This window comes from Panicum virgatum, chromosome 2K (genome assembly GCF_016808335.1).
Source record: "Panicum virgatum strain AP13 chromosome 2K, P.virgatum_v5, whole genome shotgun sequence".
In the NCBI taxonomy this organism is placed as follows: domain Eukaryota; kingdom Viridiplantae; phylum Streptophyta; class Magnoliopsida; order Poales; family Poaceae; genus Panicum; species Panicum virgatum.
Genome location: NC_053137.1, coordinates 16,346,756 through 16,486,905, shown reverse-complemented (window position 1 = coordinate 16,486,905; position 140,150 = coordinate 16,346,756). Strand labels below are relative to the sequence as shown.

Sequence of the window (140,150 nt, the reverse complement as noted above, 5' to 3'; positions counted from 1 at the left end):
AAGGGCCGGGCTTGGAGTTCTCACCGAAGCTTGAAACGGCAAGGGCGCGACGTAGGATGAGTCGGCGGCGAGATCAGGCGGAGACGCTGGACGGAGGTCGCGGTCCGGGCGGTGCTGGGCTACTCCGGGCTCCTGGGCCGCACGGATCGACGAGAGATGGCGCTGCGAAGTCGAGCGAGGGGTTAGGAAGGGCCGAGGACCACTGGTGACGAGAAATTGCACCGGCGGAACAGCTTACCGGCGGTGGTGGTCGAGCCGAAATCCGGCGCAGGTGCGGCTCGAACCGGGGCAAGCGAGCTCAGGCTTGGTCTTGGGCGCGAGGCGGGGCTCCAGCGGTGGTTGGCCGAGGCTGGGGGGGCCGTGGCGTGGCTGGTTCGCGGCGGCGCCGGGGTTTAACGCGGCGCAGCGGTTGGTGGCGGCGTGCTAGGGTTAGGGATGGCGGCGCTGGGGGAAAGAAGAGAGGCCCGGGTCCCTTTTGTAGGGCGGCGGCTGCCTTGGCGTGCGGGTCTGGTGTGGGAAGGCCGGCGAAATCTCAGGCGAGGATCGTGGGCGGGCGTTGCGGAAGGAGGGAGACGGAACCGACAGGCGGGCCCGGGCTGCAGCGAGGGGAAAGGCGACGCGCGGGTGGGCGCTGGCGTGTGGGGCCGTGCTGCAGCGGGGCGGGGAGACGCGGCGCTGCGAGCGGGCTGGCTTGCGCCGCCAGGTGGGGCCAGCGTGGCAGTGGGCGCGTGCGGGCCGAGCACTCCGCGCGGGCGAAGCGGAGCTGAGGCGCGGGAGGGGCGAAACGGGCCGGGCGCAAGTCGCTGGACTTTACGGGAAAGGAAGCGGTCTGGGCCGGGCCGGTTTGGGCTGATGGGAGGAGTGGGCTGCCTGCAGGGAAGGGAGGGGTGCGGGTTGGGCTGCGAAGAAGGTTTGGGCCGGGTTTTGGGTTCACTGATCCAAACCCCTTTTCCTTTTCTAATTCTTTTTCCTATCACTTTTCTATTTCTAAAACAAACAAGTCTATTTGAATTCAAACAAAATTTGAATTCAACTCTAACACTCAAACAAATAAATCAATGCTCCAGCATGAATGCAACAACACAATTAAACCTAAGGAAAATTTTAATTAATTAAGGAGCAAAAATTAGATTAAATGCCAACTAAACACAATAAACCTTAGAAAATTTAACTAAAGCCAATTAATTTATTAATAAATACTGAAATTTAAATTAGGGTGTTACAGACCCTACCCCCTTAAAGAAATCTCGTCCCCGAGATTTAGCTGGGCTGGCTAGCAAAGAGATCTGGATATGTCTTCTTCAACTCATCTTCTCGCTCCCAAGTAGCCTCAGCTTCACTGTGATGGCTCCACTGAACTCTGCACATCTTGATGCGCTTGTTCCGAGTAACCCTCTCTGATGTCTCCAGAATCTTTACCGGATGCTCAGTATAAGTCAGATCCTCCTGCACATCGACTCCATCCAGGGGTGCCTGCTCCTCGGGTACTCGCAAACACCTCTTCAGCTGAGATATATGGAAGACATCATGAACTCCTGAGAGGCTGAGAGGTAACTCCAGGCGATAAGCAACTTCGCCTTTCCGCTCTAGCACCTTGAATGGCCCCACATAACGAGGTGCTAACTTCCCTTTGACATTAAATCTGCGGATTCCTCTCATCGGAGACACCTTCAGGTATACATAATCACCGATGCTGAAAGTCAGGTCTCTCCGTTTGCCATCAGCATAGCTCTTTTGTCTGCTCTGTGCAATCCTCAGATTTTCTCGCACAGCCTGAACCATCTGCTCTGCATCATCTATGATCTCAGGGCCGAAGAGCTGCTTTTCACCAATCTGATCCCAATAGAGAGGAGTCCTGCATTTTCTGCCATACAATGCCTCGAAGGGGGACTTCTTCAGACTGGCCTGATAGCTGTTATTATATGAGAACTCAGCATATGACAGGCACTTATCCCAACTAGTACCATACTGGATAGCACAAGCTCTCAGCATATCCTCCAACACTTGGTTGGTTCTCTCTGTCTGCCCATCTGTCTGAGGGTGATAAGCCGTACTGAAACGCAGCTTCGTATCCAACGAATCATGGAGCTGCTCCCAGAACCGAGAAGTGAATTGAGACCCTCTGTCGGATATAATCTTCTTGGGCACACTATGCAAGCAGACAATCCGAGAGATGTACAACTCTGCAAGTCTAGCACCGGAGTAAGTAGTGTTCACTAGAATGAAGTGAGCAACCTTCGTCAATCGAGGCAATCCAACAATGAAGTCCATCGTGATTTCCTCCCATTTCCACTCTGGAATCTTCAAAGGCTGTAACAGACCTGCTGGCCTCTGATGCTCAGCCTTGACACGCTGACAGGTGTCACAAATAGCCACGTACTCTGCCACTGAACGCTTCATCCCATACCACCAGAAACGTTCCTTCAGATCATAGTACATCTTCGTGCTGCCCGGATGAATAGAGTAAGCTGTATCATGGGCCTCACTCAGAATCAACTTCCGAAGATCCTTCACATCTGGAACACAGATCCGGTTCTTGTACCACAAAGTACCCTGATCATCCTTTCTGAAATGAGGAGCCTTGCCCTTTCTGAGCAACTCACGAATCTCCTGTGGCTTCTCATCATCTTTCTGATGCTGCCTGATCTCTGCCTCTAGAGTCGGTACTGCCTCAAATGCTGCACTGGAGGTATGATGCAAGAAGCCCAGACTCAACTGCTCGAACTCCTCGCATAACTCTGGAGGCATCTGGAAAGCCACGGCCATGTTGACATAACTTCTTCTACTCAGAGCATCTGCTACAACATTGGCCTTGCCCGGATGATAGTGAATCTCCAGGTCATAGTCCTTGACTAACTCTAGCCATCTTCTCTGCCGCATGTTCAGCTCATTCTGCGTGAAAATATACTTGAGGCTCTTGTGATCAGTGTAGATATCACACTGCTGCCCATACAAGTAATGCCTCCAAATCTTCAGAGCATGCACAACTGCGGCTAACTCAAGATCATGAGTAGGATAATTCAGCTCATGCCGACGTAACTGCCGTGAAGCATAAGCTATCACTCTGCCCTCCTGCATCAGAACACACCCAAGACCATCCTTCGAAGCATCACAATATACCGTGAACCTCTTCGTCTGGTCTGGCAGAGTCAGGACTGGCGCCGTAGTCAACCTTTTCTTCAGCTCATCAAAGGCCATCTGACGCTCATCAGTCCATATGAATGCCGCATTCTTCTCTAGCAAAGAAGTCAAAGGCTTCGCGACCTTGGAGAAATTCTCGATGAACCTCCGATAATATCCAGCTAAGCCCAAGAAAGATCTGACTTCCTTCACTGTCTGCGGTGTCTCCCACTCGAGCACATCCTTCACCTTGCTTGGATCAACAGCAATGCCTCCCTGAGAGATAACATGACCGAGGAATGGAACCTCGTCAATCCAGAACTCGCACTTGCTGAACTTGGCATACAGCTGATGCTCTCTCAATCTCTGCAATACGAGTCTCAGGTGCTCCTCATGCTCTTCTTCTGTCTTGGAAAATATCAGGATATCATCAATGAAAATCACCACGAAGACATCCAGATAGTCCATGAAAACCATGTTCATCAGATGCATGAAGAAAGCCGGGCCATTAGTCAAGCCGAAGGACATGACTGTATACTCATATAGCCCGTACTTGCAGGTGAATGCCGTCTTCGGAATATCCCCAGGACGGATCCTCAGCTGAAAATATCCCGAACGAAGATCAATCTTCGAGAATATACGAGCACCTCGAAGCAGATCGAAGAGATCCTCAATACGGGGCAGTGGATGCTTGTTCTTGATAGTGACTGCATTCAGCTCCCGATAATCCACACACATCCTCTTCGAGCCATCCTTCTTATCTACTAGCAGCAACGGAAAAGCCCAAGGAGAGAAGCTGCGACGGATATAGCCCTTGGCTAGCAACTCATCAATAGTCTTCTTGACTTCTTCATGCTCTATAGGCGCCATACGGTAGGGCCTCTTTGCAATAGGAGTTGTGCCAGGCAAGAGATCAATACAAAACTCAATGGCGCGTTCAGGCGGCATACCTGGCAGATCATCCGGAAAGACATCCGGGAATTCAGACACCACGCGAATACCGTCTAGTGGGTCTAGCCTCCATCTGATGAAGAAATCCCGAAGGCTCTACTGCACTGATAACAACCTCTTGGCCACTGGAAGCTGATAACAAGACTGTCCTCTGAGCACAATCTATCCGAACTCCCCACTTGACCAGAGTCTCCATTCCCAGAATGACATCAATGCCCTTGGTGTCTAGCACCATCAGATCAGTACAGAACTCTACTCCCCTCAAAGAAACACTGACTCTCGGGTAGTAAGTGTGAGACCTCAACTGTCCTCCCGGTGAAGATACTAACAGGCACCTCTTTAATGTGCTAGTATGAATACCATGATGCTCGACAAAAGACTGAGTAATGAAGGAATGCGTAGCACCAGTATCAAAAAGCACTTTAGCTGGATATGAATTAACCATGAACGTACCAATAACCACGTTGGGAGCCTCGGCCGCTGACTCGGCCGTCACGTGGTTCACCCTGCCCTGTGCTGGCGCCCTGGGCTGAGCTGGGCGCCCCTGCTGTCCCGCCTGCGCCTTCCGGGGGCAAGCGTTGGCGTAGTGCCCCGGCTGGCCGCAGTGAAAGCAGGTGCGAGGAGGTCCCTGAGCCTGCTGTCCGGTAGGAGCTGCCGGACGTGGAGCCTGCGGTGCTGGTGGAGCTGGTGGAGCACGAGCCGGAGGTGCCGGTAACCTCGGGCCCTGCCCCGCCTGCTGCTGCTGTCGAGGCGGGTACTGCTGCGGTGGCCTCTGCTGGTACTGCTGAGGAGGCCGGTACTGCTGCTGGTACTGCTGGGGCTGCTGGAGTCGAGGACGAGTGTTGCTGCCGGAAGCAACGGGGACAACCTTCCTCTTCTTGTCCTCCATCTCCAGGTGCTTGCGCTCGGTATTGAGCGCACTGTCAACCAGATGGTTGAAGTCGTCGAAGCGGAGGTTGAGCAGCGCGTACTGGAGGTAGTCCTCAAGACCCTCCATGAAGTGCTCCTACTTCTTGCGGTCATCTGCAACCTCGGCAGGGGCGTAGCGAGCCAGCTGAAGAAAGCGATCACGATACTCCGTGACCGACATAGTCCCCTGAATTGACAAAGACAGATAGATATCAGAAGATTAACTCAAGATTCATAAGGATAGAACAAGGGGGCATTAGCTCAAAAGAAACCGCTGAATGATTATATTTAAGGTTACCTGCTTCAGTGCAAGGAAATCCTTCTGCTTCATCTTCATAACGCCCGCGGGGACGTTGTGGCTGCGAAAGCGCTCCCTGAACTGGAGCCAAGTGAGAGACTCGCGGTCATGAACTGGGTGGGACTCCCACCAGTCCAAGGCTGCCCCTCGCAGCTGTCCTGCTGCGTACAAGACGCGCTCACGGTCATCGCACTGGGCGATGTCCAGCTGACGCTCCACTGCACGAAGCCAGTCGTCGGCCTGAAGAGGGTCGGACGTGTGAGAAAACGTCAGCGGGTGACCCCTCAGGAACTCAGCACGCCTGTCGCGAGGCTGCGGCGGTGGAGGAGGCGGAGGCTGAGTGTGAGCGTGCTGAAGAGCCTGAACGGTGTTGTTCAGGGTAGCCATCATCTGCATCTGGAGCTGGAAGTACTGCTCCGGAGTCAAGGGCGGAGGCATCAGGATCCCGGTACCCTGGTTGTTCTGACCCTGCTGCTGGCCAGAACCGGAACCGGTGCTCCTGGTGTTCACCATCTGATTTGAACAAAAGATTTCACGAGTAAGGATATTGTAGTAATAAATTCAGATGGATATGATAACTCTTTGCGGAAAAAGACTCAGCCATGATAAAGTAGACAGGATAGAGTTGACTGTTTTACCCCCAACGATCTAACTCATTATATTAATTAGTTAACTTTAACATCTGAGTGATTTTATTTAAACAAATTTAAACTACTAAGCTATGCAATCAGTCAAAGATCCAAATCAAACATGTAGCATAATAACAAGCAGACAATTTTCACAACTTAGCCGAGTTTAGCAATAGACTCGACTAACACAACGCGTCGCAGAACGTGCTATCGTATTATTAGAAAAAGGTCACCTAGCTATGCTCATGGTGGTCAGATGACTGATTCAGGCCAAAATCTACGAAACTATTCTTCAGAGAGAGAAATCAAGGCAAGAAGGGTAAAAAGTCAAAGGAGTCAAGGGGTATAATAGTAAAATAGTTTCAGCAGACAAAGATTGGTGAGGAGAAGTCCTAAAACTCGACCAGTTCTATCTAGGCTTCGTCCTACAGTCGATATGGCTCTGATACCACTCTGTAACACCCGGTTTATAAAAGAACATAAACCGAGCAATCATATACGTGCCAGGATCAAGTCACACGTATATACAACAGAATGAACAGAATATCATAGCACATATCACGTAAAAAGATATAATAAAGCGAATACGAATGTTATTTATTACAATAATGACAAAAAAAGTCTGATACAGCGGAAGCGAAGTACAAAATACGAATAAAGCTCTCCGGAGCTGAAGCAGGGCGCCACAGGGACGTCGACTGGGAGACGAAGCACCTAGAAGTCCTCGAAGTCCTGGTAGCGCTGGACGAACTCCCTCGTGTCGGCAGGAACTGAGCAGCAGTAGCGTAGCCAAGAGGAAAAAGTAGAGAAGAGGCAAGAGTGAGTACACAACTTGTACTCAACAAGTATAACACAAACTATGAGGCTCTAGGCCGGCTGACTCAACTGCATTAGCTTTTAAGTGTTGGCAAAATTTTATTAAAGCTATTTACTACGAGTTGATGAATTACCATTAACCCAGTTACATAGTAATTAATCAGAATTAATTAAGAAACTACTGAGAAACCAAACCAAAACCAAGCCACCAAGGTAAACCCCGAGAAGCACCTCCCTCGTCGGAAGGAGATAACTTCACTAATCAAAAGGAGGATCTGGGCCGCTCATAACCGTGAGCACGGCTAGTATACCAGTTTTACACTCTGCAGAGGTTGCACATCTTTACCCACAAGTCGTGAGCTACGCCAGTTGTTCATCACACTTCCTTAGGTGAGATGGCCAGCGACTCACTACGAGGCCTTTAAAAAGAATCTCGTTGGTAAGGCGTAACCGCGAGAGTTAGGTCGGCGACGATGGGGCCCACCTCCGGGGGTACAAGCACAGGAGCGCAATCCAAGCACAGACCAAGCCGGAGGAGCAGGGACCATTGAAGCTTACTACTCTTGCCCCGCAGGTAAGTTACTCCAAACCAAAAAGATCTAATTATTACGCCAAGTCTATCCCATTCTAGCCTTGTGGTAGCGCTGTTGTCCCAGGTTGTCGCTCTATGAACCGGTCCTTATGGAGAGTGGCCAACCAAGCACTAAGCACCGTGCTGGCCCCCTAAACCATGTTTCTACAAAAACATCTTTTAACGAGACGTGAGCCACTCATCCACACAGAGGGCCACTCTCAGAATTATGTTCAAGTAAACCATTAATCAATTTAATTAAAAAGGACCAAAGTGTGTTATAGCGCAGCAACCTAGCACAACTAACCATAATGCAACCCAAAGGTATATATAAAGGATATAAAGTGGCTAGGAAATCCTTATAGGCATACAGTATTAAAATGCAGTATGAAATTGTATTTAAAGATGATAGGTTGTTCATGTTATACTTGCCTTCCTCGTACTGCTCTGGCTGCTGCTCAAACTGCTCCGAAGACGGCTGCTCCGGGTACTAGTACTGGGGCTCCTCAGATGGATCAACGTCTACTCACGAACACATGGCCAAAACAATGCACGAAAATAAGCATACAAACAAACATTAACAAAAACTAAGAAACAGTACATCAATACATAAAAACAGCACACTAAACTACTCTAATACTGTTCTACGCGTTACAACGATCGCGTGGATATAAAGAACGCTAAAAACGGAGCTAAGACGCATAAACTAGGCCAAAAACAAGGTTCAGGGGCTTATTTGTAAGAAAACAAAAGTTCCAGGGACTTTTCTGCTAAAACCGAGGGCCTAAATGTAAATAAACATTAATTCTAAGGGCTAACTCGCAAAAAGAACTAACCTGGACGGCGGGTCCTATTTTCAGAAAGGTCAGGGGGCCGCGTGTTAAAAATTGGACCAAACTGCAATTTCTTTTAGATAAGGGTGGACTGCGGGTTGATTACTGGAAACTACAGGGGCTCTTTAACAAAATTGCCAGGCGAACCGGTACGCACCGATCTGGACCGTCAGATCCAGATCTGATGGCTAGGATCAAAGGGGGCGCCGTTCTAATCTCGAGCGCCCGTTCCTGATCGGACGGCGCAGGGCAGTTTGTGCGTGGGGCGGCGGCGGGACGCACCGGCGGCGTGCTCCCGCGGCGGGGGATCGCCGGCGTGTGACGTTTCTGGGGTTCCCGGGCTCAGATCGGCCTGGGATTTGCTCGTGGAGGTTGCCCGTGGCATGCGTAAGGCACTGGAGTGGAAGGCAAGGTGTGGCGGGGTTCGCAGAGGGGTGCTCGGCGGTGGGGGCGGCTCGGTGTGGCGGTGCTTCGCCGGCGAGCAGCGCATCGGCACCTAGGGAGCATCCTAGGCCAAAACATCTAGCGCAAAAGGAAAAGGGCCGGGCTTGGAGTTCTCACCGAAGCTTGAAACGGCAAGGGCGCGACGTAGGATGAGTCGGCGGCGAGATCAGGCGGAGACGCTGGACGGAGGTCGCGGTCCGGGCGGTGCTGGGCTACTCCGGGCTCCTGGGCCGCACGGATCGACGAGAGATGGCGCTGCGAAGTCGAGCGAGGGGTTAGGAAGGGCCGAGGACCACTGGTGACGAGAAATTGCACCGGCGGAACAGCTTACCGGCGGTGGTGGTCGAGCCGAAATCCGGCGCAGGTGCGGCTCGAACCGGGGCAAGCGAGCTCAGGCTTGGTCTTGGGCGCGAGGCGGGGCTCCAGCGGTGGTTGGCCGAGGCTGGGGGGCCGTGGCGTGGCTGGTTCGCGGCGGCGCCGGGGTTTAACGCGGCGCAGCGGTTGGTGGCGGCGTGCTAGGGTTAGGGATGGCGGCGCTGGGGGAAAGAAGAGAGGCCCGGGTCCCTTTTGTAGGGCGGCGGCTGCCTTGGCGTGCGGGTCTGGTGTGGGAAGGCCGGCGAAATCTCAGGCGAGGATCGCGGGCGGGCGTTGCGGGAGGAGGGAGACGGAACCGACAGGCGGGCCCGGGCTGCAGCGAGGGGAAAGGCGACGCGCGGGTGGGCGCTGGCGTGTGGGGCCGTGCTGCAGCGGGGCGGGGAGACGCGGCGCTGCGAGCGGGCTGGCTTGCGCCGCCAGGTGGGGCCAGCGTGGCAGTGGGCGCGTGCGGGCCGAGCACTCCGCGCGGGCGAAGCGGAGCTGAGGCGCGGGAGGGGCGAAACGGGCCGGGCGCAAGTCGCTGGACTTTACGGGAAAGGAAGCGGTCTGGGCCGGGCCGGTTTGGGCTGATGGGAGGAGTGGGCTGCCTGCAGGGAAGGGAGGGGTGCGGGTTGGGCTGCGAAGAAGGTTTGGGCCGGGTTTTGGGTTCACTGATCCAAACCCCTTTTCCTTTTCTAATTCTTTTTCCTATCACTTTTCTATTTCTAAAACAAACAAGTCTATTTGAATTCAAACAAAATTTGAATTCAACTCTAACACTCAAACAAATAAATCAATGCTCCAGCATGAATGCAACAACACAATTAAACCTAAGGAAAATTTTAATTAATTAAGGAGCAAAAATTAGATTAAATGCCAACTAAACACAATAAACCTTAGAAAATTTAACTAAAGCCAATTAATTTATTAATAAATACTGAAATTTAAATTAGGGTGTTACACTGGCGTAGCGCAGAGATCGCGGCGGGCTGGTGCAGCGCGGGGAAGGCGGATCTCGGCTTCATCCCGGCCCTGATGTGGCGCTTCTAGAAGGAGGGGAAGTGCTCGGGAGGCTGGCCAGCGGGGCCACGGCCTTGGGGCTGGCCCACGGCACAGAGGAGGGCGAGCAGGGTTCGGGCTGGGCGAAACAAAGATGCGACCGGGGAACTCGGGTGGAGGAAGACGACGGGGATGACAAGTGGGGTCGGCTGTCGCGTGGGCGAGCGGCGTGCGGACGCGGAGCGCCGGGCTGGCTGACGGGTGGGCCCATGTGGCAGTCCGAGGGCACGCGGCGTGGGTTGCTGAGGGCGCCATGGAGCTGGGCTAAACGGCGCGTGGTGGGCCGAGCGCTGAGCGCGGGGGAGGCCGAACGCTGGACCATAGCGAGGTGAGGGAGCGGGCCAGCTGGGAGGTGGACTGGGCCGGACGCGGGAAGAAAGGAAAGGGAGAACTGGACATAATACTATTCTACGCGTTACAACGATCGCGTGGACATAAAGAACGCTAAAAACGGAGCTAAAACGCATAAACTAGGCCTAAAACAAGCTTCAGGGGCTTATTTGCGATAAAAACAGGGTTCCATGGACTTTTCTGCTAAAACCGAGGGCTAAAACGTAAATAAAGATTAAACTCAGGGGCTAGCACATAAAAACTCAAGGGCTGGACTGCGGGCGCTATTTCTAAAGAGCTCAGGGGCTAAAGTGAATAAAACAGGGCCAAACCGTAATTACTTTCCTATACAGCTGGACCGCGGGTTGATAATAAGAAAGTCAGGGGCTCTTATGCAAGAATGACAGGCGAACCGGTATCCACGCACGTGGACCGTCAGATCTCGATCTAGTGGATCAGATTCATTGGCTTCCAGATCTAATCGCGTGCGTCCGAAACAAATCGGACGGTCCTGGGGCTTTGGGCGCGCGGGGCGGCGGCGCGCTGCCGCCGGCGACTCTGTTCGCGGCGGCGCGGCGCTAGGCTCGCCGGAGATCGTCGAATCCGACGCTCCGGGGGTCGTTTCGACCCGGGTTTGGGTCGGTTGGCCTCTACGCGGAACGTGTAGTTCACCTGGGCACTTGGATGGGCACGAGGAAGGTCTGAGCGTGGAGCTCGACGGTGGAGGCGGCTCGGCGCGGCGAGGTCTCGCCGGTGCGGTGTGTTCCGGGGGTTCCAGGGGCTACGGCCCGTCTAAACTAGCGCCAAAGCGACAAAGGGGGCGAGCTGGTGCTTACAAAGGGCTCGGGGCGGTCGAGGAACCACTGGAGGCGGGGAATCGCTGCGGCACAGAGGCTCACCGGCGGCGATGTCAGGTCGAAATCCCGGCGCGGGGCGTGGCGCAACCTCGGAGCTGAGGCTTCCAGGAGCGCCACGGGGTCTTGGCGATGCTGCGGCGCGGCTAACAGTGGACCGGGGTGTGGCGGGGCGGCTAGGCCGCGGCGGAGCAGGGGTTCTGCACCGCGGAGCAAGGCGAGCAGGCGGAGCTAGGGTTCGTGCGGCGCCAGCGGGATGGGATGGCGGCGTAGGGGTGCGGCGCGGGTGGTTAAAAGGAGGTCGGGCGGGGATTGCGGCGGGGCGCATCGGGATTAGGATCCCGGCGACCTCGCCGGTGATCTCGGGGGCCGTTGCGGAGCCGGGAAGGAAAGGGAGAGGAGAGCGCTGACGCGCGGGCCCGGCGTGGCAGAGGGAGTAGCGCGCTGCGTCGCTGGCGGGTGGGCCTGAGGCGCGGTGAGGGAGAGGCTGCAGGCCGAGCGGGGTGAGCGGGCCGCGCGCGACGCGGGATGCGCGAGCGTGGGCCGGCGCGCGCGAGACAGGGCCGTGGGACGTGGGTGCGCTGGCGGACCGGGCCGCGGGGGTTTGGTTGGGCTGGGACGGCTTGGGCTGCTGAGCTGGGCTGGTGGGTTTGGGTTGTTGGGTTGGGTTTTGGGTTTTGGGTTCCTTCCCTTTTCTATTTCTTTTCCTTTCCTAAATCTAATCCTAATTCAACTCAAGGCAAATGAATTCAAATTTAAATTTGAATTCACACAAGCACTCAACAAATAAAACAATGCTCCAGCATGAATGCAACAACCAAAAATTAAACCTATGATAGATTTTAATTACTTATAGAACAAAAATTTAGATTAAATGCAAGTCTAACACAATAAACCTTAGAAAATTAAATAAAGCCAATTAAATTTATTATTAAATGCTGAAATTTAAATTAGGGTGTTACAACAGTGCAATAGGTGATGGTGAGAAAACTTGCCCGTGTTGCCAATTCTATGGCGTTCCTTGTCGTCAAGTTCGTGCGGCTGAAGATGAAGCCACAACTAGGAGGAACCAGAGGTTGTTCTCCAGTACAAAGAGGAAGAGGTCTCATCAAGAGCAGCTAGCAGAGGATTCCCTTTTCCTTGACTGTCCATCGGTCGAAGAGCTACAGATCATCCAGAAGAGAAAGGATCCTAAGTGCTCTAGAGATACACAGGTCGAGAATCAAGCTCTCTATGATTATATTGATGGGTTGACTATCACTATGAAGGTGATTCAGCCACGTGGCCGCAAGGAGCCCAAAAGGCAAGCAGCAGAAGTAATGCAAGATGTGATGTTAAATTCACAGGGAGGTCAACCAAGTAACGTCATTCAACTCCACCGCAAGTGCTACAAATGTGGACAAAAAGGTCATTATGCCAAAAGTTGTCCTCAGAATCAGCTGTCACCAGTAGCACCAGTCCAGAACCTTTCAACAATCCCTCGTACCAGTGGTGACAAGACTCACCTTATTTTCCGGGGACTGCTCCAAGCAAGATGATCAGAATGATCAGGCCCAGCAGCAAGTGATACCAGTGTGTAGTGATCGCACAAAGCATGAGCAATCCAAGAAGGGACCAAAAGAGTACCTCCAGGGTAGAGTTCACCATGGGTCAGCAGAAACCATTCGGGATAATAGTCCAGTCATTCTTGGTATGCTTCTGGTCAACTCCTTTCCAGCCTCAGTGTTGATAGATCCTCGTGCTACACATTCATTCATCAGCACACAGTTTGCTGCTAAGCATGGGATATTGAAGCTTCCCATGAGGAAGAGAATGGTCGTCAAATCATCAGGAAAAGAACAGATCTCCAGCTACATATGTCCTCGAGTCAGCATAAGGATAGGCGAGGCAACCCTCCCTAAGGACCTTATTGTAATGGAGTTAACAGGAATCGACATCATTCTTGGTCAAAATTGGTCTATTCGAAACAAACTTGTGATGCAGCCTACCAAAAGAGTGGTGAAGGTCCAGACCTCGTCAGGAGAGCAAATCGAGCATGAAGTTCAACATACCTCCAACTCAAGACATGCGGGTGTGAGAATCCCACTCAGGAGTGAGTAGAACTTAATCCCATCCTTGTTTCTCTTTGCTAGCCAGCCCAGAATCTCGGGACGAGATTCCTGTAAGGGGGTAGGATTTGTAACACCCTAAGTTAAATTTCAATATTTAATAATAAATTTAATTGGCTTTATTTGTTTTTCTAGGATTTAATTTGCTTAGTTTGCATTTAATCTAATTTTGTTGCATAAATAATTAAAAAATATTTTAGGGCTATCTTGTGTATGCATTCATGCTAGTGCATTGTTCTTTTGTTTGAGTGCTAGGTTTGAATTCAAATTTGAATTTGAATTCAAATGGCTTTAGTTTGAGTGGTGTTTGAAATAGGAACTAGAAATAGAAAAGGAGAAAGAAACTAGAAAAACCCAAACTCAGTTCAGCCCAAACCCAGAAGCCTCCCAGCCCAGCCGGCCCAACCTTTCCGCACGAGCCCAGCTCTCCTCTTTCCTTTTTCCCGGGCCCAGCCGCGACCTCCTTCCCTCACCCCGCTTCAGCCCGGCCCAGGTCGCTTCTCCTTCTCCCCCGCCTCGGCCCGTCCCCATTTCCTCCGCTCACCCCGCGCGCGGCCCAGTCCCCAGCCGCGCTGCGCCTCGCGTCGACGCCCCGACCCGCCGGCCCCACCTGCCAGCGCCCACGCCCCCTCCCGCGCGCACCCTCTTCCCTCGCTGAGGCTGACCGAGCGGCCACACCTGTCATCGCCCTCCTCCCCTCTTTCCTTCTACAGCGCGCCAACAGACCCCGAGCTCCCCGGCGAGATTCTCGCCCGCGCCCTCCACGGCACGCCTACCCGGGATCCCCGCTCGGCCTTTAATTGGCCCCCGTGGAACCCCTGCACCCTCATCCTCTCATCCCGCAAGCCCCAAACCCTAGCCGTCACGCCCGCACAGCTCCGCCGCGCAGAGCGCCGTGCGCCGCCATGGCCACGCCTCACCGCTGTGTCCTAGCCCCAGACAAACCCCACCGTAGCTCTGCCTAGGCACCAGAAAGCTGCCCCAGTCCTGCACCCGCGACCCCGGCCCGTGAAGCCATCAGAATTCCACCGGACGCCGCCGGAGGTGAGCCGGTCCGCCGCCGCAATTCCACGCCTCCGGGTCCGCTCTATGCCTCCTGACCACTGTAGCATCTCTGCAGGGGCTCCACGCGACGATTCAAGGGATCCAGGAACCCAGAGAATCCCCGCATCGGCCTGCCTGCGAGCACCGTGTCAAGCTCCGCCGCCGGTCCACGCCGCCGAACACCCTGCGCTGCAGCATTTTTCACATCAAGCCCTCAGTGAGCCGTGTCCCTTCCTCCTACCACTTTTTGCACCGTTTAGCACCGCACGTAGGCTTTACCCGAGCCCAGAACGCCGTTCGGTGTAGCGCCGCCGTGCGCAGGGCCGCCGTCACCCTTGCCCTCCCCACTCCGGACCTCCCCGAACCCCGATAACCCCATAGGTGGATTACGCGTTCAACGCTGACCCTCCACGGCTAAACCCCGGCCCAAACGGAGCTCCGTAGCCCCAGAAACCCCTTCTCCGGCGAGCTCGCCGCCGCGGGAACTCTGCTCCGGCAAGCCGCGCCGCCGCCCGCACGCCCCTTCGCTCGTGGCCGCCAGATCCGGAATCAGCGGCCCGGATTAGATCGGCGTACCGCTTCGCTCCAAACCATTAGATCTGAGATCAACGGCCCAGAATAGATCATACCGCTTCAGCCTGGATCTTTTGCTAAAGAGCCCCTGCAGTTTTCCGAAATTAACCCGCCGTCCTGAGCTGTGTAAAAGTGTTTACAGTTCAGTCCTGATTTTTACATTTTGAACCCTGAGCTTTTTAGATATCGAACCCGCCATCCAGCCCCTGTCCTTTTGCGAGTTAGACCCCAGAGTTAATGTACAATTACATTTAGGCCCTCGGTTTTTGCAGAAAACCCCCTGGAACTTAGTTTTTCTCGCAGATAAACCCCTAGAACTTGTTTTTAGCCTAGATTATGCGTTTTAACTCCGTTTTAAGTGTTCTTTATGTCCACGCGATCGTTGTAACACGTAGAATAGCTTTAGACTAGTTTAGTGTGCTATTTTTATGTATTGATGTATTGTTCCTTAGTTTTTGTTAGTATTTGCGTGTATGCTTATTGTTGTGTATTGTTTGGGCCATGTGTTCATGAGTAGACGTTGAGCTACCGGAGGAGCCCCAGTACCAGTACCAGGAGCCATCTTCTGAGCAGTTTGAGCAGCAGAAACAGTTTGAGGAAGGCAAGTATAACATGAACAATCTATCACTTTTAAATACACTTTCATACTGCATTTTAATACGGTATGCCTATAAGGATTTCCTAGCCACTTTATATCCTTTATATATATCCTTGGGATGCATTTTGGTTAGTTGTGCTAAGTGCCATGCTATAACACATAATGGTCCTTTTTAATTAATTTGATTAATGGTATATGCAACTTAATTCTGAGAGTGGCCCTCTGTGTGGCTTGAGTGGCTCACGTCTCGTTAAAAGTGGTTTTGTTAGAAACATGGTTTAGGGGGCCAGCACGGTGCTTACTGCCTGGTTGGCCACTCTCCATAAGGACCGATTCATAGAGCGACAACCTGGGACAACAGCGCTACCACAAGACTAGAATGGGACGGTCTTGGCGTAATAATTAGGTCTTTTTGGTTTGGAGTAACTTACTAACGGGGCAAGGGTGGTAAGCTTCTATGTCCCTCGTACTGAGTGGCCTCGTCGATGACGCCCACTAGACCTGCTCCATAGTCGCCAATCCAACCCTCGCGGTTACTCCTTACCAACGAGATTCTTTGTAAAGGCCTCGTAGTGAGTTTGCTAGTCATCTCACCTAAGGAAGTGTGATGGACAACTAGCGTAGCTCACGACTTGTGGGTAAAGATGTGCAACCTCTGCAGAGTGTAAAACTGGTATACTAGCCGTGCTCACGGTCATGAGCGGCCCAGATCCTCCTTTTGATTAGTGGGGTTAGCTCCTTCCGATGAGGGGGTGCCTCTCGGGGTTACCTTGGTGGTTGTGGTTTGGTTCTCGGTAGTAACATGATTAATTTTGATTAATTACTATGTAACTGGGTTTATGGTAATTCATCAACTTGTAGTAAAAAGCTTTAATAAAATTTTGCCAAGACTTAAAAGCTAATGCAGTTGAGTCAGCCAACCTTAGAGCCTCATAGTTTGTGTTATACTTGTTGAGTACAAGTTGTGTACTCACCCTTGCCTCTTCTCTACTTTTTCCTCTTGGGATACTCTACTGCTGCTCAGTTCCTACCGACGCGAGGGAGTTCACTCAGAGCTACCAGGACTACGAGGACTTCTAGGCGTTCGTCTCCCAGTCGACGTCCCTGTGGCGCCCAGCTTCCGAGAGGCTTCGTATTTGTACTTCGCTTCCGCTGTATCAGACATTTTGTCATTAATATAATAAATAAAATTCGTATTCGCTTTATTATATCTTTTTACGTGATATGTGCTATGATATATTGTTCATTCTGTTGTATATACGTGTGACTTGATCCTGGCATGTATATGATTGCTCGGTTTATGTCCTTTTATAAACCGGGTGTTACACGTTGTGGCTGCGGAACCGCTCCTGGAACTGGATCCAGGTGAAAGCCTCGCGGTCCTGAACTCGGTGGGACTCCCACCAGTCCAAAGCTGCCCCTCGCAGCTGTCCTGCTGCGTACAAGACACGCTCCCGATCATCGCACTGGGCGACGTCCAGCTGTCGCTCCACTGCACGGAGCCAGTTGTCTGCCTGAAGTGGGTCAGACGTGTGGGAGAACGTCGGTGGGTGACCCCTCAGAAACTCCGCACGCCTGTCGCGGGGCTGTTGTGGTGGAGGCGGAGGCGGCGGCTGAGCGTGGACCGGCTGCAGTGCCTGAACGGTGTTGTTTAGGGTGGCCATCATCTGCATCTAGAGCTGGAAGAACTGCTCCGGAGTCAAGGGTGGGGGCATCGGCATCCCAGTACCCTGGTTGTTCTGCCCCTGCTGCTGGTCAAAACCCGAACCGGTGCTCCTGGTGTTCACCATCTGATTTGAACAAAAAATGTATGAGCAAAGATATTGCAGAAATAATTTCAGACGGATATGATATCTTTCTGCAAGGAAGACTTAGACATGATAAAGTAGACAGGATAGAGTGGACGGTTTTACCCCCAACAATCTAACTCGTTTTATTAATTAATTAACTTTTAACTTAAGACTGATTTTTATTAAACAAATTTAACTACTAAACTATGCAATCATTCAAAAATCCAAATCAAACATGTGCCATAATAACAAGCATTCAAATCTGCACACTTTAGTCGAGTTTATCACGCGACTCGACTAACACAATGTGTCGCAGAACGTTCTATCGTGCTATTATAAAGGGGTCATTTAGCTTACACCTATGATGGTCAGTCGACTTACTTCTGGCCAGAAATCTACGAAAACTATTCTGTAGAGAGAAATCAAGGTAAGACGAGTAAAAATCTCGGAAGTTCAAGGAATATAATAGCAAGATAGTTTCAGCAGACAAGGATTAGAGAGAAGAAGACCTAAAACTCGACCAGTTCTATCTAGGCTTTTGTCCTACAGTCAAACCTGGCTCTGATACCACTCTGTAACACCCGGTTTATAAAAGGACATAAACCGAGCAATCATATACGTGCTAGGATCAAGTCACACGTATATACAACAGAATGAATAATATATCACAGCACATATCACGTAAAAAGATATAACAAAGTGAATATGATAGTTATTTATTACAATAATGACAAAATATCTGATACAGAGTATGCGGAAGCATAAAACATATACGAAGTCTCTTGGAAGCTGGGCGCCACAGGGACGTCGACTGGGAGACGAACGCCTAGAAGTCTTCGTACTCCTGGTAGCTCCGGGTGAACTCCCTCGCGTCGGCAGGAACTGAGCAGCAGTAGAGTATCCCCAAAAAGAACAAGGGAAAAAAGTAGAGTAGGCAAGAGTGAGTACACAACTTGTACTCAACAAGTATAACACAAACTATGAGGCTCTAAGGTTGGCTGACTCAACAGCATTAGCTTTTAATCTTAGCAAAATTTTATTAAAGCTAATTACTACATGTGGATGAATTACCATAACCCAATTACATAGTAATTAATCAAAATTAATCATGAACTACTGAGAACCAAACCGAAACCACCAAGGTAACTCCACTAATCAAAAGGAGGATCTGGGCCGCTCATGACCGTGAGCACGGCTAGTATACCAGTTTTACACTCTGCAGAGGTTGCACATCTTTACCCACAAGTCGTGAGCTACGCTAGTTGTTCATCACACTTCCGTAAGTGAGATGGCTAGCAAACTCACTACGAGGCCTTTACAAAGAATCTCGTTGGTAAGGAGTAACCGCGAGGGTGAATCGGCGACTATGGAGCAGGTCTAGTGGGCGTCAAGACACAGGTGCGCAGACCAAGCACAGACGAGGCCACTCAGTACGAGGGCCATAGAAGCTTACCTCCCCTACCCCACAGGTAAGTTACTCCAAACAAAAAAGGCCTAATTATTACGCCAAGACCGTCCCATTCCAGTCTTGTGGTTGCGCGGTTGTCCCAGATTGTCGCTATAATGACGTACGATCCTTATGGAGAGTGGCTAGCACAAAACACAGTGCGAGCCCCCTAAACCAAGTTTCTAGAAAAACCAATTTTTAACGAGACGTGAGCCCCTCAAACAGGCCACTCCCAGAATTAAGTTGCATATACCATTAATCAAATTAATTATAAAGGACCAAGTGTGTTATAGCGCAGCAACCTAGCACAACTAACCAAAATGCAACCCAAGGGATATATATAAAGGATATAAAGTGGCTAGGAAAGTCCTTATAGGCATACAGTATTAAAATGTAGTATGAAATTGTATTTAAAGCGATAGGTGTTGTTCATGTTATACTTGCCTTCCTCAAACTGCTCCTGCTGCTGCTCAAACTGATCTGAAGATGGATGCTGCTCCGGGTACTGGTACTGGGGCTCCTCAGATGGATCAACGTCTACTCACGATCACATGGCCAAAAATAATACACAACATAAACATACAAGCAAACAATAGCAAAAACTAAGAAACAGTACAACAATACATAAAAACATCAAACAAAACTAAGCTAGAATTGTTCTACACGTTATAACGATCGTGTGGACATAAAGAACAACTAAAACGGAGCTAGAACGCGAAGACTAGGTTTAAAACAAGGTCCAGGGGCTTAATTGTAAGAAAAACAGAGTTTCTAGGGGTTTTCTGCAAAAATCGAGGACCTAACTGTAATTAAACATTAGTTCTAGGGTCTAACGTGCAAAAACAGCAGTTCTGGATGGTGGGTTCTAATCTGGGAAAACTCAGGGGGGTCCGTGCAAAGTTTTGGGCCGATCTGGAATTAGTTTTGAATAAAGCTGGACCGTGGGTTGAATCTAGGGAAACCCGGGGTCTCTTTTGCAAAGTAGCGGGCGCTGACCATTTTCTGGGTTAGTTGACCTCGGGCCGAACAGATCTGAGCCGCAGATCTAGGATTGGACGGCCTGGGTCATTTGGGCGCGCGGGCGGCGGAGCGGCTTGCCGGAACAGGCGTTCCGCGGCGGGGCAGCGCCGGACTTGGCCAAATTTGGCCGTCCGGGGTTTGAATCGACCCGGACTTGGGTCTGGGGTGGACTACGCAACACGCGTAGCCCACCTGGGGTCTTTGCGGGCCTCGGGGTGGTCCGCGGCGGCGCGTTCTGCGACGGTGGCGGCCCTGCGGCCCAGATCCTCCTTTTGATTAGTGGGGTTACCTTGGTGGTTTCGGTTTGGTTCTTAGTTCATGGTTAATTTTGATTAATTACTATATAATTGGGTTATGGTAATTCATCCACATGTAGTAATTAGCTTTAATAAAATTTTGCTAAGATTAAAAGCTAATGCAGTTGAGTCAGCCAACCTTAGAGCCTCATAGTTTGTGTTATATTTGTTGAGTACAAGTTGTGTACTCACTCTTGCCTACTCTACTCTTTTTCCCTTGTTCTTTTTGGGGATACTCTACTGCTGCTCAGTTCCAGCCGACGCGAGGGAGTTCACCCGGAGCTACCAGGAGTACGAAGACTTCTAGGCGTTCATCTCCCAGTCGACGTCCCTGTGGCGCCCAGCTTCCGAGAGACTTCGTATATGTTTTACGCTTCCGCATACTCTGTATCAGACATTTTTCATTATTGTAATAAATAACTTTCGTATTCACTTTATTATATCTTTTTACGTGATATGTGCTGTGATGTATTATTCATTCTGTTGTATATACGTGTGACTTGATCCTAGCACGTATATGATTGCTCGGTTTATGTCCTTTTATAAACCGGGTGTTACAACGCAGCCCATCTGCACCCTCCTCGGACTCGCGGGGTGACCTCCGTCTCGCTCAAGGGCTCCCATCGAGACCCTCGACTACGCCCCGCGTCTCCGCCTCGCTCGAGGGTAGCGAACCTACACTCGAGCGGGACGAAACATCTCTGCCTCGCTCGGGGCCACCCCTCGACATAAGAGACAAACGGCACTTCCGCTCACCCGCCCATCGTACAGAGGCATTAAATGTCAACCACTCCTCCACAGCGCCCAGGACAGACGGCGCCAGGCTGCCATTCCCCACAGTGGCTGTGACCGGCGTCCCGTCCGCCAACTCCGGTCACTGCTCCGCCATCCGGATGTTGTGGCAGCACTGTGGGACCTGCGACGCGGGACGAGACGTGCTCGGCAGAGCTCCCATTACTATTCTGCCAACTTTGGCTGTCCGGACTCCACCTCACCACACGTATGGCCCCGGACCCGCCCCCTGCTCGGGAAGGGGTCCGGCGTCGCCACGTGCCCCTCAAGGAAGGATGCTCAGCACTAGCAGCCGGAGGCCCGGGACCTCCCCCTCGAGGGGTCCGGGACCTCCACGTAACCCCCGGACCTCCTTAGTGCACACGCCAGCACTACGTCCAGGGGGGTCCGGGATCGCCACGTGCCCCGTTACCGCTGGCACACGTATATATGCAAAACCCTGACCTGCCGGACCACGGAGCGACACCTCGCCGCATCTGGAGGACTGTACACCCTACAGCGACGACCTCACCGCCTGCTGGGGTTGGCAGGATGCCGGCGGATCTCCGCAAGACCAAGGATGATACTCAGGACGACTGCCATGCCCACAGTGTACTTCCCACAGTGTTCGTCCACTGCACCCTCGTTATTCGGGGGAAAATGACGACTTCCATGATCCCCTGCTCATGTACACCGCCCCTCCTTGTGGCTATAAAAGGAGGAGGCGGGCTTCCTTTAAAAGAGACGCAATCATCGACGACGACATCAACATCACGCAATCAGACCACTCGATATAACGCAACCCTCAGCACCACTAAGCACCCGATATTGGCACTCACCTCGATCAACCTCTCCTCTAGCAGAGACCTGGGAGCTTCCCTCCCTCTCGCCACGCCTGTACCCCCTACTACAGGCACCTCCGGTGCAAGATAATACAGTGCCCTCGCACACCCCCTTGCTGGACGTACGGCCCCGCTGCCGGAACCAGGATAAACCCGTGCGTTACTATGTTGCCTCTTGCATCAACATCTGGGACGAGGAAACACGCGGCATTACTAGTTGGGATTCAGACCGCCAGGTCAGAACACCGACATGTTGTATGAAATAAAGCTGTTCTTTTAAAAATGTCCTTGTTTTCTCTCCCTGTTGTTTTTTTTCTCGCTTTGAGTCGTTCTCGACCCTCGCACAAGCTCGGGTCAGAAACCACTCGGGGGCTACGGGGGATAGGGGGCTACAGGGGATAATCCCCCTAGGGGGTCGGGCGAGCTGAGTCTTTTAAACCTCGAAACAATTCCTAATCGCTGTTCAAATCGCGCAAATGCCAACACCTCGATGGCCGCGGCATTTCGCTCACGGCTAAAGGTTTCCGGCTCTAACGGTCTCCGATTCGCGCTCGCCTCTCTAACCCTCGAAGAACAAAAACCCTTGTCAAAAATCCTTCCGAACGAATATTACATTCATAAAACAAACTGTTCAAAGTCTCCACGAGACTGAAGTTGCAATAAAAACAAAATATAGCCCGACCCCGATGACCCGACTACTGATCTTCGTTATCTTCCAATATCTTCGTCGTCAGGGCCCGGGCGAATGGGGCAGCTTCTTCCTCAAAAGCGTCGAGTTCGGTGTCGGCGTAGTCCCCTGGGTATCTGTTGGATTTGTAGGTGAAGGGGGATTCCGGAGCCAAGAACTTGATGGTTGCGAGATGACGCAAGGATTTAGACAGGTTCGGGCCGCTCGAGAGCGTAATACCCTACATCCTGTGTTGTGTGTATCGTATGATCTTGACAATGAAAGATGAGATACGTTCTATGGGTCCCCTCACGGCGCCTTTATAGGCTAGGTGCTGTGGGTTACAAGTAAGGGAGCATATCTGCTCGGGTTGTTATATGGAATCAGGTCGGTTGAGATCCCTAGATATCTGGAATACATATCCGCGCCTTGATCCTGATCCTCGGATGAACCTTTCGACGTCCAGCTGAGCGCCTGTTCGCCGAGTAGTCATGCAGAGAAGTCCTGGCCGAGTAGGTACCCAGTTAGGAGATAACTACTTGGCAGGGAGGTACCCAGATGTACCTACGTCAAGCCCCCGAGTGCTGAAGAGCTTGAGCTTGAATCTTGATGGTTTAACTTATGTGAAGTTCTTCAGGACTCATAATGATGTCTGACTCCCCTCAGTCTTCAACGGGATGCGCCCCTGGGCGCACCCATTGGGTGCTGCCCCCGAACCTCGGAAGGTTTCGAAAAAGCTTTTCGAGGGTCAATAAAGAAGCCTTGTTTGCCTGATTTCCTAAGCTGCCTGAGCACTTAGTATGTCATGCTGCTTTATCATTTTCCCGATCATTGGCCAGACCGGATCCACCTGACTCTGAAGTCACGGCGCCCAGCCCCCGAGCAGGGTTGCTGGCGGAGTCGCGGAGACGCGCCGTGTAGTAGCGGCGCCCAGCCCCCGAGCAGGGTTGCTGGCGGAGTTGCAGAGACACGCCAAGTGGTAGCGGTGCCCAGCCCCCATGCAGGGTCGCTGGCGGAGTCGCGGAGACACACCGAGTGGTAGCGGTGCCCAGCCCCCGAGCAGGGTTGCTGGCGGGGTCGCGGAGACACGCCGAGTGATAGCGGTGCCTAGCCCCCGAGTAGGGTCGCTGGCGGAGTCACGGAGACACGCTGAGTGGTAGCGGTGCCCAGCCCCCGAGCAGGGTTGCTGGCGGAGACGCGGAGACACGCCGAGTGGTAGCAGCGCCCAGCCCCCGAGCAGGGTCGCTGGCGGAGTCATGGAGGCACGTCGAGTGGGTAGCGGCGCCCAGCCCCCGAACAGGGTTGCTGGCAGGGTCACGGAGACATGTCAAGTGATAGCGGCGCCCAGCCCCCGAGCAGGGTTGCTGGCGGGGACGCGGAGACACGCCGAGTGGTAGCGGCGCCCAACCCCCGAGCAGGGTTGCTGGCGGGGTTGCGGAGACACGCCGAGTGGTAGCGGTGCTCAGGTAGTTTGTATTTTTACCATTTTGTCTTTACTACAATGGGCAGAAAGTTACCGTTGGGGCCCGCTCCTTGCCGAGTACAACTCGGGCAGTTTCTGGAAAGTCGATTCAAATCCCGCTCGATCCTCGGAGTTGCCGTTGCACGCGCGGTTGATCTTCTTTAAAAGGAGAGGGTCCCGGCCCATGGAAGGCTACCTGTTCCCTTGCCTTCTTGCTGTTGCCTTCTTGCCTCCTCGCCACCAGTCGCCCCCTTCGCATTCCCGCAGATCAGATCCACCCGCCGCCACCCAGGATGGCTGGAGAATCGCCAAAATCTTCCTCCTCCGTGCCGGGGAGCGGCATCGACGTGCCACCGCCCTTGGAGGCATAGGCGCCGAGCACCCTTCGGGAGGAGGACATCCAGGACCTGGTGGAGCGCAGGCTCCTCCCCGAGAAGGAGATCTCGGGGTGGAAATGCTGCTTTGGGGAGGACTTTCCGACGGAGGACCGGACGGAGACGGTAGTCTTCCAGTCCTTCTACGAGAAGGGCTTCGCCTTGCCTGCGGGCTCCTTTTCTTCTACGGGCTTGAGGTAACTCATCTCAAGCCAAACTTCATCGCGTAGATCACGATCTTTATTCACTTGTGCGGGGCATTTCTAGGGATCGCCCCGCACTTTAATCTTTGGCGGGCCCTGTACCATCTGAGGGGGTACCCGTCCGCCGCTGGCCGCGATGTGGTGGGTGGCAACGCCTTTTCGCTGCGCCAGGGCCGATCATATCCGTCCCTGGAGCTACATGACAGCAACTAGGGGTGGCACAAGGAGTGGTTTGTGGTGTCGAACCCAGCTCCTTGTCTGCCTGCCCATACTGGCCGCACACCAGAGTCTCATTTGTGCTGGGAGGAGCTGCCGACCGAGGAGGAGATGGTCTAGGTGAATCTTCACCTCAACGAGATCGCCGGCCTGTCAGCCCAGGGGTTGACAAGCGCCGTGGTGGCCCTGTCCTTCAGCAAGCGGCTGGTGCAGCCAATTCGGGACAGGGTGCACCCCGGCTTTGAGTACTGGGGTCGACAGGACCCGACCCGGAGGCAGAACCGAAAGGTTCCTTGAGGATGAAGCTGCGAACCGGGTCGGCTGCATGATGTAGGGACCGATCCGGGACAGGGGGTGCCCAAAGGCACACTGCTTGAAGCGGCCAACCAGAGATGTATGCCTTCTTTGCCTTTCTATGTTGTTCTATTTTTCTATTCCGAGTTGTTCTGTCTTTGCCTTGGAGTAGTTTTTGCTCTATTTCCCGTATGCAGCGCACCCGTTGGGTTGTAACCAACTAGGAATGTCTTCTTGTTTGTAGGCCAAAGTTTTGGAATTCTGGTCTCCCGCTCCCCTGCCAGAGGAGGATGCAGGGAAGGATGCCGCCGCCCTGGCCAATCTGAAGGAGCCGCAGGCGGCAGATCTGGAGGTGTCGCCCGATTCGTCCATCGCGGGCGATTCGGACATTGAAGTCGTAGGGGGCACCGCCCCTCCGTCCGCACCAAAGCGGAGGAGGCATGCCATCCAGAAGATCCCGGCCTCGAGGGCCGGCCTGAGGGGTCCACTGCCCAAGGGAGACCCCGCCGCCGCCTCGAGGTCAGGCAGCGAAGAACCGGGGGCGAAGGACGCCCTCGAATTGTTCGGAGACAGCGCTGGCGCTGGCGCCAAGCACGCAGAGGGGGAGGCGGCAGCAGAGCTGATGCGCATGGGGGACATCGGGTCTCCTCTGCTCACGCCTCAGTCACCGCCGCCTGCCACGCCATTGAAGCTATCGTTTACTGCTCGTCGTAGCGAAGGGTAAGTAGAATTGCCGTTGTGATCCCCTTTGTTTTGTGTTGGGTCTTGATTTTTATCCGGATGCTGCGGATTTTTAACTTCGACAGAAGAGGAAGGCGGAGGAGTCCGCTGATGAGACCCGTCGGGTCGAGGCGGCTAGATCTCCTCCGTCGGTGGGGAGCCCGCCGCATTCCCGCGAGCGCCGGGAGGTGGCGCTGGATGAGGAGGAGGCGGAGGATGCCGGGCGGTCCGCGGCCGAGATGGCCGCGACAATGGAGATGGCGCAGACGCCGCCCACGTCGCCACCAAGTCCGCCGCCAGAGAACCCGGGCCGGGAACTATTTCCCGCGCGCCAGAGCTCCGTCCTGCCTGGGGCCATCCACGCAGAGCAGCAGGAGGCCGAGGTGGACGAGCCAAACATATTGGCGGAGGAGCTTCGGGCCGCGGCACGCCACACCGCGGAGTAGGCCGAGGTAAGATGGTACCCCTTGCCTGTGTAGCTGATCGTGTTGTACTGGCTTTGTTGCTGACTACCTTGGTCTTGGTAGGCACTGACCGGCCTGAGCCAGCGGGATACCGAGAGGGTACAGGGGGCGCCGACCACAGACAACTGGCTTGAACAGCTCGAGGCTCGGCTGGCCGAGTTGGAGGCGCATAACCGCCTGCTGGAGAAGCAGCGGGCGGAAATGGAGAAGGCCCTCGCGGACGAGAAGCGGGGTAAGGGGCGTACTGCACTTTGTGCCGACTCGTTTGTATTCAGGCTAATCGGTACCCTCGCAGGGCTAGAGAACGAGGTGCGCACCCTGAAGCGCGACCTGGCGGCCTGTGAGAAGGCCAATACCGAGCTGCAGAAGGCTCGGGAGGCCACGGAGGCCAGGGAGGATGCCACGGAGGGCAAGCTCCGCCTGGAGCGCCAGGCCCGCGAAGGTATGGTTCTAGAACCACTATGTTTCCTTTTGGATGGACTCGCGGGCAGTTGAAGTGGCACCTTGCTGGCAGGTGCGAAGGCTCAGCTTGCTGCGGCGGTTGAGGCTCTGGCACGGCTCACAGGCAAGGTGAGCTCCGTCCTTTCCGCCTTTGATCCGGAGGGCACGGTCGCAGGGGAGGAGCTTGAGGTGAGGCTGGACGCGGCGTGCGGGCGGCTCGAAGTCTTTGCCAGGGGGGTCGCCGAGGATGCGTCCCAGTACACCCTAGGACTTGTGAAGTCCTACTACCTGGAGGCCGACTTGGAGCCGGTGGGTGACGGGATGGCGCCAGATACCTCGGACCTCGCTTGGTCCGACTACCTCGCCGATGCCCGGCCTATCGCGGAGCGCGTGGCGGCCGACCTCCACCTATAACTGTAGAAACTAGGGAGATGGTCAGTGAATGGCCAAAAACAATATCTATTTTTTATGTAAATAAAATTGCATGTGCTTGTGTTGCATTCCATATTCCGGGTCGTTACTAAGTTGGCCGAGTAGTTAGAAAGAGACAACCCTGTGATATGCTTTTGTTTTGCCGGGTTGAGAGCTGGTCATCAAGCGTGTGGGCGATGGAAGGTGACACATTGTGGTTCCATGACTAGCAGGGTTGTGCTCGCAATGGCCGGTTACGTTGGCAGGTGTCTGGCTGGGCAGACTTGGGAGATTCGGACTGGCCGAGCCCCAGCTCCGAGTGTAAGGGGCGAGTCGGGCTGACAGACACGCAACCCCCGAGTGTGATGGACAAGTCGGGGAGAGAAAGGGAGAAACAAAGTAACTAAAAACTTTGAACTTTATTAATAGCTGGTGAGTTGAGTACATAGCTTTATTCGTTATTCTTCTACGGATAGAAGCGGCGAAGGTGCTCGATGTTTCACGGGTTGCCCACGTCCGTTCCATCTTCTTGCTGCAGCCTGTAGGTTCCTGGGACAATTACGCTGCTCACGATGAAGGGGCCTTCCCATGGGGAAGTTAGCTTGTTTCCGGGGGACTGGACCCGCCGAAGTACCAGGTCGCCGACGTTGAAGTCGCGCTGCTGGACTTTTTGTCGTGATAATGACGCAACTGCTGCTTGTAACGGGCGTGCTGGAGAGCTGCCGTTAGACGGTGCTCCTCGGCCAAGTCGAGATCAGTGTGCCGAGTTGTTTTAGCCTCGCCCTCGTCATAGTTCTGGGTGTGCGGGGCACCAAAGGCGATATCTGTCGGGAGGATGGCCACAGAACCGTAGACCATGAAGAAGGGGGAGTAGCCAGTGGCCCGGCTTCTCTGCGTGCACAGCCCCCATACTACTCTGGGTAGTTCTTGGATCCACTTGGATCCGTATTTTTCGATCAGGTTGAAGATCCTGGCTTTGAGCCCCTGAAGGATCAAGCCGTTGGCGCGCTCCACCTGGCTGTTGCACCTAGGGTGGGCCACGGAGGCATAGTATACGTCAATGCAGCTATCTTGGCAGAAGTCCCAGAATTCTGATCCGGCGAAGGAAGAGCCCAGATCAGTGATGATCCGGTTGGGCACTCCGAACCTGTGCGTTATTTCCTCAATGAACTTGGCTGCCTTGGCTGCTGATGTCGACGAGACCGGCTTCACCTCGATCCACTTAGTGAATTTGTCTATGGCGACGAATATATGGGTGTAGCCGCCTTGTGCCGCCTTGAGTGGTCCCACCGAGTCGACTCCCCAACAGGCGAATGGCCAGGATGGAGGGATCGTCCGCAGGGCCTGAGCCGGGATGTGTTGTTGCTTTGAGAAGAACTGGCACCCTGGGCATCGTTTGATGATAGCCTGAGCATCGGCCAGGGCCGTCGGCCAGTAGATGCCTGATCTGAAAACTTTGCCAACCTGGGTGGATGCTCTTGCGTGGTTTCCGCAGATTCTCGAGTGAATCTCGCCGAGGAGTCGGACTCCATCTGACTAGAAGATGCACTTGGAGAGGGTTCCTGAAGAGGCCGAGTGCCTGAACAACTTGGTTCCGATAACAACATAGTATGCGGCTCGGCGGGCGAGTCGCTCGTGCTCCTTGTCCTTCGGGTAGGACTTGTTGTTGATGATGAAGTCGAGTATTGGGGCACGCCAATCTGGATCGGTGACCAGTACTTCCTGGCCTAGGGCTGGCGCTAAGTCAGGTTTGGTCGGAGGTTCCTCCTCGATCTTGATGGTGGGGGAGTTGAGAGCCTGCACGAAGCCTCCGGCCGGGACGAGTGCCCGCTTGGAGCCAAGCTTGGAGAGTACGTTGGCTGCCACATTGTAGTCCCGGAGGACGTGATGAAACTCTAGGCCATAGAAGTGGGCTTCGAGCTTACGTATCTCCTTGCAGTAGGCGTCCATCTTCTCTTGGGTGCAGTCCCAATCCTTATTTACTTGTTGAATGACGACTTTGGAGTCGCCGTAAGCGAGTAGCCTTTTGATGCCGAGGGAAGCCGCGATCCTGAGGCCGTGGATGAGGGCCTCATACTCGGCCGTGTTGTTTGTGGCCTGGAAGAGTAGTTGCAGGACATACTTTAGCTGCTCACCTCTCGAGGAAATGAAGAGAATGCCTGCACCGGCGCCGTCGAGGTTTATGGCACCGTCGAAGTATATGATCCAGTGCTCGGGTCTTTCGTTAGGCGGAGGATCCTGGATCTCTGTCTACTCGGTAAAGAAGTCGACCAGGGCTTGTAACTTGATGGTGGAGCAAGGGAGGAACTCGATGGACAGGGCTCCTAGTTACACCGACCACTTGACGACCCGGCCGTTGGCGTCTCTGTTGTGGAGTATGTCACCGAGTGGGAAAGAGGAGACCACCTTGATGTTGTGCACCTGGAAGTAATGGCGCAGCTTTCTTGACGTGATGAGGATTGCGTAAAGGAGCTTCTGCACCTGGGGGTAGTGCAGCTTGGACTCACTGAGTACTTCGCTGATGAAGTAGATGGGTAGTTGTACCTTGTAGACGTGGCCTGGTTCGTCTCGTTCGATGACCAGGGCAGTGCTAACCACGTGTGTAGTTGCCGCGATGTAGAGGAGTAACGTCTCCCCTTCTTCTGGAGCTGTGAGAATGGGTGGAGTTGTGAGGAAGTCTTTGAGCTACTGAAAGGCTGTGGTGGCTTCCTCATTCCATTCGAACTTGTCCGACTTCCTGAGAAGTTTGAAGAAGGGCAGGCCTCTATTGCCGAGTCGGCTAATGAACCGACTCAAGGCGGCCATGCACCCTATAAGCTTCATCATATCCTTCTTGCACCTGGGTGGCTTCATGAATCTGATAGCATTGATCTTCGTTGGGTTGGCTTTGATTCCCCGACTGCTTATGATGAAGCCGAGTAGGTTGCCTGCCGGAACGCCGAAGACACACTTGGTGGGGTTTAGCTTCCATTTGAATCTCCTGAGAATTTCAAATATTTCCTGTAGGTCGGCAATGAACTGATCATTGGACCAGGTTTTGATGATGACGTCATCTACATAGGCCTCGGCGTTGCGCCCGATCTGCCCCTGGAGGCATTTCTGGATGGCCTTCTGATATGTAGCACCTGTGTTCTTGAGGCCGGACGTCATGGTGTTGTAGCAGTATGCCCCGAATGGTGTGATGAACGATGTCTTCTCTTGGTCTGACTTTTTTAGGGCGATCTGGTGATATCCTGAGTAGCAATCAAGAAAAGAGAGGAGCGTGCATCAGGCTGTTGAGTCGACAACCTGGTCGATGCACGGGAGAGCGAAGGGGTCCTTAGGGCAGTGTTTGTTGAGATCTGTATAGTCGACACACATTCTCCATTTGCCATTTTTCTTTTTCACAAGGACTGGGTTTGCCAGCCATTCTGGATGTGTGACTTCTCGGATGAAACCAGCGGCTAGGAGCCGGGTTAGCCTCCTTCCGATCTTGAGCGAAGCGACGCAGCCATTGCTTGATGGGCCGTGCCTTGTCGTTGAGATCCAAGGAGTGCTCAGCCTCCTCCCTCGGTACGCCTGGCATGTCGGAAGGCTTCCATGCGAAGATATCCCAATTGGCGCGGAGGAAGGAGGTGAGCGCGAATTACTATGCGGAGTCGAGGTCGGCCCCGATCAGGGCCGTCTTGTTGGGGTGGTTGTCATTGAGGACGATCGCCTTCGTCTGGCTGTCAGGGTGCATCTGGGACCCTAATGCAGAGTCGTTGAAAGGGATCTAGAGCTGATCCTTCGTGAGGGCCTTTGCCGCCTGAGCGACCAAGGCCTGGTTGCTGCTTCTCTCCAAGGCCTCGACGGTGTTGATGTTTTCTGTCTCGCAGGAATGAGATGTCTGGATGTCACCGCGGATGGAGAGGACTCTGTTCGGAGCCGACATCTTTAGGAGAAGAAACGTGTGGTTGGGGATTGCCAAGAACTTGGCGAGAGCTGGTCTCCCAAGTATGGCGTGGTAGGAAGTCTCGAACGGCACCACCTCGAAGATAATGGACTCCGTGCGGTAGTTGTCCCAGGTGCCAAAGGTGACCGGGAGGGTGACCTTGCCGACCGGGGTTGAGCCAGCACTCGGGATGATGCCGTAGAAGGCCTGGTCTGAAGGAACCAGCTTGGTCATATCGAAGCACATGTCCTCTAGAGTCTTGACGAAGATGATGTTGAGGGCGCTGCCCCCGTCGATGAGTACCCTGGCCAGACGGATCTGGCGGATCACCGGGTTGACCACGAGTGGATAGGCACCTGGCCTGGGCAGGTGGACCCAGTGGTCACATCGGTCAAAGGTGATTGGGATCTTGGACCAGCGGAGTGGCTCGACTATGTGCCTGAACACCGAGTTGACGTCGCGATTATGCAGCTTGATGCTGCGCCTGTAGGACGGCGCGCTGGAGCCTCCATAGGTGATGTTGACCACCCGTTGCTCCTCCTGGAAGGTGCTGGGGGATCTGTTGCCTTGCTGAGTCTCCTCATCTCGCCTAGGCGAGCGGTTCCTGCCACCGCGGCCATGGGAGCTTCTGGAGCTACCCGGCCTCTCGCAATCATTAAGCCTGGGCCGCTTGGGCTCCTCTAGAGCGACGCTATTGGAAAGGGCATGGCACTCACACGTCGTGTGGTTGGCATCATTGTGCCAGGGACATTTGGCATCAAGGAGCCTATCGAGCTCCTCCTGGTCGAGGGAGGTGTGCTGCTGGGGTCGATCGGCGACGGCAATGGTGTTGTCAGGGCCACGCTTGCGATCGCGGGCCTTGGATGACTCGGCATGGTCGCGGTTCTTGCTGTGTCGTGGAGGATGATCTCCACCTAGGCGAGCCAAGTCATCGTCCTTATGATGGGGATGATCGACAGGCTCGCGACGGTCCTTGTGACGGCGGTGTGCATGCTCGGCATCCTCCATATCGGAATGCTTGTTGACGACGGCCATCATGTCGGAGATGGTCTTGGGGTTGCTTTCAAACATCTTCCTCCATAGTTTGATGCTATGGAGGCCTTGATGGAAGTGGTAGATCACATCCCTATCATCAACATCCATAATCATGTTACGGTTAGCGAAGTACCTTTTGATATAGTCACGTAGGGACTCGGAAGGACGTTGCGTGATGTTGCCCAGATCCCATCTGGTTTTGGGGCCCGGGTAGGCTTCCGGGTAGTACTGGACGAAGGCGGTGCAGAGGTCCTGCCAGCTGTTGATCGAGCCGGCAGGGAGGGCCTCGAGCCAGTTCTGCCCTTGTCGGCTCATCATTACCGGGAAGTATGCCGCCATGATGTCGTTGTTGCCGTACGCAGCTCGGACGGCGATGGCGTAGGTGCGCAGCCATGTCTTGGGGTCAGACTCGCCATCGAACTTCTCGATTCCGACCGGCTTGAAGGTTGCGGGCCACTGGATGGCTCGTAACCTGTCGGAGAAGGCGGAGAAACCATCCAGGTCATCCGTCAGGTCGTAGTCGTCGTCACGGGGTTGATGATCGCGGTTGTTGCGGTTGACGCTGGGTGCACCATGCTCCTCGTCGTAGCGGCAACGTCGTACCAGCTCTGCATTGTCCCATTTGCGATGACAGTTGTCGATGCAAAGTCGAAGATCGCGGTGGCTGAGACGATCGCGGAGGTCTGGCTGGTCGACCTCCTTGTCGCGATGGTGGGGGCGCACCGAGCGGTTGGAGCTCGATTGTGCCCGGTAGTTGGAGTACTCCCTTCTCAGGCCCTAAGCCTGGGTTGCTGCAACGTGGAGAGGAGCGCGAGCTTTCACAATCTCGGGAGTTTGGGGTAGACCTTCAAACACCTGGAGCATGGCGGCCATGTTGGCAGATGGTGTGACGAAGACTTGGTGGCCATCGTAGTCCAGGACGAACTCGTTCTCGAGGTTCCTGGGCCTCGGTGGAGATGGACACCGCTGTCTAACCCTGGGGTTGCGGCGCTCGGCCGTCCAACTCTGGGGTTGCAGTGCTCGGCGTTCTCGAGATCTTCTTCACCCTGCCGGATGACTTCCTCGTTGGCCCGACGATCCACGCGAAGGCCATTGCAGTGAAGACGCTCTGCCCGCTGCTGGTCGTCCTCGCTGGAGAAGGAAACGGAGTCCACCGAGACGACCGAAATCTCGCGACGGCCGTCGGGGTTGTTGCGGTTGGGCGGGAGGGTGAAGGCAGCAACCTGATACTCGCCCTCAGGCGACGAGGGTGAGTCAGATCGGATCTACTCCGAGTCAGACTGATCCAACTCAATGATGCATAGATTTCCCATGCGTACGCGGACTTGATCCGAATACACTGCGGGGCTGTTGCGGAGCCCGTATGGTTTGACAGCCGAGTCGCCTGGACAACTCAGCACACTTTTGCTGAGCTGAATGCACTCTGGAGATTAGATCGGTATTGGTGATGGCAGAGAGACACGTTGCCCTGGGGCGAACGATAGGAAGATCGTTGATGTCGTGTTCGGAAACTTGACGAGCAATGGAACTTTGAGCCGTCAGATCGGATCTGACGCTGGTGGAGTTGCCACCCTCGGTGCTCGAGGGGCTGGTGGGTGGGTTCCGAGGAACAGTAGTTTCCGGGAAACTACCGAAGGTGAAGGAGAATCCGGCGGTGGCCTCCATCTGGATGCTGACTTTGGCGGAGAAGAAGACGCCGGATCTTGATGCCATCGAGCTCGCTGTAAGGACTCCTGAGAAATCTCCCCTACCTGGCGTGCCAACTGTCGGATTGCTTATCCGGCAAGTCCACTAGGGGTATGCCCAGCGGTAGATTTGTAGGTGAAGTGGGGATTCAGGAGCCAAGAACTAGATGGATGCGAGATGATGCAAGGGTTTAGACAGGTTCGGGCCGCTCAGGAGCGTAATACCCTACATCCTGTGTTGTGTGTATCGTATGAGCTTGACATTGAAAGATGAGATGCGTTCTATGGGTCCCCTCACGGCGCCTTTGTAGGCCAGGTGCTGTGGGTTACAAGTAAGGGAGGATATCTGCTCGGGTTGTTACATGGAATCATATCAGCTGAGGTCCCTAGATATCCGGAATACATATCCGCGCCTTGATCCTGATCCTCGGAGGAACCTTCCGACGTCCAGCCGAGCGCCTATTCGCCGGGTAGTTGTGCAGAGTAGTCCTGGCCGAGTAGGTACCCAGTCAGGAGATAACTACTCGGCAGGGAGGTACCCAAATGTACCTCCGTCAGTATCCTTTGCCCAGCTCCTCCAGGTCGATGTTGACGTAATGACTGCGCGCGATGACAAAGGCACAGTGCACCCCGGTGTACTGAGCATCCCTCGCCGCCTAGCGTGCAGCCTCGACCTCTTGACGAGCGGCCTGCGCCTCCTGCTTCACCCCATCCACGCTCTCGATGAGTTGGCTAACAAGCTGACCCGGTGCAGCGGCGGCCTCTACACCGAGGTCGTCCAACACGAGCCCCACTGCGAGGCGAAGGTTGTCAGAACCTATCACCTGGAGCTCGAGCGCCACTTTCATCTCTAGCAACTTCAACTCGGCTTCTTGATGTAGGGAGTTCGCAGCTACTAAGGTAACCAAGCTCGCTCCTTCATGCAATCCTCTGAAAAAGGAACCAAAAAGATCTGCACGATGGCAGCCTCTAGTCATTGTTGCGTAGCGCGATGGGTGGCGACGTCGATGGTCAGCGAGGCCACCATCACCTCCGCTTCGCTCCTCTGGCCATCAACACGAGCGAGCTCCTGACGCAGATCATCCGACTCGTTGCGGGCGTCTGTGGAAGATAGTTGGGTTAGCTCCATAGCCAACAAAATATACAGAAATAATAAAGAAATAGGGTAGAAAGTACTCTGCAAGCTCGAGAGCGCGGTCTTCTCTCGTTCCGACACCTCCTCTGCAGCTGACAGCACGACGTCGCACCTTTGGGTTGCCGTATCGCGCTCCTGGATCGCAACATCACGCTCTTGGATTGCAAGGCCGCGTTCCTGGATGGCTGCATCGCGCCCTTGGACCGCAGTATCTCGCTCTTGCTCTGCTGCCTCGACCCCGACGCGCGGCTTGTCATGCTTCTTTCAAAGTTGCTCGAGCTCCGAGGCGACAGAAGAAGACTGGGCAAGCATCTCGTTCAGCACCTAGTTGGCGTTCTTATGGTCAGCCGCCCTAGCCAGGCGCTCGTCCTCAAGGGCTCGGCCAGTCGAAGCCAACTCCTCTTCCATGGTCTGACGTACCTCCAAGAGCGCTTGATTTTTAGCCCGCAGCGTCAGACGCTCGTCCTCCCGAAGCTCCGTCTCCTGAGATGTGTTAACGTTTGAGAAAAGGGAAGAGCACCCAGCGAAAATCATTGAAAAACCAATCCACACGCCAAAAGACTCACCACAAACGATGGGATGACGAATGAGCACATCACCGCGATTATGTCTGCCCCCACTCTTCGGAGCCACCCGAACTTGAGGTCTCTCCGCCTGAAGTTCTGTGTAGCAGCTGCAAGTTCTGCATTCGAGCCTCCAAAATTGGACGCAAGAAGGCCGAGGGCCTCCACGCTGCCCAAACTGGTCCACCCGCTTCCAGCCGCCACACCTGCATCGCCGATCTGCCCGACCCCCGTGCCAGCCGTGGTTGCCATCGTCGTTGTAATGATCGGGGCTGGCGCAACGATGGATGACGGCTCGGTTGACATGGGAGCAGGTCTTGGCGTGACATCCGAAAGCTACACGGCAACCTCACTTGTGATCAAGGAGTCCACCTTGGGGTCAGGCGGCGAAGCGGCGTCTTCCTAGGAAGGTGCAGGGCTCCGCGAAAGAGCGGAGGTCGGAGCGTAGATACTGGTCTCTGGAGCATGGCCGGCCCAGAGTCGGGTTGGACGTCGCCGTGGTCTCCTCGGCGGGGGGACCTCTCTCCTCTTCGGTCAACCCAGTCCCTGCGTCCGGGAGCACAATGTCCGCGTTGGAAGGCGGGGCCCCCGCGAACGCACCAGCCTCCTGGTCTTGAGGAGAGTCAAGCTCAATAACATCGCTGGGAGGAAGGGGTACGGCGCGCTCTGCGTCCACGGTGCCGGCCGGGGGGGAAACCTCCCGCCCGAACGCGGGCTTAGGAGAGCCTTCCCATACCTCCCCGAAGCCCACGCTCGCGGGAGGCGGAGAAGGAGCACGCCCCAGGTTGATGGGATCATCCCGCGTCACGATGTCCTGACTGGCAACGGACCCGGGGGAGCGGACTCTCGTCCCATCCAACCCCGCTGAGGGCGTGGTCGCAGGCGTCACCTTCTGCTTGGCCAGGGTCTTGGATGGGGCAATCACTAGAGAGCGGGAGGTGACGACCGACCTGAGAAGCAGCAAAAATTGTCCAGAACGAACCAGACACCAAAAAGAAAATCGCCGCCAATTCTTACCGAGAAGAATTGGGGCGGGACCGCTTCACGGTCGGCCACACGACCGCCCCTCCGGGATGCTTCCCCGATGCCTCCGCGGCCACGTGCGGGGTCGACGCTCGGGCAGGGCGCGCAGAGCCGTCCGCGAGATCCCGACGAGACGGCGATTGATGCAGTTTCGATGCCGTGGGTGAACTGCTCGCCGCCCCGCTTCAGGGATCGGAAGACCTTCTCAGCCTCCAGGGAGGGGAACGGCTCCGCCGCCTCGATTCCGACCCCCGGGAAGGGGAGCGGCCCCGTCTACCGGATCCCGACCTCCGTGGAGGGGAGTCGCTTCGTCTTGTTGACACCAACTGCTGCGCGTCGGGCGCAACGTCGCGCTGCGCATGAACCTCCCACATCGGAGGAGAGCTGCCCACTCCCGCTGCGGCGGATGAGGAACCCCCGTCGCCTCCGATGTTCTCATGGAGGAACACCATGTTCTTGTAGGGGTCGCCGTCCTCTGGTTCCTCGCTGCCGCCGCTACTCGCGTCATCAAAATCGTCCTCCAGCTTGCGGAGCATCTCACCCTTATCACTGGAAGAGATAAGGCCCCACGTCTTGCGGCTCCGGATGCTCTCCTCAGCTTTCCTCCGATCCTCAATGCGTTTCTCCCTTTCCCTCTTCTCTGCCAATTTCACCTCAGCGGCGAGGCGATTCCTCTCATGGCGAGCGGCATCCTCCGGCAGCGGTGCGGCAGATGAAAAGCAGTCGCTCGTGTCCTGCGGGGGCACTCCAACAGCGAAGGTCAGGAACGAAACACAAAAAGATGGAAGGATGAGGAAAAAAGAACATATGAGCACGAGAGCCCCTCATCAGGAAGCATCGCCAGCGGCTGGGGGTTGGGATACACCACCAGAGGGTCGAACGTCTCCTTCAATCGCCGCAGTACCTCCACCTCGTCAATCCCCTCCGACGACATCACGGTCCCGGAGAAGTTGGCACCCTCGACCATGAAGTAGAGTGAAAGAGTCCGCGCCATGAGGGGTGCGGTTCTCCGCTTGTGGTAGGCGGAGACGACGCCGCACCCATTGTGTCCGGCCTCCAGCAATTGCTAAAGCGCCCGGAAATAGCCATTCAACCTTTTCTTCTCCTTATCCGGCGCCCTCCACGACCAAGTGCCAGGGGCCTCCGTCACAAGCCGGTCGGTGAAGCGGGGGAGGGGGGACGAAGCGCCATTCTTCAAATAGAACCACTTCGCGTGCCATCCCTTGTTGGAAGTCTTCTGCTTCCCCCCATCTTGATGAACTGGCGCTGGCGGTGATCACCACCGCTGCGCAGATGCACACTTGCGCAGCCTGCTGGAACATCCAAGAATGTGCCACAGGACTTCAGCCGATAGATAGAGACCGAGAAGAAGTACCTCCAAAGATCGAAGACGGGGGGCGTCGAGGTAGCCCTCGCACAGGGCGACGAAGGTGGAGATGTGTTGAATCCCGTTGGGATTCAGATGCTGCAGCCCCACCTTGTAGTGAAATAGCAGCCAAAGGAAGAAGTTGTGGGCGGGCATCGCGAAGCCCCCCTCGTGGAACTCGACGAAGGAGACGATGTAACCCGGTGGAGGAGACGGCACTCACTCGCCGACGGGAGCAATCCACTCCTTGGCCGCAGTACGCGGGTGAAGCAACCCCCTGGCCACGAGGCCCTCCAAATCCGCGGGGGTGACGGTGGATCGTGCCCACGGAGACATGGCGGGCAAGCGGAGGCCGCGGGGAGAACTCGCGGGCTAGGCGATGGTGACGACAGTGAACGGTGCCGAAGGGGCGCGGCGGCGGAGGCGGTGAGGATTTTTTGGTTTCCGCTCCTTCCCCCTCTCTCACTTTTCAGCCTTCGGCTCAAATGCAGGTGTGAATACGCCGCCGCGGCTCCCTTCGGCCCGGTTTAAGAGGAGGAACAGGCAAACTGCCCACTCGAATCCCGCGGCCACATCATGGCAGCACTACGCCCGACGACACGTCCCGTCGAGACGTGGGCCTGCTGCTGCAACAGTCGCGGCCCGTTGGAGAACAAGCGAATCAGCGACAGGGTAAAAAGACAGAACTACCCCAAGGTGAATAAGGCTGGGTCAAGTGGAAGCCCAAGAAAGGCCACGACGGCCCACGACCTCTCTAGGGTTCGAAAGTTGGCCCATCGCGGGGTTCGGCAACTGCCCGAAGAATGGAAGAGTGAGGGGCAACAAAGGAAGGGTCACACGACCTCAACCTGGACGCGACCATGCGATCTAGGCTTCCTAACCTTGCGTTCGAATCTTGATGACTACCAGCCCAGGATCCCCACGAGAGGGAGGCAGCGAGCCGCCGGGGTCGGCCAAACGACTCTGGTAACTTTGCGGGTTGGGAAAGAAGGGAATAGGGGTCGGCCGTTAAGCCCGCATGTCTCGTTCCCCACGAATCGGGAGCAGGGCCCCGTTCGAACTGACCTGTTATCAACTCCACGGGCATCATGTTTTGCCTCCTACAGAAAGCGTGGAATGCGCCAACCCTCCCGCTCTGAGCAAAAAGAGCGCGTGGAGGAACAACACAAGAATGGGGGTCAGCCCGACGAGCCCCCCAAGAAATGAGCAAGAGGAAAAACCGCGCCCGCGAACTGGAAATTTCATTGCTTTGTAAACAAAAACTACAGAGGGATATCGGCTCAGAGCCATTACAAGATACAAAAGCATCGCCACCTAAAGTGGCAATTTTGCCTATCTTGGGGAGGAGTGACCGCCAATAAAGTCCAATGAGTCCTTGGTGGACATAGCGGCCAGGCTGCTCGTGAAGCATGAGACGCAATCTCAGGACCACACAGGTCTGGAGAAATGCCCACCTCGCAAGCCTTTTCCTAGCATCTCCTCCACCGAAAACTTTGCGGGGGGTCAAGCTGGCGAACAACTCCCTCGACGCCGCCTCTCCGAGAGCAACCTTGTCGCCGACAGGGACGATGCGAAGAGCAGCGATAAAGCCGCCCGACGTCATGCCTGCAGCACCTCGGCGGCAGCTCTATAAGCCGGAGGACACCGTGGAAGCGGGCATTCGCAAGCCCTATGTTCTTCTGCGATGTCCTCCGGGCTGAGGGACAACACAGAAGCCTTCTCCAGCTATCGCCCACCACTCACAAGTATTCTTCTAGCATTAGGACCTAAGGAAACTGGCCAACCCAGTCTGGGGGTCGGCCATAGAAAACAAAGGATGACATTATAAGTTAGAGAAGGCGTGCGAGAGCTAGAGGACTGAGGAGGAAAGGGCGTCCAAGGGCCCCTATTTATAGCCAGGGAAGGACAGCTCGCCTGAACCAGTCATGGAGGCAAAATTTGAAGCAACCCATGAGGCGCGGCGCCCAACGGGTGAGTGGCACCCTCGACCGGCGCACCATGATGCGACGACGCGAGGCAGAGCTGAGCGCCAGAGAGCAGCCCTGCGCAGCGTCAGCACTGACCGCGTGATAGCAAATGCCATCATGGCTCTGGCTCACAGTCCGCCCCGATGTGTCCCGTCGTCGAAAATAAAATAGAGGGGGAGCACGCGCCCCGAAAACTTTCTCAATAGGAGAGCGCATCACCCTCTGAGCGAATCACTGATTCGCCCACAGGCTCGGGGGCTACACCCACTGGGTGCACTCGCGCGCACCCAGCAGACCAAGAGCCGCCCCGTCTCGTCACTTCAAGAAATGAAAACTATCAACTGAACCCTCTGGACGAATCTCTGACTCGACCAAAGGCTCGGGGGCTAGACCTAGTGGGTGCACTCGCGCGCACCCACAGGCAAGAAGGAGAATGGAGAGGTCACGTCGCACGCTCGTCGCAAAAAACGAGAATCCCCCCTCCCCCACGCGTTTCAAAACAAACCCACGGGGGGTCGGGGGCTACTGTTGGGGATAAGGATTATGGGTATCCCAACTTAGTCCATTAAGGGACAATCAAACTGATAAAAGAGTGACATGAGGCAGGTAAAGCCCAGCAAAACAACCGTCGGGCCACGAGGCCCACAACCAAGAAAACGGCCCACTCAGATACTGAAAACCCAACTTTGAGCCGACCCCCAGAGAGAAGGGACCGACATGTCCGAACACCACGGGGGAGGGTCCGCTTCGCCCGACCCTCACGGAGGAGGGTCCGCCTCGCCCAACCCTCATGGAGAAGGGTCTGCCTCACCCGACCCCCACGGGGGAGGGTCCGACTCGCCCGAGACCCATGGACGTGGGACTCCAGGAAACCAGGAAGCCTGACGGATAGGGACGGGCTGCTAGGGATGGTCCCGAGAAGCCAGGGACACGACTGCCATCTCCTCTGGTATGGACGCAGAGTGAGCAGCAGATTCGCCCCGCGAGGATCCGGGAGAAGACGCGACCCGGATACACTGTCAGAGCTTCAGCCACATCAGCCGAGGGATGTGAGCCACATTGGACGAGACACAATGCCATGCCCCGAAGACGAGGAATGCGGGATCCAGGTGGAGATCTGGTTGGCAGGCGGAGATCCAGCTCCCACGGGGACACGAGGAATATTGTGTCAGAAGCGTACGGACGGGGCGTCTCTCACAGGCCAGGTCAAGATAAGTCAAAGGGACCCACCGTTCAGTAGCAGAAAGGGGTCCGGAGTCGCCCGACCCCCACGCTCTCTCTCTCTCGCCCTCTCAGTAAAAGGGGGGGTACCCCATGTAGGGGCATCCGCATACGCACACACGCACCCGCACTCAAACACACACACATCCTCGAACCAGAGACTTGGGACCCTTGTTCCCTCTCTCGTCCGTTTGTAACCCATGCTGCAAACATTTGAGTACAAGAGCACGAGAGCTCGAACTGGACGTAGGGACGTTCCGCCCAAACCAGTATAAAACCTTGTGTCTTTGCTTGTACTACCATCCGATCCTGTGACGCGCACACAAATTCACTAGCCGGTGATTCGGAGCACCGACAATGATATTGTCCTGTTACAGAATCTTTGCAAATGAGCACACATTTTGTGTTGGAGCATACTAACACGCGTCCACTGCCCACCACCACAAGCTTCCCTAACTTTGGTCCTAATGCTTAGGGTCGGGTCCACGCATCAGTGACCCAACTGCAACTGCAGATGGACCAAAGTTAGAGGAACCATGTGCATGTAGAGTAAAAGCAGCATGCAGTGGAAAAGGGATGCTCCCTCTTTCTCTCTCTAACTTTGAGCATCGATGGGCAAGGATTTGCCACTGCAGCTAGCGAGGCTTCATTGCAAAAACCAAGCGTCCAGTAATGTACATGCATCAATGCCCATCCAGTCTGCTCAACTAGTAAGGCCATGTTTAGATGTTTAGGTGTAACATTTTTGAAATAGAATATTGCTATTTCAGAGTACTAAATAAAATATATTTGACAAATTTGTTGCACAAATGGTTACTGTAGCATCTCTGTTGTAAATCATGAATTAAATAGTCTCATTAGATTCGTCTCGTGATTTATAACCCATTCGTGCATCTCTGATAGCTGCTATTTGTGGTTTAAGTAGAACATAAGTTTTTAACCCTTTTTTTCAAGATGAGTACATATCTAATGCAGGCAACTATAGAGGTAGGTTATGACATCAAGGAGTTGTACAATTTGCCAAGATTTGCATTTTAAATCCAGCGCGCCGCCTCTAGATTTGGATAGTTTAATTGCAACTAAAAGGTACTATATATCCAGCCCCCCCAAAATTTATATTTTTCTGTAACAACATCAAGTTGCTTCCAAAGCACGAGAGTCCATAGTATAACCGATATCATTAAGAATTAACTTATATGTTTCGGCGCATATTGCCGTTACATTTTAAGATAAGCCATATTTAAATATTGTCCATATTTCACATAATAAAAATTGGTCATATACTAGCATTGACGCATATCCAACCAAGTCGATTTGCCTATAAATATCATAACAATTAGCCTAGTCCCACAAACTAGTTTGCATCATAGAAATGATATCCATAAAGATCAAAATTGCATGGATTGTTAGACGTACTAGGGGTCGCCGAGCATTTGAAAGGTACCAACGCGGCCAACTGAAGAGGGTGGCTAATCTAAGTGCCTTCTACGGCATCAGGATAACTATCATCTATCAGCCAAAAGATCACCCATCTCAACGGAGTGCTCGTCGGATCTTTAAGGATTTTACCGCTATTCCTGGCATTGAGAAAGAAGAGAACATTCACCTTTACGACTACTTCATGAGGCAACGCCTTGATCGCATAATTATGTTTTGTGACATAGAAAATAAGATATCGTCTCTTTTCCATGAGTACTTAGCCAATGGAGACAACAGGGATGATATGTTGTCACAATCCGTTAGTAAACTTTCTCCTAGCGATGCCATAAACATGTTGACAGTATTCAATATCCTAAGAAATAAGATGTATAAGATGTGATTTCTGATAGATGGTGTTACCAATAGGAAGGGAAGCGAGATGGGATGGTATTGAGAGACCATCATATGAACCATATTGGAAAAACAATGAACTTCATGGTCAAACTTGGTCAATTCATTGTAGAATTGTCTCTTTATTATTTCTTTTATTTATGTATATATATTGATGGAGACTCATGCTTTGAGGCAAAATAGCTTTAAGCTGCAAACCGAGCATTGCTCAACTGTTAAGGTTTCCTGTGGTCAAACCTTCCCATCGTTGTTATTCTTATGCTTCTAAATTTATTTTAGGAGTTAACCGGTAGATTTACCCCAGGAATCAACAAGCTTTATTTGCCAAAAAAAAAAAAGAGTAGCTTTGAGCTTGCACACACTTTTGGATCCGAATCAATTCTAATCTGCAGCTGGCCTTATTACTCTGTAATAGAAGATATCATCTGCACTTCTCTTGGCACCAGAAATCTGTCCAGAAGAATGTTCAAGCAGGCTCCACAATTTCTTTAGCATCTGCTGCTCTAGCTAGCCATTGCTCCTGCTCGGCGATCCGCGCCCTTGAGTGCCAGCAACGCCGCTCCGTACGCCGCCTCGGTCTGCTCCGCCTTCCTCACCGGCACGCCGAGCACCCTCTCCCGGATCGCCGTCCACGTCTCGTTCTGCGCCCCTCCCCCCGCCGTCAACACCTCCTCCACCGCCGTCGCGCCGAGCTCCCTCAGCAGACTGTACCCTTTCGCCTGGTTGTTCGTCCCACGAATTCAGAAACATTTTCAAAGTCTTCAAAGACTGAATCAGAGTTTGATTTCAGTTTCAACCTCAATTCGCGCGATTGATTCCAGAATGCCGTGAAGGAACTCAGCGTCGCTCTCCGGGCGCGGCTCCAACCTTCATCAGAGGCAGAAAGGCCAACGGTGAATTTGCAATGTGTGTTCATGGTCGATCGTCTGCAGATGAGATGAGAAGAGCAAAGATCCCTGCATCGATGGGTTTCAGTTTCAGATCGTTGTCACCACCAACCTTGGCGCCATGTCGAGGTCGGCGACCGGGAATCTCTCGCCTTTCCTCGGCAGCGGGTAGTAGTCGAGCGGGGACGCGGCGGCCGGGTCGATGCCCCTGCTCAGCGCCGCCAGCCGCCGGTCGTCGCCGAAGAGCTGCCGGAGCACGGCTCCCCCGGCGTTAGACGCGCCGCCGACGAGCCACGCGCCGTCCAAGCGGTGGCTGTACACGCCGAACCTCGCGTCGTCCACGCGGGCCTCGCTCACGAGCTTCACCGCCAGCGTCGAGCCCAGCGACGTCACCGCCCGCCCCGGCCCGGCGGCGCGCGCCGCCAGGAACGCTGCGATGCTGTCCGTCGTGCCGGTGCAGACGACGCACTCCTCGGAGAGCCCTGCCGGCCGGCCAGGCGGCCAAACCTTCACGTGTTCAGCTCGACGAAGACGACCAGGAATTCAAAGAATGTTCGTGTGGAGAAGGATGGGATGGGAGCCGCCATTGCTGACGAGGTGAGGCGGTGCTTGCTTTTACCGTACTGAGAGCGCACGTCGTCTCTGACGGCGGCGATGGGGGCTCCCGGCACCATGACGGAGGGCGGCAGCAGGCGCGAGTAGGGCTGCGCCATGAGCCAGCTCGGGTAGGCGTCGGCCGCCGGGTCGTAGCCGACCTTGAGGGCGTTGTTGTAGTCGGAGACGCCGTACCGGCCGTGCAGGAGCCAGAGGAGCCAGTCGGACTGGTGCATCAGCACGGCGGAGCCGGCGCCGCCGCCGGCGCCCGCCGTGTTCCACCACGAGACGAGCTTGCAGAGGGTGGAGGAGGCGGAGCAGACCGTGTGGTTCGCCGGCGCGACGGCCTCCACGGCGGGCAGCGCGTCCGGGAAGCTCTCGTTGTAGAGGAACGGGCCGGCGAGGAGCTCCCCGGTCTCGCTGCATCCCCTCGCAGATAAAGAAAAGAACAAGTCATCGTCACAACGGTGTGGATGGATCATGGATGGATCCGTGCGCGACGAGGACCTGTCGACGATGAGCGCGGTGGCCGAGGTGCCGTCGATGGAGATGGAGGAGATGGACGGGCGGTGCGCCGGCGGGATGTCGCCGAGGAGCTGGAACAGCGCCGCCCGCCAGGAGCTCGCCCAGCCCGCGCCGCCGCCGCCGACCTGCCTAGCTAGCAACTCCGATCATGGTTGGCTGCATGATGCGATGCCCAAATGGCAAAATCGACGCACAATTCTACCCGATCGATCAGCAGGAAGAGATCGATCGGCGAAGCCTTACAGGTGGCGAGTAAGCTCGTTTCCCTTCGGAATGGACGGCGCCTTTCCTGTCGATCAGAGAGTATCTTGCCCCGGATGTTCCGAAGTCTATCCCGAGGTACAGAGGCGTCCCGCCGGCGGCGCCACCACCACCACCTCCTCCTGGCGGATCCTGCCGGCTGAGCATCGTGATCCTCGCGCTAAGCGTCGCCGCGTGGCCCTGACCCCTCCGGAACCCTAGAAACCACGAACGAGATGCTCGGAAATCAGCGCCGCGTTGCAGGCCTCGGATTGAATCAGCCAGCATTGAGCAGCACGTGAAGTAGCAGGATATGACTATATGAGGTGTGATCGCTTGCCTCGTATTGCAGGGTGGTGGTGGCGGCGAGCCAGCGGCTCCACGGAGAGAGCGAGAGCTGGCACCATGGGCGCGATGCGATGCAGGAGAAGGAGGCGGCCGGTGACGGAGAAGACGGCGCGGCGGCCCGAGGAAGAAGGATAAGGAACCATCGGCCGGAGCGCCACGGTCTCTGTTGGGCCGGGCCCGAAGAAACGGACACGCATATGGGCCCTACATGGGCCGGCCCTGAAGAAACGGTCTCGTGTAGTGGTGGGCCGCACATCTGGGCGGGGCGGCGGCTGCGAAGCCCACCACTACACGAGGGGCGTTGGAATTATTTCATTTTTATATTAAAAAAATAAAATTTCAAAAATATATGTTGAATAAAAAAATTTTAAAAAATGAGTGCCTTTTGCCCATCCTATTGGCGACCGGATCTAAATATAAAAAATATTTACATTTAGGTCTTGGCGTTAGGGCGCATTAAACAGTGAATTTGTAAAATCGATATAAAATCGTAGAAAAATCGGAAAAATACAAACTCAACTGTTCTAGATTCTATGAAATAAGATCTACAACTTTTGTTACATAAAGTTTTTCATTTGATCAATGTATCTAAATCAAGAAAAATAGTTCTTGTACCTAGAAAAATCTGAAATAATTCATTTTGTTTAGTTGTGCTTATCTAAAATTTACCAAACTTTTTTTATAGCTCTTATGAAATAAAATAATGGTACTGTAAAAGTTATGGCTTCTAATACTCAGTATAGCATCATGGATAAATAACTCATTTAAACTAGACATATTGCAAGATCTAATTTAAAAACTTATTCTAGAAATGTTTTCTGGGCCTACCAATTTTGTACAAGCCTATGCTCACCATATGCAACATTCTGGCCAAAGATGACATGCATCTAAAGGATGGATCTTGAGATTTAAATAAAAGTGCATTAAACTGATATTTAAAATAGAGCAAGATACATTGATCAAATAAAAAACTTTATGTAATAAAAGTTGTAGATCTTATTTCATAGAATCCAGAACAGTTGAGTTTGTATTTTTTTGATTTTTCTACGATTTTATATCGATTTTACAAATTTACTATTTAATACGACTTTGGCGACAGAATCTAAATATAAAAATTTTTATATTTAAGTCCTGTCACAAACTGACATATATTTTTGTAATTTTATTTTTTTAATATAAAAATGAAAAAAGCGCAGGGGCGTTCGGATCCGGTCGCCGCGGCCGCCGACGTAGCTTCCGAAAAACGCCAGAGGGATTTCCTCAAAAAAAAACGCCAGAGGGATCCGTTCGTTCGCCTCTCGCGTGCCGTGGCCCGGGCTCTGCCTCCTCTCGTTGGCGGCGGCGGCGGCGGTGCACTTCGCCGGTTCCGCGCAGGCGACGAGCGCCCACCAGGTACGCCCGCCGCTTCCCTTCCCGCCGCGCGGAGCCGAGCCGCGAGCGATTCGCGTCCGGATCTAACCCGGCGGCAGTTATCCGTGTGTGTGGTGCCCGGCAGCTTCGATTTGGTACACCTAGGGTTTGGTTGGTTGGAATGCCCTGCGATTTGGGGTTGTTACTGATTCTGCTGGGACCTTGGTGCTGTGTCTGATGGGCGGAATGGTGGGTGTGTAGGGATTGGCGATTGGAGGAGGGCGGTTGCGGAGATGGGCTAACCGGAACCCGCGGGGAGATTCGCGGCTTTTCTTCTCCGGGTTGCGGTCGCTGGAGGTGGGTTTGGTTGGTCCGCGTTCGGAGCCGGAGATGGACGACGATGGCGGCCTCGGCATTCGGAATTGGGGCTTCTACGACATGAAGGGCAGCCTCGGCCTGCAGCTCATGTCGTCCGTGCCGGTGGCGGACCGGGACACGAAGTTGCTGCTCCCGGCTGGTGCCTTCTTGCAGCACCATGGGCACCACAATGCCCCGCCCCAGCTGCACCCGCACCATTCCCGCGACGCTGGTGGCGGCGGAACCTCCGGCGGCATGCCGACTGAGCCGCAGTCTATTCACATGGACTTCTCGCGCAATGAGGCTTGGGTGCACCCGTCGCACCACCAGCACCCCCGCGAGCAGAAGGTCCTTCATGCTCGGCCTGTCGGGCCAGCTGGACATGTTGGCCACCCTGGTCATGGTGGCCATCCTGTGCACGGTGGACATGCTGTGCATCACCGCCCTACTGGCTATGGGATTATACCGGATGCATCGCACGCACTCCAGATGATGCAAGTGCAACCACAGCTTCAGTCACAACTGCAGGAGCCTCCTCCGTGTAAGGAGGACGATGTGTCCCCTCCTCTGATTGAGGATAAATCCCTGGTCAAGACTGAGCCGCCTGTGAAGAAGAGGCGGCAGGGTAGGCAGCCTAATTCACCGAAGCCTAAGAAGCCAAAGAAGGCTGCTGTTCCACGGGAGGATAGAGCAGTCAATGGTCATGCACCCCGAGGGAGGGGACCTAAGAAGACTGTGGGGATGGTGATCAATGGGATTGAGCTGGACCTTTCAAACTTACCAACACCAGTGTGCTCGTGCACTGGAGCTCCCCAGCAATGCTACCGGTGGGGTGCAGGTGGCTGGCAGTCTGCGTGCTGCACAACTTCTATCTCAACATATCCACTGCCAATGAACACAAAGCGGCGGGGCGCACGTATTGCTGGAAGGAAGATGAGCCAAGGTGCATTCAAAAAGGTGCTTGAGAAGTTAGTTGGTGAAGGCTACAACCTTGCTAATCCAATTGACTTGAAGACTTTTTGGGCCAAGCACGGCACAAATAAGTTTGTAACGATCAGGTAAAGAAAAAAAAAGGCAGGCTATGTTTATTGCTTTGTAGGTTGTAGAGCTGCAGTTAGGCCTGATTTATTGCTTGTATCTCTATGTGCCAATCTGCAGATACTTTTAGGAGTAGTTTGTAGCCATGCTCAGTTTCACTGACTTAACTGTCATGCCTGTCTTGAGCTTCAGAAATCGACTTATTTAAGTCGGTTTGTATCCTTCACTTTGCAAATTGTAGTGTACACTAACAGTCTCTAATTTAGATGGCATGAATTTTACTGCATTAAATGACTGTTTAATTAGTGGTGTTATGTGGAGGTTTTCTATAGCGAAAGCCGAAAAGCATTTACTAGCTCTGTAACACGGATACGTCACTAAGGTAGCGTATCGCGTATCCGATACATATTGGATACGGTTACGTGTCGGATACGCCTTGGATACATATCCTCGGAGTATTCGAATTTTTATTATTTTAGTGAATATTGGATACGCGAGCCGATACGTATCTGCCTTGTGGATATGGCGCAGCCCACCTTATCCGCTCGACCGCTCCGACGCTCCTTCGTCCGCACTCCCGCACGCCCTCGCGCCGCTTCCCCGCCTGGTGACGCCGCAACCCCGCTCGCCAGCCGCCGGCCACTGGAGACGAACCTCCGTCCCTGCTCGCCGGCCACGCGTGCCGCTTGGTCCGCCCACGTTGCTCCGCTCGCCCGCGGCCGTGTGCTGCTCCGCTCCTCCCACCGTCGCCGCTCCGCCCGCGCCGCTCCGCTCGCGGCCGTCTGCGCCGAGCGGAGAGGAGGAGGGTTGGCAGTGGGGGAGGGGGAGATTCGGCGCCGGTGGACGCCGCGCCGAGAGGAGGAGGGTAGGCAGCAAGGGAGGGAGCACGGACTGAGAGAGTTGCCGGCCCTGTTCCGCTAGGCGCTCGCCTAGGCGCGATTCCGCGCGCCTAATCGTGAGTCGAAGGGTCAGCGCCTCGCCTATGGGGGTAGGCGGACCCATAGGCGTCGGCAGCTCGTCGGCGGCGCCGACGGGGGTGGAGGAGCGTCCGGCGGAGGTCGCCAGTGGGGGAGGAGTTGCGGGCGGCGGCGGGCGCTCACACGGCCACACGGGCTTGTGCGGGCGGCGGCGGGCGTCCGGCGGAGGTCGCCGGTGGGGGAGGAGCTGCGGGCGGCGGCGGGCGCAGGCGCAGGTGCAAGCGGCGGCGGGCGCGTGCGGGACGGAGCGAGAGGCAGACGCGAGAGGCAGAGATGCGAGCGGCGGCGGGCGTATGCAGTGCGAGAGGCAGAGAGGATGCGGGAGAGAGGGTTGAGGGTTTAGTTGGGCCTTCAAATGGGCCTTTTTTTCTTTCTCCTTTTTTATGACCACTCATCTCTTTTTTTTCTTTTCTTTTAAGTATTTATACATGTATTATTCATCGCCTAGAAAAACGCCTAGCAACGCCTAGGCGCGATTACTCCCGACTAGGCGCTAGGCTAAGGGTCGGCGCCTAGCGGAACCATGGTTGCCGGTGAGGGAGAGCTCCATGGCCGCCAGGGGCAGGCGAGGCGCGAGAGAGAGCGAGCAAGAGAGAGAGAAGACGAGGGGCAGGCCGGGGGACGAACAGAGCAGCAGCCACTCGTCTAAGAGATAAGGATTGGTTCTTTTTCATTTTACCCCTTCTAATTTTCAATTATTATAGGACATATGAATATATGAAGTTGTGACGCATTCTGGTCCCTGAAACTTCTTTTCTCTCTCAATATAGTCCCTATAACTTCAATTTTCTCACAATCTAGTCCCTAAAACTTATATTCCCTCACATTTTAGTTCCTAGAATTGCCATTATTTATTTATTTAAAAAATAGTAAAATGTATCCACGTATCGGATTTTTTAGGAAATTGCCGTATCCGCGTATCCGTATCCTTCCGATACCGATACGTGTATCCGTATCCGTGCTGCATAGTTTACTGGCACTTTTGGACAAGGAGCTAATTGTGAATTTTTGTATGTGGTATCTTAAGTTGTGCAAAAGCAAGCTTTGTTATTTCTGGCCATCTTGCTCAACGCGAACTGTGTATAGAACTTTACGTTTAATTTACGGTGTATTGTTCTTGTCAGGTGCTAGTTGGCATTTAGTATTTCGTCACAAAGAGTGTGTAAAGTTGAGGGTATTTGGTTGCTTTGGTTCCTTATTAGAACAAAGAGGCTATTGTTGAGTCTAGGACCATTTCTTAGTGTCAAAAATGGTTGAGAAGTTTTATGTTATCACCATGAGCGTCAATAGATAAGAACTGTCTTCGGGCAATATTTTACAAGAGTTCAGGTGTTGAAATCTGGTTACAATGCTTGTATAACATAAAGATATGACTGGCGAAGCAGATTTTGAACTGAATGGCATTATGGATCCAAGTTCATGGTGTAATATTTGGAAACTTGAAATATTCCATGGTGCAAACAGTATGTGCTTAATGAAGAGGCTTTATTTTTAGTTGTAATATTTATGATTTGACTCCCCATTCCATTGATTGGATATGCAGACGTAGCAAAACTAAGTAATCTTCAGATTTTCTGGTTTCTCCATTGTTATTTCCTCCAGGGCAATGCAAGAGAAATTGAGTCATTTGTTTAATCTGGTTGGAGTTTTGTAGTCCTACTTTTCTTTGATAGTCATTGGTATCATACTCCTTTTCTTTTAGTTTATAGGACTCATGTGCACTTGGAGATGTCAGTATTGAATAGTTTTCTTAAATTTCTTTGACTATGTTACTAGCTAGGATAAACTTCTATAATTTTTATGTGGGTATTGGATCATGTTCATCTGAACATATAGTTTTGAAGTTTGAGACCTTTTAGTCTAAGCATGGCACAAACAAGTTTGTAACAATCAGGGAAATGGCATGCTTGTCCTGAGTTTGAGACCTTCTGAACATATCTATTCTGTATGTGCCAATCTGCAGAAGTTTGTACAACTTGTAGCCATTTTCAGTTTTGTAGAATTAATTTACATGCCTGTATCAGATGATATAGATATCAAACTCATGGAGATCTGTCTGTGTCTTTCTGTTTAGAAGTTGAAGCAGAACAGCAGCGGTCTCTGATTTAGATGGTATAAATTAACACGCCCAATGTTTGCTGTCTCTGAATTTTAATGGTTTGATGTAGAGGACTTTTATGTGAAAGACTATTGCTAGCAATATTTGGTGGAGATATTTTTAGTTTGCTACATGTTTACTTATATTGTGCAAGTAATGTTTACCTTTACTCCTACTGACCTGATGCTCCCCATCTCTTTTGATTCAAGGAATTAGAATCCTTGATGGTGTACCCTCAAATGCTAACATGTGCATAGGTCTATATTGTGCAACCTTACTTGACTACCCTGAAAATGTCGTTAGCACTTTGCAATTGACATTTGCTACTAAGTTGGATTGTATGGGTAGTTCTTTTCCCTGCTGAAAGAGTGCATGGGATGATGTAATATTTAGTTCTGTTTGCACTAAACTTCATTTACATGGTTTGGTTGTCCTGGTTACTGATATTACAGTGAAGATGCCATCCATGAACCCTGGAGCATTTATTTGCGGGAAAATTTAGGATTTGCTACCCTAGCTGTCATTCAGGATTTGGCACCTATGGCTCATTTACATGTAGCCCTTAGGACATTTGTCACTGAGACAGTGAGACATGAGTGCACATCTGAAGTGATGAAGAATACATTGTGAGAAACTGAGAATGTGTCATAGGCAGTATGGGGCTTAGCTTATGTTATTACCTAACCCTGAACTTTCTGCAGCAAGATTTTAGATGCAGGAATGTGGTTTCTGAACTATTACTAAGATTTGTCTAGTAACAGGTTTCAGACAGTATGGTAAAATAGATCTTGGGTCTTGATGTATTGGGAAGCTGAGTGGAGTATGTGGTGCATGCACATATAGCTAACAGATATGATGATTTACTGATTTTAGTCTCCTTGTTTAGAATAGGTTTTTGTTTTATTGGGGGTATAGCAAAACTATGTTTTTAAGGGGCCTGCGGAGTATTGTGTTGGTAGACCTCTGAATGTTATGCTTTACCTCCTTTCACTGTTTTCAGATTTTGATAGGCAAGTAAGCATGATACCTTTGCCCTCAGGAAAAGAATGTTGGGCTCAAGTTCATTTTGATATATGTTGGTATTGGTTGATCCTGCACGATTTGCGTGGCCTTTTTGCTAGTACATTTCACTGTTTTATCCCGTGTGTTCAAAATCTTGGATTACATGCATCTGTGACCTGCTACTATGTATGTTTTCAGCTGCTGCATGTAGAGTATATGTCTATGCCTATTATGCTCTTCTGGTCTTGGGGTTGGCCTGACACGGTTGAGTCGGCTATGTTTTGTACTTGTGTCATCCATCTCGTTGCATCTTGCATCTGTTGAGATCGACGGTGTATTGTAATGCGGTCGCCAATTTGCTACCTCTCATTGTCTGCTATGCTACGTCGTGCCATCGACTGTGTTAGATTCCCTCGTTGGCCGAAGCTAGTAACATAAATGCTGAACGATCTTACGTAGGCAACGTATATGATTTATTTTTCTGTGTACGATCAAACTTAAATAAATTGGTTTAACATAGGAAAAACACATAAATAGACGTATATTGTGAAGAATAATAGATAGTTCGACAGTAGTTGTACAATAAAACTATCCTTCTAATTTCAACTGACAGTTCCATCATCATCATCATAACAAAAAGGACCAAATGGGGGAATGTTAGTCCCTGGCTGTCGTCTCTGGCCCATATCAGGTTAATGGACGTTTTTAAAAATAAAATCAACAACATTATACATTTATACTCCTATAATTCAAGCCATCCGAGCCTATGCATCTGTTGTTTGTCGTCACGTGTCTCTAGTTATTGTCTCCATCCCGAAATTAATATTGTTAACTCCGAGAAAAAAATTGAGAATAAATTTTAAATATGTAAATATCTTGTATTTTTGGATGGAGGGAATATAGGTTTTATTACCCCCTCTAAGGCCATGCTCTGGTAAACTTTTATCCCCACTAAACAATGATATTGTCCTGTTACAGAATCTTTGCAACATGAGCACACATTTTGTGTTGGAGCATACTAACATGTGTCCACTGCCCACCACCACAAGCTTCCCTAACTTTGGTCCTGATGCTTAGGGTTGGGTCCACGCATCAGTGACCCAACTGCAATGGCAGATGGACCAAAGTTAGAGGAACCATGTGCATGTAGAGTAAAAGCAGCATGAAGTGGAAAAGGGATGCTCCGTCTCTCTCTCTCTCTAACTTCGGGCATCGATGGGCAAGGATTTTGCCACTGCAGCTAGCGAGGCTTCATTGCAAAAAGCAAGCGTCCAGTAATGTACATGCATCGATGCCCATTCGGTCTGCTCAGCTAGTAAGGCCGTGTTTAGATGTTTAGGTGTAAAATTTTTGAAATAAAATTTTGTTATTTTGGAGTACTAAATAAAATCTATTTATAAATTTTTTTTTATAAATGGATTGTAAATTGCAAGATGAATCTAATGATTAATTCATGATTAGCAGATGGTTACTATAGCATCACTATTATAAATCATAGATTAAATAGGCTCATTAGATTTGTCTCGCAATTTACAACTCATACGTGCAAAATGTTTTATAAATAAATTTTATTTAATACTCCATGAAAGTGTGCAAACATTCGATGTGATGTTTTTTTTTAAAATTTTATGGATCTAAAGAGGGCCTAAACTATCAATTTTTGAGAGGACGTAAAGTGTTTGCCAGTTGACCGGAGTGCTCCATTATTTTATCAGAAACCCGATCCCACAATCATTTTGGGCATCCATGTGCTGCACGTTGCAGTAGAAATCTGAGATCAGGCATCGTCTCCACCTTGTGGTTGAAACACTGTTTGAAGCCTCGCTTCACTGCGGGACCGGGCATGTTTGGTTCTCCTGGTTTACTACCGATCCCAAAAGCGAGGTGAATGACCAATGTCATATATTTAAAAATCTCTAGGCAGTAAACATTTTTGCTTAAGTCACGGTATGTTTGGTTCTCCGCGTAGTCACGCCAACCCCGAAAGCAAGACGAAGGACCAAATCATGCCTTTATATTTTTTATTTGACACAAAGAATTGTGAAATATTGCTCTCATGTGCTTCTTGCCAAGCTCGAATTCACACCACACATATCAGCTTCAAAAGGAACTTTGAATATGGTTGGTTCCTGTTGACGGCCAGAATTGGCAAGACTGTGCGTACCGGTCTGACCGGTATACTAGACCGGTCAAGGTGATTTTGTCAAAATGCAGATTTGACTTCACTATTGCGTAGATCTCGTCGAGACGATCAAAATACATATATAGAGCGTCCAATTTGGACTTCGGATGAGAGAGTTATGGCTCCGGAAAGAATTGACCCAGACCGGTCAGACAGGTTGACATGGGCGGTCAGACCAGTCCGAACTGTCCAATCCGAGTTAGGAGTTGTATTTTGACATGAAATTAATTAGGATTTCGACTCCTAATGGGATAAGACCATCCCTTCCTATAAATATAAAGGGTTACGGTCGATTGAGGGTATCCAATCGCATCTATCAAACACATTTTATCTTTTTACCTTTTCTTCCAACCGTATGTGCTATTCGTCTATCATCTCTATGGCGTGAGGGGCGCCCTAGCTGGTGTAACATCCCGAAAATTCACCCAAGTAAATTACTAGCTAAAAACTGAATTTCAGAAAAAAAATTCAAAATTCATTTCGTCGCTGAGCTCAATTCGTTCCTAACTCCCTGAAACTTTTCCCGGTGATCCGCCGTCCCGACACCAGTATCAATTACTAACCCATCTCCCTGTTCTCCCTCGTTCCGCGCAACGCGCTGCGTGCCGCCCGACCGGCGTGCGTGCTCGTCCGTCCTCGCGGTCGCCGCCGCAAGTTTCGCCGACGCGCTCTCTCTCTCTCCCTCCCTCCCCCTCTCTCTTTCTCTCTCCCTCTTTCTTTCTTTCTTTTTCCTTTTCTTTTTTTCCTTTTCTTCCTTCTCTCTTTCTCCCTCCTTTCCCGCATGCGTAGCACGACGCCGAGCAGAGCTCGACGCCACCCCCCCATCCCCACTTGCGCGGCTGCCTCCTGCTCACCCCGTCCCCTCCTCTGCGCGCGTCGTGCCCCTTGCCCGCCTCGACGCTCGCGCTCGCCGCGAACGCCGCGAATAGAGCTCGCGTGGCCGCCGCACGTCGACCCGCCTTCACCACCGGCAGCTCCTGTGCTCGCACGTGCGCCCTGTACACCCACGCGCTCCACGCGCCCGAGATGCTCGCTGCACCCCTGCTCGACTCGTCCCGTCGTCCCTGTGCCGCCTCGCCGCCCACGCCGCCGCTCCGCGACGCCGGGCGCCATTAAAGCCGCCCCGACGAGCTCACCGGCCACCACCGGCGCCCCTCCTCTCCACCGCCTTCCAACGCCTATAAATAGGCCCCGACGCCGCCCACCACCACCACAACGCTGACCACCGCCGCTAGCCCTCCACTCCTGCACCCTAGCGCTGCGCCACAAGCTCCTTTGCCCGCCGCCACCAGCCCCGTGGGCAGCCCTCCTCGCTGCGCCCCAGCCCGAGCCGAGGTAGGGGATAGGATCCTCTTGGTTCCCTCCAGCTTTTCCCCTCCTCCTTGACCGCCGCCAAACCCTGCAGTGGCGCAACCACGGCCGCCGCCGCCCGCCGCCGCCCGCCACCGTGGCCAAGCCTCCACAGACCATCTCCGTCCAAATCAAGTGGGGGAATCGATCCACCGCGGCTCCCTCTCCCTTTTTCCCTTCCCCACGGCCGCCACCGCGCCTTGGCTCGCCGGCAAGGCCGCCGCCGGCGCCGCCCCTTCCCCTCCCCTATTTCGGTTACGGGAGAAAGGAAGAAGAAGGGCACTTTTGCCCATACCCCCTGCCCTTTTCCTGTTTTGATTAAGAACCCCCCCCCCCTATATGTCCCTTTTTAGAAAAAACCCTTCCTCTTTTATTTATTTAAGAACTAGTCCCTCCACTATATAAACATAATTTCAAATATACCCCTGTCCATTTCCGGAGTAGCCCAAATATTTTCCAAAATTATAGTCAAGCCCTTGCCAGCTGAAACATATTTACAAAGATGAACTTAAACCCCGGTTTAGCCCCTAAACCCCTCGTTAACTTATCATTTTATGCGCAAAAAATCCTCCAATTGCCTTCAAATTCGACCACGCCATTTCTAATATAGTTCTGGCCATGCCATTAGAAAATCACCTGAAAATATTATTCCTATCGCCATATTTAAATTTTCTCTGATTCGAGCTCAATGATAAAACATTTATTTCTTTTTTATTTATTGTGTGTTTATTTGTGTGCGCCGTAAACACCGGTGTGAATGAGGGAGAACCTATCGAGAACATCGCCGAGCAGTACCGTGAGCCGGAGCCTGAAGAACCGTACCACGAGCAGGAACTCCCGGAAGGATTCGAAGACGGCAAGTTCAATCTCATCCTTTGATTGCATATTTCGACCCAATTTTATAAACACAGCCTATTGGCCTGTTTTACAAAATTGCATATATTTTTACTGCTAAAAACATGGTTGGATAGCCAACCCTTGACTTGTTATAATCATTCCTTGACCACCTAGATTAATGTCTAAATATGATTTATTGTATTTAGATGTTAATCGCTGTTAGAATGCCGCTTAGGACCTTGCGCTGTTTTATTATCCTCAAAATATGGTTACAACCTATTTTATAAAAAGGAAAATGCCTGAGTTCTGTGTAAAGGGAAAATGGGATATTTGATAAATTAAAGAAAAGAATGCTAGGGCGGGATGGATGGATGGCACTTCTGTGTGGATTGCCATATCGGAGGCTCATACCTTTGTGGTTGGGCGAGAAGATTGGGAGATATCCATCTCGTCACCATTAAGGACCGAGTTGATGTGTCATCTTGCCTAACTCAACTATTATGCAAACCACTCGACCGTTGTACGTGGCAACGGCTTAGCATAAACCCCACTAGTTAGTCTGACAGCCATCAGGAGAGCTGAGAGCAACGGGTGACCAAGGAGAAGGGATAAGGTCATGGTGACTTATGCCCCGGTTAAACCTCGGTGTTTGGTCAATGGCCCCTTGGTGGAGTCCATGTTGGCTAGTCAGGTCTAGCTAAGGTGGGTAATGGCTTTGATGGGATCTGCACCGACACAAAGGAGATCGTGCTGTGGTACCCCACTTGTGGGTAAAGTTGCACACCTCTACAGAGTTTAAAACCTATTCGAATAGTCGTGCCCACGGTATTGGGTGAGTTACGGTTTGGTCACACAACTAGCACTTCTTCTGGGATTGGTTGGGTTGGTGTGAGTGTTTTGGAAAAAGTGTCCGGCAGTTGTACCGTGGGCTACTGCGGACGGGGAGTCCGGTAGCATTAAAACTTGGATCCTTTGTGTAGGATCAACCCCACTCAATATACGGTCAATTAAAGAATTGTTTTGAGAAAACCCTTTTTAAAAATAAACCCTTGCATGAGTAAAATCTAGCTTTACTGCAAATAAACCTCAGCCTTATCCTTGATTTATCCTGTGCATATCTGTGATACCCCCCTCCGTGGATGCGGTTGGACTTGTTGAGTACTTTTGTACTCACCCGATATATATTTTTGGTTTTTCTTCAGAAGAAGATCCGGACTTCGTGGTTGAGGACGTTTAGTAGAGCTTGCGTCCGCGCCCAACCTTGCCTGTGGTATTGGTCCCCTGCAAGATGCTTCTGCTAGCGCATTACTCTGAGCCCGAGCTGGAGACCGTCTGGGTCATACTTTGGTGTATCACCGTAGCTGTTTTACTACTTATTATTGTTTATATCGAGTGTCCGCCTCCTCGGAGGTTTGTACGGTGACTGTACCATCTGTTGAATAAATGTGTTATCAGCCTCCTGGAACTGATATTTGTATCACATTTAGTCTCTACTTATGTGGGGACGCTTCAGGTGGTATCAGAGCCGTAGGTTGGCCGTAGGACGTGACCCTTAGGACCGAGAACCTTTTCTAAGCCCTTTCCCCTAGGACTTTCCCTGTTTAGCCCCTCTTTCCACACAGCACTTACCTTTGGCCTTTGCGTGGTTCCAGATGGCTGACGACAAATGGAGTGGCAGAAACTGTCCCTAAGTTGTTGCTACTCAGCCTGGAACGCGTCGGAGTTATGGACCCACCGGAGTACATCTACCGGGAGTACGACTCCAGGGGCACCCTTCGGTGCGACATGATGATCTTCGTGGGAAAAAGCACCCGCTATCCTGACGTGGGACTCTAGTTCATCTCCACCACTGTCTTCTGCTTCCCGGACACCTACCGAAAGGCTGCCCGAAAAGCCCTGCGACGCCTGCGTGTGATGTACAAGCATCATCTCCAGCGGACTCCTATGGGATTTTTCCCGCCTACCGGAGGAAGAGAACGATCATGGATTACCCGGATGAGAGGACTTGTGAGAGAAGAAGAAGAAGAACTAGAAGATACGGTCTCCCACCTATCCATCTACCTCATCGGCTTGGACCAACTCTACAAAGAACAGGCGGCACAACTGAATCACCAAATCAGCAGGACAGAAAAGGAAATCCAAGATATGGAAGTACAGCGGATAAGAGCCATACGAGCCGAGAACTCCCTAGCCGCTCTCCAAGCCCAATGGCAAAACCATGAGGCGCCCAGGACAGAAGCCAGGATGTTAGAAGAAGAACCCGAAGAAACCCATTGGGATAAGGGTACTCAGACCGAGGATGAAGAGCACCGTCTTCCACTGAAGAAGCGCCGCACCTGGGTTGAGGAAGCATCCCCATGAGTAGAGAATAGTATGTCTAGGCTAGAACCGCTATCCTAATAATGTACCATGAACCATGTACCCAACCTTGTGATGAAATAAGAACCGTCTATTCCCGTTTGTACCCAATTACTTATGCAAAGCTTGTTCACCCTATCCTTGTTTTCAGATGGCTGAGGAAGGATTGACCCAGGACATTTGCCAAGCTGCATCTGGCTTCCCCAGCCTTTTGATCAATGCCCTGGAAAGCCTTGGCGTTACGGAATGCCCAAGGTACTACAGCAGGGAGTACGAGCACCATGGTACCCTCCGCTGCATGGTGATCCGGGTCATCGCCAAAAGTGACCGCTACCCCGACATCCAGCCATGGCGAGTGACCACCACGGGGTTTAGATACCAAGATACCTATCCCTTGGTCGTCAAGAAGGCGCTCCGTTATTTGTGCCAGATTTTTGAAGGACACCTCGCCCCCGCGCCAATGAGGTTCTTTCTTCCGACCATCAGAACCCTAGTTTGGGAGGCTCGCATGAGAAGCCTGGAACGGCGCCGCCATGAAGAGGACCCCCTATACCAAGTGGCTACTTACCTGGCCTCCTTGGATCAGCTCTTCGACGAGCAAGCCAGCCTCCTAAGGGAGCAGACCCACCGGGCCGAGCAAGCAGAGCTCGCGGTAAGGATGCATCAGATCTGGGTGGCTCAAGCCGAGGCAAGAGCCGCAGCCACGGTCAGTAGCGAAGCGGTTGCACAGGAGAGCCTCAGGCAGGCCCGGGACTGGCGTATGCAAGAATGGACCAGAAGTGGAACGCCAGTCCCGGCAATTGGGGAAAACCATGTCCTACTTGGGACGCCCATCATAGGATGGGGACCACTTTTTGGGACCCCACAAGCTCCACCCGAGAATCCTGAAAGATCAAGTGCTGCAGTCGAAGGAGAGGCTGCCGAGCAACCCCGGGAAAACAGAAACCTAGAGGACGCCAAGCAAGGACTGCTCATTCCCCTGGAGGCACTCCGAAGAAGGCTCGCCCTGCGAGTAGCATGCCCCGAAGCCACCCTAGTGTTGTACCCTCCCAGCCCCTATGACTTAAGTTGTACCCTTAAGTGTGGCCTTTGTACCTGGTCGTGTAGTACGCGTTTGGCATTGCCCCAATATTGTACCCCCCCCCCTCAATAATAAAGTTGTTTGTGCTTGTTGTTCTGTGTGCTTGTTTGTGTGCTTTTTGGCAGAAGGAAGATTCTGCCTTTTCAAAAATATAAACTAAATAACTTGAACATCACTTGATCCTAATCCCAATCTCACAAAGACTCTACCCAATATACAGATGCCTTCCCGACGCGGTTCAAGGGCCTCCCACAGTCGGACCCCTGCAGCCCCTGGCGCAGGAGGACCGCAAGATGAGCGCGGACAAGACCCAAATCAAGAAGAGCAGGAGGTAGACCAGCAAGAAAAAGGAAGCCAAGGGGAAGTGCCACTGCCGCCACCACCACCTATCGGGGACCTGGCACAGATAATACACAATCAGACTCTTATACTGGAAACCCTGGCCAATGCCCTCATCAATAAGCGGCCAAGAGAGCAAACTATGAATGACAAGCTGACAGCTTTCCTAAGAACCAAGCCACCCACCTTTGCAGGATCCAGCAACCCTTTGGAGGCAGATGACTGGCTGCATGTGATCCAGAGGAAGCTCGAGCCGTTCGAATGCCAAGATCGAGACAAGGTTCTTCTAGCAGCTCACCAACTCACTAGAACTGCCTTAGCTTGGTGGGAAAACTACTGTGCCACTGCCGAAGATGCCTCCACCATCACTTGGAAGGAATTTGTGAGGGAGTTCCGCCACTATCATATTCCCACGTCCACCATGAAGCACAAGGCGGATGAGTTCCGCGAACTGCAGCAAGGAAACAAGTCAGTAGAGGAGTACACCCACCAGTTCATCGAGCTTGCCCGCTATGCACCAGAGGAAGTGGACAATGATAAAAAGAAGCAGGACATGTTCAAGAAGGGATTGAACCCAGAACTTCGGACCTTGCTTACCCCTCAGATCTACCCGGACTTCAATACTTTAATGAACAAGGCCATTCTCACAAAAAGGGCCAAAGCAGAAGAAAGAAAGGATAACAAGCGCAAGTTCCTGGATAGCAAGGCCCGCCAGCAGGACCGTTTTCAGAAACCCAGAAGCTTCAGCTATACTGCACCAAGATCTCAGGCCCCAATGCAGTATTGGACCTAGTCTCAGGTGACAGGCTCCAAGGTTCCTAACGCACAGTTCCGGAGCCAGACCACCATGAAGGCCCCGCAGAGCAATGCCAGCCAAGTCACCACCAACAACAACAATGCTAGGGCCTGTTTCAACTACCGTGAGACAGGGCATTACATTGCTAACAGCCCGTATGCCAAAAACAAGCCTACTGCATCGGTCTTCTCCAACTCGGTGAATGGGCCTAGGCCACCGGTAGCCGGAGCCAACCGTGTTCCCATCGACAGCAACAACAAGGGCAACAACAACAACAACAACAACAACAACAACAACAACAACAACAGCCAGCAGCCTTATGGACGAGCCCACGTCAACCACATCAACGCACAGGAGGCTCAGGGTGCACAAGGAGTAGTACTTGGTGAGTTCCTAGTCAGCTCAACTCTGGCAACAGTATTATTTGATTCTGGAGCATCACACTCATTCATATCGTCAAGCTTTGTGGATAAACATAAAATACCTACAGTACTACTAAAAACACCCCTATTAATCCAGACGCCTGGAGGTGACATCAAGTGTCAAATGGGTTGTTCCCGGGTAAGGATCAATTTAAGTGGGGTAGAATTTCTAGCCGATCTAGTAGTACTTAAGTCTAAAGGAATAGATGTGATTCTTGGAATGGACTGGTTAAGCCGACACAATGGTCTCATAGGTTGTGCTGACAAGATAGTACACCTAACCAACTCAGATGGGATACAAGTGACCTGCCATACTCGGTGATTTGGACCAAACCCAATGGTTTTCAGTATGGAAGTGAAATCCTTAGAAGGAGTTCCAGTCGTGAACGAATACCCTGATGTCTTCCCCGACGAACTCCCTGGAATGCCACCAGATCGGGACATAGAATTCTCCATTGACCTTGTCCTAGGGACCTCTCCTATAGCTAAGAGACCCTATAGAATGGCAGCCCCAGAACTAGCAGAGCTGAAGAAACAACTAGAAGAGTTACAACAAAGTTGTTTTATCAGACCTAGCTCATCCCCATGGGGAGCCCCGGTCCTGTTTGTCAAGGAAAATGATGGGAGTATGAGGATGCGTGTGGAATATGGCGCACTGAATGAGGTCACCATCAAAAATAAGTATCCTCTCCCCAGGATTGATGATCTTTTTGATCAGCTAAAAGGAGCCAAGTACTTTTCCAAGATTGATCTGAGATCAGGATATCAACAGCTCAAGATTAAGGAAAGTGACATCCCAAAGACAGCTTTTGTCACCCGTTATGGGCAGTTTGAGTTTACCGTGATGTCTTTTGGACTCACGAATGCACCGGCTTATTTCATGAATCTCATGAACAAGGTCTTTATGGATGAGTTAGATAAGTTTGTTGTAGTCTTTATCGACGACATACTTATTTACTCCAAGGGTATCCAGGAACACGAGCAACATCTGCGGGTAGTTTTGAAAAAGTTGAGAGCAAACAAACTCTATGCTAAATTCAGCAAGTGTGAATTTTGGCTAGAGAAAGTGACTTTCCTTGGTCATATACTAACCGCAGAAGGAGTAGCAGTCGACCCTGAGAAAGTCGAAGCGGTGTCAAATTGGCAGCAACAAACAAATGTTAGTGAAATCAAAAGTTTTCTGGGATTAGCCGGTTATTACTGGAGGTTTATTGAAGGATTTTCCAAGATAGCTAGACCCATGACGGAGCTACTTAGGAAGGATAAGAAATTTACTTGGACAGAGTCATGTGAAAGAAGTTTCCAAGAATTGAAAAGAAGATTGACAACCGCTCCAGTACTAACCCTACCGAATATTTATCGGGACTTTGTCATCTATTGTGATGCATCCCGACAAGGGTTAGGATGTGTCCTCATGCAACACGGGAAGCTAGTAGCTTATACCTACCAACAGATCAGGCCTCATGAGCAGAATTACCCAACACACGATCTGGAGTTTGCAGCCGTAGTGCATGTGAAGCGTCCCCTCATAAGAGAAGACTTAAATGTGATACAAACATCAGTCCCAGGAGGCTGATGCCACATTTATTTCATCAGATGGTTCATTACCGTACAAACCACCGAGGAGGGCACTCGATACAGATAATAATAATAAGTAACCAAGCTACGACATAACACTAGACCGCAACCCACATGGGGTCTAGCTCGGGCTCAGAGTACTGCGTCAGCGAAAACATCTCGAAACAGGGCCGGTTCCACAGGCAAAGATTGGGTGTAGAACGATAACCCTACTCGGCGTCGTCTGGTACGAAGTCTGGGTCTTCTTCTGTAAAAAGTAAAAATGGGGTGACTACAAATGTACTCAGCAAGTCCAACCACACCCACGGAGGGGGTTATATCAGAATAACATACACAGGTAAAACAAGGACAAGGTTACGGCTTTAATTTGCGGAAAACTAAATTTTATGCAGGGGGGGCGTTTAACCAAAAACATTTCGGAAAAACAGTTTTCATAATGAATAACACGGGGTTTAAGTTTTAAACTACTACCGGACTCCCCGTCCGTCGTAGCACACGGCACAACTGCCGGACACAAATCCAAAACAACTCACGCTAGCCCATCCTAAGAAACACTAGTTATGTGACCACACCGTAACTCGCCCAATACCGTGGGCACGACTATTCGAATAGCTTTTGACTCTGCAGAGGTGTGCAACTTTACCCACAAGCGGGTACCACAACACGAGCACCGTAGTGTCGGTGTAGATCCCGACATAGCCATTACCCACCTTAGCTAAACCAGACTAGCCATCACGGGATGCACCAAGGGGTCATCGATCGTTCACTTAGGTATAACCGGGCATAAGTCACTCGGGGCTTATCCCTTCTCCTTAGTCACCCGTTGCTCTCAGCTCTCCTGATGGCTATCAAATTAACTAGTGGGATTTATGCTAAGCCGTTGCTCATTCAACGGTCGAGTGGTTTGCACGAGAGTGGAGTTAGGTGAGATGACACACCAACTCGGTCCTTAGACACCACAAGATGGATATCTCCCTTCTTTGCCCTGCCACACAGGCACAAGCACACCAAATGGCAAATCACGCAGAAATGTCATCCATCTCGTCTAAACTCATTTTTCAAAAACACCACTTTTATCCCTTCCCACATACACACACATTTTATTTTATAAAACAAATAGCATTATGTGTAGAGTCCTAAGCGTTCTAATAGCGATTAACGTCCAAGCAAAATCAGACATTAATCCAGGTGGTCAAGGAATGGTTATAACAAATCAAGGGGTGGCTATCCAACCGTGTTTTCATGTAGGCAAAACATATGCAATTTTATAAAGCAGGCCAATAGGTTGTGTTTACAAAAACTAGGACAGAAACATGCATCAAAGGATGGGATTGAACTTGCTGTCTTCGTAGCCTTCAGGGAGGTCCTGTCCTTCGGGCTCGGGGTCGCGGAATGGGTCCTCGTTCACCTGCTCACAGTACTACTCGTTGACGGGCTCTTCTTCGTTCACTCCGTGGTCTACAGCGCACACAAACAAGCACCCAATCAATACACAGAAAATAAAGATCCATCGTTGAGATCGAATCGGGAACACATAAGATATGGAGTACATAGTAATATTTTCGAGCGGTATCCTAATGGCATGGTCAAAACTAGGTTATGAGAGGTGTGGTAGAGTTTCGGGTTGATCAGAGTTCATTTCGTGCATGAAATGATAAGTTACATAAAGGGTTAGGGGTTAAATCAGGGTCCAGGGGCCTAATTGTAATTAAATTTAAGAATGCAGGGGCTTGGTTTGTATTTTAGAAATTACTTGGGTTAATCTAAAAGAGTCAGGGGTTTATTTATAAATGTTTTCATAAGGTGGGAGGGTCTGTTTTGAAATATAATAAAAGAAGGGGTTTCTTTTGCAAAATGGTCAAAAGGTGGGAGGTTCCTTTACTAAGTATAGGAAAAGGGAGGGGGTTTTGGGCTAAATGGCCCTTTCTTCCTCCTCTCTCCATGGGAAAACAGGGGAGGCAGCCAGGGGGGGCGTCGGCGGCGCTCGGCCGTCGGCCCTGGGCCTCGGGAACGGCCGGAGTAGTGGGGAAAAGGGGGAGGGCGACGTGGGAGGTCGATCCCCTCCCTTGATATGACAAAATGGTGGCCCGTAGGGGCGGTTCTACGGCGGCGGGTGGCAGCGGGCGGTGGTGAGCGTGGGGGTTGAGGGGGTGGCTGTGGAGCTCGTCGGTGGGCCGGTCCCGGGGGAAAAGGAAGAGGGAATCTCGGGGATCCCAAAGCCTACCTTGGCTCGGGCCGTGGTGCTGCGGGGAGGGGAGCTCTGCGGTGGCTATCGTTCAGGAGCGACGGCAATGGCAAGTGGCGGCGCTAGGAGGTCAGGGGGCGGCGGTGGAGGTTGAGGGGGTGGCTGTGGAGCTCGGGGGTGCTCTGCGGCCCCTTTTATAGGCGGCCAAGGCGGCGGAGGCTCGGCGGGACGCGGGCGGAGGCCGGCAACCGAGTTAATGGCGGTGGGGGCCGGCTCGGCGCTGTGCGAGTGTCAACGGGGGGCGGGGCGCGTACGGCGAGCTGACACGACGCCTCGGCCAGGCGGCAACCGTCACAGGCGGCGCTGTGCCGAGGTCGCTGGCGCTGTGCGGCATCAACGACGGTCGGCCAGTGTCGTGGCGTGTGCGGTCAAGCGACGTCGCGTCGCGGCGTGCCGTGCGCGCGTGCGCGGGAACAAGGCAGTAGCTGGCGGCCGGCTGGGCGGACGCGCGCGTTCGCGTGGGCCAGGTGCAGCGGCGGCCGAGCGGAGTGAGCGCGCGTGCGGGAAGCGAGCAAGCGTGCGGAACAGAGCGGCCGGGAGCGGGGAGGGGTGGCGCGGCCCGGCGCGCCGCGTGCGCGTGTGCGCGTGGAGGGGAGCACTGCGTGCGGGGCAGGCGGGCAGACTGGGAGCGGGCGGCGCGGGGCAGGGGCAGCGAGCGGCCTGCTCGGGGAAGGCGAAGGGGAGTCGGGACGGGCTGGTGTGCAGAGCAGGAGCGGCAGAGGGGAGCGGCCGTGGTGGCGCTCGGGAGGAGGAGCCGGGCACGGCGTGCTCGGGGAGGAGGGTAGGAAGGGAGTGCCGAGCGAGCGGGGAAAGAGAGAGGAGAGGGAGGAGAGAGGAAAAGAAAAGAAAAGAAGGAAAAGGAAAAAGGAAAAAAGGAAAAAGGAAAATGGGAGAGAGAGAAAGAAGAGAGAGGGAAAGAGATTGGCGCCGGATCCGCGGCGCGCGGTCGGCCACGCGCAGCGCCGATCACGCGTGCGCAGTTGGGTGGGTGCGCGGCCGGGTGCGTGCGCGGGTCAAGGGCGAACAGGGTGATGGATTCGGGTGTCGGGTCTTTCGGGGATCGGGAGATTGGGCGGAAAAGTTCCGAGCTCAACGATTAAAAGGCGGTTTTAGCGAACGATTTGTTTTGGTAAATTTCGGGATGTTACAAACCTACCCCACTTAAGATGAATCTCGTCCTCGAGATTCGACTGGTTCCTAAAGAGGTGAGGAAATTCCTTCTTCAGAGCGTCTTCGCGTTCCCACGTAGCTTCTTCCACCCCGTGTCTGCTCCACTGAACTTTGCAGATCCGTACTTCGGAGTTTCTGGTTCTCCTGGTGACAGTGTCTAGAATCTTAACTGGTACTTCCTGGTATCGCAGGTCTGGCTGCAGATCTATCATTTCAACTGGCACGTGTTCTGCCTCGGGTACACTCAAACACCTTCTTAATTGCGACACGTGGAACACTGGGTGTATATCCGACATTTCTTCCGGTAGGTCTAGTCGGTACGCTACTGCTCCAACTTTCTTCAGAACTTGGTATGGTCCAATGTATCGAGGGGCCAACTTCCCTTGTACTTGAAATCTTCGGGTTCCTCGAATGGGTGAAACCTTGAGATAGACAAAATCCCCTGGGTTGAAAGCTTATTTTCCGTCTTTTCTTGTTTGCGTAGCTCTTTTGCCTTGACTGGCTGCCTTCAATTTTTCCATAATTTCAGCAACTCTTTCTTCGGCTTCCTTTATAAGTGCGGGCCCGACTAGGGCACGTTCTCCAACTTCTGACCACATCAGCGGTGTTCTGCACTTCCTCCCGTAGAGTGCTTCGAACGGTGACATGCCTAGACTTGCTTGATAACCGTTGTTGTATGAAAATTCTGCATAGGGTAAACTTTGTTCCCAGTCCTTGCCATAGGTGAGAACACATGCTCTCAACATATCCTCCATAATCTGATTCACTCTTTCTGTCTGGTCATCCATCTGTGGGTGATAAGCGGAGCTGAAATCCAACTTGGTGCCCATGGCTTTATGCAGACTTTTCCAAAATCCAGAGGTGAACTGGGTCTCTCTATCCGAAACAATTCGGCTGGGCACACCATGCAACTTCACTATGTTTTCCACATAAAGTTTGGCTAGCTTTTCTCCGCCGTAGTTGGTCCGTACGGGTATGAAATGAGCTGATTTAGTAAGTCGATCCACTATTACCCATATGGAGTCGTGTCCTTTCTGAGTTCTGGGCAAACCTACTACAAAATACATTCCTACCTCGTCCCATTTCCAAACCGGGATGGGTAAGGGTTGCAACAACCCTGCTAGTTTCTGATGTTCGGCCTTGATCCTTTGACAAGTATCGCACCGGGCGACAAATCGTGCAATATCTGCATTCATCCCGTTCCACCAATATTTTTGTTTTAAGTCCATATACATTTTGGTGGATCCTGGGTGAATGGAATATGCCGAGTTGTGAGCTTCGTCCATGATTATCTGCCTGAAGTCTCCTTTCTGGGGTACACAGATTCTGTCTTTATACCATAACATTCCCTTATTATCCACTCTAAAATCTGGTGCCTTATTTTCTCCGGTTTGTTTCCGGATTTCCATCAGCCCCTTATCCGAACTTTGTGCCTTTCGGATTCGGTCTTCAAGCGTGGATTGAACGTTCAGCACTTGGCTGGAACCTCGAGGGACAATGTGCACATTTAATCATGCCATCTCCTCGCGCAGATGGTCATCTTTAGGTCCATAGGATTTCCGACTTAAGGCATCGGCTACTACGTTTGCCTTTCTGGGGTGGTAATGGATTTCCAAGTTATAATCCTTAACTAATTCCAGCCACCTTCGCTGTCTTAGGTTCAGATCCGGCTGGGTGAATATGTACTTCAGGCTCTTATGGTCAGTATAGATTTCGCACTTATTCCCGATCAAATAATGCCTCCAGATTTTAAGAGCATGCACTACGGCTGCAAGTTCCAAATCATGGGTGGGATAGTTCTGCTCATGAGACCTGAGCTGGCGGGAAGCATATGCAACAACTTTCCCGTCTTGCATCAGTACACAACCCAACCCTTGTCGGGATGCATCACAGTAGATGACAAAATCCCGATGAATATCCGGTAGAGTCAGCACTGGGGCGGTCGTCAGTCTTCACTTCAATTCCTGGAAACTCCTTTCACACGACTCCGTCCAGGTGAATTTCTTCTCCTTCTTGAGTAGCTCTGTCATGGGCCGGGCTATCTTGGAAAATGCCTCAACGAATCTCCGATAATACCCAGCTAATCCGAGAAAACTCCAGATCTCACTGACATTGGTTGGTTGCTGCCAGTTGGAGACTGCTTCGACCTTCTTGGCATCCACTGCTACTCCTTCTGTGGTTAGAGTATGACCAAGGAAGGTTACTTTCTCCAGCCAGAACTCACATTTGCTGAATTTGGCGTATAGCCTATGCACTCTCAGCTTTTCCAAAACTACCCTCAGGTGCTGCTCGTGCTCCTGAATGCTCTTCGAGTAAATAAGTATGTCGTCGATGAAGACTACGACAAATTTATCTAACTCGTCCATGAACACCTTGTTCATGATGTTCATGAAATAAGCAGGTGCATTTGTCAGACCAAAAGACATCACTGTGAACTCATACTGCCCGTATCGGGTGACAAAGGCTATCTTCGGGATGTCGCTCTCCCTAATCTTGAGCTGAAAATATCCGGACCTCAAATCGATCTTGGAGAAGTACTTGGCCCCTTTTAACTGATCAAAAAGATCATCGATCCTGGGAAGGGGGTACTTGTTCTTGATAGTGACTTCGTTTAGTGCCCGGTAATCTACACATAACTTCATACTTCCGTCCTTCTTCTTGACAAATAGCACCGGGGCTCCCCAAGGAGACGAACTTGGCCTGATGAAGCCAATTCGTTGTAGTTCTTCCAGTTGTTTCTTCAATTCGGCTAACTCCGAGGCTGCCATCCTATAGGGTCTCTTGGCTATAGGGGCGGTTCCAGGGACAAGGTCAATAACAAACTCTACATCCCTATCTGGTGGCATACTAGGAAGTTCCTCAGGGAAGACATCTGAGTACTCATTCACTACTGGGACTTCTTCCAAGGACTTGGCTTCCATGCTAAATAACATTGGGTTTGATCCACTTTCCCGGGCATGGCAGGTCACTTGTATTCCTTCTGAGTTTGTTAGGTGTACCACTTTATCAATACAGCCTATGAGACCATTATGTCGGCTTAACCAATCCATACCAAGGATCACGTCTATCCCTTCTGACTTAAGTACTACTAAGTCCGCTAGGAATTCTACCCCACTTAAATTGATCCTTACCCGTAGACAACCCAGTTGACACCTGATGTCACCTCCGGGTGTTCGGGTTAATAGGGGCATTTTTAGTAGTACTGTAGGTATTTTATGTTTCTCCACAAAACTTGAGGATATGAGTGAGTGTGACGCTCCAGAATCAAATAGTACTGTTGCGAAGGTTGAACTGACTAGGTACTCACCAAGTACTACGCCCTGAGCTCCTTGAGCTTCCTGTGCGTCGATGTAATTGACGCGGGCTCGTCCAAACGACTGCTGAGGCTGCCTCATCTGTTGATTGTTGTTGTTGGTGTTGGTGTTGTTGCGGATGGGCACCCGGTTGGCACCGGTCAGGACTGGATTTGGTCTGTTCACCGTGTTGGAGAAGGCTGACGTAGCGGGCTTGTTCTTGGCATAGGGACAATCGACGATGAAATGTCCCATCTCTCGGCAGTTGAAGCAGGCCCTCACATTGCTGTTGTTGGTGGTGACCTGGCTTGCATTACTTTGCGGGGCCCTCATAGTGTTCTGGCTTCTGGGCTGGGTGTTAGGGGCCCGTGGTCCTGTTACTTGAGACTGGGTTCTGTACTGCATTGGGGCTTGAGACCTTGGTGCGTTGTAGCTGAAACTTCTGGGCCTCTGGAAACGATCCTGCTGGCAGGACTTGCTCTCCAGGAACTTGCGCTTGTTTTCTTTCCTTTCATCAATCTTAGCCTTCTCGGTGAGGATTGCCTTGTTCATCAAGGTGTTGAAATCCGGGTAGATCTAAGGGGTGAGTAGAGTTCTGAGTTCTGGATTCAGTCCCTTCTTGAACATATCTTGCTTCTTCTCGTCGTCGTTCACCTCTTTTGGTGCATAGCGGGCCAGTTCCATAAACTGGTGGGTATACTCCTCCACCGACATACTCCCCTGCTGAAGTGCACGAAATTCATCTGCCTTGCGCTTCATGGTGGCCGACGGGATGTGATAACGGCGAAACTCCTTCACGAATTCATTCCAAGTGATGGTGGAGGCATCTTTGGCTGCAGCGCAGTAATTCTCCCACCAGGCTAAGGCAGACCCGGTGAGTTGATGTGCTGCCAGCAGTACTTTATCTCGATCCTGGCACTCAAACGGCTCGAGCTTCCTCTGGATCACACGCAGCCAGTCATCTGCATCCAAAGAGTTGCTGGATCCTGCAAAGGTGGGCGGCTTGGTCCTCAGGAAAGCTGTCAGCTTGTCATTCATGGTTTGTCCTCGTGGCTGCCTATTGACAAGGGCATTGGCCAGTGTTTCTAGGATGAGGGTCTGATTGTAGATTATTTGTGCCAGGTCCCCGAGGGGTGGTGGTGGTGGCAGTGGCATTTCTTGGTTTTCTCCTCGGTTCTGGCTCACTTCTTGTTCATCCTGAGGAGGGCTCTGTCCATTCGGCTGCACTCCCATATCAGCGACTGGAGGGATCCGGTTGCGGGAGGCCCTCGTGACGCTCCAGGAAACCATCTGCAGATCGAGTGGATTGGGACTAAGATTAGGTGATGTTTAAGTTGTTTAATTCGTATTTTTGAAAAGGCAGTATTTATCTACTGCCGATAAGCACACAACATACCAAACAACAAGCACAACAACTTTATTACTGCAAGGGAGGGTACAACACGGGGCAAGGCCAAACGCGTACTACACGTCCGGGTACACAACTTCAAAAGGAAAAGGGGGATACAAATCTTCTTCGGACCACACGGCTTCATCCCTTGACGGTTGCTAGCTTTTAGGCAAACTCATGGGCTTGAGTGGGTTCTTCCCTTGGAGGGGGACTCACGCCTTCCGGGGGAATGAGTGGTCCTTGCTCGTCGTCCTCCAGATCTCCGTTTTCCCGGGGTTGCGTAGTGGCTTCTCTTGCGGCGGCGGCCGTAGACCTTCCAGGGTTCTCGGATGGGGCTTGTGGGTGTCCAAAGAGTGGTCCCCATCCTATGACGGGCGTTCCGAGCAGAACATGGTCTTCTGGGACTGGGGTTCCACTTCTAGTCCATTCCTGCATACGCCGGTCCCGGGCTTGCCTGAGGCTCTCCTGAGCAACTGCCTCACTGCTGACCGCAGATGCGGCTCTTGCCTCGGCTTGGACTGCTCGGATCTGTTGCAATCTTACCGCGAGCTCTGCTTGCTTAGCTCGATGGGTCTGTTCCCTCAGTAAGTTGGCTTGCTCGTCAAAGAGCTGATCCAAGGAGGCTAGGTAGGTAGCCACTTGGTACAGGAGGACTACTTCATGGCGGCGCCGTTCTAGGCTTCTCATTGGGTCTTCCCAAACTAGAGTTCTGATGGCCGGTGGAAAGAACCTCATTGGTGTGGGGGCGAGGTGTCTTTCGAAAATTCGGCACAGGTAACGGAGTGCTTTCCTGACGGCCAAGGGATAGGTGTCCTGGTGCCTAAACCTTGTAGCGGTCACTCGCCATGACTGGATGTCGGGGTAGCGGTCACTTCTGGCGATGACTAGGATCATCCTGCAGCGGAGAGTACCATGGTGCTCGTACTCTCTGCTGTAGTACCTTGGGCGTTCCATAACGCCAAGGCTTTCCAGGGCGTTGATCAACAGGCTGGGGAAGCCAGGTGCAGCTTGGCAGTCGCCCTGGGTCCATCCTTCCTCAGCCATCTGAAAACAAAGACAGGGTGAAGAACTTGCTCAAATACTTGAGGTACACAAAGGGAGTAGATGATATTTATTATTGCAACAAGGTGGGGTACAACTTCATGGTTACACGATTATTAGAGCAGAGGTCCTAGCCTAAAGGCTACTTTTATCATGGGGACTCTTCCTCGATCCTAAGAGGGCGCTTCTTTAGTGGAAGATACCGATCCATCACGTCATCTTCGGTCTGAGTACCTTTATCCCAATGGGTTTCTTCGGGTTCTTCTTCTTCTGTCTGAGTACCTACATCCCAATAGGTTTCCATGGGTTCTTCTTCTTCTTCCTCTATCCATCCACCTATTCCTCTGCGAGCCTCGTACTCTCGCATATGGGCTTGGAGAGCGGCTAGGGAATTCTCTGCGTGGGTGACTCTTGCCTGTTGCTCTTCTAGTTCCGCTTCTTTTTCCTCCATTTGGACTTGGAGAGCGGCTAGGGAATACTCGGCATGTACGGTTCTTGTCTGTTGTTCATCCAGCTCTTAGGTTGCCTTCTTTGCTCTGTGAACTTGTTGCTTCAGTTGTGCCGCTTGTTCGCGGTAGAGCTCATCCAGGCCGGTGAGATAGCTGGATAGGTGAGAGACTGTATCTTCTAGGTCTTCTTCTTCTCTTCCAAGTCCTCTCATCTGGGCAATCCATGTGCGTCCTCTTCCTTCAATCGGCGGGAAAAATCCCATAGGAGTCTGCTGAAGATGATGCCTGTAGATTACGCGTAGACGACGCAGGGCTTTGCGGGCGGCTTTTCGATAGGTGTCCGGGAAGCGAAAACCAGTGGTGGAGATGAACCAAGGGTCCACATCTGGGTAGCGGGTGCTCCTTGCCACAAAGATCATCAGGTCGCACCGAAGAGTGCCCTTGGAGTCGTACTCCCGATAGAGAAACTCTGGCGGGTCCACCACTCCGATGCGTTCCAGGTTGAGTATCCACAACTTAGGAAGGCCGGGCTCTGCATAACAGATTTCGCCGATCCATCAATTATCAGCCATCTGGAACAGGGCAAGAACCAGTGGTGAGTGTTTATGTGAAGAAAATGTTAAGGAAGGAATAATCCTAGTGTGAAAGGGCCTACAACAGGGTTTCGCTCCTAGGGTCACGTCCTACGGCCAACCTATGACTCTGATACCACCTGAAGCGTCCCCTCATAAGAGAAGACTTAAATGTGATACAAACATCAGTCCCAGGAGGCTGATGCCACATTTATTTCATCAGATGGTTCATTACCGTACAAACCTTCGAGGAGGACACTCGATACAGATAATAATAATAAGTAACCAAGCTACGACATAACACCAGACCGCAACCCACATGGGGTCTAGCTCGGGCTCAAAGTACTGCGTCAGCGAAAACATCTCGAAACAGGGCCGGTTCCACAGGCAAGGTTGGGTGTAGAACGATAACCCTACTCGGCGTCGTCTGGTACAAAGTCTGGGTCTTCTTCTGTAAAAAGTAAAAATGGGGTGAGTACAAACGTACTCAGCAAGTCCAACCACACCCACAGAGGGGGTTATATCAGAATAACATGCACAGGTAAAACAAGGACAAGGTTATGGCTTTAATTTGCGGAAAACTAAATTTTATGCAGGGGGGCGTTTAACCAAAAACATTTCGGAAAAACAGTTTTTGTAATGAATAACATGGGGTTTAAGTTTTAAACTGCTACCGGACTCCCCGTCCTTCATAGCACACGGCACAACTGCCGGACACAAATCCAAAACAACTCACGCTAGCCCATCCCAAGAAACACTAGTTATGTGACCACACCGTAACTCGCCCAATACCGTGGGCACAGCTATTCGAATAGCTTTTGACTCTGCAGAGGTGTGCAACTTTACCCACAAGCGGGTACCACAACACGAGCACCGTAGTGTCGGTGTAGATCCCGACATAGCCATTACCCACCTTAGCTAAACCTGACTAGCCATCACGGGATGCACCAAGGGGTCATCGACCGTTCACTTAGGTATAACCGGGCATAAGTCACTCGGGGCTTATCCCTTCTCCTTAGTCACCTGTTGCTCTCAGCTCTCCTGATGGCTATCAAATTAACTAGTGGGATTTATGCTAAGCTGTTGCCCATTCAACGGTCGAATGGTTTGCACGAGAGTGGAGTTAGGTGAGATGACACACCAACTCGGTCCTTAGACACGAAAAGATGGATATCTCCCTTCTTTGCCCTGCCACACAGGCACAAGCACACCAAATGGCAAATCACGCAGAAATGCCATCCATCTCGTCTAAACTCATTTTTCAAAAACACCACTTTTATCCCTTCCCACATACTCACGCATTTTCTTTTATAAAACAAATAGCATTATGTGTAGAGTCCTAAGCGTTCTAATAGCGATTAACGTCCAAGCAAAATCAGACATTAATCTAGGTGGTCAAGGAATGGTTATAACAAATCAAGGGGTGGCTATCCAACCGTGTTTTCATACAGGCAAAACATATGCAATTTTATAAAGCAGGCCAATAGGTTGTGTTTACAAAAACTAGGACAGAAACATGCATCAGAGGATGGGATTGAACTTGCCGTCTTCGTAGCCTTCGGGGAGGTCCTGTCCTTCGGGCTCGGGGTCGCGAAACGGGTCCTCATTCACCTGCTCACAGTACTGCTCATTGATGCCTTCTTCGTTCACTCTGTAGTCTACAGCGCACACAAACAAGCACCCAATCAATACATAGAAAATAAAGATCCATCGTTGAGCTCGAATCGGGAACACATAAGATATGGAGTACATAGTAATATTTTTGAGCGGTTTCCTAATGGCATGGTCGAAACTAGGTTATGAGAGGCGTGGTAGAGTTTCGGGTTGATCAGAGTTCATTTGGTGCATGAAATGATAAGTTACATAAAGGGTTAGGGGTTAAATCAGGGTCCAGGGGCCTAATTGTAATTAAATTTAAGAAGGCAGGGGCTTGGTTTATATTTTAGAAATTACTTGGGTTAATCTAAAAGAGTCAGGGGTTTATTTATAAATGTTTTCATAAGGTGGGAGGGTCTGTTTTGAAATATAATAAAAGAAGGGGTTTCTTTTGCAAAATGGTCAAAAGGTGGGAGGTTCCTTTACTAAGTATAGGAAAGGGGAGGGGGTTTTGGGCTAAATGGCCCTTTCTTCCTCCTCTCTCCATGGGAAAACCTATTGGCCTGTTTTACAAAATTGCATATGTTTTTACTGTTGAAAACATGGTTGGATAGCCACCCCTTGACTTGTTATAATCATTCCTTGACCACCTAGATTAATATCTAAATATGATTTATTGTATTTGGATGTTAATCGCTGTTAGAATGCCGCTTAGGACCTTGCGCCATTTTATTATCCTCAAAATATGGTTACAACCTATTTTATAAAAAGGAAAATGCGTGAGTTCTGTGTAAAGGGGAAATGGAATATTTGATAAATTAAAGAAAAGAATGCTAGGGCGGGATGGATGGATGGCACTTCTATGTGGATTGCCATATCGGAGGCTCGTACCTTTATGGTTGGGCGAGAAGGTTGGGAGATATTCATCTCGTCACCATTAAGGACCGAGTTGATGTGTCATCTTGCCTAACTCAACTATTGTGCAAACCACTCGACTGTTGTACGTGGCAACGGCTTAGCATAAACCCCACTAGTTAGTCTGACAGCCATCAGGAGAGCTGAGAGCAACGGGTGACCAAGGAGAAGGGATAAGGTCGTGGTGACTTATGCCCCGGTTAAACCTCGGTGTTAGGTCAATGGCCCCTTGGTGGAGTCCATGTTGGCTAGTCAGGTCTAGCTAAGGTGGGTAATGGCTTTGATGGGGTCTACACCGACACTAAGGTGATCGTGCTGTGGTACCCCACTTATCGGTAAAATTGCACACCTCTTTAGAGTTTAAAACCTATTCGAATAGCCATGCCCACGGTATTGGGCGAGCTATGGTTTGGTCACACAACTAGCACTTCTTCTGGGATTGGTTGGGTTGGTGTGAGTGTTTTGGAAAAGTGTCCGGCAGTTGTGCCGTGGGCTACTGCAGACGGGGAGTCCGGTAGCATTAAAACTTGGATCCTTTGTGTAGGATCAACCCCACTCAATATACAGTCAAGTAAAGAATTGTTTTGAGAAAACCCTTTTTAAAAATAAACCCTTGCATGAGTAAAATCTAGTTTTACTGCAAATAAACATCAGTCTTATCCTTGATTTATCCTGTGCATATCTGTGATACCCCCTCCGTGGATGGGGTTGGACTTGTTGAGTACTTTTGTACTCACCCGATATATATTTTTGGTTTTTCTTCAGAAGAAGAACCAGACTTCGTGGTTGAAGACGTTGAGTAGAGGGTCCGCGCCCAACCTTGCCTGTGGTATTGGTCCCCCGCAAGATGCTTCTGCTAGCGCATTACTCTGAGCCCGAGCCAGAGACCGTCTGGGTTGTACTTTTGTGTATCACCGTAGCTGTTTTACTACTTATTATCGTTTGTATCGAGTGTCCGCCTCCTCGGTGGTTTGTACGGTGACTGTACCATCTATTGAATAAATGTGTTATAAGCCTTCGGGAACTGATATTTGTATCACATTTAGTCTCTACTCATGTGGGGACGCTTTAGCTGGCCAACCGAGTCTAAGGCAACCCAAGGTGCGCTTGCCCTGACGGGGTTCCTCCCGGGCGAGTGTTCGTTGGATCTTCGTCGGGCTCCCAAGTGAAACTGGTCTGACCGGCCACCAAACCGGTCTGACCGGATCTCGCGGAGGCGCTGCAAAGAGCGTCGCTGCGTGCTGCATGTTCGAGTGCGATCGTGTGTTGGCCCCGAATTGGCGTCAACATATTTTTGGCGACTCCGCTGGGGACGAGAATCTGGCTATCATGGCCGATTTGTCAAACCCTAGCAGTCCAACATCATCAAAAGAACTACTTGAAGAGTATTGGCGAGAATACGAAAGAGGAGTCGAAGGTCTACTTTTGTCTTGTTTTCGTACAATAGAGCATGGAGTCGTTAAGATAAAGGAGTTGCAGCCACCATCTACCATCGATGTATTGATGGAGATGCAATCCTCAGATACTTTGTCTGATGTTCTATCTAGTTTTGTCAGATGTTTAATTGATAAAGAAGATAGTTGAATTGCAACTTCTGTTATTCAAAAATCGGCTATTGAAAAGTCGACTAATAATCCTTGCAATGAATTGCCAATTTGTGATGTTGCTGGTCAAGATACAATTCAACCATCTCAATCCTAAATTGTTAAAGCAATATCCCCTAGTAAGAGCATAGAGATTAAATCTAGTACTTCTATACTCAGGAGGCAACAGAACAAAGGCAAAGGCGCTGATTGTACCACAACCGATCTGACCGGTCCTCCAACCGGTCTAACCGCCTTGTCTTGGGTTTTGCAAAATAAATCGAAGCCAAAGATGGTTAAACCCAAGAAACCCGAGATTGGTGTTTGGAAAACTGTTGCATCCAAAAGCCGTCATAAGCATGAGAAAGAAAAGCCGAAGCCAAATAAGAAGCTTCCGGATAAATCTTCAAAACAAAAGGATATTAAACATGCTAGTCAGGCTATGAATTTCAAGCAAACTCCAAAACACCAAATTCATCATCAAAATCGGCAATGGAATAATTTTACTACATCAATGCCATTTTCATCATGTAGATCACATATGAATATGCCATGGGGTGCTGATTTCAGTTTGCCTTGGTTTCATAATTCATATATGTCGTCTCCTCCTACATATTTGTGTCCAAATTATATTACATATGGGAAGCTGGAATTTAATAAGCCATCGCCTACCAATAATGACCGTTTTGATCAAAAAAATTGGTCTGTGCGGAAAGAGAAACATAAGGTTACTAAATAAGTTTATCGTGTAAAAAAAGATGGCCGATTAACTAAAAATTTAGATTTGACATTAGACAAAGAAAAGCCGATCATTGAAGAAACATCGGCTAGTTCTATTGATCAAATTGCCTCTGATGTTGAACATGCTTCAAATGATATAGCTGAACAACAATTAAGTTCGGCTGGGGGGCAAGAGCAGAAGAGAGACGCCAGGTCTGCTGAGACCGGTCTGACCGGTTCATCTGTGAGTGTTGTTGAAAATCCCAGTAACAAGAGCAAAGCAAGGCCGAGCTTCAAGAAGCTCTTGGCCAAATATGAGAAGGAAGGAGCTGCCCAAAAGCAAAGGAGACGATCAAACAAAGTCAAAGATGTGAAGTCAACATCAACTTCTGGTGAGCAATCGAACCATCGTCCATGTCAAAATAATTGTGCTGCTATGCAATATTCAGGACCGATTGCTCCATGGTTTTGGCCGAATCCTTGTTCTTATACGCCTATGGATTATAGTGGGATACATATGTAGTCTTATTTTATTCAATATCCTCCTATATATCCAAATTGTTGTACATCATAAAGACCGATTGTTGCTAGCAATAATCTGGTCAGAAAGAATTTATATTGCAGTAGGGTGGGTGAGAAGAGCATGAAGCAAGATTCAAGATACTTACAACCGAGGTGGTGTCCCTCAGGCTTATCTCACACTCAGAAAAGAAGATTGCAACGTTTACGCAAGCAAGAGTCGATGGAACAACAAGTGGAGGCCAAGCCAACAAAGCCAGCAACCATAAAGCAAGTTTGGAGACCGAAGCAAATCGTTTCATCATCAACTTGAAGTAAAGCAAGTCATGGCCGATAATTTTTTATCGCCCTTAGCACAAAAAATAGCCAATGAGTTGTTTGTCATCGTCCTTAGACAATTTTGGTCTAGAGAAGTGTTCTTTGGCGCGCAAGTTTTGTCAAAAAACATGGGGGCATATGTTGACGACCAGAATTGGCAAGACTGTGCGTACCGGTCTGACCGGTATGCTGGACCGGTCAAGGTGGTTTTGTCAAAATGCACATTTGACTTCACCATTGCGTAGCTTTCGTCAAGACGATCAAAATGCATATGTGGAACGTCCAATTAGAACTTCGAATGATAGAGTTATGGCTCCGGGAAGAATTGACCCAGACCCGGACCGGTTGACAGGGGCGGTCAGACCGATCCGAACTGTCCAGTTCGAGTTAGGAGTTGTATTTTGACACAAAATTAATTAGGGTTTCGACTCCTAATGGGGTAAGACCATCCCTTCCTATAAATATAAAGGGTTACGGCCGATTGAGGGTATCCAGTCGCATCTATCAAACACATTTTATCTTTTTACCTTGTCTTCCAACCCTACGTGATGTTCGTCTCTTGTCTCTATGGCGTGAGGGGACGCCCTAGCTGACCTGCCGAGCCTAGGGCAACCCGCCGAGCCTAGGGCAACCCAAAGTACGCTTGCCCAGACAGGGTCCCTTCCGGACGAGCGTTCGTTAGATTTTCATCAGGCTCCCCGACAAAACCGGTCTGACCGGCTACCAAACCTGTCTAACCAGATCTCGCGGAGGCGCTGCAAGGAGCGTTGCTGCGTGCTGTTCGAATGCGATCGTGTGTTAGCCTCGAATTGGCGTCAACAGTTCCCCTTCAAATACTTCTTTAGAATTATATTATAGAACAAAATTAAAACTGATTATAGTTTCACCCGTCCATATTCCACTCACCCCGAATATCAATAGACCAAAGAAAACCAACGAGATAATAACAAGTAACATGAACAGATTAATATCATACTGGCACATCATAGACTTTTCTTAAATTTCAATACGACGGCGTTGTTACATCAATCTCTCAAAGCGATCCAATTTACAGTAATCTTTACTATAAAAGCTCCATTACAACGAACAAAATAAACCAGCAGATATTTCATATAACGGTAACCCTGTGATAAATGGGAATCGTCTTTCACTGTACATCAGACTACGCAGAGGGTTGATCAGGCTGGGGCGCAGCAGAGCTGCTGCCGTTCTTGCGGGACATGCTGAAAGGCCCTGCCACAGTCTTGCCCATGAACTTCCCGGCTTTACCGAGGCCACTGCCGACTGCGCCTACAAGCCCGACGCCAGCACCAATACCAGAGCCAACAAGCCCGACGCCAGCACCAATACCAGAACCAACTAGTGATGCAGCGCCACCAACAGCATCCATTGTGCTACCAATTATCCCAGCCTCCTTCAGACGCTTCCTCTCCTCTATGGCCCGCTTTTCCGCCTCTAGGGCTTCAAATTGCTCTTCTTTTGTAAACGGATGATACATGACCTGAAGAGTTGAAAAATATCAGCACCATCATATTAATCGTACACATTTCGGGCCAACTACCAATGTTGCCACTATGCAGATGCAACGATCTAGATTTCAAATGCCTATAAATCCGGAGAATCATAATTTGGAAGCTTGTTCCTCACCAAGCCTAGATAAACCAAGAACTTCTGCAGACAAATGGAGAGACAAATTATAATGGCAAAGTAATGGCTAATACTTTAGGATTCATGTGCAATTCATTTGCAGTAGCCTTTGCCGGGCCGGCAAGTCAGAAGTTAGGACTGAGGAGTGGAGCAAGTCAAGCCCAGGGTATTTAGCAGGAGATCCAGACAAAACACAAAGCAATATGTGAAATGTGGGCTGCCACGCACATCTGGATGGTTTGCTCACAATCTGGAGGCCCTGGGAGGCTTAGTTGCTTATGTCAGTATGTGACAGGATGTACTGATAGACTAAGAAATACTAAGCTGGATGCATTTCTTGTTCACAGATCCTGTAGGATATTTTAGCTTGCACGAAATAGATATGTTAAGGTCAAAGATGTAAAAGAATATATAAAACCCACACTAACCTTAAGATGCAATGTGCCTCTATCCTTGGTATCCCTATTTTTAAGTGGATCTACTGAATGCAGCAGCTTCAGAGTGACTTCACGGGTGATCTCAGGTTCAAGATTGTTCAATGCTAGTTTAGCCACACCAAGTCTTTTGTCTTGCTGAAGTTTGTCTTCATCGTAAACCTGTGAAATCCACCGTGTGAACATATTTAACTCCACAACATCAAAAAAAATAGAAGATCGGATTACAAGTGTTACAATATGAAAAGCATAATTGTGAAGCCAGGTATGTTGACAAGGTTGTCTAGTGTTTTTTTCCCAGTGATGCTTCCATTTCTAGTGATCCTCCACAGAGAACTTTAGAAATGAAAACTGTTCGCTCCATGCAAAGCTTATCAGCCATCCACAAGACTTCATCAAACAACCAATACACAAAAGGCTTCATTACCAGGATAAAAGATGAGCTAATGTTATCATGGACTGTTCATTAATGCCCTTTTCATTCATATAATCCTTACTTCTTAGTGTTTTCTGAAGCCTTAAATGTAAATGACACAAGAAAATGGAATACATTTGAACATGATATAGAAATATAGAATTACCTCAAGAATGACAGATTGGGTTTCTTTGTCTTCGACAATCAGCTCAAATGTTTCATTCCATTCTGGATTCAGGTTGTCATCTATGACTTTTGTTTTGACTTTAAACATTGGTCGCACATACAGTCTCACGTAAGGATCTGATTTACCAATCAACTCCTTGTTTTTCAAAGAAGTTGCTTTTACCACAGTAACAGAAAGTCTTCCTTGAGGTTTAAGCTCCAGGTCACTGTAGAGAAAGAACAGGCAGTACAAGTCAACCAACTCCAAAGGGGATCTCATAAAAAAAAAACATTTCCAGCTAGGCATAAAGAAACTATCATTAGCCCTTCCTTCTAAGCTAGCAAGAAAAACTTAAAATGGTTCATAAATCAAAATATATATGATTGGTTACCATAATTAATATATAGCTGCAATTGCAGTCTTAACGTCTAGTTGAGGATTGACTGCAGGGGACCTCTTTGCTAACATGATGTTTAAGGAAAACTTTGGAAACTCTAGGACAATGGTGCATGACAAATTCTTTTCAAGATGACATCATATTGCAGCTGAACAGTGTCATACAGATTGGCTCATTCAGGCAGTGAGATGACCATAAACAAATCCTTCGTACTAGTTGTATGATTTGATTAGAAATCATCTTCCCCTTATTTTATCTTCTACTGTTGGAACCTTGCTAGATTAATACATTGAATGTTTCTTAGATCCTTCAAAAAAGGTATTGTTGTTTCTTTTAGGTAACAAAAAGGATAGAGCTAATTTAATCAAACTAGCTTAATAATACTCTTTCAAGAAATAGTATGCACCCATCTCGATGCAAATGAACAACATGCATATGCCACTGTAGAACCAGGGATAGTATGCACCCATCTCGAAACTGCATTCTGTAATCAACATGCCTACTATCTGCAACATTGCAGTGCCATTTTCAAGTTGAGAATGATTACATGTCCAACCCAACTGTCTGACCCATTTACGACTACAGTTTCGTGCTCTTTGCCTGGACCTACGATGTAAATGATGACACCAGCATTGGACGATGCAGTCCGATGTATAGCACTGCTCTTTCAAGTTTCCACTTTCTCAATCAACATAATTTAGTGTGGTACTCATTTTCATCTATCATGATGGAATTTCCACAAATACTCAGCAAAACTCAGCTTAATCTTTGTTGAGCTCATTTTTTGTTTAATAACTGCAGTGCATGTTTTTAAGATGGTAAAGAAAAAGAAGAGCGAAAATAATATGTTGAAGAAACTCACCTTGTATCAACATTAACACCAAGTGGAACAACTAGCCTGTGTGGCCACTGGAGCATATCAGAAACAATTGAGTTGACAGTATCCTAATCAAAGGTAGAGGAATCATGGTTACATTTATATTCAGTTGTTGGTAGGACTAAAACATTCAAACTATTGTCTAGTCACCATACATCAATCATGTCAGAAAGTCCAGGAACTGCGGTTAGGCTTCCTCCAACGGCCTTCAGGGTGTACTGAATTTTTGGCTCTGGCTGAAGCACAAAGAACCCAATTAAAAGAAACACATGGGAAAAGCAAGAATCAGTTAAGATTTCTTGTTCAATATTGAATAAATCCAGGTGGCATTGTCAATTTTGTCCCATTCTATGTCCTCTTTCACACAATGTCCTTGTCAGTCAACCTCCAGGTCAAATTTTGAATTCAAAATGTGCAGGAGAAAAATGCAAAAATAAATTGCAGGAGCAAGATGCAAGATATCATGAATAGATGTTTCCAAATGAGAATTCATGCTATCATCATGATTAAAAAGATGCTCATAGCATCATTATTCACCAAATAAATAGTGGTTCCTCCATTCTCTTTTCTCATTGAAGTTTCAGGAGCATGAAAGTACTCTTTTTTTAACTGATTTTATATTATTTCTGAGAGCAAATGACTACATTTTCCTGATTTGCCCCCACCTCTTTTAATATATGCATTTAATATTTAATATAGTTATTCATCAGCCACTCAGATTATTGGATAGTTTAGGAGATATCAAAAAATTAACGATGTAATATTGAATTTCATGCAGCAATTGGTTCATGCAATAGCTAAAGCTATTCACGAAAGGTGGGCAATTAACTTCAACACAAACATGGATTCAAAGTGAACATTTTTTTCCCTTCAAAGTGTGTTTGCCAAGTCTCAAATTCAGGACCTTGGACTTTCAAGGCATATTGAGTTTCATGCACCATCCAGTCCATTCAAAAGCTTAACTGTTGCAGAAGGTAGGCACTATAGTTCAATACGTTGCAAAAGATGTAGATTTAATAAGGAAATCTGGTAGTGTACTGAAAATATAAAACATCAGATAAAAAAAGTAGGTAGTAACCGATACTGGTTAGTAGAACTTGCATCAGCAAGGAGAGCCACGACAACAGCAGATATGCAAGGAATCTCTTCTGACAGTTGAAACACGACACGTATGACAGTATAGGCCTGAAGATCCTTGAGCTGCAAGATGTTTGGTAAAATATAAGAACTTCTAGTCAAGAAAAGTTGTCTCCAAAAATCCTCATGTGCCGAAGATCAAAAAGATGAAACCTGAATAGGTAGTGATGCAACTACAGCATCAACAGCTAGGATTATGCTTGGATCGCCACCCCAACGGAAATCTATATCCATTATGATTTGGCCTGGCTGAAGATTTTGAATACGAATACCTACAGAAATCACAACATACAAAACAAAACACGTCATACTTTTAACTCATCTTTATGAAGTCCTGCAGCAAGATTCAAGATGATATACATGATAAACACAATTTAGGTTTGCATGGCATTACTAATTGCTAGGGAATGATTTCCATTATTATCCCAAACCCTAGAAGGGTGGGAAATATAGTCAGCTATACATGGGCCTCATGGGCCACTCCGACATACACCAACACCCCCCGCAGGCTGAACTACCGGCGCAGCGGAGTTCAAGACTGGACAACAAAAAAAGGGTACACAAGGGACAACAACCCCCCCCCCCCCCCCCCCCCCCCCGCAGCCACAACTAGCCACTGGCGACGTTGAGGCTGGAACGAAACTCCGAGAACGTCGAGGAGGGCACACCCTTGGTGAAGATGTCGGCAAACTGGGAGGTGGTCGGGACATGGAGGACACGAACATCGCCGATAGCGACCCGGTCACGGACGAAGTGCAAGTCGATCTCCACATGCTTCATCCGCTGGTGCTGAACCGGGTTGGTGGAGAGGTACACGGCGCTGACGTTGTCGCAGTAAATGAGCGTGCTCTTGGCGAGCGGGCTGTGAAGCTCAGCCAAGAGCTGTCGGAGCCAGGACGCCTCCGCCACGCCGTTCGCGACCGCCCGGTACTCTGCCTCGGCACTGGAGCGGGACACAACTGGCTGCCGCTTGGACAACCAGAAGACGAGGTTGCCGCCCCGGAAGACGGCGTAACCGGAAGTGGAGCGGCGGGTGTCCGGACAACCCGCCCAGTCAGCGTCGGTGTAGACAACCAGCTCAGCGGAAGTAGACCGATGAAGCACCAGGCCATGGTCAACAGTGCCACGGACATACCGCAGGAGGCGCTTCATAGCAGCAAGATGTGACTCTCTGGGATCGTGCATATGAAGGCAAACCTGCTAAACAGCATACGTGATGTCCAGGCAGGTGAAAATGAGGTATAGCAAGGCACCAGCAAGACTCCGGTAGGTGGTAGCATCTGCAACAGGTGAGCCCATATCCGCAGAGAGCTTCGCCTGAGTGTCAACAGGAGTAGAGCAGGGCTTGCAAGCAGTCATCCCGGCCCGCTCCAAGATATCAAGTGCATACTGTCGCTGGTGGAAGAAGAGGCCAGAAGGACGAGGCTCAACAGTGACACCCAAGAAGTGGTGGAGCTGACCAAGATCCTTCATAGCAAACTCCTGCTGCATGGACAAGATGATGCACTGAAGTAACGGCTGACTGGAGGCTGTGAGGACAATGTCATCAACATACAGCAGCAGGTAAGCAATCTCATCCCCACGGCGGTAGACGAACAGAGAAGTGTCTGACTTGGCCTCAGTGAACCCTAAAGTCAGCAAGAACGTGGCAAACCGAGAGTACCACGCTCGAGGAGCCTGCTTCAGATCATAGAGGGACTTGTTGAGCCGGCAGACAAGTTCCGGGCGACTGGAGTCCACAAATCCCGCTGGCTGACTACAGTAGACTGTCTCAGACAGAGTGCCATGGAGAAATGCATTCTTGACATCCAGCTGGTGCACTGGCCAGGAGCAAGAAAGCACAAGCGAGACAACCGTGCGCCCTGTAGCAGGCTTGACCACTGGACTGAATGTCTCATCATAGTCGACACCAGGTCGCTGGGTGAAGCCCCGAAGAACCCAGCGAGCCTTGTCGCGCTCCAGTGAACAATCAGCCCAACGTTTATGCATCCAGATCCACTTGCCGGTAACCACAGTGCAACCAAACGGACGCAGCACGAGGTCCCACGTCTGGTTGGCAAAAAGAGCCGCGTACTCCTCTTCCATCGCGCGACGCTAGTGAGGATCCGCCAGGGCGTCGCGGACAGATGAGGGTACCGGAGATATCTGTGGCTCTCCCTCGGCGGCGGAGAGAGTGGCGGGTGGAGTGGCCATCCGCCGAGTCACCATGGGATGAATGTGGCGAGGATCTCGATGGATGACCGGCGGGTGGTACACGTCCGGCTCGACACGAGAGCGAGTCGGAGCACGGGTCGACGGCTCTGGTGAGGGTGGCGGTGTAGACGACGTCGTCGCCCGGCACTCGTAGACGCGCACAGGATGCGCGTAGCGCCCGGGAGCCGCCGGGTGTGGAGCCGAAGGCGAGGGGTATGGCGCCTGAGCCGGCACAAGACGACGCCGGTACACCTGCATCGGCTGGGCGTAGCGTGCAGGAGGCACCAGGGCCGCGCCCGGCGCGACCGAAGGCGTCGGGGCCACGCGTGGCGCGGCTGGAGGCTCCGGGTCCGCGCCCTGCGCGACCGAAGGCGTCGGGGCCGCGCGTGGCGCGACAGGAGGCTCCGGGGCCACGCCCGGCGCGACCGAAGGCGTCGGGGCCACGCGTGGCACAGCAGAGACCACCGGAAGCGGCGTCGGTGTGCCCGGAAGACCTGTCGGAAAGGGGGAGACAAACAAGGGTGGCAGAACCACCGGGTCAGTCGGAAATAGGGACTCCAGCTCGGAGTCAAGAGCGGGCGTGGAGGAGGTGGAGAAGGGGAAATCCGACTCGTCGAAGACAACGTGTCGAGAGATGAGGACTCGGCGGGAGGTGAGGTCAAAGCAATGGTACCCCTTGTGGTCAGGGGAGTACCCAAGAAACACACAACGGGTCGAACGGGGCGCCAGCTTGTGAGGAGCAGTGGCGGAGGTGTTAGGGTAACACGCACACCCGAAGACATGAAGGTGATCGTAACGAGGAGGGGTACCAAAGAGGGCGTGGTGTGGAGTGGGAGCCGGGGAAGCAGTGGAAGGAAGGCGGTTGAGCAGGTGGGTGGCGGTGTGGAGAGCCTCAGCCCAGAAGCGAGGAGGCAGGGAGGCCTGGATCAGAAGAGTGCGCAGGACATCGTTCGTGGTGCGCAGCATCCGCTCAACCTTGCCGTTCTGTGGAGAGGTATACAGACAAGACATGCGCAGCTGAACACCCCGAGAGAGGAAGAAAGAGCGGGAGGTGTGGTTATCGAACTCACGCGCCGTTGTCACACTGGACGGCCTTAATGGTGAGGCCGAACTGAGTGGACACCCAGGCAAAGAAGTGGAGGAGTATGGGGAACGTCTCAGACTTGGCGCGCAAGGGAAAAGTCCAAGAGTAGTGAGAGAAGTCGTCAACCACCACGAGATAGTACTTGTAACCAGACATGCTGGGTACAAGAGCGGTCCACAGATCACAGTGAACCAGATCAAACACATGAGTCGCATGCGAAGAGGAGGAAGAAAAAAGGAAGGCGAACATGGCGACCCAACTGGCACGCATGGCAAAGATGCTCAGCAGGAGCCCTAGTGCAAGGAATGTGTGCACTACGACTAAGCTGAGCCAAAGCGTCGCGGCCGGGTTGACCAAACCAGCGGTGCCAGGTGGTGAAAGGAGTCGTGGCGAAAGCAGCGGACAAAGGAGACCAAGAAGGAGCTGGAGGTGGAGCAACGGAAGTAGGAAAACGGAGGGTGTAAAGGGGCCCCGTGCTGTCACATCGGAGAAGAGGACGGCGGGAAGCCAAATCCTTCACAATAAGCCCAGAGGGGTCAAAATCGACAGAACAGGAATTGTCAGTGGTGAATTGGCAAATGGAAAGAAGATTGTGAACAATGTTGGGAGTAACAAGCACATTAGGGAGACGGAAAGGACCGGAAGCGGTACCCACGGAGGTGACCGGAAGACAAGAGCCATTGCCGACCATGATAGAGGAAGGACAAGAGGGATGGGGGGTCGGACAGAAGAAAGGATGCCAGCATGAGGTGTGGTGTGGAATGAGGCGCCCGAGTCGGCAATCTAGTCGAGGTTGACTGGCGGTGTCAACCCCATGGTACTGAAAGCCTGTGCCGGTGGAATCCAGGGCGGTGGGAACGGAGGGGTGCCAGCGAACATGGCCGCTGGCTGGGCCGGAGGAACCGGCCACATCGGGAGGTGCCCTGACCATGGGTCGCGGTAGGATGGCCAGGGCACACCGGCAGGAGCAAGGGGAGGTGTAGATGCGGTCCGACGACCACGCCCCCTCCGCCGACGGCGACCACCGCGGCCGCTGCCACCCCCCCCCCCCCCCCGCTCGGCCCGGGGGGGAGGAGCCGCGGCTGCGAGGGGAGAAGCGCCCATGGCCGGCGCGCCCAGAGCCGGCGGAGCTGCGGCGGGGATGACCTGTGCCGGCGCGCCCGCGACGCGCGCGGTGGCGACAGCAGTGGCCCATGTCGCGGCAGCGTGCGGCACGTCCGCAGGGGGCATGCCCAGCCCGTAGGAGGGAACAGGAGCCGCGAAGGTGGAGGGGAGTAGGCCGCCCCGTAGCGGCGACGCGTCTAGGGAAGGGAGGCGCGGCTGCAGGTGCGCGGCAGCGGCACAGGAGGCCGCGCCCAGGGCCTGCACGCCTGCAGAAAGGAGGCAGTGCGCGGCGGCGAGGGAGGCGGCGGGCGCGACGGCGGCCTGCGAGGCGAGCGCGGCGGGCGCGACGGCCTGCGCGGCGTGGACGGCGGCGGCAGCCCCGAACAGGGGAGAGGGGGGCGCCCCGACGGGCGGCTCCAAAAGAGGGGTGCCAGAGCCCGCGGCAAGGGCGGCGGCGGCGGCGGTCGCGGGGCCTACGCCCACGTGGCCTGTGCCGTCGGCGCGAGCAGCGCCGGCCGTGGCGGCAGGAGCGGCGGCCCAGGCGAGCGGGGCAGAGGAGGGGCCCCCCGCGGTGCCCAGGCCCGCGCCCGCGGCGGCCAGGCCGTCCGCGCCCCCCGCAGCGGCTGCAAGGGCGGCGGCAGGGGCAGAGGAGGGGCGCCCCCCGCGGCGCCCTGGGCAGCCGCACCCGCGGCGGCGGCAGGGGCGGGCGCCCAGGCGTACGAGGCAGGGGAGGCGGCGGCGCCCGGGGCAGGAGAGGCGGCGGCGCCCGGGGCAGGGGCGGGCGCGATGGCGGCGCCCGGGGCAGGAGAGGCGGCGGCGCCCGGGGCAGGGGCGGGCGCGATGGCGGCGCCCTGGCTCCATGCGCGCGGCGCGCCAGCAGCAGAGGAAAGGGGAGGGAAGGAGGAGAGGGGAGGCGGCGCCGGCGGCCGGCGGCCATGGCGGCGGCAGCGGGAGGAGAGGAGAGAAAACCTAGGCTGATACCATGCTAGGGAATGATTTCCATTATTATCCCAAACCCTAGAAGGGTGGGAAATATAGTCAGCTATACATGGGCCTCATGGGCCACTCCCACATACACCAACACTAATATCAATTCATAAACTCATTTAACCATGGAAGTTCTATACTATCCCACACAGTTGACTTCAGGAATGAGGATTACATCAAGTATAAATGCTGGAAACCCAACTAGTTGACATGTATTTGTCACTGCTAATCTCTAGGAAATGTTTTTTCATTAAGTCTGAGTGATCTCAGCCGATCAATCTCCCATAGGAGGTAATGTCAATTATGATAAAAAGAAGCATGCCTTGATTTCCAAAGATTTACAGGCAGAATGTCAATGCTGTGTGTATAAGCACTTTTATCATATAGAAAGAAGCGAGAGGAGAAATATTAATGATATGCCACTTGGATCTGCAAATGACCAGGCGTGATCAGTCTCTTAGACAGTTTAAAAAACACGTTTTCCTGGAAGCTCTTTCTGTTCAGGTGCTGATTCAAAGATCTACTGTATTTTAACATATACATACAAACCACCAAGTTATTTAAGGATATGTTGCTTCTATTATCCCCATAAAATTGAGAGTTGTCTTCACAATAGGACTGAAATGAACTTTTATTTTTTGGACAAATTGCAAAACTGCCCTTGTTTTGAAACCCAACTACACATTTGCCCCTATTTTTTTAACTTTGCATGTTTGCCCCTGCTTTTAGTCTTCTAGTTGCATGGTTGCCCCTAAAACGTGCAATTCGACCTCAAAACAGGGGCAGTTTTGCAATAAAATAGGGGCAATCATGCAACTGGAAGACTAAAAACAGGGGCAAACATGCAAAGTCGAAAAAACAGGGGCAAACATGTAGTTAGACTTCAAAACAAGGGCAGTTTTGCAAATGGCCCATTTTTTGCCCCTTTTGCATATTGGAAAAAAAATATATTGTGGGAATATTTCAATGGTAAGAAGTGTATGCGCCAAAGAAGAAGATAAACATGAGAAAAATGAAATTGAATATCAAACATATAGACTAGGAAACCTTCTATTTTTGGTGACACAGTTCCAAGAGAAAATTTGCTGAACTTCAGAGATTTTATTCCTGGAGGCCGGTAATCATCTAGCAGTGGTTCAACAGACTCCTTAACCACTGCTGTTGCAGCCTAAAGCCAAATTTCAAGTCAGTTCAGCACATAGGGCTTATAAACATCAATATTGCTAGACAATATGTCTTAGGCCATAAGAATGCAGCAAAACAGACAGGTACACATGCGTAAGCTAACAAAGATGGATAAGCAAACAGCTTACTCTATGAACATCGGTATTGCTAGCTAATGTCTTAGGGCACGAGAATGCAGTAAAACAGACAGCTAGGCATGTCTTAGCTAACAAAGATGGATAACCAAATGGCTTACTCTATCCATCCCTGACTGAAACTGTACTCATAAGGTACAAATTTGAAATTTTATAAATGCAGGGCAGCTTAACATGTCTCATATTCTTATTTTTCAGTGAATCTAGAATACTAGGAATCGGATGGGTAGGGCTGGTTTGAATCAAATCCTAACCCAACCACCCCTGTGGCCTTACCCAAAGAGCAATTAATTGCATAGAAAATGACATGCACATGATCATTCAATTGTCTTTATGCTTACAGTCAAGTCCAATTTGAAGGTTATACTAGCCTAAGATGTGGACACTTGATAGAAACAAAATGGAGACCCCAAATGCCCAAAACCTAGTTATTTTTCACGCTCAGCAAATTCTATTGTGCTCAATACAGTGACAACAGATTCAAGAGGTCAGGTAGGCAGAACAATAACATCATCAACAAAATAAAAATAATAATAAGGAATACAATTAGACACACAAATTAGAAATTCAACAGTAAAATAAAACATCATACAAGTAATAAAAATCGCTATAATGGAATAGTATACGTGATACCATTACTAGAAAGGATTTACAATAAGCAAAATATTTTGAAGAACTATAACTAAAACCCAAAAAAACTTTGAACTTACTTCTGCAACAAATGGCCAAAGTTTGCTTAAATGCTTGTTCAGCCATTTCACCTGTGGCAAACAATTAAATATTAATTTTGCAGATCAGATGAGGTACAGATGACCATGAACAGCTTCTCCGCTCACAAAAAAAATGAACTAATAAAATAATGTTCAAAAGTCAGGATCATTTCAATCTTGTATGTACAGAATATTCTGTAAGAAAGGGGAAAAACTAATACAAACTCTATGCACCACCAAGATATCATAACAGTCGACACAGTCAAATCAATCATCATAACATAACAGTGTGAGGAAATATCTAAATATAGAAATTTAACAGTTGCTACTTCTGTAGTCCTGTAATGACGTAAGAGCTAGGGAATAAAATATTAAACCCTTCCACTTCCCTCACTTTGTAGAAAACACCCTTCCGTGTTGGATCACTATTAAATGTTTCAGTTGTTAGTAATTAACAACCAAAACTTGTGTTCAGAACTTCCCTATGAAGACAGGGAACTACTGACAAGTTTACCCTTCTGTGAATTAAGAACTCATTTATCTATGAAAACATCAAGCAGACATGGCCACTGAATGTACAAGATCAATGTCTTTTGATCGATTCACTAAGCAGTGGAACAAGGGCCAAGCTGCCAGGGTTCCAAGCTTCTCCTCCGCCACTACTCCATCCATTTCATTGACAATCAACATCCAGAAGCTGAGCATCTCACATCCCTAACCCGAAGCAGTGGATGCATATGGACCAGGCATCAACTCCTCTAGTCACTCTGTGTCACAACTCAGAATTCATGCTCATGAACAAAAGCTTCTTCATCTTTGTAGCACCGCACGCTGGGCATGTTTGGATCGAGCTCCGGCAGGCAGCTAGCTGGCTGAGCAGCGATCCCAGCCCCAGGTGACCGAAATCGAATGACTGGAAATGCTGGCTGGGCCAGGCAGCTCTGCCTAGGAGCCAACCAAATAGGCTTGTTGTCATGTTTGATGATCGAATTAAAATCAAATTTCAAACCTGGTTGTAATCTGCTTGTTTGATGTGAAGCCTGTGGTGAAATGAAATTTCAATTTCGCAGCAGAGGTATCAAGCCTAGGGTGATTAAACATGTTCTGCACATGAACCAGGATTGTAGTTTCAATTTCAACTAAGAGCCCAGGTATCTCAACATCCAACGATCAACATATCATATGTGTGTAGCATTTTTGTTTCGTTAGCCAGCGGAACTGAGCCAGACTTACATAGGTCCACCTAGTTAGCTTCTGCCGACACCCACATGTAGTTTCAAAACAGGCAAACAGGAGGAAAATTACTACGATTTAAACCCTGTGAACCCAGACGTGACCGCACCGGAATGGCCCGGTTCTAAGGGCACGGACATTTTGGTAGCAGGAGTGCGTCTAACCTGCTCAAACTGAGGGAAGGATATCCACTCGGGGAAGTTGTCGCCGCACAGCTTCCTGAGGTCGTCCCTGCCGAGCGACCCGAGCACCTTGATGTCCGCGGTCTGCAGCAAGGGAAGAGAGACCCAGACAGCAAAGGTCAGAATCCGCAGAGAACCGAAACCTCACACTGTCACACACGACTACAGACTACTCCAGGCCAAATCCAACTCCAGCGCGGCGAGCGAGCGAGCGAGGAACCGAGGAGGCATTCCCCGTCTCGCCGCAGCGAAGGCACGGACCCCTCCTCCACGCGAACCCACCTTGGCGACGCGCTTCCTGCTGCGGCGGAGCATGACGCGGCTCCAGCCGGCCATGACGGCCACGCCGACCAGCACCCCCATCACCATCCCGGAGATCAGCCCCATCCCGTCCCCCCGCCGGCGCCGCCCGACCTCGCCACCACTCCGCCCGGCGCGCCTCGGACTCCCCCTACCTCATGAGGTGGCGAGCGGCCCCGAGATCTGGGGGACGGCGCGAGGAGTCGAGGCGAAGAAGAGGAAGAGGAAGAGGGGTTTGCGCTCGCTCGCGGTTCGCGGCTGGGGAATGTGAGGGGGGGGAGTTCCGGAAGAGGATTAATTGCGTGGTTAGTGGGGTCATTAACGAGAGGGAGGGGATGAGCTGGTGGCTTGCTGGAGCGGGGCGGGGCGGGGCCGCGGCAGCAGGGCCGGCAGGGCGGTGGTCGTAACCCCCGAGGCGAGGAAGACCCCGCTGAAAGAGGGAGGAGGGGGGGGGGTCAACTTGGCGATCTGGGGGGATAATAATGAGTTGATTAGGACAAAACGAAACAGCGCGTCGGCGTGTCCGAGGGCGGAGGCAACCGGAGGGGGCACGCGAGCTGGATCTCTCTCTTGCTTTTTGTTTTACCCGTGGAAGAAGAAACCACCGAGTTTTTCTTAAGGGAAAAAAAAGTATATATCACCCTCCAACGGCGGATTACATAACCCTCTAATCTATGAAATGGTATATATTTCTCCAAAACTTTCCAAAACCGATCAAATTACTCCCTAAAGCAGTTTTGAAAAATCATATTAAATCACAAAAAAATCATAAAATAGAAAATCCAATTGTGTTAGACTTCAAATGAGTAGATCTGCAAAGTGAACATAATATGGTATGCTTTAATATATTTTTTTTCTATAGCTTTAGATCTATATTTTTTCTTCATAGCTGTAAAAAAATGTACTAAAGTATATCCACTCATTTGGAATCCAACACAATTGGGTTTTTTATTTTGTGATTTTTTTTGATTTACTATGATTTTTTAAAACTGATATAGGGTTTAATTTGACCGGTTTTGAAAAATTCAGGAGGTGATATAGACCGTTTCATAGGTTATGAGTTATGTAGTCCACGCTCCATAGTTGGACGGTGATATAGACTTTTTCCTTTTTTGAAAGGAGAAACCCCCGAGTTTTTTTTATTGGAGAAATGGCTAGTACGTACATCACTGTTGTGACGTGGTGTAGTATCATTTTTTTTGACGGGGATGATCCTAAGCATGCGCGGTCCATGAGAACACACAAGCCCACTGTACCTTTTTTTTAACACGAGAAAGATCGTGTCAAGAGATTTTGAGTCCAACGAAGTTATCACACACACGCCTGACGTCTCATTTAGCAACAAAGCATTGGGATCATCTACAGCTAAAATAATAGCCGCACTAATAAGAAACATACGACATCAACAAAGTGTAAATATGATCAGGGGCGTAGCTAGGGGGCGGGCAGGGGCCTGGCCCGCCTATGGTTCCCAATTTTACATTATAAATTTAAAATTTTATTAAATTTTTATATAAATTAATATGATTGTCCCCCCTAATAATGAAAAAAATAAATTCATGGCTCCGCCCCTGAATATGATCACGCTCTCCGCTAAGCATCTAAAGCTATGGCTTGTATCATGCTCCTATATTTGATTCTCCTTTTCATCCCAAGATACTTCCTCGGTCTCATTTTCATCCGAAATACTTCGCTTGATGGCAAATTTTAACAAAACAATTTTCAAATCCGCCTTTCCGCGCAAAAAAGGAATTGGTAGCTCCAACTTTGGGATGGGATCGGCCATTTTTTCTTCCAAAATAAAATTATTTTCTTCAAAACAACTCATGTTGGATTAGTTAATACCTTCAATATATGGATAAGTTTCTTGTAGGCATTTTTTTTTTACATATTGGTCAATATATCATTGCACGGCTTCAATTCCTTACATCGGTTAGGGCTGTTGCTGCATCTGCGATGCAGCCTAGCCAATCGGCTGCATAGCCTCAGTAATGTTTTTTCGAAGGGAAAAGAAGTTGGGGACTATCAGCTGGCTGCACCGCCCGATAGTCCCTGGCTGCTGCAGCAACAGCCGTAGCCAGCTCAATCGAGCACACCCTTACTTTTTATCTCCCTTGTCAGTGTGTGGGCCCATCATTATTTGATTTTTATATGATCAAGTACAGGGTTATTTATGAAAAAACGACCCGTCTCCCACTTTTCCCCTTCCTCTACAGTAACAAACAGAGGACAGCGGCGATTTCGTCGGCCTCGGCCTTGATTTCGTTGCTTCCCCCTCCTCTCCGGCATCCTCGTTGGCGCCGAAGAGGGAGGGGAAGCCGAATCGGCCGGGGGCTGTACAGTTTTCAATCTAGGGTTAGGATCTAGAGTCGAATAAGCTATCCCATAGTGGCGGTGCTACTTGGGGATCGTGTTTTCCTCGTCGTCGTCGGCGGCGTCCGGGATGGTGCCGGGGCGACGAGGCTTTTGCTCCTCCGAGATGGCTCCGGTGATTTGTGCATGATTTGTATTTCTTTTCCGTCTCCTTCACCATTGGAGTTTCATTAAACCCTCTGTGTGTATATAAGAACATATGAAACGACATACTCACTCACGAAGACGGGTTGGTGAAAGTTCAAACACAACAACATGAAATTGGATATGTGGAAAACTTGCACAAACCATTTTTATATCTAATTTCCTGAGTTGATATTTACACTCTGATCCTCACAAAGTCGCAAAGATATCAATAACCAACCGTGTCTAGTCACAATTTAACAATTAAGAAGAAAAACATCAAAATTACATTCGACGCCTTTTCTTTTCAGAATTGGGCCGGGCATTCCACGCCGACTTAGGCTTCTAATGGGCTTGATCTTCTAGTCCAATCTAACGCCCAAAGAAGCTTGGTAAAGGATTTTTTTCATTTTTATATTTTTAAAAAATAAAAATTTCAAAAATATATGTCCGTTTTGAAATATTTCAAAAATACCCCCCGGTCGCCCCCCATAGGGTGACAGGCCCTAAGTGTAATTTTTTTCTTCAAATTTACAACGAGGACCCTGAAAAAAAAAGGCGGCCTGTCGCCCCCCCCCCCCACGGGCGACGGGGGGCCTGTCGCCCCCCCCCCCCCCCCCTCGGGCGACCGGGGTAACCCCCTTATATAAGATCCAACCCCCCTTCCCTCCTCATTTGAGCCCGAAAATTCCACCAAAAATTCAGAAAAAAAAGAGAGGTGAGGAGAAGGGAAGCGGCGAAGCCCTGCCGGATTCAGCACTTGTGATCTGCAGGTTAGTACATTTAGTTTATATATTTTTCTATTTAAGTACTACGCATTTAAGTAGGAGTAATTTAAGTAGGGGTGAGTAATTTAATTTAATTAGTGCTATAGTAGAACCATTTAAGTAGGAGTTTAATGATACTTTAGTTTGTAATTAAGTAGTAGTAAATTAGTTTAGAAAATTAGTACAACGCATTTATTATTACAATTGCAGTACTATTAGAGACGTGTTTATAAATTAATTATGATTTAGAATAAAATTTGGCATATGCAGTATAGAATTTGAGTGTCATCACGTAGTTATGAATACTTATACGTTATAGTTGAATTTCATACTTAGTTTTTACGGATTATTAAATAAGTTAGTGAAGTAAAGAGTATAACTCGATAAGTATTATGTGATATACAGATATGTCGAGCAAGATGCAGTTTTAAGTATTTTATGGTGACTACAATGTTATGTATGGGCCAAATGGAGTAGATCTTTCTGCCTTTAAGTGCACATCTAGCGCCATTGATAAACCTCTGGAAAGGAGTTTTGGTTCTATATGTAAGTGGCTGCAGCGTGGGTTCCGTGTTGATCCGTTGACACATGTGATCACCGTCCAGTCTCTTGTTAATTGGGAGGTAGAAAGTGAATTATGGGAATTGATGATGATACACAGCACTGATGACTGGCAGAAGTACATGCAAGCAGCTCTAGAGCGTGGGTGGCCTCTGGCCATTCTTGTTCAAATCCGGGAGAAGACACAAAATGAAATCCAACATTGTGCAGATCAAGGAACTCCGAGTATTCGAAGAGAGACCAATTATGTTGAGCAAGATGAGTCAGAAGAGACAGAGAACCAAAACATGGGACCACAGGGCCTTGCTGATGAGGGAGAGAGGATACATAGCATTGTGGACAAGATGGAGGCAGAAGACCAAACCGCAATAGAGATGGAAGAATATGAGGGCTCATCTGATGACGAGCAGTACTCATTGTCAAAAGAGTGGAAGGAGCATAGTTTTGGCAGTCATGTTGCAGAAGATGTACGAAATCAGGAGTGGGAGTACAGAGGGAATGAGGTAGTGCAAGGTGCAACATATCCAAACATTGAAGCCGTAAAAGATGCTGTGAGACTATGGGCAATATCATTGAAACGAGAATTCAGAGTCGTAAAGTCTGGCAGTAAAGAATATGAGGTGAAGTGTGTGAATGATGGATGTCCATGGCGAGTACATGCATTCAAGGGAAAATGGAAGTCAAACTGGAAATGTTCCATTGTGACAGAGCACACTTGTTTGCTGTCAGAAGTTCTTCCCTCGCATCGCAATATATCTTGCGACTTTGTTGCAAAGCAAATGTATGGGTTTATTATGGACAACCTAAATTATGAGCCAAAAATGATTGTTCGACACATTGAGCAGACTTACCAGTACACCATCAGTTATTTGAAGGCATGGAGGGCTAAACAAAGGGTGTTCGAGATGCGGTTCGGCACATACGAGGCATCATATGATAACCTACCTCATATGTTATCCCAGGTTGCTGCTAGAAATCCTGGAAGCTTTTATGATACATACCTCGTACCAGCCATGACTAGGGAACAAAGAATTATGCAATGAGCCTTCTTTTGCATAGGTGCTTGTGTTAGAGCATTTCAGTTTTGTCTTCCGGTGATCTGCATTGATGGCACATTTTTTACTGGAAGGTATAAAGGTCAGATACTCACCGCAATCGGTGTAGATTGCAACAACCAAATAATTCCGCTCGCATATGCATTTGTTAAGAATGAGAACATAGACAGTTGGTATTGGTTCTTTGAACGAGTGAATATTCATGTTGTTGCTGCACGTCCAGATGTGTGCCTTATTAGTGATAGGCATGCAGGTCTGCTGCAATCAATACTGAAATTGCAACGTGGAACTGCGACAACGCCTTCATTGTGGCCCGATGTCCAAAACAGGTGGTGCATTAGGCATATGGGTGCAAACTTCTATGACCACTTCAAGAACAAGGACCTTAAGAACCTGTTTAAGAGGTTGTGCACCCAAAATCAACAGAGAAAATTTAATGCATTATGGCAGATGCTTGATCAGTTGATTGCAGAGCTAGTGAAGGTAAGGGCATCAGGAGCAGGCACGAGTCAGGATGCAGAGGCTAGGGATTCAATTGAGAAGCCATTTTCACACTGGATTCGAGGTGCACCTAAGGAGAAATGGTCATTCCTTTATTATACCAACGGAATACGGTATGGTATTCAGACAACGAACCATGCAGAGTGTTTCAATATGGTTATGCGTTCTTGTCGTGCCTTTCCTCTTGTGAGAATTGTTGAGTTCATCATGTATGGGTGCATGAAGTATTTCAGAGAGCGTTACACGGCTGCAAGCATAAACATCAGCAACCCCCAAATTCAGTTTTGCAAAAGAGTGACACAATATATGCAAGAGAAGATTGAAAAGGCCAAACTGCACCGCGTCATATCGACAGGTACAATGGAGCATAGATTTGAGGTTCTATGCAAGGATAGAAGTGGTCGTGGTATCCGTAGAGATAGGGTGGTATAGGAGAGTTTGATTACAGTAGATGGCAAAGCCTTCTGCTCCTGCATGAAACCTAAGTTATTGCATTTGCCATGCTCCCATCTCATTGCGGCATGTGCAGAGTCTGCGTTGCAGCCAGGAGTATTTGTTTCACCTTACTTCAGCAAGGAAGCAGTTGTATCCACCTGGGGACATGAGGTATACGGGATTGGAATTGTGGGGCCTTTCACTCAGGATAATGAGAATAAGATGTTTATTCCTGATCCAGCTACTAAGAAAGGCAAAGACCGCCGTCAGACACGTCGTATTCGGAATGGTATGGACGAGTCGGAAGCAAGCAAGGCACAAAAGCGTTGCAGCCAATGTGGAGCATTGGGTCACAACTACAAGAAGTGTCCTCAGAATGCACTTCACGATGCTGCTGACGTCGGTCCTTCCGGAAATCCCAGAGATGGAGCACCTCCTACGTTCAGGCGAGCATCGGCGAGAATTGCTCGTGGAAGGCATTCGGTGTCATGATCCACAATTGTATTTCATTATTTGTAATATGTAGTAATGAAATATTGCAAGTATGTAATGAAGTATTATTGTATCTATGTGTCTAGTTTATATGAAATATATATTTACCTATGTGTTCTCATATATTTTTGAATGCAGGTATGGAGGTGGACTCCTTGCTAGACCCAGTTATCGACTCGAGCCACAGGTCTTACTTTGCAGCTGTTGAGCACCGAGCCCTAGAGGTGCTACGTCCTCGTCCACCCGGGGAGGCAATCTCTATACACCACGATTGGTGTGACCGGTATGTAATGAAATATTATTATTTATCACTTATGTATTCGTCGGTATTCCTTTGTTTCAATAATTTTGTTTTTTTGCAGGTTATGTGAGGCCGTTCTACTGACTCTGAGCCGTCTTGTCGAGGTTGGGCCTATTCAGCTCGACCGATCCCTCCTGACGGCGCTCGTTGACAGATGGAGGCCGGAGACACACACATTCCACCTCCCGTGTGGGGAGATGACTCCTATGCTGCAGGACGTGGCCTACCTCCTCGGCCTCCCTATCGTCGGGGAGGCTGTAGGTCCGCGTGTGGTGGCGACCTCGTGGAAGGATGACCTGGAGGCCCGTTTTGCCCTGGTTGACCGCGTGGAAGAAGCAGGTCCGATCAACCCGCACCCGCGAGCAGCAGGTCCTTCGAAGTCCTGGTTCCTACAGTTTACAGTACGTATTCATTCCATATATAAATTTAATTGTTACAATTCACATGTTCCATTGACAGTTGAAACCATTAATCTTAATTGTTTATGCAGCCTGTCCTGTTGGCTGCGGATGCCGACGAGTACAGTGTGACCAGATCGCTGGAGGCGTACCTACTTTGGTTGTTTGGTTACATCATGTTCAACAACACTCATGGTAACTCGGTCGATAGTATTCTCCTTCCGTATGCACGGGAGATTGCGGATGGGGACGAGGACGTACCACCCTACAGCTGGGGTGAGGCGGTACTTGCAGCCACTTACCGTGGACTCTGCGACGGCTGCATGAAGACACATGGGAACGCTATCCTGGCAGGGTGCCCACTACTGCTACAGCTTTGGTCGTACGAGAGGCTAGCCGTTGGTCGGCCCATAGTCAGCCACGAGCCTTACCACGGGGGCATGTACGGCGACGAGAAGGACGAGAGGCCCACTATGGGAACTATCTGGATCTGGCATCAGGTACGTTCGCAACAAATCTAATTTTGTTATTCATTGTTACATGATGTATTAGCGCACTTTTAATTTTACTTATTCGGAATGCAGAGGTCCTGGGCGCATGCGCAGGTTAGACGCGCATATTCTGAGTTTGTTTCGGAGCTCGACATGCTGACGCCCGAGGACGTTGTCTGGGAGCCTTACAGCCCAGAGGCTGTGGCTACCCGTGCACCAGCAGGCCTGTCTTCGCACTGCTCCGCGAATGCGAGCCTGTGGCTTACTACCACTGTCCTGGTTTATGACATCGCGGTTGAGGCATATTGCCCCTGGAGAGTCAGGAGACAGTTTGGGCGTGTCCACTGCGTTGGAGCGTGTCAGTCGCTAGGACCACAGGTAATTATGAATGAACTTGGCTCATACATTCGTGTCGAATCTAACGATTCTTCATGGTCCACTTTTGTAGGTTGTCAAGGAGTGGCTTGCCGTGCTCTGATGATTGGCTCACCAAGATGCAGCCGTGGGTGGACCAATGGGAACAGACAAACGAGCACTTGGTCCATCCAACAGGACCACACACAGACAGCTCTTTTAGGGCTTACCTCACCTGATACTTACCCCGAACTCGGGCTCGTCTGGTTTATGTTGACACTCACCCGCAGCCACACCAGGCGAGGCCTCAGGATGGCTATGCCCGGCACCACGTGGAGGCACTAGCTGGCGCGGTGAGTCTCTTGATCATATTTGCATATATATATATATATACGTAACATATTCATGTGTTTCCAACTGTACCTTTACTGAATGGATGCAGTTTCGCCTTTGCAATATGATAGAGACAGACTGCTCGACTTACCTGACGAGGGTACGTGCCGGATCCCCAATGACCCAGTTTGAGCAGACAGAGGCATGGTCGAGGCAGCGTGATCAGTTGCGTCAGGTAGTGCACAACTTGGGAAGCCGTGTGCAGTACGAAAACAGCCACGGGTCGTCCCATGCCTCGCCGTCGTTCCCGTGTCCGTCGACCGTGCACGGGCCGACATCGTAGTTCTTCCCAAGTGCAGGTAACGTACATATCTTTTTAAAATTAAATCAAGTGTTCCTACATATTTACTAATATCACATACAGGATACGATCCAGCTACTGCGTTCGGCCATACTGTAATGTTTAGAGGGACAGCACCAGTTGGTGGACCGTATCCAGGGATGGTACCGGGGCCACAGATACCGGTCTACACAGGTTAGTTTATGTTTCGTATTTCGGTTTCTACATGTCATTACGAAATATATGAGCGTACGCTAACATCCACATTTTTTGTGTAGGATTCTACCCTGATGCGGGCGCCGGACCTTCTTCTTCCTCCTTTCGACCAGATAATGAGACCTTCACCTTAGATGACTTCGACAGCTTGACTCCAGAAGAGCCTGCCGCGCAAGGTGACCCCGATGTCTTGGGGTATTCACAGCTAGGAGGACCACCACTTGAGATCTCTCAGCAGCAGACACCGCAGCCCCTTGCGCGTCCTGAGCGACAAGTGAGGTCTCCGGATGTTCTCACCTACTCCGAGGTTCATGTCTGTGCCCAGTAAAGGGCTAAGAGGGTCCGACGCCCTAGGGGTGGTTAGATATATCTGATGTTTGTATCTCTGATGTTTATTTGTAATGAGATAGCTGTGGACCGCTTATTTGTATCCAATGTTTATGATTGTGCTAGTTTACTTGTCACTTGTTTCTATAGATACTATTGATGTGAACTTGTTATATTTGTGGGTTCCATAATGCTCGTGAAATAAGGGAAGTTCTTGCGATTTTTTTCCGTGATTTAATGAAGGACAAGTTAGGTGCGGTAGGAGTTAGCGGCCGAGATCCTGCCGACGATGATGACGACTACACGCTCGAATAGCTCAAAATAGGAATCAAATCTAGCCTTTTCAGTGTTAGGTCAGTTAGCCTCTTCACTGTGTTGTCATGTAAGCTTTTTAGGTGCATTTACACTCCACACTCCGGGTATCAGACCTTTGTGCGCCTATAAATACTCCGAAGTTTGCGAACTCCCAGCAGCACTTAAACACCAAAGCTCATTGTATGCCCAATGTCTGGAGGTGGGTCTAGCGAGAAGAATTACTACGATTTTGGGAAAGGAAAAGGTGGAAGAAAGGGAGACCCCATAATATGGGAGGGGCCTCTTGGACCTGATTCCTTTCCGGAACCAGCGTTTGAGTTTCCGCCACAGCACAAGAGTGAATTTACCAATGAAACTCCTCTTCGATAATACGATAACCGTAGAGAACCGTGGCCAAAATGCAGACATGGTGAGGACTGCTTAGTGCAGATGTGCACCGACGGGATGGATGGCGGTCGGCGTTTCTTTAAATGTCCACACGCATGGGTAATACTCGGTTCTTTCATTTCTTTATCTTCAATGAGACACGTTACATGAAATTTATTTTGCAGTCTTTCGATGCTCCAGAAAACTATGGTTTTACTAGGTGGGTCGATCCTGCACCAATTGATTCTGTTCAGAAATTCATCGAGTACCTCCAGATAAAGATCTTTGATTTGGAATGCAAGGTGAACCATTATGAGGAAATGAGCGAGGGTAACAAAGACGACGAAGTTGATGATACCAGCAATGCTGATGGTTCGCAGGATGAACCATGCACTATTCCTTACTGCAACTGCCCTTGTCACAAGAAGAAGGGCCCTGCGCCTCCGGCACCACCGCCTGCACCACCTGCAATGGGTGGATACTGCGGAGAAGGCTCAACGCAGTTTGCTACGTGGAGGTACGGCTACTAGGACTACCCTAGTGGTAGTGACATGCTGCATCGTTGTGTTTGTTCTGTTTTTTAAATTTACCTAAGGCATGTTAGGTTAGTCCAGAATCTGTTTACCGTAGTTTGCAACTGGTTTTTCCATGCCACTGCATGTGTGATGTGTGTTTCATTATCGTTGTATTATGATATAAAATTTGATGGTTCACATTATGTAATGCATTTTTTAATTCTTATTTCTTATCGTTATATTAATTAAATATGTGCTTTTTAGTATTCTAGTGACATGTTTATACTTCGATGCTCCATTACGACTAAGTACGATTCAAACTCGACATTATGTATATGTCTAGTGAATGCAAGTTAGATACGAGACATATATACAAGCATAATACAACATTAACAATACTAAATGCGAATACATCTTAAACCGATGAACATCATATGTTATAGATCATGGCATGAAATCATCTAGGTCGTCATCCCAGTTGACAGATGGTGATGCTGCAGGTGCTGTAGTATGGCTCGACGAACCTCTTGGCTTTCCATTTCTCTCTTTTCTGGATCTACGTTCATGTACAGGGGGAGGAACATCATGTGTTGGAGGCCATAGTTTGGGGGGCATGAAGTCATCCATGTCGTCATCCCAGTTAACACATGTTTGTGCTGCAGGTGGTGTAACATGACTTGACGAACCTCTTGCCTTTCCCTTTGCCTCCTTTCTGATTCTAGGTTCATGTACAGGGGGGGACATCATGTGTTGGAGGCCATGGTTTGGGGGGCATGAACTCAACCATGTCGTCATCCCAGTTAACACAAGTTGGTGGTTGAGGTGCTGAAGCATGACTCGACGAACCTCCGGGCATCTGTTCTTGCACAGGCCAAGTACTATCACCCAAAGATCTTATCCGCCTCCTTCGTCTAGTTTGCGGCATAAGTCCACCGAAGATACATACCAATTTACGGAAATTTGGTATCGTTTTGTTAATCAACTCCGTGTCCTCGGGGTAATCCTAGCATATAATTAAAAAACAATGTTACTGTTTTATAAATATTGAATCGAAATGACGGACAGGATTACAACTGAATGAGAATTATCTTAATGTGAATCTCATACACCTCTGACCGCATCCATATCTTACAAGAACTTTGTAAGAATCCAATGATATTAGGATGATTCGCTAGTTCACATACTCTCATGTATATCTTCCGACGTTCTAGCAGGTGTCCCTTTACATCTTGCGTCGTAATATCTCGAAATAATGTGAAATCTTTAAACTCTACTACTTTGGACGACACCATCTCTATCGTACCATCCGCTAACGGATCCAACTTTTTACTGATAACAAGATGGGTCATGATATCAAGTATTATACTAGATTTTTCTTCGGTCCATGAAAATCCTCCACAATTGGAGGCAGCCATTGCCTTATGCTGCAATATCAATAAGGTACTTTCATAATTCTATTCTAATTCATAATTAATTTAAAAACAAGTCTGTAATAGTACTGAAATTGTAATACTAAACGAGTGTTCTAAAGTACCAAATCTAATTCAGCTAATCCGCTAATTAAATTATTTTTTTATACAATATCAATGGATTCATACGGAAGTTACCGGTAGATCACAAGTACGCAATTCGGCAGAGCTTTGCCGCTTTTCTTCTCCTCACCCCTCTTTTTTCCTGAATTTTTAGGCTCAAATGACAAAGGGGATGGTGGCACATGGCGGTCAGGATTTATATAGGGCAAAGGGGACCCTGTCGCCCCTCCAACGGGCGACAGGCCCCTGTCGCCCCTGAGGGGGCGACAGGCTCTTTTTTTTGCCAGGGACCTCGTTGCGAATTTGAAAAAAAAAATTACACTTAGGGCCTGTCGCCCTATGGGGGGCGACCGGGGGATATTTTTGAAATATTTCAAAACGGACATATATTTTTGAAATTTTTATTTTTTAAAAATATATAAAAAAAAAGCGCCTTGGTAAATGCCAACTTCAGGCATTTGAGAATCAACGGCCCGACAACCAAAGGAAAAGCGAGTCCCATTGGCAGAAAGGAAGTGCTGTTTTTTCTTTTTGCTCCATTTTATAATGTTTTTCACATTTAATAAACTCGTGTGGGCAAACCCTGCTGACTCATTGATTTCTTCTGCTGATCTTTCCGGGCATCAGCACAGTTTATGCTTATCCTTTTTTTGAGAACCGGCTTGGTTCCGTACAAGTTCAAAAAAGGGGAGGATATGAAGCATTCTATTCGATTCGGCCAAGCAACTTGAGAACCATTTGGGAGCGGGCATCCGCTTTTCACCGGAGATTTTCCCGGCCTGTACGCCTCAGCTCGCTGTCACCTTCTCTTCTACAAAAGCCGGAAGCTCGGTTGCACGATGCGGTCTCTTCAACTTCGGGTACAGACGTACAGTCACGAGTTGCTTGAGCTAGAACACGGAAATCAGACATGCTCTAGCTCAGCTCGTCCAGCTGCCCCTTGTAGAAAAAAAAGGAATTGTTTGCACTCTTCTTTGCGTTCATCAATTTAGATTTTCTTCTGTCCAAAGAAGTTGGATTTGTAAGAAAACTAGACAATTTTTGGTATATTTTAATTCCAAATATTATTATCAATTTTATAGCATAAAAGAGTGATAATGTATGAACAAAAAATATGTTTGTGTTCATGTTATTCTCACTAATAAGTATAAACAAAATGTTAAACTAGAATAGGTTTAGAATGTACCCCAAGGCGGGGCCAGTGCCGGAGGCACCGGTTGCGCCGTTATCAGCTGGAATAGACATTCTATTCGACTGACCTTGCCTGATGTAGCTGAACGACGTCGATGCAGGAAGAGGTTCGCAGTGCAGTCCCACGAACGGTCACCAGAAAGTAGACGAAGTAGTCGTTCGCGCCGGGATGTAGACGAAGTAGTCTTCAGGGAGCGAGCAGTCGCGTCAAGACGCTCCCCAAAAACCTGATTGCTCGCGCCCTGTGCAGGACTTTCAGCGAGCAGAGGTTCTGGAGGCCTGCTATCGCTAGAGCTGTGCGCGCAACGCTAGCGATGGGAATGACAGAAAGCAGCAGAGGGAGAAGGGAGAGGTCTCCTAAGCAGGAGTACCTGAATTAAGAGTGTTTGTGGTGTGAGGATGAGTGGAGGAAGGCCTGGTTCCATTAGACATAATAGAATCCATCTCACTCCTCACTACTTCCTTCCAATAGTCAGCATCAGGAGACGAATATGTCTCTTCAATGGTTCTGGGTGTATCATCTATGAGGTATACAATGAAATCATCACCAAAAGACTTTACAGTCCTTTGTCTTTTGCTCTTTCTCGGAGCATCATTATTATCCTCCTCAGAATTTTCCATAAGTGTATGTTCATTGTGTTCTACTGGCTCAGCAGAACTATCATCCTCGATGAACTTTTGTCTAGATGAACTTGTTTCATCTCTCATGGGAAAAATGTTTTTCAAAAAATGTAGCATCTCTGGACTCCATTATAGTACCAACATGCATGCCAGGTACTCCAGATTTCACTATTAAAAATTTATACCCAACGCTGTGAATAGCATAACCTAGAAAGATACAATCCACAGTTTTAGGTCCAAACTTATATTTTTTGGTTATTGGCACACTCATTTTTGCCAAACAACCCCATGTACGTAAATATGAAAGTGTTAGCCTTTTCTTCTCCCATTCCTCGAATGGTGTTATCTCTTTATTCTTTGTAGGAATACGGTTTAGGACATGACATGCAGTCAATATAGCCTCACCCCACCATTCCCTGGAAAGTCCCGCTGTATCTAACATGGCGTTAACCAAATCCGTTAGAGTGCGGTTCTTTCTTTCGGCAACCCCATTTGACTGAGGTAAATAGGGAGGCGTCCTCTCATGAATAATACCATGTTCCTCGCAGAATAAAGTAAATAAATTTGAGAAGTACTCGCCACCACGATCTGACCTAACTCTTTTGATCTTTCTCTCAAGTTGGTTTTCTACTTCAGCTTTATAGATTTTAAAGTAATGTAAAGCTTCATCTTTTGACTTCAACAAATAGATGTAACAAAATCTAGTGCAGTCATCGATCAAAGTCATGAAATATCTTTTACCACCTTTTGTCAACACTACAATCATTTCGCACAAATCGGAATGAATTAATTCTAAGGGTGCCAAGCTCCTCGCCTCATCGGCCTTATGAGTCTTGCAAGTTTTCTTTGATTCAACACATACATGGCACTTAGAATTTTTGACAAAAGTAAACTTTAGAATTAAACTCAAATTAGCTAAGCGCATCATACAATTAAAATTAACGTGACAAAGTCTCGAATGCCAAACATTTGTTTCATCAACGTTAATAATATTGTAAGCAACTTTATTACAAACATCTGTAAAAAAACGGAACAAGCCTCCATTTCATAACCTTTTCCAACAAAAGTACTAAATTAGACAAGATATATTTATTGGACTCAAAGACTAATTTAAAACCATCTCTACACAGTAGAGAGCTGTGACTAGATTCTTCTTAATGGTGGGAACATGCTGCATGTTCTTCAGCTGCACGGTCTTCCCCGAAGTAAACTTCAGATTTACCGTACCAACACCAAGAACACGCGCATGCGATCCGTTCCCCATCAGCAAGGAGGAAGTCCTGCCATCCTGGTAAGAAGAAAATAAAGAAGCATCAGCACAAACATGAATATTAGCACCAATGTCAACCCACCACTCGGATGAACAAAAAACTGAAAGAACTGTAAGTAATAAATTACCGTACCCCGATGTTCCTCCAGGCTCGCTAATGACCATGTTGGCGGAGTCGTTGCCTTGCAGTTCGGGCATTTTGCAGCAAAGTATTCCGTACTAGCGCACACATAGCAAATTCCTTTCTTCTTCTTCTTCTTGAAGGTAGTTGTCTGCTTAGTCTTTGGTTGGCTCTGCGGTGGTTTTTTCTTGTTCTTGTGGGAGTTGTTCTTCTGAACAAGATTGGCGCTAGAAGCACCAACAACTCCTTTCCCACGTATGTCTTTTGCTCTCGCCTTCTCCTCAACATCAAGAGTCCCAATGAGTCCATCTATGGTGAACTCCTGTCCCTTGTGTTTTAGAGAAGTACCAAAGTCCCTCCAAGAAGGTGGCAGCTTAGAGATAATACCTCCGGCCACAAACTTATCGGGTAACACACATGGGGACTCTTTGCTGCAAATTTTTAGATCTTTTGCTAGAGTATGTATTTCATGAGCCTGTTCCACTACAGAACGGTCTTCGACCATCCTATAGTCAAGGAACTGCTCCATCACATACAACTCACTGCCGGCATTAGACACTCCATATTGAGCCTCAAGAGCATCCCACAATTCTTTGTCAGTTGGCAGTAGGACATAAGAATCCATCAGGTTTTCAGCGAGAACACTAATGACGCAGCCTCAAAAGAGGGTATCATCCTCATCGAACGCACTCCCTTCCTCTGGAGTGAACTGTTCAGACTTACCCTCTTTTACATGCATCACTCTCAGCACTGTCAACCATAGTATAAGCCGCTCTTGCCAACGTTTGTAATTGGAACCATCAAAAGGTGGTGGTTTGATTGTTGCAGTAAAACTAGATACCGAAAGCCTATTAACAAGTTCAGGTTTTTGGATTGTTAGAAAACTAGGCAATTTTTGGTATATTTTAATTCCAAATATTACTAGCAATTTCTTGGCATAAAAGAGTGATAATGTGTGAACAAAAAATATGCTTGTGTTCATGTTATTCTCCCTAATAAGCATGAATAAAATGTTAAACCAGAATAGGTTTAGAATGTACCCCAAGACGGGACTAGTGCCGGAGGCACCGGTTGCGCCGTTACTAGCTGGAATAGACATTCTATTCGACTGGCCTTGCCTGATGTAGCCGAACGACGTCGATGCAGGAAGAGGTTCGCAGTGCAGTCCCACGAACGGTCACCAAGAAGTAAACGAAGTAGTCGTTCACGTCGGAATGTAGACGAAGTAGTCGTTCAGGGAGCGAGCAGTCGCGTCAAGACGCTCCCCAAAAACCTGATTGCCCGTGCCCCGTGCAGGACCTTTAGCGAGCAGAGGTTCCGGAGGCCTGCTCTCGCTAGAGCTGTGCGCGCAACGCTAGCGATGGGAATGACAGAAAGTAGCAGAGGGAGAAGGGAGAGGTCTCCTAAGCAGGAGTATCTAAAGCATGAGTGCTTGTGGTGTGAGGATGAGTAGATGAGAGCCTGGTTTATATAGGCGTGGAGGTGCCTCAGATTCAACGAACTTGGATGTCATAATAGGTTTTGATGAGCAGCAATTACTGGTACAATTGAGTCACAGGATTCTCATTAACCGCAAATATTTTATTTTGTGTCATCATTCACCTGTTAATGCCAACGTTTTATTGTCTCTGTTTTAATGCTTTCAACAGTAAAACGTTCTCTAATCTCAGCACATCATGTCGCACCGCACCTGCACGTAGGCGAGCGAGCGCGCGCACGTGTGGTTCACCGACCTCCTCTTACCGGCTTCACAAGTGGTGTACACGAGGTCCACCCTTTAAGTCGGTTGAGATCCTGCTCAAATCCCGGTACGAAATTAAGCAATTGATTCCCTAGCATTTAATGGTGGGCTTTAAATTCTTTTATTGCATTGATTAGAATAAATGGGCCAAGCACATAATTCCAACAGGATTGACTTTACACAACATCTTTGTTTAATTATTTAGGCTTTTTCGTTGACACCGCGTTGTTGAATGATTATATATCTCTATACTATAAAAAACTAAAACAATTGAAAACATTTTTCACCGATATTAATATGGTTGTACCCCTCACGGTGTCCCCACCTGTCAGGTCTCCAACCTTGAGGACCCATGGTGGACCTATAGAAATTGGAAGATGCAAAAATTCCACCAAAAACTAAAAGTTTTTTCACCGCGGCATCGTATACCCGCCCGCGCGTACCCACTAGCAGAAGCGTGAAAAATTTTGACGCATCAATCGCGCGTCCTTGATTGCTGAGTTTTCTTGTATAGTGCGGCAGCCACGCGACAGAACTGTCACGCCAGACCGGCGGACGTCGGGGTCCCAGGGAGAAGCCTCGGCGACGGGAGGTCACCGCCGGTTGCGCGCAGTAGCCGCCGTCAGATCGAGTCCCAAGGAAAATCGCGTCCACGAGAGGGCGCCGTCGGAGTCACTTGCGTTCGCGTCGCCGTCGGAGTCCCTTGCGTGCGCGTCGCCGTCGGACTCCCAGAGAATATCGCGTCCACCAGACGGCGCCGTCGGAGTCCCTTGCATGCGCGATCTGGAAGACGAGGGCGGTAGCACGGCCATCTTGTTGGAGCCCGGCCAGCCCGTCGAGGAGCCGGCAGCGATGGATGGACTGGTCCGTCGCGGTGGTAAGCGGCCACGACTACTTGATGAAGGCTCGTCAGAAACTGGAGTTGCTACGTATGTATTTTCCTCTTGTTGCTGCCCAACTTATATAGATATATAGTAATGCTTAACGTTGAATCATATGGCTGCAGTCCAATGGAACCTCGACTTCCTCTATCTGATGTGACGAACACAATTGGGTCTCTGTGTTGCAAAAAGATCTAGGGTAACGGCAACAAATGCATCTGAAACAGGTCTGACTTAGGGTTTGGTTAGATGGGTGCTTTGTTTATAAACTACAATACTACTTTCTAATACTCCCTCCGTTTCAAATTATAAGACATTCCAAAATTCTTGGAGAGTCAAAGCAATATTAAGTTTGACCAAGATTATAGAGAGAAATATAAAGATTTATGATATCAAATTGATGTACTATAAAAATATAACTAATAAAGAATCTAATGGTACTTAGTTTATATAATAAATATCATTATTCTATTATATAAATTTGGTCAAACATAAAAAACTTTGACTCTCCAAAATTTTTGGAATGTCTTATAATTTGGAATAGAGGGAGTATGATATTTTTTGCAATCATTGCTTTCAGCATTGGATCTAATTAAGAAGGCAAAGGGACAGAGAAAGGTATGCAAGCTTGTCACATGAGCAAAAGGCTCAAAGGAATGCAAAAAGAAGAGAGAATTACGCCAGGAAGAAAGCCGGAATGAGTGAACAATTCCCATGTGCGCTGGTTGATTCCAAGGATATGCGAGAACAAGTTGAAGTCGAAGCCGACCAAATAACATCTATAATATCATAGGTTCAGGCGCCGGCACTGCTGTTCCAGCAACAGGTGCGTCACGTTATAGATGATATATGTCTAGATAATGTGAGCCATGCTTATCATTGTATTTGTATGTGCTGACAGGATTGACACAGCTTTCTGAGCTCCATGAAAATCAAGAAGATTTGATTCCCAGATTAATTTCGGTGCAGCGTATCTAATATGTTAGGCACAGATCGTGGTACGGCTGATCCAACTGGTACGTAGCCTGTGTATACTCAGTCAACATGAGTTAAAATATGTAAGCAATTATTTTAGGTATGTCTCTCTGTGTCGCCAGTTTTTACACAGGTTTGCGCGATCGATCAAAATGATGACAGTGTGATTTGCGGTCATGGTTACAATGCTAATTTTCCGTTGAACTTCACATCTCAACATATTAGACATAAACTGAAACAAGGTACGATGAGAGTGACCTGTATAGCTTTCGCACAATTTTATATTTTAAAAAATAGTCTTATGACTTTTATTATTTGTTACAATAACAAATCATTTTTGTTCATTCAGTATATTGTGAAGAAATTACACCTAAAGCTATATGTGCTTCCAATGATTTATTTGGGGGTGACACCTGAATCTATGTGTAATACCTTCAAAAAAAGGTACAAAAGTGTGATATTTGCCAAACTTGATTATATTTGTGGCTTTGTAATTATTTAATATATGTTGTTTCAGACAGCAATGGTGAAAAAAAACCCGGCAGAGATAAAGAGAGAAAAGGAGAAGAAACGGTATGCCGCCATGTCCGCGAGCGATAAGCAAGAAAAAATTGAGAAAGTTATTGCCACCCGTACCTCTAACAGGGTTAGAGAAGAGGAAGCATACAGAGAGATGTTCAAGAACTCTTGCTCACAAGCTGTCCTTGCCAGCGTTCCTAAACGCCCTATCACCAGGAGTGTGACCCGAGGTGGTTATATATACATTGTAACTGTCCTATATATCTATATATGTCCAGGTTTGGTTAAGCCGTTTTCTACGGAACATGCTTTGTGTGAACATGTGTATACGGTGAAAAACCATCTTTTGATATTGTAATTTGGGAACTAGAAGATGAGATGTTAGCCGCTCAAGAAGGTACTTTATATATTTTTAAAGGAAAGTAAAATTATTTTTTAGTATGTATAAGCTGTGTTTACCAAACTAAAAGCGTTAATGCAGAGGAAGATCTGGATTGCAAAGAGCCGCCTGATTGTGGTGTAGATAGTTTTGTATTCGACGATGATCAAGCGAGAGTCTATCATGCTCAAGGTTTGTTTAGATAGAATAGCTATTTAAACAAAAATATGTGGTATTCTATTTTGTGTATTTATGGATATTAAATACATGCTGATGATTTGATGCAGATATGGAATTCAAATCAGCAAGAGATCCAGAAGTAGTAATCTTGGAACATGATCCTTTCGAACGAGTGTACAAAGATCTTCCCGCTCACCATTTTGTTCTGCGGAAAGTTCCGATATGCAAGTATTGTGGTGCTGTAAAGATTCCAGGTGAGGGACCTGGTTTTTGTTGTCGGCAAGGAAAGATTAATACAGTGAACACACCAATTCCCGTTGAACTTCAGCGGTTTTTCACCAGCCAGACGGATAGGGATGCATTGTATTTCAGAAAGAATATTCGGTACTTTAACTCCCATTTCTCTTTCACAAGTTTTGGAGCTAGCATGGATCAACGTGTCGCTACTGCTCCTGGTAACTATTTCTTGTCAAAATGGGATGAGGTTTATGTAATCTGCTATTACTTTATATAAATATATATGTTAAATAATAATTGACCTTGTTGATTTATGTATTTATAGGTACTCGTATATATACTTTCAAAGTGCATGGTCAGATTTATCACAAACTGGACCAATTGATACCGAGGAAAAATGACCCACGTCATATGCAGTTGTACTTTTATGACGTGGATCCCACTGGCAGAAGAACCAAGAATATTGTTTTCAAAGATATTCTACAGACTTGAAAATAGAGCTATTCATATTTTAATGTAGGTATCTCGCTTGATGTATACTATTTTATTTCAGTGTCATTGTTGTTAGTTTTCCCTGATACATTAGAATTTCAAAAGAACTGTCTTACTTTTTTTTCATGTTGCCGTGATATATATATATATATATATATATATATATATATATATATATATATATATATATATATATATATATAGTTTGCAGTCACAGGTTCTGGAGAGTTGACAGAGAAGCAAGATTACCCTGTGGATGAAGGAGATCGTCTGCTTGTCGTCGTTAAACACCCCAATTTGGTTCCTTCCGACCAAAATTAAAAAGGGGAACAAGCATGTGAACAACTTCATTGTGTTTGAGGTCATCTGTATCGTGTTGTTTAAGGGTACTTATTACACTTTGTAATCAATTTTGGTCCATTTTTTGAATAAATAATTTTCCTTTGGAGTACATATAGCTTGGCATTTTTTGTTATAACATACGCATATTGTAAACATTCCATACACTCAAATCTGCATGTTTAAAAAATATAGAACTCTGCCAAAAATTTCATATTGCCAACCGGTAGATGAACCAACTTATTGCCCAATTCCCGCAAAAAAAAACTTATTGCCCAATTGTAATAAGCAATGTAATTTCCATATTGTTCAGCTTGCTGTGTATAATATTTGTAATTCGCAACATATATTTTTATTCACGTGCGTGCCACATGTGCACCCTACTAGTTTAGAGTAATGAAGATGGAGAATGGTGTACGTGTCTTAGTAATGACATATACATATATACTGCTATGCCTATAACTAGCATTAGAATTAAGTAAAAACCTTAACTAGATAGCGCCCTTAAGTGCTACTACCTCTGTTTCAAGTTGTAGCTCGTTTGAGTTTTCTAACTCTAAGTTTGACCGCTCGTCTTATTAAAAAAATTTGTGCAAACATTGTTAAATTTAAGTCAATTCTGAAGATCTTGTATTACATTGTTAAATTTAAGTCAATTCTGAAGATCTTGTATTGATAAAGCAACACGCAACAAAAGAAGTGATATTTTGTATAAATTTTTAAATAAGATGAGTGATCAAATTTGAAGTACTATTTAAAGTATATATTGACCCTTGCAACCAACTGTACTACATATTTTTTCCGCCAATTTCTCAGCCCTCGCCGGAAGCTCGAATCTTTGCTTAAATATTTGAGTAAAAGACAGGATAACGCTAGCCATCCAACATTCTTCCATGTGCCTTTCAACGACCAAACTACTCACTGCTAGCACATAAGGTGTGTTTGGATGTGCATAAGGTTTGGTCAGACTTCAACAATGCAGTTTCTTTTTGTTTTAGTGACGTGTATGCCTGCGTTTGTTTTCAGGGGATTAATTTTTAGCCCCATCATATCGAATATTTAGATGACGATTAGAAGTATTACACATGTAGATTAATGATAAAATAAATTGCATAACCCCTAGACTAATTTGCGAGACGAATATAATCAACCATAGCATTCCGGGAGAGGAATTTATACAATAACTTTCAATCTTGGTTTTTATTAATAGCCTCCCCTTTTTACGCCTTTGGGGTTTTAAAATATTTTCTAGTTTTGAATGTACCCTTGGAAGTGTTTTTGTTTCATAAATCCACCAGTCATCTTTGTTCCCATGACACTAAGATCTTGCGTATTCTTCTTTTCAAATTACAGATGCTCAAAACGTGAGTCCTCGATTATGCCTCACTTCGCAACGTTATCCACGACTCCGCATCAGTCATGAGTCGTGGTAGTGGAAGATCGGTCCCAGCCCACACCGATGCTGATCCGCCCCCGCACTCGCACTCGCACTCGCACCGACCGCAGGCGCTCTGCTGTCGTCGACCTCTGCGCCGCCCACGACCGCCACAGCGGTCGCCGTGCTAGCCCGCGAGCCGCCGCTGGACGGAGTTGTTGGAGAGGAGGAGGAACGTGGCGGAACCCGAAACAGACGCGTTGCGGCTCAGCCAGAGCAAAAGTCTGCGGGAACGGGAGGCGCACCCGTCATCCTCGGACCAGAGGGGAGCCGCCGCGCCGCAGCGGTCAGAGCTGCGGTGACACCTCACCAAAGGCGCTTTAGGTAAAAACGCAACGGAGCTGAGCTCGGCATCGGCTGCAGCCGAATGGAAATAGTAGCAACAGCTTTTCTTTTGCCTCTCCTTTTTTTTCCTTCTCTCTCAGATAAATGCCGAATTTCACCCAGCTGCAGCCGAATTGCACTAACACTTTTCCTTTTTGCTCTCCTTTTTTTCAGATCAGTGCCAAATTTCCTTTTAATTAAATTAAAGATCACATCACACTGCTAGGTTTAGACTAGAAAATAGCTGAGAGCATCAAGGAATCATCTCTAAGGCTAGACGAAAACTTCAAAGCTTGCTAGCTTGCTAGGCTTGGCTTATTTGAAAATATTACCGATAAGATTTTAGATCGGTACTTTAATGAGCCAGCGAGCCACTCGCGAGCCGAAACGAGCCAAGGCTATGAGCCAACAACAGCACAACAATCTAGCTCACTCAGCCCAATTCGTCCATCACTAAATTCTATTGAAACCCTAGCTCTCTAGTGAGCCCCTAGCCTCCCGAGTTCCGATTCCCCCTCCTCCCTACCAATTTCCCGGTCGTCGTCCATCGCCCCCTTGCCACTGGCTCGACTCCCGCCTACCTACCCGCACCGCACACCCAGTGGTCCAGTTCGGACTCCCTACTCGGTAGGCCGACGACAACGGCACTGTAATACGACGGTCAACGTCCCTGCATGGCCGCATCCACTAACCCGCGCGCCGCGCCTGTGGCCAGCCCTATGTAGCACCAGAGCGGGGCAGCGCCCTTGTGTGGCTGCATCCGGGACTCGCACACCCTGGCCGTGGCCAGCCTTGCACTGCGCGTGTCACGCGCCACGCCTGCACCCGTCGCCCTAGTGGCTCGACCTGCGTGGTACGCTGCTCCAGCTCAGCTCCGCTCGGCCCTTGATGCCTACATCCCCGGCTGACCGACCCCTCTCCCCGGCTATTTTTTTCAAGCTACCTCATGAGCTAAATGAGTCGACTGGAGTTGGCAAACGAGCCGAGCCGAGCCCGACTTCCAGCTTTAATCATCTTTGTTATCTCTGCGGCGTGTGTGCCGCAGCCCAATGCGACAACGGCAGGCCATTCAACCGGGCATCCTGGAATAAAGGAGTCCCGAAAGCAGGGGACGCGCCCCCACTCCGCCGAATAAACGCTTGGTCCGTCTCCGCCGTTCAGATGGGCGCCGTCGCCGACCTCTGGGCCCTCACAGGGCTCCGGCCCCACCCGTCACTGGCCAGGAGCGTTGAGCCGTGGCGGTGGCGGAGCCCCGGAAGGCCGGAATCTATCGGCGATAGGATGGGGGCCGCCGCGCCGCTCGCCCTGGCCCGTTCCGTTATTTATAACGGGGCGCGGTGCGGAAGCCCAAAACCCCCGCAAAAGCCACACACGCGCATCCGGGAAAGCGGAGCCCTAATCTCAAGGCCGCGGCTGCCAGCGCTCCCTCTCCTCCCCAGCCGCCGCCAGCCGCCAGCCGCCTGCCGAGCTCGCCGGCGCGCTCGCCTACCTCCCCGCTCCTCCGGGTTCTCGGGATGGAGGCCGAGGCGGCGGCCAAGAGGGCGCGGGAGACTGCGGAGGACGCCGTGGCGGCGGGGGCGGGGGCGGGGGCCGATTCGGCGGCCGGTGCCGGCGAGCAGGCGGGGATCTCCGCCGTCATCCCCGGATGGTTCTCCGAGATCAGCCCCATGTGGCCCGGTGCGTGTCCCTGTTGCTCGTGCTCCTTGCTCCCCCCTCTGCTGCTGCTTGTTCCGTCCCTTGCTGCTCCTGCTCCTCTGCTCGGCTGATTCGGTTTCGTTTCGCCCTTCGCCTAGCGGACGCCTCGTGCCGTCAATGCGAGTGCACGTTTTGCAGTTTTCGGAAGGGATGGCGCACGGGGGTGCTGAATTTTCTTACAAACCTGATTATGCTTTTGGCAGAGGAGACTGATTTTGCACTCTGAGCTAGCTTAATTTAGGCATAAGAGATAGAAAAAAAAATGTTGTTCTGCTGCTACTGAGATCGTATCTATGCATGCATTTTTTATTCTCTCGCCGCAACTCATGACATGCCCGTGGTTTAGCTGCTTTTTCTCACGGATTCTCTTTGTGTCCATGGTAGGTGAGGCGCACTCTTTGAAGGTGGAGAAGGTGCTGTTCCAAGGGAAGTCGGACTACCAAAATGTCATGGTTTTCCAGGTAATTTTTGTTTTACTTTTCCACCCAAGCCGCCTGCAATGCGTCGTCTGCCATCGCTCATAATGGGAGATGAATCTGTTTCTCTGTTCTGTGTTGTAGTCCTCTACGTACGGCAAGGTGCTGGTGCTGGATGGAGTGATCCAGGTTACTGAGAGGGATGAATGCGCATACCAAGAGATGATCACCCATCTCCCCCTTTGCTCCATCAAAGATCCCAAGAAGGTAAATCCCATGGGCCCCTTTTTCTGTCATATCCTTGTAGTTTGCATGGATTTTTAGAATTGTTTGTAGAGCAATTGATACTTAAATTGTTCAGAGAGCACTCATACTTAGAGTTACCAGGTGAACTTAGGCATTTGTACTTTTCAAATGATGCGTGTATCAAGTTTGTAAAATTTATTGGAGGCAATCTCTATTTCTTTGATGATGCACAGGTGTTAGTTATAGGAGGAGGAGATGGTGGTGTTCTGCGTGAGGTTTCACGACATTCCTCTGTGGAACAAATTGACATTTGTGAAATTGACAAGATGGTGGTAGATGTAAGACGCCCTTCTCTCCTCACTAACACATAATGGCCATTGCTCTCATCGTTCTCTATGTAATAACCATTCAATTTCAACGGTTCTGTCATAAGGACTCTAGATGTTTGACACATCAAATAGCACCTGGTTTCTTTTGGATTTTTCGTGTATAATGTTTTTCTCTAGTTTGCAGTAGCCTTAACTAGTCAAAGAAGTTATTCCTAAATAGGCTTAAGGCTAAACTAATATTCATGTTTCCCTTTCAAGTTTAGGTCTATGATTGATTTGACATCACTTGATTTCTCGACAGTGACATGAGCTTCTTCTGTCATTCTATTTACAAAATTTAAAAGCCATTCATTTTCATACTTTTGTACTGTAAATTTGTGCTGATGGTTGCTGGCATCTGAATTATAGTAGTAGTTAAGTGAAGTATACTATTTCTTATTGAAACTAATCTTTCTAAGGTTTTATGTCTTGTTTCGTCTAAGGTTCCTGCTGCGATCCTAGATGTCGCTTCCTGTCTGGTGATTTTGTTGGTTGACTTGATTTCCTTTGCTTCACCTCTTTTTGCCACATTGGTTATGACAGTGTGCGACACAGTCCATATTGCTAAAACGATACCGTTGGCTGTTGTTTGGTGCCACAGAACCTCAATTTAATTTTTATTCATTTCCATAAATCTAATGGAAAGCATGTGGTATGCTGAGAGTTCTCAATATGAAGTTTCATGTGTATTGTTGCTCTAATAACATTTTGTTGATTAATCATCAAGATTTTGCTGTGCATGCACTTGAAATGTCCTTTATAGATTTAGTGAATTTCTTAAAACTTTGTCTCTATACTTATTATTTTGTCTGCTCAATCATGCAGGTCTCCAAGCAATTTTTCCCTCATCTGGCTGTTGGATTTGAAGACCCTCGTGTGTCATTACACATTGGAGATGGTTAGTAGCATGCTATGTTCTTTGCATATGATGGTGGTTTACTTTGTATCATAATTTGTTTATGTGGCAATGACTGCTCTAGAAAAATAGGATATGCAACTTTTGATTTCAACGCTTCTACGGCGAATATCTTTAGTTTTTTTTTTGTCTCATTCCTATTTCTAATATTTGTTAAATCACATTGTTGTGAAATTTGTCAGCTGTTTATTCTTTCCAAATGAGAACACACTGCATTTTGACTCCATCATTAGCATATTTCTTGATGCCCCTGCATAATTACTTTAAGCCATGTCTTTTACCCCACTATTTTTTTAAAAGTCTACTCTGCAATTTACTCTCATTTGACTTATTTGAATTTGATTTGATGAATATTTCAGTTGTCAATCAGTAATAACCTTGTGCATTTAAATTTTCTGTTGATGATGCAGGCGTGGCCTTTTTGAAAAACGTTCCAGAGGGTACTTACGATGCAGTGATTGTCGATTCCTCTGATCCGATAGGTAACTGTTGTGAATCACGTGCTTTTTGTACATGCTGTTTCATCAACAGAGCTTTATTTTTGTACTTTTCATCAACATTTCCCTGCATAACTAGGTCCTGCTCAAGAGCTTTTTGAGAAGCCTTTCTTCCAGTCGGTGGCCAGGGCTTTACGTCCAGGTGGAGTTGTGTGCACCCAGGCAGAGAGCATTTGGCTACATATGCACATCATTGAAGACATTGTTGCCAATTGCCGCCAAGTTTTCGAAGGCTCAGTTAACTATGCTTGGACAACAGTACCTACATACCCTAGGTACTGCTCGGACAATGCTGTATAGTGTGTGACTGAACCACTTTCCCTCTTTAGCTACCGTTACTGACATGCTTCCACTGCAGTGGTGTGATTGGCTTCATGCTTTGCTCCACCGAGGGGCCTGCTGTTGATTTCCAGCACCCTGTTTTTAACATTGAGGAGGATGAGCATTCTACGAAATCGAAAGGACCGCTGAAGTTCTACAACTCCGAGGTTTGTATTTTTACTGACCTTCCCAGTTCCTATCGCCTTTGCATGAGAATTCACATGGCTGTTTCCTGATCCTATTTCTGCTTTTCAGATCCACACAGCATCATTTTGTTTGCCCTCTTTTGCGAAGAGGGTCATTGAGTCAAAGGCCAACTAGATGCCAAGGGATTACATCAAATCTGGTCTGTTGGACCAAGAACCTTAGGAACAACACAAAATTTGTTGTAGCATGAAAAGGGGATGCATCCCCCTTTTTCCCCTTTGAAATAAGCATCCGAGATGAGATGCTAGCAGTTATCGGAGTTGTCGATCTATATGATTCCGGTAAGTCAGATGTCCTGGCTGCATCGTGCAGCCATGAAAACATTTCGCGATAGCTGTTTTCAGCAGTCCTCAGATCATTTATCGATATGAGTTTCCAGTTTTGGCGTCATGTGTTGCGTTTCCGTTCTGCACCTGGATGAGCTAAGCTGAAACAAAATAGCCAGTTCAGCTCCCTGATTAGCTCCAGAATCCATCAGTTTATGCTTGTGGTGAATTGGTGAAACTTCAAGAAACAAATAATAGACGTCCAATGGCAATTTTGACGACTGCCTGGTAGGGATTCTGCTGCTGCCTTAGTGTACTTCTACTTCACCATCAGATCAACTCTGATAGGCCACAATCAACCAGTCGGGGATGCATTATTTTCATGCGGTAGCGGGAACAAAACTATTCAAAAGTTCCATAATCAGTCTGCTGCTGCTTTAGTGTACTTCTACTTCACCATCAGATCAACTCTGATGGGCCACAATCAACCAGTAGGGGATGCATTATTTTCAGGCGGTAGCGGGAAAGAAACTATTCGAAAGTTCCATAATCAATTCATCATCAATCAGAACTCCTATTTGGAAAAGTTAAGTCGCGAAATAAAGAAGACCTTGAGCTGCTTGAAACAAAATATCCAATAATAGGGTTTACATTGCCGACGACTTGTACACGCGGATAGCAATGACTATTTTTTTTTGAGAAGGAAAATGTATTGATCTTAGCGCATTACACCGGCCCTTTCACAAATAGGATCCCAAAGAAAAGAAAAATTACAAAGAAGTCCAAAGCTCATGTTCATCTTCCTCGAAGTCTATAGAGATCCGTTCGTCACCGCCGCCAAAGCCACTTCCCAATCGTCGTCGAGCACCAGAGCCAATCTCCACAAGGTGGAGGCCGCAGAGAAGGGCTTACTTCTAGGCGAATCAGCTGAGTACAGTCTCCCAGGCGCATCGGCCAACTCCCGTACCCACGACGCATCCTTCGATTCCACCGCCGGCAACCCGAGCAAAGCTCAGATTTTCACCAAAGATCATCTTCCTCGAGATTAATAGGATCAACAACATCATCACCTGAAGAAGACGACGATGCGCCGGCCCTCGACTCCTGGACAGGTTTCCCCAGCCTCTCCGTTGACGTCGGAGTATATCGCCATCGGAGAACGGAAGAGGTTGGGAGAAATTATTCCGCTGTGCCGCCGTCGCTTCCGCATCACCGGCGTCGCCAGGAAAAGCAAGCCGCAGAGGAGCCACACTCCTCCGGCAAAACCTAACTCCACTGCCAAACATCGACGGCGAGAAAATCCTAAATCTAGGTGGACTCGACTAAGACCCTACGAAGACAGGCGATCTGTTGAAGAGACGGACCCCCGCTCCTCGTCACCACCGGCAGCGAGGCCGGAGGCGAGGGAACGGGCCCGCAAGCGGTGGCGGCGTCGCCCCTCAGCTCCTTTCTTTCGCGAGAGGAATCTTCTTATCTAGCAATGACTATTTTGAGCAGTCTGGCGATAAGAAAGCGAAGATGAACTTGACAGAGCTGAAACCGCGAAGCCCAAGTTGAAGGCCGTCAGGGAGTCTGCTGCTGCTTGAGTGTACTTCTGATGGGCCACAGTCAATCAGTAGGAAATGCATGCATTACTTTCTGGTGGTAGCGGGAACGAAACTATTCAAAAGTTCCACCATCATCATCCGATGATGATCACATGAACCTATCCAAAGAATAATCACGGAAAGTAAAGAATGGATCAAGAATGGATTTCATAAATTCGGCCGCTCGACGAGATCTCAGTCCGGATTCGTCAGCTCTGCTTCCGGAGCGGCGTCGGTGGCGGGGCGGTCCGGCAGGCACAGACTCCGGCAGTTGCGGAAGATGCTGTCGTAGACGAGGTCGAACTGCACGCCCCCGCGGCGGCGGTTGATGACGAATGCCATGTGGTCCGCCTCCACGATCCGGTAGTACCAGACGCCGGGCCGCAGCGGGCGGCCGGCGCCGGCGCCGTCCTCCTCCTCCTCCACCGGCTCGCTCGGGTGCTCCTCGGGGACCCGCGGGTGCGTCATGGAGAAGGTGTTGAGCGCGCCGTCGTTGTCCTCCCAGTCCTCGTCCCGGTACCCCTCGTACGGCGGTGGCGCGCCGGCCGGCCAGCGCCAGCGGCGCATCTGCAGGGCGCGGAGGAAGAGCAGCGGGTGGATCCCCAGCAGCCCCGACGGGACACGGCTGGCGTAGCTGAAGTAGAAGGAGCCCGGGAACGTGCGCACCCGGGCGTTGATCCTCGCCGCGCCCTGGATCGTGAGGTCCGGCACGATCCAGTCCCCCGTCGCGAACGGGCCCCGCCGGCCGGCGACCAGGGCGTCGGCGAGCCCCCGGGCGCCGACGAGGCAGCGCGACATGCCGAAGTGGTCGAAGCCGAAGTCGTAGTAGCGCTTGAGCCAGGGAGGGAGGTCGAGCCAGTGGTAGAGCACGCTGCCGGCGCGGCAGATCTGGAGGAGGCACGCGGGGCGCAGCGACCGGCCCCCGCCGTCCTCGGGGCGCGCGCCGTCGATGTACGCGCGCGTGCTGCCGTTGAGCGCGCCGGAGAGGGAGGTGACGCTGAGCACCCAGCGCGCGGAGGTGGCGGCGGCATGGCCCTCGAACGCGCCGTCGTGGAGCATCTGCTGGAGGAGGCGGGCGACCTGCGCACCGGCGGAGTGGCCGACGAGGTGCACGGGGTGGGCCTCGTCCCAGAGCGGGTAGTGGCCGCGCGCGTAGGCCCGCCCGAACCGGGCGTGGCCGCACGCCGCGCTGTGCGCCTCGCCGTAGTCGACGCGCCCGCCCTTGAGGTAGTAGAAGAGCTCCCGGGCCCGGTCGTGGACGCTGGTGAACGCGCCCAGGTCCGGCACCAGCACGCGGCCGTCCTTGTCCTCCGCGTCGGCGAAGTACGAGAGCCCTCCCAGCCTCTGCGACGCCGAGGAGACCTCTGATGAGAGTGTGGAGCGAGAGGAAAGCAGAGCAGAGGAGAACAGAGCATCCATGCACGCACGCCTTTGCCGAAGCCGAAGATGCCGTGCACCAGCACGATCGGCGGCGCGGCGCCGTCGAGCAGGGCCGCGGCCTCGTCCTCGCTCGCGACGGCGACATCCTTGGCGGGCATGAGGCGCTTCACGAGGGAGGCTGCGACGTCGGCGGCGACAGCGGCGCCGAAGATGTAGAAGGCGTAGCCGAGGTGGACGGCCGCGCTGAGGAGCAGCTCGGCGGCGCCCAGCGCGCCCATCAGCGCCGCCCGCACCCACTTCCTCATACGAGAACCCTCTTCCTCTCGCGTGGTCTGCTCTTCTCGGCGATGGTGGCCGGGCTGGTGCTGTGCGAGCTTTTTGGAGGGAAACCCATCCGGAGAAGTCTGGTGGTTTGTAGTAGAGACAAGTTTGCAGTGCTGAGTTGGCCACGGCTCCACGCCGTTCTCGTGCTGTCCGGCCGGCGCCAGAAGGATTTCGCCGGAGCTTTTTTTTGCATGAATCTTAAATCTGTTATTATTGTATGCTTGAGATAGATTGCCGAAACGTATATCACAATTTATTTTGTTTGATTTGCGTTGACACACATTTCAAAAAATTCATATTGTTAACTTATTTAACATTTCAAAAGAAATAGCAAATGTACTTTACAATTTATCAAACTTCAGAGGCATGTTGCGTACAGTGTGTACATCCCATTTCACAAACATGCATGGTCACCACACTATATAGCTGGTGTTATTCAATTTCAAAAATGATGTTACCGACAATGTGTGCTTTCAACTGCATTCCATTTTGCAAACATGGTCATCGGGCTATAAAAAAATTGGTGTTATTTAATTTTTCAAAAACGGTTAAGCGTGTGCTTAACGTTGGAAATTTTAAATGGTTTCCCATGGTTTGAGCTTCCAAAAGTAGCAATATAATTAAAAATTTATGGAACTTCACAAACATGTTAGTTAAAATGTGCACATTTCATTTTGCATATATGGTCATCAATTGGCCTTACTTGTTAGTGTTATTAAATTTCAAAAAAAAATTAAGGGGTTTTCTCAACATGTACCATTTGGAAATTTTCAAATTGTTTCCTCAGATTTGACCTTCCAATAGAAATTAAAAAATGGTTCTTTTAGATTCACCAAATTCTGCATACATGGGGTCACTGGTCTGTAATTATTATTTTTTTTCTAAAAATGGTTAAGTGTTTTGACAATGTGTACAAAATTGTCATGGACACGTGACCACAGCCCATAACCGGCATGCCCCTCAACGTGGGCCTTGTCGCCCCCTAATAGCTATCTTTGGGCCGGTCCACAGAGCATCAGATATGTGCCAATAGTGTCAATAGATGTAGCGTCTGAATAATTGCCAATCTACATGTCGGCTACCAAATAACCTTAGCTACTGGAATTGCAACTTTCGAAATGACAAGCCATTACCACATCTTTTATTGCAAATACTATTATTTCAATAAAGATCGCTATGGTAATGTATAAGCAAGGGCTAAGCCAACACCTAGAATATGTATTCATCTTATATTAAAACAACACGAGTGCAATGCGAAAATCAGCTGGTAGCCCGTGAGAGTCTGAACCAAGTATGATTTGAACAAACAACAACAACAATAACAACATCCAGATTCACGTAAGCTTAAGCTACAAATTATAATTTACGACCTTGTGGATATAAGAGGAGCTCAATCATCGTAAACTAAACACAAATAAAGCAGCCTTTCTCTGGATCACATGTCGAGTTAACTAAAAGGGGTTGCGTGCTCTGTTCGGCTGGCCGTGACCGGTGGCTGGTGTTGATTTGTTATGAGAGAAAAATACTTACTGTTTGACTAGTGACTGGTGCTGATTTAATATGAGAGAAAAATATTGCTGGTTAGTTGGCTGACAAACCAGCCAACAGAGTGGATGAAGAGAAGGCGATGTCGAGAAGAAAATCAAGGAATCCGTGCAGTATGATGGGTTTTTGTTCTGTCTTTTTTTGGTTCCTGTCTTTGAATTTAGTTGGGAGCCCCGTGCGTGTAGTGCTTCAGGTATGTGTCGTGAGGTGCCACTGCCACCAGTCCAAAACGCACGGCCCGTGCGTGGAGCGTAGGGGTGGTAACGGGCAATTGTCCTACTGATCACTCTACAGTTCAATTATAATTTTAAATTTTTATTCTTAAAATTATATAAAATTAGAGTCTAGTAATTTTTTAAAATTCGATCTTTAAATTATTTAGGTTAAATTTAACGGCCGTTGCCACCCTAGCCACGCGGCGACGCAAGCACAGATGCCACGCGCCCACGCGGGCACGCCCTTGCCTCACCGTATCCAGGGACCAGGGGACCGACCGGTCACCACGGACAGGAGGGAACAGGGGACTTGAAAGCGGAAGCTTCTTCAGCTTCCCTCCCGAGGAATTCGAAACCGCCGCGCCGCAGCTGCGGAGCCGGATCGGAGCAGGCGAGCAGCAGCCACCAGACCAGCCCACCAGGCGCGCCGCGCGAGCTCAAACCGGCCGGCGGCCTGCACGCCACGCGAATGCGGTCGGGTCGGGGGCACTCGGGCCTGGTCCCCACGTGACAGGCCGGCATGCTGCTGGCCTTGGCCCCACGTGGCAGCGGGTCTATCTCGCGAGCGGCGGCCCCACAGTAGCTCGTTCTAGCTGGTGTCTGGTGATGGTGAGCGGGCGCAGGCATACAGGCCGGGTAAAAAAAAGAAGCAGCTCACGGCGTTCTGGTGTCTCTGGCCTCTGGCTCCTCTCCTCTAGCGAAAGCAGAGGAGCTTCTACAAAACAGGACGCGAGGTTCTTTAAAAAAAAAAGGACGCGACGATTATTTTATTGCAAAAATATTTTTTAAAGAAAAACAGGACGCAGGGCCAGCGACCCAACGTATAAAGACATCCTGTGTGCTAGCTATTTCATTTGCAGCAAGATAATGAGCGCATCCGTTGCTCCTAAGAGCAGCTCCAGCTTGTGTTTTGTGGTAGTGCTGCAATAAGGGCGTCCGCACCGGCGGGCGATTTGGGCCAGCGATTTCATTTTTTAATTGGTGAACAGTAGATGCACAGTATTTGCTAGCAAGGAGTTCGTTCCCGATCAATTTGAGCGACGGGAGAGCGCGCGCGGGCCCGGAGAGTAAATGCAGCCGGCGACGTTGCTAGCTGCTGGCGAGGACCGTCGCGGACGCCCTAAGAGCATGGCTTATAAGGCCGGTTTCAGTGGGAGTTTCATGGCACTGTAACCTAGACTGCCACATCAGCTTTTCTGTGGGATGAAACTACCATGAAACTACCACTCTCAGTGCACAGTTTCGCTACACAGTTTCATAGGCAGGATGCAGTATTTAATATGTACATTGTGTTGTGATCAAATGTACCATGAGAACTCTATAGCTTTTTTTGCAATTGTTTCTAAACTATATATTTAGTCCAATAGAACATGATAAATAAAGATGATGCTGAAAGGAGCTTCAATCTGAAACCAGCAGTTCACTTCACATAATAAAGAATGGAGCAGTTTCGCACCAAAATAACTGAAAATAATAATTAAGTGTCCACTACATTGCGACCTTCCAAGATAATTGACCAAAAGCACATGCCTCCCAATTGATATCCTTGCATTCCGCAAAATTAAAATGATATCCTTGCACAAATGCTCCTGTTATTAGTGGAAGAAATGTCTCCTGAGAAAAGCACAAGGTAGTAACAAAGTTCAGAATACCAAGAGCTCCCTAGATGCAACTTAGTGGAAGAAATGACTCACATGCTTGGCATTAGTTTGACCCCTACATCTTCAGTTAACAAGAGCACTGCTTTTCTGCGTGTTGAGTCCGAGTTCTTACCACTTTACAGCACCTATGGCATTGGTTTGACTACTTGGAGCCAGTATTCATGTTCTCAAATACTAGTAATTTAGGCTACTAAAAACTTTGTGAATAGGATCAGGGCAGTATTCATGTTCTCAAATACTACTTGGATCAGGGCAGCATGCTACTCGTGAATAGGATAAATCAGTGCTTACCATGGATTTGCAGATTAATTTCGACGGCGCCTGTGCTTGTTCCAAATGTGCTCCACCAAATCCTTCTTAAGTTGTATATGAGCCGAACGATCTCGAATATCTTCTTCGTTTTGTAGCACCCTTTCAAATGGAACATAGTCTTCGGGGGAGAATTCGGGTTCTTGCACGGTCACTATACTAGGGGCTTCATTTAGATCAAGATTCTCTTCAATGTCCTCTACTTTTTTTTCATCTTCAACAATCATATTGTGAAGGACGATACAAGCTAGCACCACTTTCTCAAGTTGACCACGATCGTATAGGCGAGCTGGCTTTTTCAAGACGCTCCATCGACGACGCAATACTCCAAATGCGCGTTCGATATCCTTTCTCTTTCCTTCTTGTTCCTGTGCATATAACTTGTCCTTGTCGGAGATAGGCATGGATATTGACTTCACAAAAACAGCCCATTCCGGGTATATCCCATCCGCAAGATAGTAACCTGTGTTATATTGATTTCCATTAACCATGTATTGTACTCTTGGAGCTTGTCCCTTTAGTTCTTCCATAAATAGATGGGACTGCTGCAGGACATTTATATCATTGTTAGAACCTGCAACTCCGAAGAATGCATGCCAAATCCAAAGATCATGTGATGCCACGGCCTCAAGAATTATCGTTGGGACTTTCTGATCACCCCGAGTGAATTGGCCCTTCCATGCAGTTGGACATCTCTCCCATTGCCAATGCATACAATCAATACTGCCAAACATACCAGGAAAACCTCGTCTCTCTCCAATCTTGAGTAGACGCTCAGCATCTTCCTTAGTGGGGCGTCTCAAATATCGTTCACCAAATACAGCTATAACACCCTCAACAAAGTACTTCATCGCCTCCATGGAAGTAGTCTCGCCAATCTTTAGAGACTCATCTAGATGATCCGCCGCACTACCATTAGCTAATTGGCGAATAGCCGCCGTGCACTTTTGTAGTGCTGTCAGTCCTTGCCGACCAAGTGCATCCACCCTTGTAGTGAAGTATCCTGACCACTTGCCCAATTCATCGACAATGTGTAGGAATAATGGCATTCGCATACGAAATCTTCGACGAAAAATATTGGGCGGATAGAGAGGATTATCCGAGAAATAATCACTCACAAGATGATCATGATACTCCTCCCGTGGCCTTTTGATATAGCTTCTTGCACGCAATCGATGATCAGACGCCTCTTCACCAAGAGCTTCTACACTTGCCTTCAAGACCAACACTGTTTCACTGATTACGTCATCTAGGAGTTCATCCTCTGTGATGAACTCATCCAACAAATTCAAATAACCACCCCTACAAGTACCAAGCAAGAAAAAAATGAATGCTTGCACTGATTTAGCACTGAGATCATAGATGGTAGCTGAAATTGCCTGGCAATGAAGTCAATCTAAACTACTGCATATTTCATCTATGCATATTGAGTCTAGTAGAACATGGTAAATAAACATTGTTGTGTCAAAACAAATATTTGGATTACATTCTATAAGCTGAAACAGCAAGCTTTACTGGAAGTCTGAAACTGCACTTTCTACATCTGATTTGCTAGAGCTGAAACAAGTTTTAACTGTAAAAAAAATTGAGGTAACCACCTCTACATGTTCACTTAACAAGAGCACTGCTTTTCTGCAGGTTGAGTCCGAGTTCTTACCACTTTACAACACATATGGCATTGGTTTGACTACTTGCAGCCAGTATTCATGTTCTCAAAAACTAGTAATTTAGTCTACCAAAAACTTTGTCAAGGCAATTCCCTTAATTCGTAATGCATACAAATTCCAAGCAGTGTTCAAGCTACGCATCATAAATCATGAACTGTTGGATTAGCGCAGCATGCTACTCATGGATAGGACAAATCGGTGCTTACCATGGATTCACATATTGTGGGAAACTGCTCTGGCCGCTGCTACCTCCGGTTCCAGTTCCAGGCCAACATGGAATGGGTGGTGGTGGGTGTGGAGCTGCCGTTGGAGCTGCCAGAGACACCGGAGTCGTCGGAGAAGTGCCACCCCCGCCCGTCGTCGTGCCGGCGCCGAGGCCCTTCACGAAGCCGCCACCACGCCCCTCCTCTGTGCCGCCACCGCAGCCCTTCATGGGACCACCGCCACGACATCTTTCAGAGCCACCGCCGGGCTGGGGACGATCTTCCCCCTGGCCACCGCAGCCCTTCATGGGACCACCAGCAGCTAGGAGGCGAAGGGAGGAAGGGCAGGGGTGGAGACAGATCTAAAACAGGGGTGGCGGCTCCAACTGCAGGGAAGGGGATGGATTGGCTTTGGTGGCGAGACCGATTGGCTTTGGCGCGAGCTGCAACGATTTGGCGCGCAAGGTCCGAGCGGGAGCGCGGCCGCCCAGCGTACACGAGATCCGCCATGAAACGGCTGAAGCTCTCAGTGCGGGTTTCACATGCGTTTCGTCGACTTGGAAACGCCGCCCGAGTCGTTTCGTGGGGAAGAAACGCTTTCCTTCTCTCTCCTATTAATTTACTTGCCATGTCAGCTTTTTTGCTGAGGTGTCCATCTAATTAATGTCATGAAATCCCCACTGAGACTGGCCTAAGTTATAACCACGCCCAACGCCGGCTGGGAGGCGCGCAATGATGGTGGCGGGCCCCGGTGATTCAGCCAATAGGAGTGAAGGAGAAGGCTCTCAGCCGGGTGCAGCGGGCGGATGGCGAGACGCCTACCGCGTTCTCTCTCTTCCTCCACGTCGGCTCGCAGCCACCTTCGCGCCATCTATAATACTTGGCCTAAGAGAGAATGAGCTGAGGATGGTACTATACGCTGGAGTAAGGTCCTGTTTAGTTCCCACCCATTAAACTCAAAAACACAAAAACACAAAATTTTGCGAAGGAATCTTGCTAATTTGAAGTATTAAATGAAGTCTATTTACAAAACTTTTTGCATGAATGGACTGTAAATCAAGAGACGAATCTAATGAGCCTACTTAATCCATGATTTGCAACAGTAATGCTACAGTAATCATCCGCTAATTATTAATTGATCATGGATTAATTAGCATCATTAGATTCGTCTCGCGATTTACAACCTATCTGTGCAAAAAGTTTTGTGAATAAACTTCATTTAGTACTTTAAATTGGCAAGATTTCGTCACAAAAATTTTTTTGCGTTTACAGCCCGTGGAACAGGGCCTAAAAGTTTTCACCGGTGCTCTGGTAGCACCCTACGCTGGAGTAAAAGTTTTCACCGGTGCTCTGGTAGCACCCGAAGCTTATTTGGGCACCCAAGCTAAGGAATAAAATAAAGCAGCATGTGTCAGATCTCAATAGGGATTGCCGGCATGCCCATGGACTCCTCTGCAATAGAGTTGGTACGGTGGAGATTATTTTAACAACATGTGGAACCTACATTAGGTCAAATAAAAGTGCAATACGCTGAAGAGGTTTTCAAAATTTAGCATCTTCTTGACATGGCAGTTTGGAGCACCATCTAAATATTTATACGCTGGAGCTGCCCGCAACAATAGAGATAGTATACTTTCTATAATGTAGTTCAGCTATAGTAAGCAGTATAGCAGTCACCCAACAGATTAGTTTAGACCGTGCATTTCACAGTCTCACAGGCCCCACATGCCAGTTTTTTTATAATCACAAATCTCTCAGCATGGGGATGTGTGCAAGCGGCTCTCGCTAGTTCTGGCGACAACGAACTTTCTCTCTCTTCGTTTCTCTTTCCTAGCTAGCTGGACCTCTTTTACCGTATGTTTGGTTGGAGAGCGGCACCAGCCAGGTCGGAGCGGACCCGTCCCCGCGGTTGTTTGGATAGAAGAGCAGAGGGTTGGGTTGGCTCGAAAAGGGAATATTTCCTCTAGATGCGGGTTTACCCCGTCCTCCGAAAACTGGCGGACGGAGCCAACCCGCTCCCGTCCGTGCCTCTTCCGTCCGTTCCGTCAGCACCCGCCGCCTCCTGCCGCGCCGCCCGCCGCCTCCTGCCGCGCCGCTCGCCAAGCTCAGCAAGGAGCGCCCGAGCTCGGCCCCCAACGCTGCGCCCCGGCGAGGACCTGAGGCCGCGCCGCGCGTGGATCCGGCGGCTGGACGAGGCGGAGGGGGGTGGCCAGGAGGCGGAGAAGGGGGGTGGGGGCGGCGCCGGCCAGGAGGCAGCCCGCGGCGGAGCGGCGCCCGGCCAGGGAGGGGAGGGAGAAGGGGGGAGGAGAAGGGGGTGGGGGGCGGCGCCGGCCAGGAGGCAGCCCGCGGCGGCTCGCGCCAGCGGCGGAGCTCGCCCGCGGCGGAGCAGCGCCCGACCAGGGAGGGGAGGGAGGAGAAGGGGGTGGGGGGCGGCGCCGGCCAGGAGGCGGCCCGCGGCGGAGCGGCGCCCGGCCAGGGAGGGGAGGGAGGAGAAGGGGGTGGGGGCGGCGCCGGCCAGGAGGCGGCCCGCGGCGGAGCTCGCCCGAGGCGGCCCGCGGCGGCTCGCGCCCGCAGCGGAGCGGCGCCCGGCCAGGGAGGGGAGGGAGAAGGGGGTGGGGGACGGCGCCGGCCAGGAAGCGGCCCGCGGCGGCTCGCGCCAGCGGCGGAGCTCGCCCGCGGCGCCCCGCGGCGGCTCGCGCCCGCGGCGGAGCGGCGCCCGGCCTGGGAGGGGAGGGAGAAGGGGGTGGGGGGCGGCGCCGGCCAGGAGGCGGCCCGGGGCCGGCGAGCGCCGCAGGGCAAGGCGGGGGGCCGGGCGCACGGGCTGAGGAAGAAGATAAGGGAGAGAAAAAAATAAAAAGAAAAAGAAAAAAGTGAGAGGTTGACAGGTGGGGTCCATTGGTGGCAAGTGGGACCCTCATTAACGGTGTTATCGTGTCATCCAATCCGTCATCCAACCCGTATTCTCAATTCCTCCAACCAAACATGAAATGGGTTCACTCCGTCCCCAAAATCAGAAGTACAACCAAACAATGGATGGGTCGGCTCCGTCCCCAAAATCCGGGTTGGATCCAACCCAACCCATTGATCCCGCAACCAAACACACGGTTAGAGAGACTATCGGCCCCGTTGCCGCCGGCCTAAGTGAATTTTGCGTTACACTTCCTACTCGAGTCATCGCATTTCTTCACTTCCTCTACAATCCTCAGGTCAGTTGGTCTAGCAAATAAAAAACACGTGCTCCTTTTTCTTTCAGAAGACTGCTCCATGTTCACCCTTCTTCCCTTGGCATGTGAGCCAAAGACCTTTTTCTGCAGAGTTGGTCAAGCAAATATTCTGCATCAGGCATGTGAGTCATGACCCTCGTTTCTATTTCTGCAAACGCTTGGCTGGTTCGAAACATCCTGTACCTATTGCATTTCTTTGAAAAAAATGGATAATAGCGGACGGGTCAGCCGTCAAGGCTTTGGGTCTCCGTTTCATTTCGCATAATAAGTTCCAAGGGCTTGCAAACTTCCCATCTTTGAATAAGGTGAGTGATCTGAACGTTTGTCAAATTGTACAAACGAAGAATGGTGCCTTGATGTGCCTTAGCTAATAAAATCTTGGCTTAAAACTTTTTTAGGGAAAAAAGATCGTTCACGTATGTTACAGCTGCAAATCATCTCTTTTCTTCCACCAAATTGACCAAGTTTGCTCTTGAAATTTTACATGGTTGTACAATAGGGAATATGCTAATGTGAAACCCACATGCAAATATACAAAACTGAACACAACACTAGCATGTCAATTTTTTTTTGAAATAATAATATTTTAATGAAAAATTGCAAAAATAAATGTTGAAAAAGAAAAATTGTAAATATAGTAGCATGTCCGTTACTCAAAAGCCAACAGACGACCTATCGGCTGCTAGGTCGTGACTGCAGGATTTATTGATTGCTAAATAGCCGATAGACCTATTGGCTCTTAGCAGGCCAATAGATCCTGTCGTAGCCTATAAGTCCAGTCAGCACCTACTCAGCATCAACTTGGGCTGCTACGAGGGCTGTCGGACACCCAGCGGCCGATAGGTCCCTTGTAGGCTTTTGAGTAGCCTCGGCTACTAGATTTACAATTTTTCTTTTTCAGCATTTATTTTTGCAATTTTCTATTAAAATACTATTATTTGAAAAAAAATTCCTAACATGTCTATAGAATTCCACTTGTGTCAGAGAGGAAGATTACAGAATTTAGATTGGTTTCGTGTTGAGTTGTGTTTCCATTTCTAATTTTTCTCATATTCTTCTACTAATTGGTGATGAAAACACCAAATCTTTGCATTACAATTATGAAATTTATGCTAGATTTTGAGATAGAAATCAGCTTTTAGTCGTGATGGAAGTTTTCTGAAAATCAAAGTAAACCCTTTATGTTCGTCGAAGGATACTATCACCAATATCTCTAAATTTTTTGACACAATTTTTGTTTTTTTGACAATGTCCCTGCAGGCAGTTATCCCTGTGATATATGGTAAAACTCAAGGTACCCAGATGCAAGACTTGCCGGCCGGACATTTGAATTTATCGGCCGTTGGAGCCCCCTCTCCCTTCTGGGCCCCACGAGCTTTCCCCCAATTCAAATTCGCGGATCGCAACCGCAACGACACTGCATTTAAAAGGGCACCTCTTTCCCCAAATCGAGGCTGCCCTCACTCCCCCACTCATCACCCTGCATTACTCACCTCAGCTCAGCTCAGCCCAGCTCAATTGGGCGCCCGTGATTGAGGAGCCACGGCGGCCAGCGACGGGTGCGACGCCATGGTCGAGGCGGTAATGGCGCCCGTCTGCGGCGGCGGGGGAGGTGAGGGGAAGGCGGAGGAGGGGCGGCAGCAGGCGCAGGCGCAGGCGCAGGGGCAGGGGCAGGTACTGGCGCTGGTGCTGGCCGCGCTCCGCAAGTCGGTGGTGCTGCCGTGCCAGGTGGCGGACGCCGACGACCCCGCGGGGGCGGCCCGGGGGATGGAGATCGGCTGGCCCACCGACGTCCGCCACGTCGCGCACGTCACCTTCGACCGCCTCCACGGCTTCCTCGGCCTCCCCGTCGAGTTCGAGCTCGAGATCCCCGGCCCGGTCCCCAGCGCCAGGTCGGTTGGGGGGATCTGGGAGCACGGCTTCTGTTCACGCCTGCCTCTTGTGTCCAGCTGAGGCCCGAATGTTCGATCCCGAGCTGCCTCGATTACTAACGTTTCTTTTTCTTTTTCTTTTCTTTTGAATTCGTGCAGCGCGAGCGTGTTCGGGGTGTCGCCGGAGTCGATGCAGTGCGGCTACGACGACAAGGGGAACTCGGTGCCCAAGATCCTACTGCAGATGCAGGAGCGGCTGTACGCGCAGGATGGACTCAGGGTACGAGTGTTTCGGTCGTTCAAGCCTTCTCAATAGGTGTTTGGAAGCTGCAAAAGATGTCCGAGCGCATTAGAATTGAGTACTTTCCTTAAATATTTTTTGCAATTTCAGGCAGAGGGGATCTTCCGGATCACCCCGGAGAACAGCCAGGAGGAGCATGTGAGGGAGCAGCTCAACAGTGGCATCGTGCCTGACGACATCGACGTGCATTGCCTGGCCAGTCTGATCAAGGTACAGTATTAACGAGCACTTTCGCCTTATTGTTCTCACACTTCTCTTAAAGAGGAACACTGAAACAAAAGCCGTTTGACAATGTCCTGTCAAGTTGGAAGGTGAGCCTGATGTGTTAGTCTTGAGGCATGAGCAGCATTCTGCATCTTATAACGCTTTTGCCTGATGCCTGTTCAGTCTTGTTCTTTTATTGGAAGGAACCAAACCAAATTGGTTAGATGTTCCTTAATTCAAGCACCTAAAATTGGTACTAGTACTAAAATATGCTCATTGAAATGCTGTTCAATAGATGCCATTTTAGAATCTGTGCTCAAAGTTTTCAGATACTGGGGTGATGTGTTGGCAGATCTTTTTTCTTTCTTTCCTTCAAAAAACTTTTAGTCTGAAATTTCAGAGTTAACCAACATGTTGTGATAGAAGATCTCTTGTAGTTGTAGACTACACTCTCATTTTAAAGTCAAAGACGCATACATTTTAGGCAGATAGAGTAGTACAGAATGAATGTTATTTGTCTAATTTTATTGACATAGGTGTGACCTGAGAGTCTGTACAACTCTTAAGTTAACCTTTTCAGATCTCAAGATGAAGTTGGGCTCTCTAGATGTATGGTTGTTTTCAGAAGAAAAATAAATCTGATGATGCTTCTGGTTAGTTTAGTTGAAGCCTGTATATATCCTTGATTTTGGTCCGCAAGTCATGAAGTCATGTTATCTGCATAGTTTTTCCTTTGTTCCCATTGCACATGGCTTTCTTTAAAAACAAAAATCAACAATACAATCCTCTGTATGGGAATAATTTTAAATATACTTGATACTGGTTTTAGCATGTATTCCTTTAAACATTAGCACTAGAGCAATGCTGAAACCGCGAATGGAGCAATGGCACTGAATCTTTTACATTATGCACTGTGCATGTGATACAGGCCTGGTTCAGAGAACTCCCTGAGGGCGTGCTTGACAGCCTCTCACCTGTGCAAGTCCTTCACTGCAACACAGAGGAGCAATGCATTGAGCTCGTGGAGCTTCTTCCACCAACTCAAGCTGCACTTCTTCATTGGGTTGTAGAGCTCATGGCTGATGTTGTTGAGGAAGAGGAGTCAAATAAGATGAATGCGAGAAATGTTGCCATGGTTATTGCACCCAATATGACACAGGTATTGCCCTCTAACAGATCAACCTTGTTTGTTGACACAAGCGCTAGCAAGAGAACTGAAATTTTCCTCCAATCAGATGTCCGATCCACTGACTGCTCTGATGCATGCTGTTCGAGTCATGAACTTGCTCAAGACCTTGATTCTCAAAACACTTCGAGAACGTGATGATGATGATGCAGGAGCCTATTCATCATTTTCATATTCATCATCTTTATCTGAAGAAATCGATGAGGAGGGTCATGACCAACAGGATGATGAAAATGATAGTGGCAGTAAGAACTGTAACTGCGATGATAACAAAAGACAAAAAGATATTGACAAGGCGTCTGCACTAAGAGTAGACAACGAACAGCTAATTGGTGTGTCCAGGAGGCACACATCAATTGACTGCCATTTGCCTTTCATTGGATTCGAAAACTATAATGAAGACACGTCGCTGGATGATATTGAAGAATGTTTCTTAAGAAGGCTAGAATGGAAAGCTGTAAGGGAATGTGTTGCTGAAGACAACACTAGCAGTTTTCCTGCCCCCAAGGAAGGGGCAGAGCAGCTGAGCTCGTCTGAAAGTATTACAGAAGGTAGTAACACAAATGTCGAAAACAGAGATGTGACAAGCAACGCCATTGATGTAACTATCAATGAGCTGAGGCAAATGGAAATTAGAATTGAAATGACAGATGCAGAGGTAAGAAATGCTACAAAAGGCGAGCTAATTCTTTGCTCATAAGCTATCGTCACAAGGGCGCTGGTTATCTTTCATGTAAGTTTATGTGAAGTTGTAAGTCGGTTCTTGGCAGTCCCTCAGTCAACACGAGGCTGGGGAACTTTGTCCTTGTAATATTCTTCGCATGCTCTCGAGCATGAGCAGCGTAGTTGAGTAGTTGTGTGGTTTAATTAAAGCTGAAACAGCCAGTTTCTAGCTAGTTGGACCTCGGTAAACTATTCCAGAGACCTTTGTTGAAAAGGTTTCAAACCAATTAGCTGTACCCTTGCAACTGGACGCATTTGAACTAGGTGCACGATTTATGCATTGCATCAGTTTAGACTTCAGAGATGATGTTTTGCCTTTTCTTTTTTTTTGTTGTTGTCACTCCTTGAATGCAGATTGAAATTCTGATGTCCCTAATTTGCTTTATTAATTTGAGGGTGATTTGCTATATAATGAAATTTATTGCCAGTACTCAGATTGAAATCTGCTTGTGGTCATAACTTGTATGCAGTTGTTGCATTTCAAATAGAATGTTTCATAAAATGTATGCATTTTTGGAATAAAAAAAGGGCATCATAGATGTACAGTGTGGTGATACAACCTTAAGAAGAAAACAGTGTGGTGATTCTAGAGTCTAGACTACTGAAGATAGTGTTATGAAAATCTAGGTATATCATGCTAGTCATCATGTTACTATTATGTACACACATGATTCGAAGTGTCATGAATAGTTGAATACTGCAGCGGACACTGAATCATCACTCAGACTTCCATTACTCTCTTCAGAATAAAAATAATTTTGGAGATGTCTTATTTAGTGGTTTATGTTGTAACCATTGCCTCTAACATGCAAATGTTCATAATATGAAGACATGTTTGGCAAAGCCTCCTACTTAGAGCTGGGAGCCGGAGGCTGGACTCTTGTGAGATGGAACGAAAATGCTCAATGTATTGTTTATTAGTGTTTAGGGTTTAGCTAACACTAATGTTTACCGATTACGCTTGTCAACGTTATCATACTTGTGTAGATGTACGTGCCACAAGCACGTACTTTTAAAATATAGTAAACAAAAGATTTATACACCATCCGTTCCAAATTGTAGGTTGTTTTGACAAATTTAGATACATAGATTTTGCTCTGTACCTATATACGCTATTTTCTAGATTCATAGTTTATTTGTTGTATCTAGATTTGCCGAAACGACCTACAATTTGAAACCTCCGGATTATTAACTTAACGAATATTAAATGTCTTAAGTTGATACCAAGAAAACTTGCAATTCTCCGTATATTTCATCAATCAAGCAGGGGTTTTATTTTCAATTGGATGAAGCACCATTTGAATCAATCATTTATAGACCTTAAATAACCGTGAAAGAGCTTTCTTTAAAAAAAGTAGCCGTGAGAGAATCGATAATTCTTGAATTTTACATTAAGTTTTTTTAAAAATCATTTGATGATTTGATATGTAGTAATATGATAAAAATAGAGATAGCATTGGAATACATATCATCGTGCATGCATCAACAAATGAAAAAAATATAATTTAAAGGATACCGTGCAAATCAATTGACCAGTTGTTTGCACAATCAATTTTACTTTCAATAAACAATTGAACACCATTGGTCATTGTAAATGCAACGAATTGAAAAAACATAAAACTGAAAGGACCTTACAGAGCAAATCGTCGATAGAACTGCTTGCATGATCAATTTTTCATGTATACACAATAATTTTGTTTGCGCGGAATAGACCATTGACTTAAAATGCATGTAAGTACGGAAATTTTCGGAGACCGAAAAATGATTGGCGGGGTGGGTACATATTTATTTGGTGTAAAGTAAAGGCAACAGGCCATCGAGAGCATGCAAAAGGAAGGCAATCAGCGAGATATGTAAAAGAAAGATATGAAAAAGGAAGGCAAAGGCAATAGCCAATCAAGACCATGCAAAAGGAAGGCGAATTTGTAAAAGGGAGACAATCAATCAAGACCGTGCAAAAGAAAACTACATGACTGTAGACCATGCAAGATGGTATGAATGTACTCACGTTGATGGACACCGAAAAAGGAGGAACGGAACTGTGGGTACACGTGCGGCGTTGGGTGAAAAAAGTGAGTCTACCTTCTTTCCTGCAAACCCGTGGACCTGACATATGGACTCTCTAGGAGGAGAATGGTCTAATCTAGGTGAGAAATGTTTTCATTGTGTCTCTCTTTATAGTATGTATATTTAATTTTATTTGTAGGAAAATGTGGTAGAATTACCTTTTTACCCAATGGTGGATGGATTGTCACACAATGTTTTAAAAGCTTGTTTCTTATTTGATGAGATGGAGTATTTTGTTGAAATAATATTCTTCATAATTTAGCAACAAAATTGTACTTAAAATAAATTATATTTTATTCAAGTATATATTTGATGTGCGCATTCACTCACACGCAATCAAGCACGAACACCACACCCACTCATCTTCACAATTCAAAAAACCTCACTTGTAGTTGTAGAGTCTGGGCTGCTCCTCAACTCCTCAAGTATATATACTAGAAGTTAATCCTAGAGGTTAACTCATATTTACTGCAAGGCAAATAATACCACATTTCTAGCTAAGATGTACCAACAATTGATAAATTAAATTAAATCCGTATGTAATGAAGTAGGGATAACTGGCCATGACCTATGAATACCCACAAAGTCACAATATCGGTCCATAGACAAGGGATGTTATGCAGGTTGAAAGCCTGTTGCTACTAGTTTTACATTATTATGTCTATGCTATATTATATCTACGAAAGTACTTATCTAGATTTATCTTAGGTTATTATCCAGCAGCTTATTCGCACTCGAGAACCAATTTATAAATACGAATTGTTGTTAGGCAATGCGAAGGAACAATATGTGCACTCAATCCCAGACAATTGGGTTTCATGCAATGAAAACATTTTAATCCTGATAACAATATCTCTTGGGATGTCTGGATTGAATTCTTAAAAATAGTATGGCTGGATACGTGTTTACAAGTAGACCAAAAATATCACAACTTCGCTATTTTGCCTAGTCCCTCCTTTTTCAAAATAAGTATTTTCTGACTACGCATCTACACAAAAGTGGACAAGTAATCGTCCAGGTTGATAGACAGAAATGGACCTGTTTTACAACAGAGGAGTGTATTATATGTTAATAATTAGTGGTTGAACCCCCAAAAAAAAATAGTGGTTGAAGCTTATTAATGGCAATCTGATTTGTGATCGGTTTTGTTTCATTTTGCTTCTAAAATCTCAAGCATCACTCGGAGCAAGTCGGTATATCATCTCCTTACATTTTTAATTTTAAGTTGCTTTACGAAAAGGTTTAAGTTA

At 49.3% G+C, this 140,150-nt stretch overlaps 9 protein-coding genes and 1 long non-coding RNA gene across 14 annotated transcripts; 3 read left to right on the top strand and 7 right to left on the bottom strand.

Annotated features, from left to right (window-relative positions):
- Positions 1-27,506: 27,506 nt before the first annotated feature.
- On the bottom strand, positions 27,507-30,059 carry LOC120695152. Its single transcript, XM_039978461.1, has 4 exons — positions 29,837-30,059; positions 29,316-29,557; positions 28,459-29,006; positions 27,507-28,356 (listed from the first exon to the last, which is right to left on the bottom strand). The coding sequence occupies exons 1-4, from the start codon at positions 30,057-30,059 to the stop codon at positions 27,507-27,509; spliced, it is 1,863 nt and encodes a 620-aa protein (XP_039834395.1).
- Positions 30,060-30,663: 604 nt separating this feature from the next.
- Positions 30,664-33,570, bottom strand: LOC120695151. Its single transcript, XM_039978460.1, has 3 exons — positions 33,412-33,570; positions 32,903-33,122; positions 30,664-32,465 (listed from the first exon to the last, which is right to left on the bottom strand). The coding sequence occupies exons 1-3, from the start codon at positions 33,568-33,570 to the stop codon at positions 30,664-30,666; spliced, it is 2,181 nt and encodes a 726-aa protein (XP_039834394.1).
- A 203-nt stretch (positions 33,571-33,773) lies between these two features.
- LOC120669222 lies at positions 33,774-38,102 on the bottom strand. The gene is made up of 3 exons (XR_005672672.1): positions 35,244-38,102; positions 34,719-35,160; positions 33,774-34,643 (listed from the first exon to the last, which is right to left on the bottom strand). It is a non-coding gene; the product is annotated as an uncharacterized LOC120669222 (long non-coding RNA).
- Positions 38,103-42,815: 4,713 nt separating this feature from the next.
- On the bottom strand, positions 42,816-45,394 carry LOC120669210 (D-ribulose kinase-like). Of its 2 annotated transcripts, XM_039949001.1 has the most exons (7): positions 45,234-45,394; positions 44,897-45,111; positions 44,636-44,778; positions 44,154-44,548; positions 43,647-44,016; positions 43,445-43,514; positions 42,816-43,366 (listed from the first exon to the last, which is right to left on the bottom strand). In XM_039949001.1, the coding sequence occupies exons 1-7, from the start codon at positions 45,382-45,384 to the stop codon at positions 43,151-43,153; spliced, it is 1,560 nt and encodes a 519-aa protein (XP_039804935.1). In that variant the 5' UTR covers positions 45,385-45,394; the 3' UTR covers positions 42,816-43,150. The 2 variants fall into 2 exon arrangements, 1 of the variants encoding a protein (XP_039804935.1); XR_005672671.1 differs by lacking the exon at positions 42,816-43,366 and having other exon boundaries at positions 43,387-43,486; positions 43,566-44,016.
- A 1,082-nt stretch (positions 45,395-46,476) lies between these two features.
- On the top strand, positions 46,477-48,277 carry LOC120669200 (protein Barley B recombinant-like). The gene is made up of 2 exons (XM_039948994.1): positions 46,477-46,633; positions 46,853-48,277. Exon 2 carries the CDS (start codon positions 46,982-46,984, stop codon positions 48,008-48,010), a length of 1,029 nt encoding a protein of 342 aa, XP_039804928.1. The 5' UTR covers positions 46,477-46,633; positions 46,853-46,981; the 3' UTR covers positions 48,011-48,277.
- A 31,491-nt stretch (positions 48,278-79,768) lies between these two features.
- Positions 79,769-93,406, bottom strand: LOC120669183 (calcium-dependent lipid-binding protein-like). 2 transcript variants are annotated; one of them, XM_039948984.1, is made up of 12 exons: positions 92,985-93,406; positions 92,685-92,786; positions 91,288-91,338; positions 90,306-90,426; positions 84,044-84,162; positions 83,855-83,953; positions 82,909-82,989; positions 82,739-82,821; positions 81,480-81,705; positions 80,893-81,060; positions 80,141-80,318; positions 79,782-80,107 (listed from the first exon to the last, which is right to left on the bottom strand). In XM_039948984.1, exons 1-12 carry the CDS (start codon positions 93,087-93,089, stop codon positions 79,980-79,982), a joined length of 1,461 nt encoding a protein of 486 aa, XP_039804918.1. In that variant the 5' UTR covers positions 93,090-93,406; the 3' UTR covers positions 79,782-79,979. The 2 variants fall into 2 exon arrangements, with proteins under 2 accessions (XP_039804912.1, XP_039804918.1); XM_039948978.1 differs by having other exon boundaries at positions 79,769-80,318; positions 92,985-93,404.
- Positions 93,407-116,845: 23,439 nt separating this feature from the next.
- On the top strand, positions 116,846-120,621 carry LOC120669165 (spermidine synthase 1). Of its 3 annotated transcripts, XR_005672670.1 has the most exons (10): positions 116,846-117,179; positions 117,582-117,658; positions 117,758-117,880; positions 118,093-118,197; positions 119,053-119,125; positions 119,536-119,625; positions 119,720-119,915; positions 119,999-120,128; positions 120,217-120,347; positions 120,378-120,621. XR_005672670.1 is itself a non-coding variant. In XM_039948971.1 (9 exons), exons 1-9 carry the CDS (start codon positions 117,017-117,019, stop codon positions 120,280-120,282), a joined length of 1,005 nt encoding a protein of 334 aa, XP_039804905.1. In that variant the 5' UTR covers positions 116,846-117,016; the 3' UTR covers positions 120,283-120,620. The 3 variants fall into 3 exon arrangements, 2 of the variants coding, with proteins under 2 accessions (XP_039804905.1, XP_039804898.1); XM_039948971.1 differs by having other exon boundaries at positions 119,554-119,625; positions 120,217-120,620; XM_039948964.1 differs by having other exon boundaries at positions 120,217-120,620.
- Positions 120,622-121,960: 1,339 nt separating this feature from the next.
- On the bottom strand, positions 121,961-123,775 carry LOC120695952 (lipase-like). The gene is made up of 2 exons (XM_039979147.1): positions 123,448-123,775; positions 121,961-123,364 (listed from the first exon to the last, which is right to left on the bottom strand). Exons 1-2 carry the CDS (start codon positions 123,703-123,705, stop codon positions 122,216-122,218), a joined length of 1,407 nt encoding a protein of 468 aa, XP_039835081.1. The 5' UTR covers positions 123,706-123,775; the 3' UTR covers positions 121,961-122,215.
- A 3,432-nt stretch (positions 123,776-127,207) lies between these two features.
- On the bottom strand, positions 127,208-128,645 carry LOC120695951 (protein ALP1-like). Its single transcript, XM_039979146.1, has one exon. It carries the CDS (start codon positions 128,507-128,509, stop codon positions 127,451-127,453), a length of 1,059 nt encoding a protein of 352 aa, XP_039835080.1. The 5' UTR covers positions 128,510-128,645; the 3' UTR covers positions 127,208-127,450.
- A 5,365-nt stretch (positions 128,646-134,010) lies between these two features.
- Positions 134,011-137,209, top strand: LOC120669156 (rho GTPase-activating protein 2-like). The gene is made up of 5 exons (XM_039948959.1): positions 134,011-134,440; positions 134,579-134,699; positions 134,811-134,930; positions 135,853-136,083; positions 136,160-137,209. Exons 1-5 carry the CDS (start codon positions 134,118-134,120, stop codon positions 136,808-136,810), a joined length of 1,446 nt encoding a protein of 481 aa, XP_039804893.1. The 5' UTR covers positions 134,011-134,117; the 3' UTR covers positions 136,811-137,209.
- The last annotated feature ends 2,941 nt before the right edge of the window (positions 137,210-140,150 follow it).

Coding starts and splice junctions, on each gene's coding strand:
- LOC120695152 (XM_039978461.1), bottom strand. CDS start 30,059: ATGACGTCCGGCCTCAAGAACACAGGTGCTACATATCAGAAGGCCATC. Junction 29,558..29,836: donor TGTCTTCGGCGTTCCGGCAG/GCAACCTACTCG, acceptor CCATTCTCACAG/CTCCAGAAGAAGGGGAGACG. Junction 28,357..28,458: donor TCTTCAGGAACCCTCTCCAA/GTGCATCTTCTA, acceptor CAAAGTTTTCAG/ATCAGGCATCTACTGGCCGA.
- LOC120695151 (XM_039978460.1), bottom strand. CDS start 33,570: ATGGCATCAAGATCCGGCGTCTTCTTCTCCGCCAAAGTCAGCATCCAG. Junction 33,123..33,411: donor AGGGTGGCAACTCCACCAGC/GTCAGATCCGAT, acceptor GACTCGGAGTAG/ATCCGATCTGACTCACCCTC. Junction 32,466..32,902: donor CGAGGAAGTCATCCGGCAGG/GTGAAGAAGATC, acceptor GGGACAATGCAG/AGCTGGTACGACGTTGCCGC.
- LOC120669210 (XM_039949001.1), bottom strand. CDS start 45,384: ATGGTTCCTTATCCTTCTTCCTCGGGCCGCCGCGCCGTCTTCTCCGTC. Junction 45,112..45,233: donor CCACCACCCTGCAATACGAG/GCAAGCGATCAC, acceptor CGTGGTTTCTAG/GGTTCCGGAGGGGTCAGGGC. Junction 43,515..43,646: donor GACCTCGACATGGCGCCAAG/GTTGGTGGTGAC, acceptor CCTCTGATGAAG/GTTGGAGCCGCGCCCGGAGA.
- LOC120669200 (XM_039948994.1), top strand. CDS start 46,982: ATGGACGACGATGGCGGCCTCGGCATTCGGAATTGGGGCTTCTACGAC.
- LOC120669183 (XM_039948978.1), bottom strand. CDS start 93,089: ATGGGGCTGATCTCCGGGATGGTGATGGGGGTGCTGGTCGGCGTGGCC. Junction 82,990..83,854: donor TCGTGGCTCTCCTTGCTGAT/GCAAGTTCTACT, acceptor TTTGTGCTTCAG/CCAGAGCCAAAAATTCAGTA. Junction 81,061..81,479: donor CCCAATCTGTCATTCTTGAG/GTAATTCTATAT, acceptor TGGATTTCACAG/GTTTACGATGAAGACAAACT.
- LOC120669165 (XM_039948964.1), top strand. CDS start 117,017: ATGGAGGCCGAGGCGGCGGCCAAGAGGGCGCGGGAGACTGCGGAGGAC. Junction 117,659..117,757: donor AAAATGTCATGGTTTTCCAG/GTAATTTTTGTT, acceptor TCTGTGTTGTAG/TCCTCTACGTACGGCAAGGT. Junction 118,198..119,052: donor TTGACAAGATGGTGGTAGAT/GTAAGACGCCCT, acceptor TCAATCATGCAG/GTCTCCAAGCAATTTTTCCC.
- LOC120695952 (XM_039979147.1), bottom strand. CDS start 123,705: ATGAGGAAGTGGGTGCGGGCGGCGCTGATGGGCGCGCTGGGCGCCGCC. Junction 123,365..123,447: donor TCTTCGGCTTCGGCAAAGGC/GTGCGTGCATGG, acceptor TCGGCGTCGCAG/AGGCTGGGAGGGCTCTCGTA.
- LOC120695951 (XM_039979146.1), bottom strand. CDS start 128,509: ATGCGAATGCCATTATTCCTACACATTGTCGATGAATTGGGCAAGTGG.
- LOC120669156 (XM_039948959.1), top strand. CDS start 134,118: ATGGTCGAGGCGGTAATGGCGCCCGTCTGCGGCGGCGGGGGAGGTGAG. Junction 134,441..134,578: donor GGCCCGGTCCCCAGCGCCAG/GTCGGTTGGGGG, acceptor GAATTCGTGCAG/CGCGAGCGTGTTCGGGGTGT. Junction 136,084..136,159: donor TTGCACCCAATATGACACAG/GTATTGCCCTCT, acceptor TCCTCCAATCAG/ATGTCCGATCCACTGACTGC.